Consider the following 126,650-nt stretch of genomic DNA (forward strand, 5'->3'; position numbering starts at 1 on the left):
CCTCCGGGTGGCTGGAGACACCTCGCTACGACGATGAGCCTATAACTGTAATAAGACTGCTTAAGTATTGTTAATAGATATGAAATATTTATCGTGGTATAAGTAAATACCTAGTTGCGGTTGTGTATTGGCATCTAAGTAGTCATATGTTTGTTATAGTATAATTTTAGGTTAAACGATAATACTTAAAATGTATTAAAAGGCAGAATACAACTATTTATTTTCCTAGTTCATTATAGCTTTATAGTTAGTAATAACATTAGATTATGTATACCGAGCGTCTCTAAAACCAACGCCAAAACGAAAAGGGGTGATAGGAATTTGATTAGCTATTACATTAAGCAAATTTAGCCTTAATGATAATGTCATGGTTATCGAGAATGTGTCATTAGGGTTCCGTACCAAAAAGGTACAACAGGAACCCTTATGGTGCGACTCTGTCCGTCTCTCTGTCTGTCTGTCATTATTACTAAATATATCGAGAACTACTAATGCTATCAACTTGAAATTTGCAATAGTTTTGAACATTGTAAAGCTCTACTTGAAATACTGCACTTGGCCGGTTTTTTTTAAATTACTTTTTCTTCTTTGCGTTTTATAAATGAAACGTATTTATTTTATAAACTATGACTATAATTATAATTACAGAAACCTGTTTTAAATATTTTAAATTTATATGAATAAAAAAATTCAATCCAATTATCGTTATCTTCATAGTACAAGCCATTCATAAATGAATAAAAACGAAATGTAAATTTTCCTTTTAATTTCGCCAAAGAGTACCGTACCTAAATAGTCTTGGCAAATGATCACTTTTTTTTTAAATGTTCTACAGTAATCTAGTGTAGTCAAAATGTGTATACCTTGTTGTGAATCCAGGATTTCATATCATATAGTATAACTGATTTTTAAATAATTAAATAAGTTTCCTGAAAAATTGTTTTGTAACCCCGATATTAAAATATTTTTACCCATCCCTACCAGGCAAGCCAAGGTCAAAGCCAAGGCGGTGGCTCAAGATAAAAAGGCGTGGAAGGATCTTCTGGAGGCCCTATGCACATAGGTGCATAGGGCCAGGTGCATAGGTGCAGGGGCATAGATGCAGGGGTGCTTTAGGACATTCAACAACAACATCCCTAAAAACTTGAGTTAACATTTTGCACCTCCGATAGCGATCTCTTGACATAACTATGTAGTGCACTGCCAACAGCCGAGCGGGTAACACAGGCCCTATAATAACGCCATAAATACACACAGTTCAGTCTAGGGCGGTGAACGTGTTAATTCTCTTAGTACCTGCGCCCTAGCCACGAAGGTACCGCCAAGGGGAAAGAAAGTCCGGTTCGTCCTTAGTGCAATTACTAACACCCTAGAAGCACATTTGTAAAAGGCAGCGGTTAAAGTATGATACCTCTATAATTTCGGCCGATAATAAAATACTCTAGCAAAAGTCCATTAAATAATTAAGTACCAATATGAAGGACGGTGTTTCGCTAATAGAATCGAACCAACTGACCCTAATAGATAGATAGATAAGTCATTTATTTGACCCTGCAATAGTAACTATTTATTAATCTGCATTTGCCATGAGCCATGACAAAGAGTGACAAATTTCTATTGTACTTATAAAATGGGACGTTTATTGACGGCACTCATAGCCTGCACAACTGCAAGCAAACTACTGGCAAATGAACTGGCATGATTATTGACTTTATTTTATTAATTCAATGTAGTTTTAAAACAATATTGTTCATTGCACCAATAAATTGCTCTGATATTTAGAATAAGATGATAATTGTAATTGTACATTTTTGACGATTTAAGAGTGCTTATTATTTGAACAACGAATTAAACGAATATTTTGACTTGACTTGACAATCTTGACATGCAAGTATTTTGTACGTGGCTAGCAAGCCAAAAATGCAAGTTACATGTACGCAAGCCTGTTTCTTCTGAGCATAACCACAAAATTAATATTTTGAAAAAAACCCCGACCGCGACATAGAATAGAATAACATTTATTCGTGAACACAGGCAATACAAAAATACACATAATAACAATAGTAGACCAGCTTTCAGACAAAAAAAAACTAAATCCAAATCGGTTTATTCGTTCGGGAGCTACGATGCAGACAGACACACACACAGACAGACACACACAGACAGACAGACATAACAAACAGACAGACAGACAAACTTATAACACCCAGTCGTTTTTGCGTCGGGGGTTAAAAATAGCTTGGACAGACTTCAACCACAAACGTAACGTAACGCACTACAATATGAACTAAAAAAACATCAGAAGGAGTTCGTGAAGGAGGTTTCCACCAAACTTGTCTGGGTGTCTGGACTGTCTGGTGACCTACGCACGGCCAATTTCCTTTCACAACGGCTGAGCCTAGCAATACAGCGAGGAAACGCGGCAAGCGTCCTAGGGACAATGCCCCGGGCAAACGTAGAATTTATATAAGCTGCATGTATTTTGATAAGTCATATAAATGCTTTGGTTTTTTCGATATTTATAATAAATAATTTTTAAGAAAAAAAACCGCCTTCCTTTGAGGTTCTGGTGATAAATACTCAAATGTTGCATTATGTTATCAATTCGTTTTTTTTTTAATGTATGTTCCTCGATATCTCCGAGAATTCTGAACCAATTTTGAAACTTTTGATTTTGATACTTACGAGATAAGAGATGATTATTGGAACGGAACTCTAACCAGGGGCGGCTCACTCTTCATCAGCAGTTCCACTGCACCAAATGTCACTGTTCTGGACGAAAGTGCATGCTGTTCTTATAAAAATACCAAAGTCACTATAAGTGTGCCGTTCATTCTTTTGAGGAGTTCCATTCTGACCATCATCAGGAGTTCCACTGCACCAAATGTCACTGTTCCGTACGTAAATAAATGCTGTTCCTTTAAAAACACAAAAACCACCATATGTATGCCTTTCAGATTTGAGGAGTTCCTCGATTTTTCCAGGATTCCACCACCAAACTGGGTTCTGAGAAAAATGGGATTTCTTATCTGTATGCATATACATTCAATCAAAATAAAATTAACAAAATCGGTCCAGTAACGACGGAGATATCGAGGAACAAACATTAAAAAAAATAATAAAATACAGACGAATTGAGAACCCCTTCCCTTGATATTTGGAAGGCGGTTAAAAATCTCTCTTTAGTAAGTTGGGTTGCTTGAAACATCAGAAACAACAAAAGATCTAATTTCCTTTCCACATTACATGCTCCTTACACAGCCATCAGTCGGAATAAAATGATTAGCAATTTAATTTATCGTCAATATCGTATTTTATGAGGAAAGGTAGAGTAGAGGCAACCGTCGCGGGAGCTTCCTGTGGCCGACCGCGCCGGGGCGCCGGACTCCGGACCTACTACCAAGGGTTTTACGCCTTTTTAACCCCCGACGCAAAAACGACGGGGTGTTAATATGTTTGACGTGTCTATTTGTCTGTCTGTCTGTCTGTCTGTCTGTCTGTCTGTCTGTCTGTCTATCTGTCTGTCTATCTGTCTGTCTGTCTGTCTGTCTGTTTGTCTGTCTGTCTGTTTGTCTGTCTGTCTGTCTGTCTGTTTGTGTATGTCTGTCTGTGTGTGTGTGTCTGTCTGTGGCATCGTAGCTCCCGAACTGATGAACCGATTTAGATTTAGTTTTTTTTTATCTGAAAGCTGAGTTAGTCGGAAGTGTTCTTAGCCATGTTTCATGAAAATCGGTCTACTATGTCGCGGTCGGGGGCTTTTTCAAATTTTTAATTTTGTGGTTATATGACTGGTTCATAATAGAGCCATTAAAACACGAACAAACCAATCACAAATATTATTTTTCTTTGTAACATGTTGTTGCGATGTTCTTGTAAATGTGATTAGAATATCGGTTGCCGATATCGTCAAGTTAAAATTACGATTCACTGTAGATAAGACACACTGATTTCTTAATATAGGCCATTTTCTTATTGTTCTTAAGCATATTATAGACATTTATAGTGAACTTATGATATGGCTGTAGATAATAGTTGTTTCATGACCACCTTAGACCTATAATCTCAGAAATAAAATCCCTATTGAATAAAAAAAACAATCCCCAAAATGCAGCGTGCAATCGCGGCAGATGAGAGGCCTGCAATTTGACGTCGCACCACATTTCCTTTGACACACTCGCAACAAAGCGGCGGGGCGGGACCACACATGGTCAAAATAAAATACACTTGTGATTATTGGGATTTTCCGCTATTTCTGGACATGATTACATTTATGAGCATTAAAGGACGTTTTGTAAACAGGGTGCGTAGCCGAATGGCACAAACGCTCACGAAACGCTCACGAAACGAAACGCTAGTAGATGTCTATCCCTGTCGCTCTTGCGGATTGGCGCGACAGAGCCGGACTACGTTTCGTTTTCGTTTGGCGTCGGAGAAATGCCATTCGGCTACGGGGCCAGATATTGCAACCCCCGACGCAAAAACGACGGGGTGTTATAAATTTGACTTGTCTGTCTGTTTGTCTATGTGTGAGTGTCTGTGGCATCATAGCTCCCGAACGGATGGACCGCTTTAGATTTAGTATTTTTTGTTTGAAAGCTGTATTAGTCGGGAGTGTTCTTAGCCATGTTTGATGGAATATGGTCCACAATGTCAGGGATTTTTCAAAATTTAAATTTTGTGGTTAGGTTGGGTTATAGATAGAGTTTTCTGTATTGTTCGTTTTTATAGTTTATTAAAATACCTATAGATATCGATATATCTCATAATATATGCTCATTTCTATATAATATTTAGGTAGGTATATGTGGCTTACAGAAAGTTCTTTTTTAGTATCTTTAGTCCGTCCCAAAAAGACACAATCCTAATAGTGCTTATTTTAGTCGCGTTAGCTACTTATGTCTGTCTACGTCTTCTTATCAAAACAACGTAACTGAAGATACGCTCTTTTGTTTGTACCTACGGCATTGCATTGTAGATATGTTCATTTTACATTGTTTATTAGTTTCATTGATTTTTTCTTTGCATTAAAAAACTCGTGCTAATAATATTTCAGACTGAATAAATAGTATGTACAAAGGCACAACGCTGACACACATGGCACTTATAAAGCGGCTAACACAAGTCTGTTCCTGAACAATTAGTGCTCGCGCGGTTCTCGGCTTATTGTGGCAAGTCTGTAGGGAAAGTCGAGCCGATATTACTATGAGTAGTTTTTATCACAACTTTGTTCCCGCCGTTCTATCCGCATCAATTTCAGAAGGCTGGTTACGTAGAAAAATGCACAAACACTTACGATAATATGGTTATCAAAGCTAGCTATCACCGCTCTTCCGTATTGTCGCGACAGAGCCAGACTGCGTTTTGATCGGCGTCTGGCTTCAACGATTGTCATTTCGGCTAGGCTGGGTGAGACGCTTATTGTACTAATGTGAGGGAACAGCCGAGTTCCTTTACTGAAACAATATTGTAACATGGCAAACCTTCATTTTGCAGCTGCCGTGCGCACTGGCCGCTGCGAAAAAAAGATTAGCATGTCGCGCGTCTTTTGTTTTTGAGACAGAAAATTTCTCCGCTCACTATAATAGGTAGCCTGCTACAACATATATATCGTGTTATAGTGCCCGAGCACAGGAGTCACACTCCAAGAAGCGTGGAGTCAATTAAAACTACTAATAAAGTTCTAAGACATTTCACTCCGGAGTTGAAAACTTCGCCGTAGTTACACCTTGAGAGAATTCTATTTGGACCTGCCTTGCGATGGCTAAGAGTATGCATGTTTTTTTGCACGTAATACCTAAGTAAGTAGGTATAAAAAGGGTATAAATAAGTATTTGAGCAACATGCATCTCTATTTAATAGCTAGGTTTCTTTCAATATTATCTACGCTGTAAGGCATTTTAATTTTTAACTAAACTGAACCATTTTTGTATCAGGCAAAAACATCTGTGAAAAAAGTCATATTTCCGGAGGAACTTTAATCTGAAATTTCAGATACATATATGCAATCTTTTTCGTGCCTTTCTTCAATTAAAACTAATTTAATCGATAACACGTGTTAGACTACATTCATAATTTCTATTGCTCGTATTTTAAAAATAGCATTTCGCTATTCACCTCCGCGATTTTCGAGCACTGAAATCGACCGCTTGAAATTAAAACATCTTTGTCGATTATAGTCTGTGAAGTCCTTTGTGTTTTTTTTCTAAACGAAACATATTATTAGATTATTACATTTATTACTAACGTAGCCATTGGCCAAAAACAAAGTACCTATCTTATATATATGTCGCAGGGAAATGGCCAAAACAGAGATTTGATCAAATCTCTAAGGGATTTGATCAAATCACGCAGGGTGTCAAAATGGCGAATCCATTTCATCATTTCTCTAGAAAATTTCAGTCATTTGACTAAATCCTTGACTCTGTTTAGTGAGATCACAAAATCGGCCAATAGACACGCCACGTTTTGTCATTTCACTAGATTTGTTTAGGGATTTGATAAAATCCCTGAACTACGACAGTGAGTTGACGAAACGAACTCAAAAAGTCGACTACATAGTTTTAACATTTCACTAAACAAATTTAGGGAAATGATAAAGTCTCAACTGGTGATTTGATCAAATGTCTGAACTGGTTTCGTGAAATGACAAAGCCAATAATCTAATATCCAATTAGATTTATTAGACTGTTGCCTTTGTCACTTGATTTGATTGAATCCTTAACTAGATTAGTGAAATGGTAAAATTGAATCCGTTTTTAAGAGTTTTTGGTTTTCTATAAATAAGAAAAAAAATAGATTAAGTGAAGAAACAAAGCTAAAAATGTTTCATTTTAAATTATTTACATATGTATTAAAACATTTTGTCTTTTCATTGAACTTGTTTAGCGAAATGATAAAAATAGTTGACTTTATAAGCTCGTTTCGTCAACTTACTGACGTGGTTCAGGGATTTTATCAAATCCCTAAACAAGTCTAGTGAAGTGACAAAACGTGGCGTGTCTGTTGGTCGATTTTGTGATTTCACTAAACAGAGTAAGGGATTTAGTCAAATGACTGAAATTTTCTAGAGAAATGATAAAATGGATTCGCCATTTTGACATCCTGCGTGATTTGATCATATCCCTTAGTGATTTGATGAAATCTCTGTTTTGGCCATTTCCCTGCGACATATACAACACGATATCTTCGTAGCTACGCGTAGCCTTGCTACGCATTTTACTACTCGATCTTATACTGTCTGCCTTATAATCGTAGCCCCTACAGTGTTCAGCGTCGTCGTAGCATAATTGAGGAAGTATTTTTTTCTATCAAAGTCTCCTTAATTCAATTAGAAGAATCCGTGTTGCCTCTTTTTTATGGCATTTACCTGTACCGTACATTTATTATTTGCTCCGACCGTGGCAGATATATCAACTTGACTTTAATACACTTCGATATCTATTTTTCAAATGAAATGATCATAGAGACTTATCGCCGTACCTATATTAGTAATTTAGGAAATTCCTAGGAAAAGAAAAGAACCTAGCCTTATTTATTAATTACAAAATTACTCATTGCCAACTCAATTACACTTTGCCCGACATACAATCTATACTCGTTTGAACTTTAAATAATTTCCTACTCAAATCTAACCAAGTTGTATCCATTTCAACACAATATGGCACATTCTATTATACATTTTTTATCTTCAATCTAAACCTCAAATTAAACATATCGAAGTTTCAGATCGGGCATCGAACCTGATACTATCTGTTAATGTTATTCATACCTCGGTATGCAAAATGAAGGGTTGGCGGGGCCGGGGACGGACACTTGTCTTTGATATTTGATAGCTGGTTTAATGTTAATTGTTTAAGAATGCTCGTAATGGAAATGTGGTGTTTCATTATGTTATTGTTTTCTGTACTGATAGGTAATCTATAATAATATTATAAATGGGAAAGTGTGTGTGTCTGTTTGTTTCTGCGTCTTTCACGTCAAAACGGAGCTGCGAATTGACGTGATTTTTTAAGTGGAGATAGTTGAAGGGATGGAGAGTGACATAGGCTACTTTTTGTCTCCTTCTAACGCGAGCGAAGCCGCGGGCAAAAGCTAGTAATAAATAAATGATAAATATTATAAGACATTCTTACACAGATTGACTGAGTCCTACGGTAAACTCAAGAATGCTTTTGTTGTGGGTACTCAGACAACGATATATATAATATACCTACAAATACTTATATACATAGAAAACATCCATGACTCAGAAACAAATATCTGTGCTCATCACACAAATTAATGCCCTTACCGGGATTCGAACCCGAGACCGCGCCTTAGCAAGTTAGCAGGCAGGGTCACTACCCACTAGGCCAGACCGGTCGTCAAAAAAGGTATGTACTGGGAAAAATCATATATGTATAATTTCGTGAAGACGGATAAAGTCTCAGAAAAAAAGGGATACGGAGATAGGGATACGAGATCCGTTTTCATGATGTGACATGTATAGTGCTTTTCTCAAACATGTAATGTACCTAATAAAAAAATGCTCCAAAGGAGAATATTTTGTTAAATGTTTTGGATTTCTGGTTATATACATCATTATACACAGCATTAATAACAATCATAACAATCAGAACCCAAAGGCCAAATAACAGGATAACAATAATTTTAATAAGATGTGATAAACAAAAACTAAAGATTTTTCAGCAATAGGTAGGTAGGTATAAGAAAATGGGCTTAAATCAAACACAACACTATCACAAAACACTCCTTTTAATATTCGCAGCGATTCCTCATCTCTGTTTCACGTCTTATTTACCTCGAGAAGTTGGGACCCGTGAGCTATTTTGTTTGAATTTTGTGAAACAAAACATGGTGCAATGCATAAACTTTAAACGCAAGATCGACGAGAAGCCATGGAACAATAAAACAAACAAAAGCCTATCTGGCCCGGAGCACTGCCGCGGTGGGCCCCGCCCCCGGCCGGCGCTCGCCCGCCATTGGTCGTCCGCGGCCGCCCCCGAAGCAGGGGCGCTTTTCGCAATGGGGGCAAACGAGACGCAGCATCCCTATAAAGATTTTACATCGATTATGGGGGTATGGGAGCAGGCCGTTTCGTTCTAGCCCGTGGGCGGTAGCGTTCGGTCCTCTCGCGCAGTCGCGAACAATTAAAACGTGCGGGGCGGCCTGTGCGCGGCGTCGGCGACGTCACTATAATGTGGTTAGTCAGTGAGCGTCGGGGCCGGGCCGACGGCGACGGCACGCAGCACGAGGCCCGCAGCTCGCTCGGAGAGCGCTGGTCGATCAGCCCGCGCGCCGGCCACAGCACGGTGGAGTTCAAGAGTGCGGCGTGCGCGGCGGCCGGGGAGCCGCCCGCGCCGCCTTTGTCCGCGCTGCCGGACCCGCAGCAGTTCAACATCTTCCCGGCGTTTTTCAGCAGGCAGCTTAACTTTACGGGTGGAGGCGGATGCGGCCAAGGGTCGAAGATCATGGAGGAGCTGCGGCCGAACCTGGTGGGAGGGTTGTTGGGAGTCGGGGGGTTGCTGGACGAGCACGGGACGGACGCGAAGTTCCTGCCGGGCGGGGAGAGCAAGTACACGCCGGACAAGGGCCGCAAGTGCAGCAACGCGTCGAGCTCGTCGGCGGAGGAGTTCGGCGCGCTGTACGGCGGCGAGCACGCGGCCACGCCACCCGCGCCGCCGCTCAGCCGCTCGCTGCAGGACCACACGCGTGTGTACACTTCCTTATTAACGTGATCACGGATGATTGTCCATCAGTGGGATACAATTTTAATGGGAGCTATAAAGGTAATGTTTTCATATTGATATAAGTACACTTCTTTTATCACAATTGCCATTACTGTTAACAGCTGATGGACAATTATTAGCCGCGTGTTATGATTGCATTTCTTTGTTTTCTTAATGTGTTGGCACACTGCACGAGTGTTAAAGAGGATGTGTTTCCCTTTGTAGCTTGAAGGTGGAGCGCTTAGACCCTGACCACGCATAACATCCATACTAATATTATAAATGGGACAGTGTGTGTGTCTGATGTTTGTTTGTCCGTCTTTCACGGCAAAACGGAGCAACGAATTGACGTGATTTTTCAAGTGGAGATGGTTTAAGGGATGGAGAGTGACATGGGCTACTTTTTTGTCTCTTTCTAACGCGAGCGAAGCCGCGGGCAAAAGCTAGTATCCTTATACACTCCATGACACTCAATGTCAATCTTAACACTGGACATATCCGTTCCATGTCGTAACTAGAGCTAATACCCATACCCATGCATGTACAGGGTGTATTTTTGATATTACCAGACCAAGGTTTTAATGCTAAAAACCCATACAACAAGTAATTATAAGTTTGGTCCTAACTGCCAAAGCGTAATTAATTTTAAAAAAAAAGGCGTGCACAGGTATTTGACATCTCAAAGATGCGGAACTAATTGACAGTTCGTACGTCAAGTCAGCTAACAAAAATGGCATTAATTGCGGGCTGAATTATTTTCTGAGCAGTTCTCGAAAACTTTGTCAGCAAATTTTAATTGATCCTATTTTGTTACCAACATTTAGTAATATAAATCGACTTTCATAAGATATATACAGGATAATTGTTATAATTAAGAAAATATGGATACTACAGAACAGAACCTTAATGAAGAAATAAAACTTAGTTACAAAAAAATTCAATCATTCATCCAACAAGTCTTGGTAACAAAATAGGAATAAAAACAAATAATTTAACTTTTTCCTTAATTTTTGTACAATTTTTTTGAGAACTGCTGTTCTATGAAAAAAATAAAAGTAGTAGGTATTTTTTTATTTAATCATATGAAAATAGGTATGTTCCGTAGGGCTTATACTAATAAATATTTAAATATGAGGTAATATCAAAAATACATTCCTAATCGATCTCACTTTATTTTTTTTTAAACATAGTTGATTCTAATGGCTGTAGGCAGAGCAGGTACATAGGCACAAGACTATCAATTTAGAAAACAATATATTTTTTAAAGCATTTAGTAAATACTTCATCGTTCCTAATACAATTATCGCTGAAAGGCCGTAGATTCGATTGTAGCCCGGAGTCTTCATAGTAACCTAAAACTACAAGTAGGTTTAGGTTAGGTTAGAACAGCGACCCCGCACGGAAAGTAAAGGCTTGCAAAGTAGGTTTAGGTTAGGTTAGAACTACGACCCCGCACAGAAACTAAAGGCTAGCAAAGTAGGTTTAGGTTAGGTTAAAACTGCAACCGTACAGTGAAATAAATGCATTTAATATAATTGTATGTGTAGTAAATTTCATGACATTTAAACCAAAATGAAATAAAATTACACGTAATGAACTACTGCGACATTAACAGTTAACAATGTAACTCGTATCGATTTTTCCATGAAATGAACTTTCGGTGAAAAGTTGTTCACAGAAATCGCGAAGCGTCTGGTTGAGGTAACTGGTGACCGAAGAGCTGGCGACTTCCTCGCTCAACGTATCAGCATTGCGATACAGCGAGGAAATGTCGCCAGTATCCTTGGTACAATGCCTCAAGGGCCTATTTTAGACATTAGCTAGCTTTTAAGTTTAGTCTTAGTTTCTTATATAATTATATAAATCGGTGAAATATTTGGAACAAGAGTTTGAAATAAAATTCACTGTATTTTTTCCATATTTTACATTTTTTAAATTATTAAACAAAGTGTCCACTGGTCATAATTATATATATAGGTTAATAAAAAGGACACGACACAGCGACACTAGAGGTAGATCAGCCCAAGAGGATTTCAACCAATCTAACATGACCCCAGTAAAAGTTGCACCGTTTTCAAGTTATTGTCAATTTAAGTTTGTTCGTGAAAATTTACCGTTTTTAACATTCTTAGGCTCAGTCTGCACTTTGAAAGGCCTCGAAATAAGTTTTTTGTATGTGTGCGGTGCCATGAATAGTTAATAAGAATAACAAAAGAGATATTTCATCGATAACCCACGTGAAATGTAAAAAAAATGGCTTTATCTAAAATTTTATTCTCAGCGAGACATCAATTTCAAAGTCGACTACCTGCCGTGAAAGAAAACAACGCCAATAACTTGAAAACGGTGCAACTTTACTGGGGTCATGTAAGGTTGGTTGGAACCCTCTTGGGCTGTGTCGCTGTGGCGTGTCCTTTTTGGGACAACCTGTATATGGCACGCGTTTTCATTGTATAGGGTAAACTCGCCTCATTCGGTGACACGCCTAATTCGGTGAAACAACCAAAAATCGTCTTTCGGAATAGTGCTTCAAAGCTTGTATCACCTAATAGGCTACTTGACCCTTTTTTAAAGTATATTTTATATTATTTATTACTGTCCAATTAACTGAAAAAAAAATACTACCATATTTTATTACGAATTGAAAACCACAAAAAACATTTATAAAGTTTACTTTAACTTAATTAGGCAAAAACGTCATTAGCCATGTTAATCTATAGATTGTCTGCGCATGACGTAAATCGAATTGAACTCAAAATTTTCTGACATTTAAGTTATGAGGCGACTGGCGGCAGCCTATATCGTGCAGTCCACATGGCTTATGACCGCGTTCAATGGAGACACGCTACTTGTGGTCGCGATCCTCAGCATTGAGGGAACGAGGAAGAAGAGAAGTTATGAGGCATAAAGTTCATCATGTCAGTGATTGACTCGACATTAAGTTAAGTTAGGTTCTATGACGTCACTACACGTCTGACAGCGTTTTCGGTGGCCAAAGTTAAAAAACTATTACACACATTTTTAATCGAAAATACGTAGCCACCATACACTTTTAATACCCAAAATCTATAAAAATTATTTTTTTATGTCAAATACTACAGGATACAATCATTTCTTGTGCTAAATTCGATAAGAGTCTAGTAGCCTATTAGGCGTGTCACCGAATGAGGCGAGTTTACCCTATATATGGAGCTCTAGTTGATAGTGTAAAACATGGTAAAAAATTAAACGTTATGATAGACTTTGTTTACAATTTTCAAAACCAATTATGTGATCAGTTCGTTGCGTTTTTTTGAAGTTTTTTATGACCTAACGTGGGTACAAAAAGTACCCCACCAACTACTACCTAAATAAATGGTTGGTACCTTATTCATCTACATAGTGTGATCTTAACCTTTGTCAGGGTCTTCTTTCCAACTTACCTACATACTTAACAATTTTTACGAAGCATTTCATGAAGGAAAAACTTGTCTCCATTTTTAATTTTCGGGCCCAACAAAACAATGCTTTCCCATTATTTTTATAACCAGGCAGGCAAGCACGGTCACGTGATAAACGATATAAGGTCGGGCTGTCCTTTTCTCACTATTTATAAGTGCGATAGGGACGCACCGACGCGATAAAGCTTATCCAACTAGTGTGCTCTCGTATCTACCGACATAGTGCCAACACTGCCTCACAAAAGCAAGGCGAACTATAGCACTATACGTGCCAGTGATTACAATTCCAATTAGAGTAATATAGCAAACAATCGGGCCCGAGTGACGTCATGAATACGAAATATCGTCACTAACGACCACCTCCTCCCCCACGTGGAGGGGGGGATTTTCAACCGCCTCGCCCAACTTGCAGTGTGAGCAATTAATGTACGATACATTTCAGTTGACGCGTCTTTATATTTTAGTTTTCAATTTATATGTATTGAATGAAGTGAGATGTGAGTACCTGAGAGGGCTGAGACTGTTTTTTTTTTTGTTTGTATTAGTGACTATCACATTCATTGCTGCCCAATTTCGGAAGATAACAAGATATTCACCATGCATAAGATTATGAATTGAAGACCTTTATTGCCAAAAACAATTGTGATAGGTAGGCTAAGTTGAATACCAGAGCACACTATTATTTTCAGGGATTTGCAAAGACTTCCAAGATATGAATCCCACATGGTGGTGGGGTCACCTTTCCGTGTTATTCGCTTCCACTTCGCCCCGGCTGACCTAAGAAGTCAGTGCAAAATTAACATAAACGGGCTCTAACTCAATTGGGAATATTGACCTGAATACTTCCGTAAGAAGAACTAGGTACTAAAACTTTAAAAAACCCAAACTATTGGCCCCGTCAATCCATTCCAATCTAAGAAAATGGCAGCCAACGAATAACAAATTCGCCGCAGGTTCGCCAGAGAGAAATAAAGGCGCGCACAGACACGTCCGGACAGCTAACAATGGCGGAACGTGACCGCGTGCACCTTCACTTTGTACCGCAAACTGTTGCAAGTTCTGCAGTTCGTATACCATATTAGTACCGGAATAAAATAGATTTATATTTGTTTATTTTTTATTACTTAGATAATGAGATTTGGTTGTCACCTGAGGATATGCTCCTATCAAAAGTTGGTCATATAGATAACAAATATCTGAGCGATTTTAATATATCACGTCTTTAGATAAAAAAACTCATAAATACAAAAACAAAAAAAAAAGACAAAAAACAAAAATTTAATTTCTGGCCGGGATTCGAAACCCTGACACCTACGATCTATCTGCGTACGTTAGACCGACCTCGTACGACTGAGCTAAGCGGAATCGATGCACGCGCGGCGAAATTAACGACCATATTTTACGTTTACTAACGCGAAAGAAAAACTCATGAAAACTTGAAAATTCGCGTTTTCTGGGATCTAAGGCTACGCTAGATCGATTTTCCACCCCCGAAAACCCCCACATAACAAGTTTCAGCGAAATCGTTAGAGCGGTTTCCGAGATCGTCGGTATAAATAAATAAATAAATAAATATACAAGAATTGCTAGTTTAAAAGTATAAGATAAGATAAATAATACTTTTATCTATAGAGGTCGCCAAAAGTTAAAATACTGTAAATGACTTCCATAAACACAACCTACCAAAATCGAAAAAAAAAACCAGTGGAGAGAGACCACGAGACTACATTTCTGCGGCATTTCGATGGCATTTCGCGTCGCAGAAATGCCATTCGACTACGGAGCCAGCTCATTTTTGATACGCATGCACATTTACTATGTAACACAAACAATTGCAAGTTTGGCAATCTGGGACATATCTTGTTGATGTTTAGCTACGTAAATGATAGCAAATTGTTGGGCTTTCAAATCAAATTAAAAAATATCTATTACATCGTTTAATAAGAGTAGGAAAACTTGATAAAAAAATAAAAATTATTGCGCAATAAATATTTAAAAAAGTTTTGTAGTACTAACAAAAATAACATGAACGAAGGTAGGTAGTAGGTACCACGTTCCGGACAGCTCAACATCCGACGTGACCGCGTACTTCAGTTTAGCACAACTACCTACCTACCGCCAGTTTCGCAGTTTCGATGCACAGTTCAAATTAATAAAGGTTACCTGTAAGTTAACAGTGACATGTTTTTTTTATAAATATATTCTACTAATCACATGTTCCACAGACATGTTTAAAATAAATATAAATAGCAAAGTGTTCATGAAAATAAATAAACTGACAATAAAATACAAACTTTTTTTTGTTATGTTACAATTTATTGTACCCAAATAGTAATTACGGTTTACAGCAATGAAGAGGCACACTGACATTTTTTCCCGCCAGGCAGCGCCTTTGCAAGTGTCTGGCCATGTCACTGTCATTCATAATTATGTGAGAGAGAGAAAAAACATATCATCTTCTCGCTCTCACGTATGAAATTCTTTATCTGTGCAATGCAAGTGCAATGGACTAATAGGGTGGCGCCATCTGTGATAACCTTTGAGTGTGCGTCCTCATTCCAAACGTTGAAAGAATCTGACGCAAAGAAAGAAATGAAAGTAAATTTGTGTTGTCATAATTTTAAATTGAAGTCATTTTGATGACACTGATGTCACGTACAATTTAAAAACATGTTTGAATTTACTTAAACATGCTGCTTGAAACATACTTCACTGAGTTTCTCACGCCTAATTTTCTTCTCGGGCCATATATTTTTACAAACTATTAATAGCTTTTAGATATACCAAATAATATAGGTAATCACAAAAATTCAACAAAATATTATCACTTAAAACCTCAGTCCTCGTAATACACCGTTTGCTCATATTTGCTCGCTTCATTTTCTGGCACCACTGGCTTTACCATAAAGTATAACTTCTTCTTCGTCAATGACTTTAGAACACCAGTTTTCTCATGCTCATGTTTTATATGTGTGTTTTCATTGTCACTATTATCTGGTTTGGGATTATCATTGTCTTTACCCGGTTGTCCTTGACTTTCTTTTTCTTTTTGCAACTTTTGCTGTTCTTTCAACCTATTCAGTTCCTTTAACCTTTCTAATAGTTTCTCGGCCTCTTTCACTTGGTTCTTTAAATTAGCGTTATTGTTTAGATTTGTTTGTCCTGTGTTCGGATAACGATTGAAGGTATTTAAGCTGTTAGTATTCGGTCTATTAGCATTTGCATTGTTACCTCCAAGTACTGACAGTAAGCCCCTATTTCCATTATTATTGTAATTATTTGGATACTGATTGTAGTTACTGTCATAAGAATTCTGTTGGTTGTTTGATCCTAGGCCTAGCGAGTCTAGTAGTGGTATATTGGGATTGTTATTGTTGTTCTGGTTATCTCCGAGAAGCGAGCCGACAAATAACTGTTGTGCTGACATTGTCGACATCAAACTTCCTGTGGACAATAAATTAAACGTTTGTATAATGTAAAATTCTGTATTAGTCAATTAATAATGAATGCATACTAGACTGAGGCTTTATTCGACTCACATTAACTATCAAAGTCAAATCATTTTGTAAATCAACAGTGGCTATTTTCGCATGTTGATTCTATCAAGTTAATTCGATCAACTTTACAACCAAACCGTATTAATTAAAAAAAGAATGTACTTACCTAACAAAAACCAAAATAAAGTATAAATGAAATCTTGATTGCAAATATCAAATTTTGATAAGTGAACGTACCTTATTGACAACACGAGATTTTATTCACATCAACAAAGAATCAAAAAGACACTACTATTTTAGCAAGTCGAATATAGCTTCAGGTACCTAAGTATACGTATGCATAACATCTCAAGGGTTAAAAGGCATCATAAGTGGGTAAATTCATAAGTATTAGTAGGTACAAAACATTTTGACAAAGTGAACCATGAACAAGCAAACTTCGTTGATCCTTTATTTTTTCGTAAATACTGTCAATATGTCTTTAAAACTAAATATCTACTTAGTTATATGGCACACTCTTTGTTAAACACTTAGTATAAAATACAAACCACTTACCAAAAATAATAGCTACAATTGCACATCTAAATAAACTCCACATTTTAATCAGTAAGTAAATTGCACAATAATAAATTAACCAGGCATTTCACGCGCACCACCACAGCTACCGCTGACAAAATCACATGGCACACTAACATAATATATTTAATGACTATTTAAACGTTATATCATTCTGGTTTGATCATTAGATACGTATAATGAACAAAGATCGTTTAACAAATCGATTCTAGTCGGAATTACTCAGATAATCGCGTTAATGAATCATCATCATTACTATATGATGCACTATGTATCTAGAGAGGGCCTACCGCAAACACGGAAGTTGCTTTAGGTGTTCTCGGTAGGTAGAATTACAGACTCAATTATGGACTCCCTTACAATCTAAGACTCTACTCACAGACAACACAGAGTACACAGACTCGTAACCATATTTGTTCGACTGGAATGGTAACTAAATATGTATATCAGTAATTAATCACCGATATTAATCTATAAAATAGTAACTACTCAACAATTTAGTAACTTCTTTGATACATTTTAAACACATCGTGGTTGTGATGTAACGTAACAGAAAATGCGAAAGAAAGCTGTCGTTTACCACCTTATAGCAGTAATTATTAATTGATATTTAAATCCTATTCCAAAATGGATAAAAAACTGCTTTGATTATATTTAAGTCTTCAACAAATGCAAAACAACATTGTAACTTTTTATTAAGTACAGGATTAAGTACGTTCGAAAAATATCATTTTTAGAACTCGTGCAATGTATTCCCTTCTTAACGTATCTAACTCAAATTCCGTTACAAATATACGTGATTTAAGGCCAGTTACATCAACCACATTTGACAGACACATCATCGTCACGCAGCAGATGTCTATGAAACTTCCCATACAATAAAAATTTAACGGTGACAGACGGTTTGATGCAACCGGGCCTTAGTCATTCATCGACCTTAAGAACAAAATATTTATATTTTAAAATACAGGGTGAAATAAAAATCACCGTTCAAACTTTCCATAGTGACTTTTGAGGTCATAATAAACAACTTTTAATACGGGACCAATGCAGAAATCGGAAAAAAATTGGCTATTTCATAGAAATGAGCGGCATCGTGAGAACCAGGGCCCGTAACTTTCATGCCGATGACATAAATTTGACGTCACGCTGCATATAGTATGATTCAAGAGTTTTATTTAATAATTAATCAATATTCATCAATCATTTTAATCATGACTTCAAAACTAATATATTCATACGTGAAATAATTAATTCTTACTCGATACGTGAAAAGTAAATTAAATTATTTGTTTATTTTTTACATTCATTTTATTATGTTTGTTACTATATTTCAATAAATTATTAAAAGTAAACAAATTGTTTCCTTTTCGTTTCACGTATCAAGTAGGTATTAATTATTCCACGTATGAATAGCTTACTTTTGAAGTCATTTGTACATGATAAAAATTGATTAATGAATAATGATTAATTATTACAATAAAACTATTTGAATCATCCTATAAGCAGCGTGACGTCAAATTGATGTCATCGGCATGAAAGTTACGGGCCCTGATCATAACAGTCGAAATGTACGAAACAGGCAAATGTTTTTGTCCCATAATGAAAGATGACGTCAAAAGTCACTGTGCAAAGTTTTAACGGTCCTTTATTTCACCGTCTATTAAAAGTGCGCTAATTCCTGGCTCGTGCTCGGCGCGTGCACGGTCCACCTGCGTGTGCGCAGAAGGGTTCCCTTGTAATGGATTAGTTGATCCTATTTTTTGTAGGCGCGTGCCGGATTGCCGGTATGATAATCAATCGAACCATGGCTAAATGGACTGGTCAGTTGCTGGTCCATCTGCTTTCCCTTTGACTATTTTGAAAAAAAAAGGATTACATATTTGAAAGGGTCGATATTATCGATAATTTCTATTTGGCTGTTAAATCATAATAATTAATAACTAACACCAAATGTAACAGTTTCATACATTGCAGATAAATTTAGATTTACTTATAATTACCTAATAATTAAAGGAAATTTCATTTCTTAAATCCTTAAGAGGTAAAAAGGTGCTACCTTATCGCACTAGTGCGAAAAGTCGTTCATTATGCGCCTATGTTGCAACTTCAAAACACCATTAATTTGTTCTGAAAAACGTACAATCACGTGCAAAGAGGCGATTCGTAAGTCGTGTTGATTTAAAACACTCCCTTCGGTTTTAATTTATCGCCACCCGTTTCTAACTTGTTCTTTTCCGCACTTATTTCGTAATGTACTGAATATAAGTTTAAAAATATTTTTTTTGGTTTTATTTTATTAATTAATTCCTCATTTAACGGTTTTTTTAACTAATAAGTAACTAAACGATTAAAAATCTAGAACTCTTACCGACACTTGTATGAACTGTAACTAAAAGCCCCCAATACTCGCATAATAAATCCCCTACTTAGCACCCACTCGACATAATGGAGTGGCGATTGTGCCCCTGCGCCGGCGCACCGGGCGAGCGACAATCCGCTAAATCTATTGTAATTATACACATCAAAGCACCCTTTGGAATCAGCTGGCTGCTGGCTGGCGAAATATGTTCACTTTTTGAGTTTTTGCACTGAGGTATTTGGACCATTTTGATAGAATCATAGGATTTTTTTGTGTGATGACACTTTTGTTTTTAAATCGGTAAAATTATGTTAAGTATTCACTTAAATTGTATTTTTAAAAATGCTTAGAGTGTTAAATGTATTTCTCCCTCCTTTACACTTCTAGCACAGTATAATATGTATCGTATAGTATTTCCCCGCTGAAAGTGCCACCCACTCCCTCTCGGTTACCTCACAGTTACCGCCTGACAAAAACACGAACAGGCAGTCTGTCATATTTCACTCATGCAATCATAGTACGCGTTCACCTACACGAGCTAAGACTGTGTGCTAGGAATGCGCCTCTTTCAATATATTTAATCGCCAGTGTCCGAGGTGTGCTTCTAGTATACTAGCTTTTGCCCGCGGCTTCGCTCGCGTTCGAAAGAGACAAAATGTAGCCTATATCACTCTCCATCCCTTCAACTATCTCCACTTAAAAAATCACGTCAATTCGTCGCTCCGTTTTGCCGTGAAAGACGGACAAACAAACAGACACACACACTTTCCCATTTACAATATGAGTATGGATGTAGCTTTTTTGTTACCTGTCTAGAAATATGCATACGGGATTTTGTCACTAAAATACCGGTTGAAAACTGTGACTTGCTTATTATTTTCAGTGACAATTTTCTGAATTCGAACGCGTGAGACTCAAAAATCGGCCCGTATCACTGAAGTAAATCACAATTATTTTATGATGGTTAATTTAATTACAAGACACTTTTAAAATGATTTCACAGTGTCTTCATCATATAAGTACCTACAGTGCGACATAAAATTGTTGAAAATAAATGAGAGCGCTACTTTTTTCTGTCACATATTTTACGTAAAATGCTGGCAACAATTTTCTACGGAGAGCTTCATTTAATATCCACCATATTATGCGATTTAAAAACGTAACAGTAAAACTTACAGGGTAAAATAAAAAGGACCGCTCAAACGTTTCAATGACTTTTGAGGTCATAATGAACAACTTTTAATGTTGGACCCATTGGTATTTGGTATTGGCATAGGTAGGTGGTAGGTGAAATAAAAAGGACCGTTCAAACGTTGCATAGTGACTTTTGAGGTCATAATGCACAACTTTTGTATGGGAAATCGCGAAAAAAAATTGGCTGTTCCATAGAAATGAGCTGCATCATGACAGTCGAAATGTATAAAACAGACAGCATTTTTTTTGCGATTTCCCATACTAAATTTTGTGCAATATGACCTCAAAAGTCACTATGCAACGTCTGAACGGTCCTTTTTATCACCGTGTATACCTAATGAAGGGATTTGCGGCATGACGGCCGATTACAAATCTATTACAACGTGATAACATAATGGACCCCCGCGGTGGGCCCAGCGCGGGGGGCACGCCCGGGGCGCCATCGCGATTGTATTTTGATTGCAATGCATGTTGAGCGGAATCTAGTGCAAATGACGACAGATTTCTAAAAAATACTCCCTTTTTGTGTACGACTGTGGACTAAAATTGGAGAAATACAAGGTTTCATTTAGAAGAGACGCGAGGTGTGCAATAAGATGTTTTAGAAATAGTTATTAAATGTGTAATAGTAGGACACTTTAAGGGTCCTTTAATAAGTGTGTAACGGTGCAGCATGAACATTTTAAATGGGAAAAATTAAAATGGACTGTATGTCAACTTTTAAAAAACTTGATAATACTTAATTATTTGTAGGTTTTTATTTTTAAATAAATTATTATTTGAGTTATTATATACTATTACCGACAATTATATTACATGTCTTATTCGGTCCGTTTTTTAGGGGTAGTTAGACCTAGTTAGGCCATAAAACATTTGTTACATACTTCATCACTATATTGTTTTATCTAGATCAAAAGTGAACAATTAATAAAGTATGGGAATGGGAAACTATCTAAAAATTTTTGAGAAAGGACAGAACATACGTTTAAATATGAACACTTAGTGCTGCAAATGCACCATAAAAAAACAATGAAAACATACCAGAAACATCGCAACATCTCAATTTTCACCAAAGCCGGTGTTTAGCCACCCGACACCACAGATGGCGCTCGCCAATCGTCATAATTAGGGATCAGCGCCCTAATGACACGTTGCACCGAATCTGTTACGCCTCCGGACAAATGTTTCACTCTGCGAACACTCTTGACTTTGTCACTGCGGACCACCCTCGTTTTCAATTTTCGCTTTATTTATGTCTGTCTGATTTTGGAATTTAATGGACGGTACATCCGACGTTTTGTCCAGTTTATTTGAGTCTGTTGTGAGTTTGTCGGTTTTTTTTATTTATTTTTTGTTCTTTTTTGGTATTACATTAAATAACAAAATTAGTACTTATTAATTATCTCCACCACAGCACAATTAGGTAATTATATGATGTTGATGTGACCACTGATTTATTTTCAGCACTCGCACCATTTCATTATTGGTTTTCTCGTTTCTTCGTCATAATTACGACGTTATAAAAACGACGAAAAACCGTCGAGACCGAAACAAAATCTAAAAATCCCTAATGGAAAAAATGCAAAAATGTCACAACCATATTTGACGTCAAAGCGCCTAAAACATAGAAAGCTAAAAAAAGCCTTTTAAGCGTTAAAAGGCCCGTTTACCGTGGACGCAAACACTTAGCTGCCTGTTAATTAGTAAGTAGCTGGGACACCGTCAAAGGGAATGTATGAATACTTGCTAAACCGACCTCCAACGGTGCTTTTAAAATTTCCCCCTCTTAATTCGAAGCTCAGGGAAACCGAAGCTAAACCGATTATGTCGCCAATATGGGGATTTTTCAGGGAAACGTTTAACCTTTGAAGTAACATCCATGTGGCGACCCAATTAGCAAGGACTTAAAAATAGATGGCGCTGACCGAACGACCTCAAATCGTGAATTTATTACAAACGTGGCGGGTATGATTTTAAACTTCGTTATTACCGAACTGGTTCAACTCGAAATGATGAAGTTACGTGTGAGCGTGTTTTATGTATGTATAAGGTACATACTCGTAATCTCGTATTGCTATGGCCCAGTTTCTGCAGCCAGTAGACTGTTCAGCGTCACGCAGCAATTGCCTATGAAGCTTTCCGTACAAAATTAACGGTGACAGACAGTTTAGTGCAACCGAAACGACACTCTGTCAATAAAAATATCTAAGATATTCAAACGTTTTGAAAACTGTACACCGTATTTTTAAAAACTCTAATAATTTAAAGGGAACATTCTTAAGCCACACATTTAATTATTTTGACAAAAAATTATACGATTAAAAAGTTAACCATGCCATTTTGCACTTTGTATAAAACTAGGAAGGTATAGGTAAAATGGAGTTTTTTTTATTTATTTAAGTACCCAACAAAATAAAGTGGCCTTATTCTTTCTACTCGTCCTCGTATTAATTTTTCCTTCAAGCTGACCCTGTCCAGTTTCCCCACACGGCGCTATGCAAATCCCCGGCTGGATTACTTAACCGCATTACTCAGGCGCCACAATTACGAGCGCACTTGACCTAGCCCAACCATCGATCCTATGCTAATAAGAAACCTTTCTTTGGCTGAGTGAACGTGATTGTACTTTGTACTGTTTAGGGTTTTAGCTATGTCTATAGGTTGTGGTTTACGATGGAAACAGAAACGCTTTAGAGGCGAATAGGTACATGATGTAATTCTAATGACACATACGATTTAATAAAACATACGATTTTTTTTAATGATCATTGTGAAGATAAATGTGTTGAAGTACGTGTTGTATGTAGGTCATTAACATTATAATCTACAAATCTACAAATGTATAATATTCGTAGGTACATAAACTCCTGCAGCTGTGAAAATCGTTGGAAACTTATCGTGGATTACCTATATCAATCAGTTACATATAGTGATGTGCAAGTTGCGGAAACTTTCCAAAAAAATCTTAAATTTCATGAAAAATTCACGAAAGTTTCACGAAAAATAAAGGGAATTTAAAGTTATGAAATGGAAAGTTTCCATCTATACAATTGTCCATACAAAGAATGGAAAGTTTCCGAAGTTTTCCTATGTGAAAATTTCAGAAATTTAGAAACTTTCCGTCGGCACATCAGTAGTTACATGAATCTGTTTCAATATAAATAATTTTAGTAAGATCTTTTAAATTTTAAGCAAATGTAACGCCTGCTTACTTTTAAATAGAAAATATATTTATATCGATTCCCTTTACTAGCATGGCTTTTATTTACCTACAGCTGAAGGCGCCTTCAAAAAGTTAAAACCGGAGCCCGGCGGGAACAACGGCACATCGGGAGCAACATCGGCACTATCGCCCGCGTTGGGTCCCCAACACGCGGGTCACACCCCTACCACGGCATCCTGCCCCACTCCTGCGAGGAGGAGGCATCGGACAACCTTTACACAGGTAATAAACTACAACTAGATAATCTAAACATGTTTGACTGACTTCGGTCAGTATCCTGCAAGGATGCGGCATAAGAACACAAACTATTCCAAGGCATATTCTACTGACTTTGACACTATCATCCGAATTGGCTCCCCTACTTCTCAACACTTATCTTTGAGTGACCTTTCAATATCAGGTAAAAACAATATAGGTATTTAAATATGACCAGGGAGCGTACTTTTCATGCCGATGACATCAATCTGACGTCACGCTCCATATAGGGTGTAAATTATTAATCATTAGTCGTCAATCATTTTAATCGTGTACAAATTATTTCAAATACAGTAGTCCATTTACATATGGCATAAATAATACCTACTTACTTGAAATGTGAAACGTGAATAAAATTATTTGATTTGTTTTTATACATAAATTTAATTAAATAGTATTGTTAACAACACATTACAATAAATACGTAGAAAAGAGAATTCCTCTCTAACGTAAAGCACACCATCCTTCTTGCATTTATTACGTGCAAAGAAATTCATAACTTAAAATGATTGATGACTAATGACTAATAATTTACAATTAAACAATTTGTGATCAGCCTATATGGAGCGTGACGTCAAATTGATGTCATCGGCACGAAAAGTACGCTCCCTGAATATGACTAAGACACACAAAATACTTTAGTATCCGAAACACACCACCGATTTTCTTAAATATTAGTACGGGTACCTGCCGTCGGCAAAGCGGTAATTTTAGAATTAAAGTAATTTTAGACTTTTTTTTTATTTGTACTTTTTATTATTTATATTTAGTGTAGTTCTTAGTTGTAATTCGACATTTAGAGACCTTCTACATCTCTAATTAATTGTAGTAGAGTTATACTTTAGTTAGAACTGAGAATTAGTACTTACTATGTGACGTGTAAAAGTGCCCCTGTGGCCTATTTGCTGAATAAATTATTTTGTTGTTTTTTTTTTGCGGCAATTGTAAGGGCCGCAGTTAAGATCAAAAGTAGATCTAACAAAAAATACCAACCAACTTACGCATACTAAACTTGTGATAATTTTTATAAATATTTGGCTTAGGTATTAAAATGTAATATTTTGTTTGCGCAGGAACAATTAGCAGAATTAGAAGCAGCATTTGCGAAGTCGCACTACCCCGATATTTACTGTAGAGAAGAACTGGCGCGGACCACGAAGCTAAATGAAGCGAGGATACAGGTTAGTTTAAAATCATTACATATCTTAATTTATCACAGTTTATCTTAATTTTATTACGATATGTTTGTTCAATATCATATACAGTGGAAACTGGATAAGTGGAACCTGGGTAAGTGGAAAACCTCTTTAAGTGGACCCAAATTCTCGGTCCCAGTCCCTCAGGACCGAATTACCTCTATAAGAGGAATTTTGGGACCTCTATAAGCGGAATCCATTTTTTCGTAAATTTCTTATTTTTACCTCTGCAACTGGAAGCAGTCGTCTCCGAAACCTCCATGAGTGGAAAAGCTTGGCGTTATAAAATTTGTATTTTTAATAAACCACCACAAGGAGGGTCGTTTATTTCGTTAACATTATGGGTTGTGTTTAAACTATATATTTTGTATGAGATTACACATCCTTCAGTTTAGTTTTATCTGCGGTGCGGTACCGTGCTATTGGATAAGCAATGCCTAAGCACACAATCAAGTATTTATCTCTTCGGGATAAATTAAAAAAAATCGGATTTTTTCATTAAAGTACAATCAGTATATTTATTTATTTAACCATACTGGTTTCTCTTGCATAAATAAATATTAGGAGTGATTTTGTGTATAAGTTTCTTCAAAACAAAGGAAAAATATTGTTTTGTATAACAGTATTGTAGGTTATTTACAGTATTGCTTTTTGAAGTCAGAATCACAAACCTATGTTTTGTTTATTTATATCTACACATGCATATTAAATAAAAGATACATATTCATTTGACCTCTATAAGCGACATTACTAGCACCGACAACCTCTATAAGCGAGAGCCTCTGTAAGTGAGAAAACGTTTTATTTGAACCTGGTTAAGTGGAAAACTGGATAAATGGAAAACCTGGATAAGCGAAACTAAACAGCCGGTCCCTTGCGATTCCACTTATCCAGTTTCCACTGTAATATGTACGTTTTTGCATTTTCGATCCGATATCAGGCCCCGTAGCCGAATGGCATTTCTCCGACGCCAAACGAAAGCGATACGCCGCTGGCTCTGTCGCGCCAATACGCAAGCGCGATAGAGATAGATATCTACTAGCGCTTCGTTTCGTGAGCGTTTCGTGAGCGATTGTGCCATTCGGCTAGCCACCCAGGACGGAAGCCAATAGAGCCAAATTCAAAAGGAGTCCGTTTTTAATTAATAGTATTTAAATGTTATTTTATTTTTCTTAGCGAAGAGACTCTGATCCCACAGTCAAACTGTGAAAACCGTTTTGTGGCACATATTTTTTGTCATAAATGTACCTTTTGTTAAAATCATCATCATCATTGGCCACGACATCCTAGCAGGTGATTGTTGCAGTGATTTTATTGTGTGGTGCCGGTACATCGTCTTTGGTGGCTTAGTAGTCCGATAAATTAATAAATAATAAAAAAATAGTAAGTACCGATATTATTGTATATTAAGGGCGCCATTTTTGACGTCTGGCCTTGACATCCTACATGTATCGGATATTGGATCGGATAATGTAAAAACGCTCTAACTATTACACTCTACTAGTCTACACCGTACTTATTTTGATTTCCGTTAAATTCGACACGTCGTTAGGTTTATTGACATAAGCTACTGGTATATCGCTTATTGTTAAATTGAATAAAATCAATACGTAATAAATGAATGAATATGTATGGGAGAAGCCTGAAGAATAAAATGAAAGTTCAGTACAGGTCAGTACAAAACGTAATTTAACTATAAAACGTATTTCTAAACTCATAATAAAAACATAGTACCTAATATCTGCACAAAAAATAATTATTTAGGTATAAATGGTATAATCAGGTCCTAAAAATAAAACAATATAGGTAGGTCAAAGAAAAGCGCAAAATATATCGCCCTTACAAAGCTTGAGCAGAATTGTCGAAATATCAATGATGCGAATGTTCGCATAATAGAATTTAGAGCGTAGGCCTGAGGCAGATTGAATTAACGCCATCTGTCGCCTGGACCGTATGAATACGAAATGCTTGCAGTCACTCCGAGCGATCTTTATCTCAGTTTTAAAATTGCTCAATCCCTCAGGGCGCGTGCTATTGATTTGTCCCCCGGGCACCTAATTCGACTCTTTAGATGTTTTATTCAGACATACAGCTACAAACTTCCTTAAATAATGTCAAGAAAATCCCTAATAAGAAAATATTACACGCATTTTAACAATAGAGTGTTCCATTACGACAATGTATAAGTTCAAACGAGTAATGTTTTATTCACCGACACTCCATCAGGAGACGGTAAATGACTCTTTTATTTCAACGGCAATAAGCGAAGTTCGTCTTAAGAAAATGAAAGGTTCCACGAAATGACATTAGATCGGGGACGTACGATGTACATACCTACCGCTAAAAGCACGTGAAACACTGGCGTATGTGCCACGTGTGGAGTGCTGGCACGTGTAGACGTCACGACTGAAAGGGTCTATACATGTACGATCTTAATGTAGACATAGGACTCTTTGTTGTCGGTCGAACGAGAGTAGATACGCTCGCACGCGCTCCGTAGGAGGCTATTAACGTTTAGGCGACGCTACATAAGAATGTAAACGTTAAAGACGACAGCGACGTCGCTTTCCCTCCTTCTAGAGGAAATTTCGATATAAAAATACAGCGTCGTCGGGCGAGCGAGGGTAGCGGGGGGCGGGTGGCCCCTGAGGCATTGCAATCCCATCAAATGGATCCGTAACGAAGTTAGCCGTTCATCCTCCCCGCGCGCCGCCGACATTGTCTCTGCCCTCAAATGAATTCTACAATTGGAAATAAGAAAATGTTTTGTTGGATCCCGTGCTTTTTCAGTTTAAAGGCGACCGTTTTCTCCAGATAACTCGGCCTCGGAAAATACCTATCTATTCGTCTTTGTTATACGATGAAATGTTTTAGCTTCAGCGAGGGATCTTTACTGAATTAAGCTTTATCTGCTTTTAAATGTCGCTGGGAGAGGAGTTTATCTGAAAGGTTAACAGGTTTTAGCCCATATAAATACTTGATTATAGCGACCTTTTCTGAGTAATCATTACAAAATGTCTGACAATGTTGTTAGATCATTATTTTTAGTAGAAAAATATCAAATGTTTCTTCTATGAACTGGCAAAATTTAATAATTATGTACAGAACAATATTTTTTTTGTCTTCTTTACTCTAAACCGTTGCTATAATTAATTTTCAGCAAACGTTAGGATGTACAAATGGAACATTTACTTATTATCCACACTAATATTATAGACGGGAAAGTGTCTGTTTGTTTGTCCGTCGATCACGTCCAAACGGAGCGACAAATTGACGTGATTTTTTAAGTGGAGATAATTGAAGGGATGGAGAGTGACATAGCCTACTTTTGTCTCTTTCTAACGCAAGCAAAAGCTGTGGCAATAGTATCTTATACATTATATTCGACATGGCATAAAACTTATTAAAATAAATACGGTAACAAATATCTCAATACTTAAAAGTGCCTAAGTGTGACTTATTACAAATTACCTACCAGTATTACATTTACCTACAAATTACCATATTACTCAAAACAAATAAAACACAAGTATTTGTAAACAGGTTTTATTGAAGAAAATTAAGTAATAGTAATAGGATTTGGTACAGGAAAACTCCATCATCTTCTGAACTCGTGATTGCTTCGGATCGTTTTTGTACGTTTTGCGCGGCCGGTGCCAACCTGAAAGGCAAACAACTCTTTACGTACATAGAGAACGTATTAAAAGAGTAAAACATGTTAGGCTAGTCAGTAATTTACAAAAGTGTAAATTAAGTATGTCTATGTCTGCTAAAAGCTTTGTCGTACCGTAAGACACACTAGGTACTTTAAAAGTTTTTACCACGCATGACGCCTAGCCTTAGTATTTTTTTTCTACTCGTCGACTTTAATCTGTAAATTAGGACACCACAGACTAAACTATAAGTGCTGACTTTTCAGTGTTGGATAGTCTTTGACACTTAGTCAACTATAATATTTCATTTCATTACACTTCACTTTAGTTAACTGAAATAAATTCAAAAATAAAACTTCATACAAGTTCTATACTAATTTGCGATACCTGGCAAATTTTTCTGCATCTGAAACACATTTTTTTTTAATCTATCGCGTTAATCGCGTATCGACCAATCGGAGACGGGTATTATAAACAATTGGTTGCTAGGTAATTCGATGTTGATACAACGGTGAACGACGCGAATGATGATATGTTTCGTCCATTGATGATGAAAATTATGACTCATAGAAAAAGTATTTGATACAATAGTGATATAATTAAGATTTTCACTTCACTCTCGTACCGTACTATTAGGCCACTCAGCAAGCTTCGTGGCCTAAACATGGTACTCGACTGAAAAGCTTTGTATTATATCACGATTGTATAAAATACTATTATAGAATAGAATAGAATAGAATAAAACTTTATTTTGTATAATTTATGTTACAGAATTATGGCCTACCAAGCACAGGCATTTATTATTTTACATATATGTCTTAGGTGTCGAAAAGATCTAATGTAAAGTAAATGGGGCTCAGTTCAGGTATGAACTGGCTCACGCTAAAGCTATGTGTTTATTTAAATAACAGGGATACGAGGTGGAGCCATTCGCTTGGAAAGTGGTTTTCCTCTTTCTTGTTTACACACATAATCAATTTCACCAGTACGTAGACCAGGCAACATAGGATTATGGTGGTTCGGCTTATCATATTTATCACCGGGTTCCGTTAGACCCGGAATCTGTTGATCTTTTAACTTACGGAGCATGTCTTCGTGTAGGTCTCTAGCACGTATGTACCACGGGTCTTCATCAAGCATCTCCCAAATTACTTCTGAACTAGTATTACGCGGAAAATTAGCAGCTGTTTTCAATGCCATGCGATATTGTCTCTCTAATTCAGTCAATCTAGATTTACTCACCCTAGGGTAGAGTTGAACTATGCCATAATCTATTATTGGTAACACAGTTGCTTTTATGACTTTTATTTTTGTCTCCAGTGAGACCTTGCTATACCACCCTATTATTGGCGCTAGCATACCGCGTACCTGCTTAACTTTTTTAACGGTGTTTTTTACATGCTCTTTCAGAACTAATCTTTGGTCAAGATGTACCCCGAGATATTTTATACAAGATTTAATTGGCAGGTTCTCATTTTGAAGGCTTATATTCCGACTATATTTACGTTTGTTGGTAAACATAACGCAGTCCGTTTTACTAACGTTGCACTTCAATCCCCATTTCTTATAATAATTAATCACCGTTTTTGCAGCCCATGCTGCACGTCGAGATGCAGTATCTGGACGACAAGCTTCATTAAGAATGCATAAATCATCAGCATATTGTGATAACGTTAGACCAGCTATGTTATTCTTAGGTATATCGCTCACATATAGATTAAATAAGATCGGTCCCAGAATTGAGCCTTGTGGTACTCCATGCGGTACTGGGATTGTTCTTCCATACATCGTACGAAGTTTTCCACGCACCTGCCGGCCTGAAAGGTAGTTCTCAATCAATTTTATTACGTTATTTGCCATTCCAGCGTCGAACAGTTTCTTACTTAGCCCCGCATGATTAATCGAATCAAAAGCTTTACTAAGATCTGTTGAGACCATGGCTACGCTGTTTCCTTGAGCCAAAGCGTCAGTAATCACTTTGCCAGTTCGTAATATTTGAGTACCCGTTCCTTTACTTTTTGTGAAGCCATGTTGATATTCCGGTATGATTTCTAGTCGATTGACTTCGGAGAGAATTCGTTGGTACATGATCCGCTCGCAGAGTTTTCCCATTATACTTAATAAGGTAATCGGACGATACGAAGCGGCCTCAGTATGGGGTTTACCAGGCTTATGCAGGAAAATACAGTCACCTAGCTTCCATCTCCTAGGATAATAGCCGGTATGTAAAGTGTAGTTTATAATAATCGCTAAACCGTTATGATATGCTGGACCAGCAAGTTTCAGTGCATCTGCCCTTAATTGATCAGGACCTGGTGCTTTCTTGTTTTTGAAGAAGCGGAGAGCTCGAACTACCTCTTCCACGTCGGTCTGTGGCAGTGGTTGAAATGGTGTAAACAGTTCTGAATTTTCGTGATCATCATCTACAATCGCTTCTTTAACAACTGCTGTGTCGACCAACGTGTTGATAGTATCTTCTTCAGTTAATATTCCAGGCAAGTCAGGAAGACGCTGTGGCTTAGCTTTAAGTGAACGTTGAATTTTCCACATTTTAGAAAAGTTATTTACAGGACATTCAATAACAGTATTCCATTGAAGCTCTCGATATTCTTGTAAGGCTCTTTTCAGAATGTTTTTGGCAGTATTGTATATGCGACGTAAAATATGTCCTGGAGGTGCATTTTTTGCTTTTAGTTTACTGCGATTGCGATGTTGTATCATGTACTGGATGTTCATCGGTAGTTCTTCTCTCCGCTTGGTCTCTCGAAGCGGTGCCATTTCGTCTAAAGCCCCAGTCAGAATCTCTTCCATTTTATTGACATATAAGTCAGCTTCAGCATCAGTACTCGGTTCTGGCAGTGGCAGATTAGCTTCTACAAGGGTTTGAAATTTAATTCGGGATTCTTTGGATTCAGTAATATTGTACATAGCCCGTTTAAGTTGAATGTGTTCGGATGTTTCTATGTCTACTTCCAACTGCCATGGATAATGATCAGATGAGATAGAATCAAGCTGTTTAGTTCTATAAGTTAATTCCATTGCTTCCTGTGTAACTAAAGCAACATCCAGTATTCCGTCTCCTCGGTGACATGGACGCGATGGCAAGTTGGTATGTACTAGCTTTGCCTCTCTGTTGTTAATGGCCTGGCTTACCAAGTTGCCAGCTGCCTGTGTTTGAGTGTGTCCAAGTTCCTGCATTCTCAAATTTAAATCTCCAACATTAATTGAAGTAGTATTATCTTCCAATAATGCTTCCCAATCCGGTCGAATTTGATTAAATCGTAAATGTGGATTATACAGTCCACGTATAATTATACCACCATTTAATGTTTCCAACCGAATGGCTACACCTTCTATACGCCTGTCTACATCTTCTATACCTGGGATCACCGTAGTGAGATTCCAGCGAAGGCCTTGCTTAATATACATAGCTGTAACAAGATGAGCTGCCCTAGCATCATAAATCTTATTGAAACCCTGTATATTATATTTACTTTTAGTAAAGTCAATCTTACACTCATTTAATATTATAATATCCGGTTGATGTTTTAGCGCCAACTGTTTGAGTTCAATATATTTGTTACGAATACCTTGTATATTACAATGCACAATTCTCAAGCACTGTTTTCTTTTTCGGAGCACGTTGGGCAAATTATCCATTAATGAGTTCCAATACAAAATCAAGAATTGTTTCTGCGGGATATCCCTTTGCTTGTAGACTCTTCATAAGATTCTTAGCCTTGGAAAGTAAATCGGATGATGTCTTCTCGATTTTGTTTGCCTCCCTCCCACCAGATTTACTCATGGTGTCAGGGACGTCAGGGTTGTCAGTTATTCCTGCTGCGACTGCTCCATAACTAACGCCCTTCACAGTAATCTTAGATTTCTTTAAATTACGTGGCTGCTGTTTTGCTGATTGGTTATTTTTAGCAAACGCCTGACGCCTGTCCTTTTGTTTCTGCACCTCTAGCTGAAACAATGGGCATTTTGCTTGTCTAGCTGTATGTCCAATTTCATGGCAGTTATAGCAAACATGCCAAACTTCTCCATTTTCATGTTGTTCTACAGACTCTGGTTGTTGAACTCTACGGCAATGAGATTGTACATGGCCAAATTGCCAACACCTTTTACACTGAGTTATCGCTGTATCACGTACTTTATATTTTTCTAAGGTTGCTCGTTGACATAAAATATACTTTATATCTCTAGCCACTCTCATATCAGTCTCACCAGGAAAAATAAGAATTAAAGTCGAATTTTTCATAACAATGACTCTTTCTAATTTAAGACCATACCTTGTTAGAATATCTGCTTTGATCTCATCTTCTGTATAGCCATCTGCGTGGATACCCTTGGCTACAAGTTTTTTTGCTGGGCGGCGATCATCCTTACAACCGTGAGAGTAATAATTATATTTAATAGGGTTTTCTTGCAACTTAGAGTCAATTGCCTCATATGCTTCCCTGTTTTTAGGAAAATATGTAATTTTCTTACTCTTTGGGTCTGCTCGTATTTCGCAATTAGTATTACGAGCCATTTCATTCGCTGACTTCCACTCATTCTTATTAGTGATCCATTCTTCATATTCACAAACTAATGGAGGGTAACGTTTCGTGCCTTTCTTCTTATCAGTAGTCTGAACGGCCTCTGTCGTTTTCAGAGGAGTCCACGGGTCACCTTTAGGTAGGTTAGTTATAGGCTCAGCTCGAGGTAACATAGAAGGTTTTCGAACTCGGCGTCGCTTGGTCGCCCCATTATCACTCAAGACTGAAACCGTATCATCTAATTCAGAGTTGTGTTCGTCGTCCGTCAAAGGCAGTATAGAAAATGGGTTACTCATTTCCATATTAGTCTTTGGTATTTTGCTTGATATAGAACCTTCATGACTCTTTGATTGTGTTTTGTTTTTATGCGCAATACTGTTGTTGGGCAGTGTGCCGTGCTTTGTTGTCATATTGGTTGCCATGGTTACCGGCCTAGTAATTCCTCTACAATCGTTATATTTTTTCAAATTATCTTCAGATATTTTCTGTTTGGCATTTTTCACTCTAGCTGATGATGTCCATGGTCCCTCCACTTGATTTTTCGCCATAGGTTTTATGCTGTCACATCTAAATTCAACCCGGCTTAGTTTTTTGCAGTAGGTGCAAGTTATTCTTTCGCGAATAATGAATTCATGTTGCGGTATAATTTGCACATATAACGGGCCTGAGCACTCACACAGAGGGCCCTTACCTTGTTTAAGTTTATTTATATTGCTTAGGTAGTGTACATACCTAGTTTTTAATGATACAGAGCCATTTGAGGTTCTTTCCAGTTCACTGTAAATGAATATTTTTACTGCACTTACTTGTCCACACACACATTTGTGATTCTTGCACATAGATTGATCACCAATCCAGTCATAAAAGTTTGATTCTTCTGATGCAATTTCACAATAGTAACACAGAACAATACGCGGCACACGCGATACACATAGACCTGGAGCTGCTTCTCGCAGCCCCGCACGCAGCGGGGCGTCAATAGAGTAGCAGCCTCATATACGCACGTGCGTTCGCCTCGACTGTCAGTGCGCGACAACTATTATAGTAAGAGAAGTGCATTTTCACATTATCCATGCCGATATCGCATGTAGGAAGCATGTCAATGGAAGATGTCAAAGATGGCGCTTTTAAATTTAGTATAAAGGATCCGATCCCACATCCGATATCGGATCGGATAATGGGAAAACGCTCTAAGGATACCATAATTTCAGCCATTTTGGGCACGTAACCCTAAAATTATTAAATGTTAACATACGAGTATGTTAAAAAAAATCGAAACAAGATGTCATATACATATTGAAGAAAAAAGAAGCACCTACTGCTTGCCCTTAGAGTTGGTCAAAGACGCCTAGTCTTACAAAGATGGCATATAGAAGAGAAATTTCGACGGCTTTCGCTGTGACGGGGTGGCCTAGGGGTTCATGGCGTTAGCCCGGATTTCTAAAAACGCCGGTTCGAATCCGGCCTTCGCCACTGGTGGTGTCCGTCATTTTTAGGGTTCCGTACCAAAAAGGTACAACAGGAACCCTTATGGTGCGACTCCGTCCGTCTGTCTGTCCGTCTGTCACATTGTTAAATATCTCGAGAATTACTTATGCTATCGATATGAAATTTGGAATAGTTATAAACATTGTGAACCTCTATAAGTTGAAAGTATTTTTTTTTAATTAATTAATATAAATGATAGAAAATGGCCAAAATGAAAGGGGGGCAAACTGAAAATTTCAAGTAACTAGGTCAAGTGGGGTATCGTTAGAAAGAGCTCAAATTGTACATATCAAAACTATTTTTTATAATTTTTTGGTTGTGGAAAAAAAATGTTTTTTGAAGGAAAATGTAAAAAAAAATACCGTTCCCCCCCCCTTATCTCCGAAGTTTACCAACATAAATGTATGAAATTTTCACCAAACATGGGTATTATAATGAATATTACAGGAAAAATAAAATCGTACACGTATCTTGACAACTTTTTTATTTATTTATTAAAAACCTTTCAGATTTACATTTTCAATTTCAACACCCTTTCGGGTGTTTATTGTACCTGTATTTTTTAACAAAATAACAATGAAATTACCTGCTTTCAAATAGAGGCAAAATGGTTAAAATCGGTTCACGCAATAAACAATTATTCCATAAAAATCATCTTCCATACTAGCTCGCGCGCATTAGTTTACTCAATTTGCCGATAGATGTCGCTGTACGTTGAAATCGCGAGAATCGCGTTTTTCCTGATATAATGAGGTCGGTTCAGGAGCGTCGTTGCGACATGTCGTAAGTCGTAAACTATTGAAGCCTAAGGACTGTATCGTTAATTATAGGGACACAACAAACCTCGTCTAAATGTTGACATGTGCATAATTTTGTATTATTATGGTCCGAGAGTATGATCTGAAGGTAATGTAAGTACTATTTGATATAAGAAGGTCTGATATTTTTTTTATTTTAGGGACTTTATGGTACTTTCATTAAGGTCTAGCAAATACATTTCGGACAACCCCTAATCTGGCTTAATTTGAGAATATCTCAAAGACTTTTTGTACGATTTCGACAAACAAAGGTTAATATGCTGCCAAAATATATTTTTTAAGAGTCCTCTTCATGGTTGTTCAATTGGGTACTTGCAGAATAAATGCGGTGAATATATATAATTAAAAAAAACGCATTTTTGAGCAACGTTCCGGTTTGCCGTAAATTTTTGATACAAGCAGGATGAGAGAAATAGATAAAAAAAATTAGGCATAGGCCAATGTCTAATAGACATTCATGGTGTTTGAACAGTGCCTAAACCAGATCGATATAAACAGTGTATGATAGTTAAATTCGACATCAAAGTCGGAGTTAGCGTAAGCACCATGCCACATTCTCTAAATGGCCGCCATACACAGATCATGAACTTTATTTTTTTTAAATAACAGTGACTAGACTATGTCTAGATATTCTGCTTTGTGGATCATGTGTCGTTGAGGTTCGCACTGTACAATTTTTTTTCGCAATTGTGTCGTCTTGTACGCACTTTGTGAATTTTCTAGTAGCATTTGTCCGAAATCGTAATTGGTACTCGGGAGGATTAAGTCAATGCTGTCTAAACCACATGCGTACCTTATTATGTGCCTTATTATGCCCATGTCTTGTTATAAGAAAAAAATATAATAGCAAATAAATACGGCTACTCAAAGTTGTCTCCATATTTAACGATACAGTCTTTAATAGTCTCGATTTTATTTGGACGTTGTCTACCAATAAAATTGTATATTAAAATATTACTTGTTATGTGGGAAATTGAGTCTTGAGGGATTTAGTAAAATCTGTAGAGTTCTATGAATAACATTTTGATGATTCAACTATTGAAAGTTTGTACGGAAGTACGGAACCCTCGGTGAGCGAGTCTGACTCGCACTTGACCGGTTTTTTTCTTTAATATAATATATGACATCTTGTTTCGTTTTTTAATTTATATATAGTAGTGTGACTACTTAAAAACACAAAATCAAAATATTTGTTAAAATAATTTGATTTGTTCCCATAGTTGCGTATACGAATATGTACCTATTTATGACGACGCATTTTTTGGGCCGAAAGAAGAATTAAAATATAAATTATATTACTTTAAGTTCACCAAATTTTTTTTTAATTATATATTTAATATATAAAATTAAAAATATTTGGCAAACTGTGCTCTTAAACGGATTTCTACTCTTTTTGTTCAAACTTGAATATTGCATAACACTTACCCCCTTATTCATAAAAAGGTTACTGAATTGATTAGTTAAAAAAACTTTTAAAAATTGTTTTGTCCCTTTCTCACATATACATTAGTCAACATGACAGATAATGATAAAAATTTATTAGCTAATTCAGGTTTAAAAAGCGCTTTTAACGCCATTACGACTTGACGTCTATCATCTATCAATAAAATTACTTACAATGACCAGGACATTGAAGAAACGGATTATATTTACGATTTTCCTATGGCTAAACATAGATCGAACATTAAATTGGAACAAACAAATAGATAACATTTGCAGAAAACTAAACTAATATTCATATGCTTTAAATAATCTGCAAAAAGTTGTAAACCAGTCGACTACAATCTCGCATCATGCTCATGTTACATCAACTTTGAGATACGGCGTTATATTCTGGGGTAACTTTACGGATAGAGAATTAGAGCTCAAAAAAAGTGCTTACGATCAGTATGCGGTATACAATACTTAGAATCTTCTTGTCTTCTTAGAATCTTGTATGCTGATGACCTACAGCTTTACAGTCAAGCTAGTGCTGACGATCTGGATAGGGCTGTCGCCAACTTAAATGAAGATCTTAACCTTATAGCTTCCTGGTCACGTTGTTTCGGCATTGCAGTAAACCCTACCAAATGTCAGGCCATCATACTGGGTAGTACGCGCTTGCTTTCCTTGACAAATGCAGCAACAATAGCCCCGATCCAGTACGAACAAACAGCCATCCCTTTTGTTCCGCAAGTAAAGAACCTAGGGTTGATTATAGACAGTGGCCTTACATGGGATCCCCTGGTATCTGATGTCAGCCGGAGAGTGACTAATACTTTAAGAGGTCTCTATAGAGGTCGCGCGGCTAGAAGATGTTGATGCAATTCCTCGCCAGTCTACCCGTGACCACGAACATAATGTGATGTTCGAAACGTCGGGCCTAATATAAATGTAAGTGTTTACGCGATTAAGTCCCGTTTTGTTCTAAAATTATGAGGTCTCTATAGATTTAAACATTTTCTTCCATCTAGCACCAAGATTCTCCTAGTTCAAGCCCTCGTTTTGCCCATCATGGATTATGCTGATGTGACTTCCAGTAATCTCACTCAAGCCTCTCTATATAAGTTCGATCGATTGCTCAACAACTGTATCCGGTTTGTTTTTGGACTGCGAAAATACGACCATATTTCAGAATATCGTAAGAAACTAAACTGGCTCCCTATTCGACAACGACGGTCGTTACGTATTCTCTGCACTTTATTTTCTATTTTATTTAACCCTTTTACCCCTGATTATCTTCGTTCCAAATTTAAATTTGTTTCTCCGCGTCCCGGCACTGATCTCCGAACCACCCGTAGTCTTAAACTTATCGTCCCCCAGCATCGCACAGGCTTCATGTCTAATTCCTTCACTGTGCAGGCGATCCGGCTGTGGAATGATCTTCCGCTCTCCATCAGGCAGGCCCAGAGCAAATTGTCTTTCAAGCGCATGTTACGCAAGCACCTGTTAGAAAAAGTTCGATAGTTGTCCTCATGATGTTTCACAATGGTTATTTTATTTTATATATGTATTTTATGTATATTTATTATATTTAGCATTATTTATGTATGTATATGTAGATATAACTAGTTAAGCAAATTTAGGTATATGTATATAATTCCTTGTTTCTCTACTTAACTGTTTTATGACCCTGCACCAACACGATCTCTCGGTTTAGCCCATGGTTGACTGGTAGAGAATGCCTGCTAGCATTAAGTCCGCCATTTGTACTTTTTTAATTGTGCAATAAAGTTTAAATAAATAAATAAATAAATAAATCTTGTAAACCATATTTTATCCAGTTAAATATTCTCACGCTTCCTTGTCTCTACTCTCCTGAAGTTGCTTTGTATGTAAAGTTAACCCTGACCAATTCTCCTACTTCAGTAGTTATCGCCCACAAGCTTTTTGCAAATAATACAGCATTATTTGCAAAAAGCTTTTTTGGTATGGCACCAAAAATTTATTAGAAGTTACCTAAAGAGATTATACAGATTAATAATGTAAATAAATTTAAAAAATACTGTACAAATTCTTAGTTACTAAAGCATACTATTCTGTGCAAGAGTTTCTATTATTTTTTAACTTGTCATACATATTTTTCATTTTATAATTTTAGACTAATTATTGTTAAGACTTATTTTATAAATGCAAGCTACATGTTCTCTATAGCCAATATAGCCATATTGTATTTGTATGCAATGTGGCGAAACATAGTGATACTTTTTTATAAATTTAAGACCTACTGTTGTGCCTGTGTTTGACAAATAATTATGCTACATGAAAGCACCATCGGCACTAAAAAGACGTTCTGTGGCCATTTCTCGACGCTGAAAGTTACAAGGTCTCTTTGCAACTCGTCATATTAAACATTGTCTACAACTTGTAAATTGTAACTTGTAGCTTAGAGAAATGGGCCCCTGGACTTTGGACTAAAAATACTCTGCAAAATTTAATAAGATTAAAATATCCATTTAGTTTTTAATGTGTTCAGGAATACGCTGTTATTGGGCTTCCTCGTTTTACACCGTCACCGGTGGGGTATACTCGTACATATGTAGTTCACATTACCGCTATTAATAATCAATAGCCAATAAAAGTTAAAATACCGCTTTTTTACAATATTTGATGTCAACATTTGCTTGATCTTGTTTAAATATTTATTATGTTCTATTTATACTTAAAGAGATTACACTTAGTAACTCAATAAAATGCGGCCCATTGTGTACACTGTATGTGTATACCTAACAAACAAAAAAGAAGGAAAACAGCCAATCAAATAATTCCACCACTTCAAAACCACACAAAGCCACAAAATCGGCATCGTCATTTAAACCAGTCGGATATTGCCTCATTTTCCACCACAACGCGCAGAATGTCAGCGCAAAAACTAATATCCCATTTACGTTTGCTCCTACACTTAACACAAGTATATAGGCGTAGGGAGGGTTAGCCACCTATAGGGTGTATCGGTTTATTTATATGGAGAGTGCGTGTAGGGCGCGGCCCTCCCGCCGGTCCCTCCCTCTAATCAGCTGTAATCACCATATCAAACGACGTACGCTCATTCCTGTTGACAACACGCAGATTAGACTATACGCTACTATGTTTTGTTGTTTCGTCTTTTATGTTGTTAATGTCATTAAGCGAGGGAATGTAGTCGTGAGCGGTTGATTCAATTAAGTTTAACTATTACGGCGTATTGATTTCGATTTTTTGCGTTGAGTCGACTTTCGTAGTTTGGTTTGTGGAATGAGTAATTTTTTTCTGTGCCTATTCAACTATTACTCGTGGCCATGGTTACGTTCTCTTGGGTCACTCTTTAAATCATAGTTTTATCATATTGAAATTTACCAAACACGCATTTTTGTAGTAGTTATAATCATAAGGCATTTTCAAACTAGTTGTTTCCCAAATAGTCAAAGCAATTTTAAGCGTTGTGGGATTGAAACCTTAAGATCGTGTTTCATTAAATATTGTAGGTGTAAAAAAACAAACTCGTATGATTATCTTTTAAATGATGAGTAAAATTAAAAAGAAAATGTCAAAGCGGATTACGTTCTGAGCTTCTCTCGCAGTATAATAAGTAGGTAGACAAAGCTTTGTGTGAGCCTTGGCACACTGCAAATCGTTTAAAACTAAGTCACGTACTGAACCTAATGACGTTTACGTGTACTGAGCTTCGGGTGAGCTTCTTTATTTAGTTTAGTTCATTGCGACCGTACCGTATTATGAATTAATTTATTAGAAAACATAGAATTCAACTTTTGGATGTTGAAAATTGCAGAATTTGGAGTAAGGTCAGTGTGGAGAAGACCGTCTACCCGGAAAGACCGTCTATTGACTATAACTTTTGTGTTTATATATCTACGCCTCTCACACCTCCGAAGGTATACCAGTTTTTCATCCTCCAGCCATTGGTCTTCAATACATATCCCTAGGACGAACACTAGTTAACAATAATCTTGATTCGTGTTTCGAACTCGAACATCGAGTTCAACATGGTTCCGCAAAAAATTAAAATAAAATAGAAGCAGTCGGAATATTTATATATCATGTATGTAACGGAGTCATTTAATAACCGTTCTTTCTGACTAGTACTATTAATCTACTGAAAACGCGCTCAATTTCTAGTTTTATGTTCTGAAATATGTAACTTAGAAATTGTGCCTACTCAGAAAGTCCGGCATAAAAGAGAAAGGCAAGACCGGCATATGATAAACAAGGAGTTGGCAACCTTTTTTAGGCTTTATTGGAAATAAGTCGATAGGAAGAGAATGGAAGCGTTTGAAATATGGTGCTGGAGACGAATGGAGGGAATTAGTTGGAGAGATAAGATTACGAATGAGGAGGTGTTACGAAGGGTAAATGAAAGACGAGCCATCCTGAAAACGATTGAAAATAGACGCGGAAAAATGATCGGACATTTGATGCGACACGACCACTTTTTTATTACTATTCTGGAGGGACGGATTGGACGTAAGAGAGGTCGAGGAAAGCCCAGACGCAGCTACATGGACCAAATAAAAGAAAAAGTAGGGGCCGTGTCGTATCAAAGTGTCAAAGAGCTGGCACAGGATAGAAAAAGCTGGAAAATACTCCACCGACAAGAGATTAACTCTTAAGTTTATGATGATGATAAACAATATCAATATATAGGTAAGGTACGTTTACGGCTTATGTATGGTATGATAGTTGTACCGTTTTTGATTTTAACTTCCAAATACAGTTTTGATAATGGTGTTACTAAAATCATTCGAAAGTATTAAATAAAAATAATTGGAAATCTGACATTGCTGACTGTCACTCTGACATAAAAGTTGTCATGGGTGTCATCAATAGATTTTCGGGGGTCCTGATTTCAAAATTAAACACCACTTTGGAATCTGACATTGCTGACTGTCACTTCGACACAAAAGTGGTCATGGGTGTGGTTAAACAGGTTCTCGGGGATGCTGATTCCAATAAGCAATACAGCCAAAAAACTGTTTGATGACACCCATGACCACTTGTAAGTCAAAGTGACATTCAGCAATGTCAGATTTCCATTTTATCATTAATTTTGAAATCAGCACCCCTGAAAACCTATTTGACGACGCCCATGACGACTCTTGTGTCAAAGTGACAGTCAGCAATGTCAGATTCCAGATTGGTCATTAATTTTGGAATCAGCACCCCCAAGAACCTACTTAACCACACCCATGACCACTTTCGTGTCTAAGTGACAGCAATGTCAGAGAAAAGCGGTGTTTAATTTTTAAATCAGCACCCCCGGAAACTTATTTGACGACACAGCAGACGAATTTTGTGTCAAATTGTCTGTCAGAAATGTCATGATTTCAAATTATTCATTAATTTTGGAATCAGCAACCCCGAAAACCTATCTGACGACACCTATTACAATAAGATTTCAATCGCCCGTTTTAGATTCACGACCCGTATATTAAATATTAAAGGCCTTGCCTGGATCAGAGATAGGTATTAATCGATTAACTTTTTATCAGAATAATTAATCGTCTTATTTTAATCGTTAATCGTTAGTCGATTACTTTTTGTCCAACTCTGGTAGTGACTATAGCAAAACCAAGCATTGCTAAGAAATGTTACCAAACAAATGCATGTATCCTAATATCGTACCTATTACCTTTTCTTAATAACAAAGTTTCAAAAACAGATAAGTAGTCGACTGTAATATCGTGACTAAATTGGATTCGCAGGTGTTCGTTGGAAAAACAGTATTATGCAATATCCGGACCTGAAAAGAAAAGGTTATGAACCCCATCTACGGGACATATGCCGGTCTTGCCTTATAAATAGAAAAATGCTTATATGTTCAAAATTTCAACGTTATTTTATTAATTATGTAGCACATTCTGCCCTGTTATTACGTAAAATAACAATGATCATGACTTTGGAACCTAGTCTCATATGAAATTACGCGACAACAAGCACTAGACGGTCTTTCCGTGCTCATCGCGGGAGGACGGTCAACCCGCCGAGCCTTAAAAAATGTGATTTATATGACTTAAAAGTACCTTATTTCACCAAAATGCTGTAAAAGCTTTGTAAAATATAATATTTGCTATCCCGTAGGACCATGCGCATTACGCCAGACTACATTAATTATAGACTTTTTCCACTCAAACTTTATTTCAAATAAACTATGCCGGTCTTGCCCGCACTGACCTTAAATGTAATTATATTTATGACGGAACGAGTGTCTTCCGGTGACTTGACAGGCGTGCGTGGACCCGAAGCCAAAACATAAACGTTTTTTGACACTTTATCGAAATTTAAAGGGATACTTCCTAATGGCATGTAGGACGCACGCAAGCAAAGACAGTAGCAGCCAGTGTAAAGACTATTGAGAGTTAATTGGATATAAAAAACACTGTTCTATATTGGTTGAAAGTATTGAGCGGTGCCTAATATTTCTACAAAATGTGGCGCACTACGTCAGAAACCTATCGTAATCCAATAATAAAAATAAAGTTCAGGAGTGCCCACTAGGCGTGTTCTTAGTCGCGAAAGTATTAAGTTTCCTACGGAAGACGGTTACCCTTATTAATAACTACAATGATTGTTTTAGGTCTGGTTTCAAAATCGGCGCGCCAAATACCGCAAGCAAGAGAAGCAGCTACAGAAGGCGTTAGCGCCGGCGGTACTACCTGGCTGCAACGGCATGATGCGAAACATCCAGGGCTACCGAGGCTACCAGCCCTACCCACACCCTAACACCATCAACCGGTATCCACAGGTTGGTACCACTAACTTATAGAAGCAGCTACAGAAGGCGCGAGCGCCGGCGGTACTACCTGGCTGCAACGGCATGATGCGAAGCATCCAGGGCTACCGAGGCTACCAGCCCTACCCACACCCCAACACCATCAACCGGTATCCACAGGCTGGTACCACTAACTTATAGAAGCAGCTACAGAAGGCGCTAGCGCCGGCGGTACTATCTGGCTGCAACGGCATGATGTGAAACATCCAGGGCTACCGAGGCTACCAGCCCTACCCACACCCTAACACCATCAACCGGTATCCACAGGTTGGTACCACTAACTTATAGAAGCAGCTACAAAAGGCGCGAGCGCCGGCGGTACTACCTGGCTGCAACGGCATGATGCGAAGCATCCAGGGCTACCGAGGCTACCAGCCCTACCCACACCCCAACACCATCAACCGGTATCCACAGGCTGGTACCACTAACTTATAGAAGCAGCTACAGAAGGCGCTAGCGCCGGCGGTACTACCTGGCTGCAACGGCATGATGCGAAACATCCAGGGCTACCGAGGCTACCAGCCCTACCCACACCCCAACACCATCAACCGGTATCCACAGGTTGGTACCACTAACTTATGGAAGCAGCTATCAGAAGCATGATACGAAATATCCAAGGCTACCAGCCAGTGTTCGGGTGTGGGTAGGCCCACACCCGAACACCATCAACCGGTATCCACATGTTGGTACAACAACAAACCGTAGGTGGTAGAACGTCCTACTTGCGCCCTATCCAACACAACTTCCAACCAACGTGAAGCTAAAGTAGATTTGCCACCACACTGTCTTCCCAGCGGTACCTGGGATGACTCACTTTCGGCGACCGGAGCGGTCGTCTCAAGAACGCCGTCTTGAACAATTCTCTCCCATTTTCAGTAGGTAACTGAACCAGCGAGATTAATTTATCCGATAGGTTAATAAATAAGATAATGGTTTACCTACTGAGATGAACATTTCTGAAGTGACCTTATTTCCCGGTTCTTAGTAAAATATACACATTTTCATCATCTTCAGGTGTAAGTAATTACAATTAAAACTAGTACCTACATGTGTGCAATTGTGCATAGGCTAGACGAACAAGTAAATATACATCGAGGAAGTCCTCGGCTAGTCGAAGTGGTCTGAGATATATCCACAGCTACGCTACCCTATAATAGTTAGATGTTAGTCCACAGACAGCAATACCAGCTCTTAGTTCGGCACAGTATGTTTGCAGGATATCTAAGTGCATATAGCGTATGTATAGGACTAGGACTACGTATAGGTATACTGGTATAGGACAGAATTGTCGTTTATTATGTAAAGTATCCAGCATCAAATTAAACTAATAGCACAAGAAAATCTCTAATGGGGTTGTTTCTAATGGGGTGGTAACGCGCATGTGACACTCTTTGAGTTGCAGGTGTCCATAGGTTACGGTGACCGCTTTCCATCAGGCGGGCCGTACGCTTGATTGCCACCGACGTAACTAATAGTATAAAGAAAAAATCTCGCCCGACCCAATTCACGTTTAATAGTGTATTTAATAATTTATGCTATAGCTTTAAAATTTTATGCTATAGTACGGAAGAAGACGGCATCAGTGGTGTTACGGATGAGGACGAGCTCAAATAGTATTCTGAAAATGATAGCAGAGAGGTGGGATTTGGATATTCTTCGCCGATATACCGACCTACATGTCTCACGCCCAAAAATAATTTAATTGTAATTTTAATTTAATTTTAATTTTAGTTAGTAGTTTACTAATATAGTTTTTAGGGTTCCGTAGTCAACTAGGAACCCTTATAGTTTCGCCATGTCTGTCTGTCCGTCCGTCCGTCCGTCCGTCCGTCCGTCCGTCCGTCCGTCCGTCCGTCCGTCCGTCCGTCCGTCCGTCCGTCCGTCCGCGGATAATCTCAGTAACCGTTAGCACTAGAAAGCTGAAATTTGGTACCAATATGTATATGAATAACGCCGACAAAGTGCAAAAATAAAAAATGGAAAAAAATGTTTTATTAGGGTACCCCCCCTACATGTAAAGTGGGGGCTGATTTTTTTTTTCATTCCAACCCTAACGTGTGATATATTGTTGGATAGGTATTTAAAAATGAATAAGGGTTTGCTAAGATCGTTTTTTGATAATATTTATATTTTCGGAAATAATCGCTCCTAAAGGAAAAAAGAGTGCGTCCCCCCCCCTCTAACTTTTGAACCATATGTTTAAAAAATATGAAAAAAATCACAAAAGTAGAACTTTATAAAGACTTTCTAGGAAAATTGTTTTGAACTTGATAGGTTCAGTAGTTTTTGAGAAAAATACGGAAAACTACGGAACCCTACACTGAGCGTGGCCCGACACGCTCTTGGCCGGTTTTTTTTAGTGTTCTTTTTAACTAACAATATATGGATCATAGTTAGGGCTGCCATCCGTCCGGGTTTCCCCGGATTTGTCCTAGTTTGGAGGCCGTCCGGGTGCCGTCCGGGCGGGGTGTCAAGTAAGGAAGCACCTCATTGAATTTAAGTATAGGTAAATACTTAAATAAATTTATCATCGAATTTAAGTTGATCTGTTTACATAATAAAAACCGGCTAAATGCGAATCAGACTCGCCCACCGAAGGTTCCGTATCCATACTAACTTTCTATAGTTAAAATACTTAAAATAATCTCATCTCATATAACTCTAATGACTTGACTAGAAGTATAGGAGCATCATTGTGTCATCCATCTCTCGGTGAATTCGCTAATTAATTTGCGCGACCTGTATAGTATGATGATGATATGACGGTTTTTTTTTACATTTTCCTTCGAAAATATTTTTTTTTTCTTAAGCAAAAAAATTGTGAAAATTTTTAGTTTTGATATGTACAATATGAGCTCTTTCTAACGATACCCTACTTGACCTAGTAACATGAAATTTACAGTTTTCCCCCTGTTAGTTTGGCCATTTTCTATAATTAATATTAATAAATAAAATAATATGATACTTTCAATTTATAGCGGTTAACAATTTTCATAACTATTCCAAATTTCAAATCGATAGCATAAGTAGTTCTCGCGATATTTAGTAATGTGACAGACAGACGGACAGAGTCGCACCATAAGTGCTTTTTCACACTATCCGATCCGATATCGGATGTAGAACCGATATCCCATACATTCAAGCCGCCATCTTTGATTTTTAGCTTTGAAATCCTTCCGAGATCCGATATCGGATCGGATAATGTGAAAACGCACTAAGGGTTCCTTTTGTACCTTTGTGGTACGTACGTAACCCTAAAAAGAGACAAATTTTATTTTTTTGTAAGAAAAAATGGTCTTGTTTTTGTTATTGTTTATTGCAAATTAAACATTGTGTGAAATTAAAAAAATAAATGGATGAAAATTAAAGGTATTTTAAAAAAACTATTTTTGAACTCGTCCGGGGAAAAAAATGCGATTAACGCCAAATGTCCGGGTTTTTTTAAATCTTTGTCCGGGTTTGGCAAAATTCGAGATGGCAGCCCTAATCATAGTTATCTGAAAATAAATAATTTTTATTTTATTTATTTATTAATAAACAGTGTAGTCATAATAAACAGTACCTACATAATGTAGTCAACCATAACGTGACAATCTCTTTGAACACACCAATATGTTACACGCCAGCAAATGAATTCTACTATCGTATTTTTGGATAGGTACCTATCACTTCAGTTTATTCAAATTACATCATCTATAATCGATCCACAGGTCCAATGACATTACAGTCCCACACCTGTCACCATAAAGGCACATTTCCACCGCAATCAAAACAAAAGCGCCTCAGGCTGCATATTTTCGCGTATGACCGCGCCGCGGAATCGGATTATCGCGTAATCAGCGTTGATTAGCGCCGCATAGTAATGAGGCAAAATGGCGCACTTGGCTTTAGTGCATTGTTTTCAGCCTGATTGTGCCTCGCGAGGACCAAATATAGGCAAAGTTTAGCTACGAAAGCTTCATTTGAACGATGTTTTCGAACGTGTTGCGCCACAAAAATGTTATTAAAAATTGTGACCTAGAAAAATCCTATCGTAGGTTTTGGAATCGGTTTATAGTAATCAGTGTTGATTAGCGCCGCACAGTAATAAGGTAAAATGGCGCACTTGGCTTTAGTGTATTGTTTTCAGACTGATTGTGCCTCGCGAGGCATGACAATGGTGTGAAGCTCCAAATGGTCGATGTTTTAGAAAATATTGAGATACAAGTAATAACTAGCTACAAAAATTTTGACCGAGAAGAAACTGGGTCACAGTGTTGATTTTCATTCCTTCACAAGGACAGGAATTGAATTATAGTGTAATCAGCGTTGATTAGCGCAGCATCGTAATGAAGAAAATTAGCGCAACTGGTTTTATTGTACCTGAGCTGTAAGTTCACATTTTTGACACATTTGTTTTGAAGTTTGTTGCGATGTGGCTAAGACGTATCGATTGCCAAATCTAGCGATTATTTACGAATTGGTTGAATCGATTAGGCCCTATGTACAAGGAGGTGCTTAAACAAATATACGATTTCTATCAACTTACTGAAATGTCATTTGAATTGAAATGACAGACTGCCACAGCACTAGTTTAAAAATAAAAATAATGCGTGATAAATTACTGTCGTCAAATACTCACTAACGAAGATCCGCAAAAATGTAACATGTGTTAGATTATGTTTAAAGTAAGCGTTTTTAAGTACTTGATTTTTTTAAATATTATTACAGGATTTTATTTAAAATTTCATTAGGTCGCGCCAGTTTACTTTTTGTGGAGGCTGTCATGTGTCAAAAATGTGAACTTATAGCTCCGGGACAATAGTGCATTGTTTTCAGCCTGACTTTGCCTTACCAGGACCAAACATAGGCAAAATTGAGCTATGAAAGCTTCATTTGATCTATGTTTTAAAACGCATAGATTATTAAAGCTATTAAAAAATATTACCTACAAAAATCCCATCGTAGGTCTGGGAATCATTACTTCGTAATCAGCGTCGATTAGTGCCGTAGTATTGAGGCAAAATACTTAGCGCACTTGGCTTTAGTGCATTGTTTTCAGCCTGATTGTGCTTCGCGAGGCATGGACAATGGACTATCGGCAAAGTTTAGCCGCAGAATGCTGCATGTAAAGCTCAATCGATGCTTTATATTTGAACGCGTTGAGATAAAACAAAATTAAAAACAATAAAAGCAATAAAGGGTAAAAACTAATTGCCAATTTTATACTTTTTAAATACAATGGAATCAAACTGAAATAGACAGCATACACTAAATAAAAAGCGATCAAGCCCACTGGTGGCGCAGCCGGATATCGAAGACGGGTCTCTATCGAGGCTCACGTGCTTACCGTTACACCACCTCGACTTCTATTTCAGTTTATAATTTATATATAGTAGTCACAATATAGTAGTGTTACTACTAAAAAAAAAAACAAATCAAAAATATAAAAAAAATACTTTGATCTGTTCCCCACAACAATGGAAACAGCTTTCGTTAAAAAGCAGTATACAGAGTGGGGCCTGTAACAAAGGCGAAGAATTGAACTCTAGGCTATTCTTTACTGATCAACATTTATTCGGTGACTTTTAAAAATAAGTTGTATTTTGATTTTTATCACCATTGAAAGTTTTTTCTAAGAGGTAATGTATTGCGAATTCTGTTAAGTCTAAAGTGTGACAGACAACGTCAATGACAACAATAATGACGTACATTGAAGCTAATATTTATTTGGTATGAAAAATTAAAAATTTAAAGACTTCATAATTTTTAAAAGTCACTGAACAAATGTTGATCAGTATAAGGAGTATAGCCTAGAGTTCAATTCTTCGCCTTTGTTACAGGCCCCACTCTGTATTGCATGTGATGTACCTATATTCAAGTGGTATTTATGAATTGCAATCTACTCGTAAATTTTAATGTGATGTACACCCCATTAATCGGTTGAGCAGAAACTGGCACATTATGGCCATTATGGGTGAGTTCATAAGTTGGGTGGCCATGCAACATAGTAGCGCGGAGAGTCGCCGTGTCTTGCGTGGGCGACAGTCGCGCGGCCGTCGCCGTCGCGTCTCATACTTCCATATCGATAAGGTTTGATTTCGTATGCGTCGCATCGCCGTCGCGCGACCATCGCGCGACCGTCGCCCACGCAAGCCACGGCGTAAGTCTCATTGGTAGCGTCTTCCTATCACTCTCTGGCTCTCTACCTATCTCAGTGAAATATCAACCATATCTGCATCTGTTTAAAATTGTTTTCTTCCTTGGAAATACCATAAACTTGATTTGCATTCATATAGATAAAATGACTGTTATGAATAAAATATTAAATTTACCTAACCTAACCCGATAGCGATAACCCGCGAATGGCTATTAGCGGGCTTTGGTCAGTGCGCGATAAACGACCACCACTTAATGATGATTACCAATATTACCAGGAATCACGCCAAAAATTGACATAGGTAAACCATAACTAAAGCTGCCCAGCTTTGGCACATGCGCGATCCAACGCTCGTTTTAGTATTGCGAATTTGATACATCATTTTGACTTAGCGTATCTCGATCAAGCAATGATCAAATCAGCCATACTGTATTTATAAATTAGTCACTCTTTGCAACAGAACGTAGTGCAGTAAATATAATTAACACGATTTTATATCAAAATCGATATTTTAAGAACGATTAAGCTGGCACAAATTTACGGAATAATGTTGTACTACTGCATCGGCCCCTGCATTAAGATTATTCAACTTGAAATTGTATTGTCAACGTTTCACACACACCCCGACTTTTCACAACACCTCAAACGTGAGATTGACACACATTGTTAATTACGACTTATAAATGACAAACTTACGAATACATTAACAAGGCCGATTGGTATGTGATATTATGATCGTTAGTGTTCAAGTTTTGTTTTCCGTTTTTCTCTAATCGTGGAGCCGAATTTGAATGTTGGCTATTCGATTTCGTGAATTTCGTTCAATAATATCTCCACTACTGACGATTTAAATTCTACTAACAGAATCAAAAACCTCTAGATTAAAAATAACTAGCAGTTTTTTCCAAAATAGCATTTTGTCATTTTCCACAGACTGGCGAATTCGTGCGTTCGAAATTCAAAAATCGGTCCTCGTGTCATTGCTTCTCTAACTTTTTACTTTTTTACAGCACCACGGGAGCTACGAGGAGCTTCAGAAGGACATCTTCTCGCTCTCGCAAATGGGCGGGGGCTCGTACCCCATGACCCAGGGCTTCTCTATGGGCCACGGGGCCAACATGAGCGCCGTCGGCATGAGGCAAGATGCCATGGGTAAGTTTACCACTTTTACTCATTGAACTTTTATGAAATTCAACTTTTACTTTTTATATTCCCGTAGTGTTATTCGTCATTTAGTGTCGTGCATAGATCTTTAAAACCCTACATAAAAGATTCCAGCCCCCGGCCGGCGCCCCGCGCACCTGCACATACGTTATAGCTCTTAAAGCATTGTTTAGAAGCCTTTAATAGATATAGCGTGAGGGCGCGGGGTGCCGGACGGGGCCTGGCGGCGGCGCGGGAGAGTGCGAGCGACAGGGTGAGTGCAGGAACAGAGGGGAGGCCGATGCGTATAATACAGGAAACCGTGCGAATTTCGCGAAAGTTATTCTAGAAAACTATTAAAAAGTAAGTGCATAGCGTAGAAAAAGTATTGTATGCAACGGTGTTGAACTGAGTCAAAAAATACTCGTGGCGTCTTTACTAACAATTTTCGACTTCGCCTCAGATTGTTACTCACGCCACTCGTCTTTTTTGACCTCACTTAAACGCCAGTTACACAAAATACTATTTTGTGCTAGGGCAGTGGTGGGCAAACTTTTTTCATTAGGGGCGAAAGACCGGTGGAGGGCCTGATAAAATACAACCGCGGGCCGTAGGTACTTGGCCCAACACTGTGCTAGAGCGTTTGCACTTATGGCCCAGCCACGACATTGGTCTAAGCGCGACAGCGGTGAGCGGCAGCCATACGTGCGAATGAAAAGTCCCATCGCTGTGTCTCGCTCCAATGTATGGCCGCCGCTCACCGCTGTCACGCTTACGGCCTAGCCACGACAATGGTCTAAGGCGGCGAGCGGGGCGGCTGGGCTGCGCGGGAAACGCGCGCGGGCGCTAGCCATGCCACGTACTTTTAGAAGCAGCGGCAGGGCCTAGGAGCGGCCAGAACGTTTCCATATTTAAAAACATGTTTTTTACTGTCGAATATGACTCTAAAGTCCATAGAATGCTTTAATTAGTCAATTACGTCTTGTACAAGAAAATATGTGTGATGAAGTACATGGAATTTATTTTATGGCTAGTTAAATGATACTTAATATAAATAAACAAAATTAAGAGTAAATACGAATAGATACTATACCAAAATATGTTTGAAAACATTATTACATACTACATACGCGAAAGTACAATTCAATTTTCATTAAATAAAGATTTCGGGTTCAAGACGCTCATAATAAAAACAAAATGTTTTGTTTCGCGCGGAATCACTAGCCCCATCTAGCCGCCTAGGCCGGTCGCGCCGCTGTAATGTCGTGGCGGTGCCCGCGCAGCGCGCTACAGTTGTTCGAGTCGCGCGCCGCCCCGCGCGCCGCTCCCGCGGGTAGGCCCGTAAAAACCCGCGCGCGATTTCGAACAGCGGCAAGGTCGTGGCATGCCTCGCGCGCGCTGCGTTTTTGTTTTTGTGACTTACCGCTTGCCGCTGCCGCAAGACGCCTTAGACCATTGTCGTGGCTAGGCCGTTAGACCAATGTCGTGGCTGAGCCGTTAGAGTATGCCATGCGAGTTGCCGACCGTCTTAGTCTTAGCTCATTTTTTTCGCATCTTATTCGTCATATTAATCTGCGTATGCTATAAATTCATGAAAGTGCAATAACCAATTATGGTAGGAATAAATGAGCTTTTTCGAACAAAATATACCACATTGTCTATTGTCGATAAGATGGATTCCATATTGAAGTTGTTACCGAAAATAAGTACCTACCCTTTTGTTTGTAATGGGCTATATTTTAAATGGTACCTACGAGTGACGAGGCCAAATAAAATCAATGAATGAAATACAAAGTAAAATAAAATATTTTCTACTAAACCAAATATAAGTACCTATTGAATTCCGTAAACACCATATCAGCAACTTTGTTCTCAACTAATACATTTTCAGCACATCACATGAAAAATAAAGTTTTAATATTATTCAGCGTTCGAACATGACGCTAAGACGTAAGTTGAGGGAAGGGAGGCAGCTTTCATCAACTTTCTATTACGGCCGTCGAGGCAATTATAAAGTTGCGCAGGATCGCAGTGCCAACCTCCGTTTTACACAAATACTTATCTTGTAATAATGAGAAAACTTGCTCTTTTTCTCGGCCGCATTGTTTGAGTAACTTGGATCAGATGATCGTAAAAAACGGTTCCGCGGTCTTAGAGTGTTCTGCAAGTCGAGGTTTTAATTTAATTAACGAGGGAACAAAAAATAAAGTGTTTATATTTTTTTGGTTTTTGTCTAAATAAAGCCTTGTGTTACGGTCTTGGAATGTATCAGAACATTTAACTTAGTTTCTCAATTGCTCTTTCCCCGGAATCCCGAGATAGAGGAATGTATAGAGATTACGAATGAAAATTTTCGCGGTAGGGCTTTTGCACCCCAGTCAGTTGATACTGTAAACAATTTTATGACAAAGATCTTTTGGTACCTACCTAAACTTGCCGAAACCTAAGTGTTACTTGTTTTACTAATATAGGTAATTTTGGTTGGAAAAATTGTTAATTGTGGTTAGTGGCAGAAAAAGTTTAAGAAAACCTTCCCTACAGGACACATAAAAAAAATTCGCGCGCTACATAATTTCTTATTTTTTAGCGTCGTCAAAAAATGTTGTCTGTCTGAAAATATGTTTTTACTTTATCTCCGTTGCACTTGCACACATCATTAAAAAAGTAGCACGGATAAAATATATTCTTATTTTTTAACATACCTAGTCTAATAATTTGTTTACAATAAATAAGTGCACCCATTAAGCATGACGGCAACATGTCATGCGCATCTCGAAGACGCGGGTAGCGCTAATCCAATGATCCTTGAGTCTGTGGCCGGAGATTATTAATTTGTAGTACGTACGTGCAACTAATATCTATCAGATCATCTATGTACAGGCAGAATTGTTAATTTGCCGTTAGAGTTAGCAAACTGTCATGATTTAGTATGCAGAAAGATAAGTACGCATCTAATGTGATGACATTTCGAATATTAATGCGCTGCTAAATTAGTATTTACGTATTCGGAATCTATCATTATACTTGCGAGTCAAATGCATGAGAAACAGAATCGTTGAAATTTCCATTTGGATCTAGTCTTTTAACGTGATGGAAATTTTTCCATTAACTTATCCGTCGCTCAAAAAACGTCCCCCGTAACGCGTATAAGAAAAAACGCATAGGTACGCGATAAAGCGTGTAACAAGAGCCGGTCTGGAAGATTCCTGCGTAGGAAAAAACGAGCGAGACGAGGCATCGTACCGTAGATATTGTAATAAGAAAATTTCCACTACATTTACTTCGGCGGGCGGCCTCGCGGCGTCTTGGCAAATATCTTATTTCCTGTGGCGAGATTGCATCTTGAGAAAACGCGAGGGTCGATTCAGTGCCTCACTATTCGCTTCCCGACCCTCTTACGGCGCTCTTATATATAGATGGAGCTAGAGGTAGGCGGGACGAAACCACTTGCCGTACCCTGTTTTGCTTTTATTTTCCTTTTTTAGTCTTCACGGTGAAATAGAAATAAAAAGGTTAAAATAGGCTTTTTTCTACGTTATATCTAAATTATTTATGAAATTTTAGCGCTCAAGATACATTTAGATGAAATAATAAAAACATTGCAAACTGCCCGGTTCATGTTTTATTTAGCTCTAATGAAATAGGGCACAGTTACGTGTAGAAATAACCATGTGGAGCTCAAAAAGTATGTACTTAGTAATATACACAACAGGTACATGCTAGGTACCTGTACCTGTACTGTTTTGTACCTAATTAAGTTATCTAAATAATGTAGTTAAGAGTTTACAGGGTTGTAATTTAGTACCTAATCTAAATAAGAGTTGGAATTTTATTTATCTATCTACTTCTATGTAAACGATTGACAAAGCACAGAATTCCACATAATAATCCATACTAATATTATAAATGGGAAAGTATGTGTGTCTGTTTGTTTGTCCGTCTTTCACGGCAAAACGGAGCAACGAATTGACTTGATTTTTTAAGTGGAGATAGTTGAAGGGATGGAGAGTGACATAGGCTACTTTTTGTCTCTTTCTAACGTGAGCGAAGCCGCGGGAAAAAGCTAGTAAATAATAAATGAATAATAAATAAATCTTTTTTGTTTTTGCGTAACGGGCGCACGATTGATAGGTATAATTTGAGCAACTACCTCTTGTTAATAATTTACGTACGTGGAGCGAAGATTGTGCGAATGAGAATATTTTTGCGGCTGCGTATCATACATTGAGTATAAAAAATCATGGATTGCGTCACAGAAATCAGACCACATACATATTTTAAGACAAAGACCGCGAAAAACTACAATAATATCCTCTTTGATCATACTTATACCAATAGACGATGTATATTTCGGGGAAAGCTCTAACGATTTCGATGAAATTTGTTATGGAAAGGCTTTTGGAGACACCTAATATAGATCTTATCTCTGGGAAAACGCACATTTTTGTTGTGTGGTTTCCAGATATTTCTTAATTTGGGTATATTTATAATACCATTGCTTGTTACACAGGCATGAGCGCAGAGGACGAGTGGTACAACAAGTCGCTATCGGCCCTGCGGATGAACAGCGGGCACCACGCGAACCTGGCCGCCGCGCCGATGCTGCAGTATCAGACCTAATCGCTGCTCCACGGCGCCGACTATTCGGCGTCGGCGTCACCGTACGCACCCCCCTAGACTAAAGGTGAAAATGGCAGTGGCGTTGCGATACCAAATCGGTGTTACCACAAAACGTTATCCATAATTTAACCTGCGGGCGTAGCATACTAGTTGGATGAGCTTTATCGCATCGGTGCGTCTCTATCTCGTTACTGAAAAATAGTGCGAAAAGGACGGACTGACGTTATATCGTTTATCACGCAACCGTGCTTGCCTGCCTGATTCTCACTAATCCTGGTGTTTGTTGATTCGTTCTACTGAGATTCGACAGCACTCTTCATCCCATCATCTAAAAAAATGTTTCAAAATTTCCATTCCGCTACGTCACGATTTACTATAATTTTTAAGAAAAAAAAACCACCTTCCTTTGGGGTTCTGGTGATAAATACTTTCAAATGTTGGATTATGTTATCAATTCGTCTGTATATTTTTTAATGTTTGTTATTCGATATCTCCGTCATTTCTGAACCAATTTTGAAATCTGGATGATTCTGAAGTACTTACAGATGAGAATGATTATCAGAACGGAACTCTAACCAGGGGCGGCTCACTCTTCATCAGCAGTTCCACTGCACCAAATGTCACTGTTCTGGACGTAAGTGCATGCTGTTCTTATAAAAATACCAAAGTGTGCCGTTCAGATTTGAGGAGTTCCGTTCTGACCATCATCAGCAATTCCACTGCACCAAATATCACTGTTCTGGACGTAAGTGCATGCTGTTCTTATAAAAATACCAAAGTCACTATAAGTGTACCGTTCAGATTTGAGGAGTTCCATTCTGACCATCATCAGGAGTTCCACTGCACCAAATGTCACTGTTCCGTACGTAAATGCATGCTGTTCCTTTAAAAACACAAAAATCACCATATGTATGCCTTTCAGATTTGAGGAGTTCCCTCGATTGCTCCAGGATCCCATCATCAGAACTGGGTTCTGAGAAAAATGGGACCAATCTGTATGCATATACATTCAATAAAAAAAAATTTTCAAAATCGGTCTAGTAACGACGGAGATATCGAGGAACAAACATTAAAAAAAAAAAAAAACATACAGACGACTTGATAACCCCTTCCTTTGAGATTTGGAAGGCGGTTAAAAAGAATTAGTTGCCGTACGCGCCTCGCGTCGCCCTCCTATACAAAAGGTGAAAACGACGGCAGTGGCGTTGCGATACCGAATTGGAGTTTCACAAAACGTTATCCATAATCAGATTCTCACTTATTTGGTGTTTGTTACTCGTTCTACTCGGAATCGATTGCACTCTTTATCCCACCATCTAAAAAAAATGTTTCGAAAATTCCGTTCCACTGTGTCACGTTTTAGTAAAATATTTTATTGTAAGTGACGATTTTGAGACAGGTTTGTATCTGCTAACTAGATTCAGAGTAGAACGACCCAAATAAATAAGTAGTGAGAATCAGGTTCTGGACAACGTTTTGTGAAAATGTCTAAACTTAGACGAATTTAGGCATCATATACAAAGTGGAAACGACTTCTTGTCGTTTCGAATTAGTGCGTACCAGAATGCGACACAGGCCCGATTTTGAATTAAGAGCACTCGATTTCATCATTCAGAAATCTGTGTAAAACGGCGGCGGCGGGTATCTTTCAAATATGAATGGTGAAATTTGGGAAACCGTGATATTGACAACTTCAATGCAGATACATAATCGAGCAGAGAAATTAAAAAAACCGGCCAAGAGCGTGTCGGGCCACGCTCAGTGTAGGGTTCCGTAGTTTTCCGTATTTTTCTCAAAAACTACTGAACCTATCAAGTTCAAAACAATTTTCCTAGAAAGTATTTATAAAGTTCTACTTTTATGATTTTTTTCATATTTTTTAAACATATGGTTCAAAAGTTAGAGGGGGGGGGACGCACTTTTTTTTCCTTTAGGAGCGATTATTTCCGAAAATATTATTATTATCAAAAAACAATCTTAGCAAACCCTTATTAATTTTTCAATACCTATCCAACAATATATCACACGTTGGGGTTGGAATGAGAAAAAATATCAGCCCCCCGTTTACATGTAGGGGGGGTACCCTAATAAAACATTTTTTTCCATTTTTTATTTTTGCACTTTGTTGGCGTGATTGATATACATATTGGTACCAAATTTCAGCTTTCTAGTGCTAACGGTTACTGAGATTATCCGCGGACGGACGGACGGACGGACGGACGGACGGACGGACGGACGGACGGACGGACGGACGGACGGACGGACGGACAGACAGACATGGCGAAACTATAAGGGTTCCTAGTTGACTACGGAACCCTAAAAATGGACCCGCAGGTCTCAAAGTGGAATATTTTGTTTACTAATTTACTAAAATCCTAAGGATGATCTTCAAAGATAATTTTAGTCTTCTGCTAATCAACGCCACTGTACCAAACTAGTTTTTCCTAGCAATTTAAACTATCTTGGCAAAGAGATGATCAATTTGTATGTATTATATATGTTAAACTGTAATTTTTTTGGCATAGTTTGAATCGTTATGAAAATTCAAGGATCTTATAGCGACAAAAACGATAATACTAAACACCGATAATTTGTTAACTGAGAATCAAAGGAAAATAGTATTAAACAGTATTTCAGATACGGTTTCAAATAAAATGAAAAATTACAGTTACTCCCGATAATACAGAAAATGATAAGTACAGCTATATATTGGCGATTCATCATTTGAATTTTTTCCAATTACTTAGACAGTAAGACCAAAATGCAAGACTTCAATAATCGAACTAATAAAAAATTAAGTTATTTATAATCATTAAGTATGTCTTCTGCATAGTTCACTTCTTTCTGTACAACTGCTCGATTGGTCAAAATCTATTTTAAAACCAGAATCACACATTTTGCTATACAATATTTGTTCAGTTAAATTATCTAGTGTTTTTTATGAGATTAAGATACAAAATGGATGTTTGCGGAAGTTGATATGTTATCGAATATTCTAGGCATACATATAAATTCTAAACTGAAATGACTTATCTATATAATTATTATTTATCCATACTAATATTATAAATGGGAAAGTGTGTGTGTCTGTTTGTTTGTCCGTCTTTCACGGTAAAACGGAGCGACGTATTGAGGTGATTTTTTAAGTGGAGATAGTTGAAGAGATGGAGCACTTGGGATAGGCTACTTTTTGTCTCTTTCTAACGCGAGCGAAGCCGCGGGCAAAAACTAGTTCAATATAAAAACCCATATATCTGTTTCCGCAATCATCGTATTTAGATATTTATATATAGGTACAAATAGTGTTATAATTTGAATATGAATAATTTGTTCTACGACATTTTAAGGTAAATCAACGTGTATGCTAGTCTGTACAGCCATTTAAATCGGTTAAGTGATAACTTGATAAGTATTGTAATTTCATGATTGTTGTATTGATTCTGATATAAAAAGTCTTTATTTGATAGCTCTAATCAAAATGGAAATGAAAATATTTTAAATGGAGGTGTTTCAAACACTTAAATTATTAACAGGGCAATAAAACAGCTTTGACATTTGCTAATTGTACCCGCTAAAACGTAAGCAACTACGTAACTATTCGAAAAGTAATTGTACTGATAGTTGTCAGAATATCAGTTTTTCCACCTACTTTCTCGAATTCAGAACTTTCAAGGTACAGTTCGAACCTTTTTAGAACTGAAACGAAACTTTCAGGGCCGTGTGGTATAATAACTACGTACACCTAATACTATTATAAATACACCTAAGGGCCACTTGCAACAACGAAAATGGTGGGTTAACCCTCGGGTTAAGATGGTCTTTGGTTCAGACTTAAAAAATACGAGTATCTATTTGTCTAAGAATATTTTGGAGCTATCAAATAAAGTGTGTTATAAAGTTAATATTCTTTATCAGTGCAACTCATCAAGTGTAAATAATCGTTTTGCATGATAATGATATTTTGTAAGATGTTAACAGCTCAACGATATCATAGCGTTAACTAATTATTGTCTAGTCAAATTAAAATATAAGCGGCCGTTACATTCTCATCTGGTATTCAATTGGAGCAAATGCGCCCCGGCTCATTACACGGAGCGAGAACTCTTATGCGGATTTCATTACATACGTAGTAGTATTTGATAGATGTGCTGAATTGCATGTAGCCGCGACAACTCGACATTCCGCAATGTAGCTGAAATCACATGTGAGTTCGCGCCGCGTCTAAATGTGCCTTGATTACCTACTCCTAAGGAATACGTATGTACATCTAGCGCCACTTCAAGCATGATCTCTCGCGTTAGAAAACAACTCATGGTAGCTAGTCAGAAAGAGGTTATGGTTACAAATACTCTGTGGAAGCATTTATCCTATCTGACTGCGCCAGTTAGGCTTTGGACGCATTTGTAAAAACAGATTTAAATAAAACTCATCTCATGCGTTTTCACACTGATTAAAATTTGATCTCATAGTTTTATATACCATAAATGTAATTGACTACCTAATTATTTATTCCAAATATGAATGTTTTGAATTGTGTACAAACAGAATCATATCAAGTAAGACTGTTTCGGCAAAAAATCTCTATTCATCGATGGCCATCCTGTGCATTCTGTAAATATAATATTTAAGAAACATTGTCTAAATAATGAACATGTGTAAAATGGAATAAAATTGTCTAAAACGTATTGAATTCGTTTTTCTTAGAGAAGTAATATGTAAAAATATTACCTTCTCTAACCTGCGTATAGAAATTAAATGTGCATCAGTTATAACTGCTACTATTGATTTATTGGTACAACCAAGGAGTTTCTCTGATCACTAAAATCTGTAATTATCTTTTGCAGCAAGCTTACTTTCTATCATTCATAGTCTTATTATACTACATAAGGTCTGGCTTGTAGTAATATTGCGGGTTCAGCACCCGGTTGCGGTCGAGGTAGTGCGCGCGGGTGAGCTCTAACGATGCTGTCACCGCCCAAGCGTTCCATAATCCCACTCCTTATCTACACAACACTAAACTACATGGGTATATACTGCGGAAACCTTACCTTCTGTCCTCCGCAGTTAATGTACTATATAAGGTCAAGCTTGATCTGTGCGTACTGCGGGTTTAACACCCGGTTGCGGTCGGGACAGTGCGCCAGGTAATTGTCACAGTACAGTCACCGCCCAAGGCGTTCTATAATAGCCCCAGCCCTTATCTACACAAACTAAACTTCATATACTGCAGCAAGCTTACCTTCTGTCCTCCGTAGTTAAAATTCTATATAAGGTCAGGCTTGATCTGTGCGTATTGCGGATTCAGCACCCGGTTGCGGTCGAGGTAGTGCGCCAGGTGAGCTGTCACAATCCGGTCACCACCCAAAGCGTTCCAGAATGCCCGCGCGTCGTTTCGCATTATTGTACTTTGACCGCACTCCTACAAATATTGTTTATAGGTATTTTCTTTTTACGTAACGTCAATACGGATAAGTGTGTCATAAAGAGAAGTGTTTCTAGACTTCACATTTGACCTGTTTAAACCAATTATCAGTGTTTTTGAGAGTTCATACGTTTAGTCGTTTAGGCAATGAGTAAAAAGGTGAAATGTGAAGGCCAGACACACGGTCTCCTTGTGACACATGTATCCATATTGACTACTTCAGGACTATTTTAGCTCAATATTAATCCAATTTTGAAAACGTACAACTCTCTGCCTCAATTAGAATATTTTTTATACTTACCGACGGAAGATGTTTCTTTAAGGTCTCATTCAACTGTGAACAATAAACGGGCATAATTTAGTGACCATGCAAGTTAAATACATAAATAAGAATCATTCTTAACAATATCATTATGAGGAATACGAGCATTCAGTAAACAAGACATTTAACTAAAGAACAAATGAATTTTATTAACCTTTCGTATGCGCCTGTCAAAAAATTGTCATTCATATACAAGTCATAGAAAATACATGTTAAAGTTAAAACAATATGGAACAGAGCTGCCCCTAAGCATACGAGAGGTTAATTTGTATTTTAAGTAGTCACACTTCTTTACTTAAATTATAAACTGAGACACACTAAAGGAAGAGCTATCAAGTCCACTGGCGGTGGAGCCGGACATCAAACCCATTTCTTCAGCATACACGGCTATGTCTATGTCTATTGCGTTCAAAGGCGCCTAGCCTTGAATAATAAATAATAATACACACCAAATAATTAACAACGGGTACCTACGGCGGTCGAGGTGGTAGACTTGACCGCTTTTTCTTTATCGTGTGGTAGTCTGGTAGACATCACATTTCAGTTAAGAAGATATTGTTAGCACTCACCTGGTGAGAAATGGGTATAAACCTTTCTATTACTGAGCGCACTGTACCAAGATTTGGTGCATCCTAGAAGAAACAAGTAAAAGCACATGATGAATAAAGTATACATATAGACAATGAATAGTATTGACATTATAACCTGGCCTGAGATCCGCTATAAGGAATATGGTAAATCATACATAGTGGTAATATTCAATTTACTGCATTGTAGAGGTACTTCTTCTTTAGTCGTTCCCTCAATACTGAGGATCGTGACATCATGTCATTCTGTTCTGTCTCTCCATAAGCGTCTGTCCCTCGCCAAGCGCATGGCCTCGTGCAGTTTTAATCGCATGGGTGCAGTAATTTGAGCACACCATCTAGTAGGGGGAGGTGCCTGAGGCCTCGTGCCTTCAACTTTGCCCGCTAGAGGTACATAGGCTGCCTCATTAGATTGCGTACAATCGCTATCAAATACCTAGTTAATTTCCCTTAATCTACCCTCGAACAGACGAGGGTAAGTACATTAAGGAAAATTAATGATGAGGGTATAATATATTTCATAAAAGCTATCTACTAAACGTCGATGCAAATATTAACTTAACTCATTATAACCTATAGCGGTGCCTAAGCTTCAAATGAACTAAAATCCTTTTAGGAACAATGTGCTAGATTTTCCAAATGCAAGACCAAACAATCTTTTTATTTAATCGCCTGATAGCAAGCGATCACTGCCACCCATTGATACCCGAAACACCAGAAGTGTTGGAGATACGTTGCTGGGCTTTCAGATGGGTATGCGCTCTTTGCTTGAAGGTATGAAGATCGTATCGGTCCAGAAATACCACTGGCGACAGTAAATTCCATTTAGCAATGTGGGGCAGGAAGTTTTTGGAGAAATCGGGATACAATGGGTAAAAATTGTAGTCTTACTCACCCCAGCGCAAAAGAAGTAACCCGGTTCCGAGTAACAAGTTTGGACAGTCGAGCAAGATATGGTGTTTGTGACCTTTTCCGAGCTTTCAACCCCATTTCCATTCAAACTCGTATCGTCACAAGTGATCAGCGAGAAGTGGGACTTCACTAAATCGTACACCTGTAAAATGAAGGTAAGGTGCCGAAATTTGTTTAAACAATAACCCTAATTTTATGTGTAATTTTAATGAGACGATTAAAGAAAGAAATTTGTGGAAATTCTGTGTACTTATTTACAGCGCTGCGTACAATTTCAAAGTAACAAAAGTATTACATTACCTATCTAAATATAAGTATATAAAAGAAGAAAACTGACTGACATATCAACGCACAGCCGAAACCGCTGGTCATAGAGATTCCAAATTTGGCACGTAGGTTCCTTAGGTATAAGGTGTAGAACTTAACACTAAGAAAGAATTTTTCAAAATTCACATCCGAAGGGGGTGAAATGAATGGGGGGGGGAGATTACTTTTAGTACGTGGGCGAAGCCGCAGGAAATAGCTAGTTATGTATATATAAAGAGACATTGAGTCTCTAATTACCGTAACAACATTTTACGTGCAAATATGTCTGAGTAAGTTTCCGAACGTATCTTGGTACATAGTCGATACCTACGGTTGCATGAAGATTTCATAAAGAAGCATTGAAATAAAGTTAGTGCCAAGTCTGGCCTAGCGCGTAGTGACCCTGCCTGCTAAGCCGCGGTCACGGGTTCGAATCCCGGTAAGGGCATTTATTTATGTGATGAACACAGATATTTGTTCCTGAGCCATGGAAGTTTTCTATGTATATATGTATGTATTTATCTATATAAGTAAGTATATCGTCGCCTAGCACCCATAGTACAAGCTTTGCTTAGTGTGGGGCTAGGTTGATCTGTGTAAGATGTCCCCCAATAAGTATTTTTTTTTTTTAGTTATTGGTTAGTACATAAAATCTGAATAAAGTCTCTTACCGTCCCAACATTTTGTTGACAAATATGTTTGACTAAGTAAACGGCTGCATGAAAAACTCATAAAGGGGCAATAACAAAAAAACAATGCCAAATTGCCAGTCTATGAACAATCTACTGTGTGAAGCGCTGGTGGCCTAGCGGTAAGAGCGTGCGAGTTTCGATCCAGAGGTCGCGGGTTCGAACCCCGGCTCGTACCAATGAGTTTTTCGGAACTTATGTGCGAAATGTCATTTGATATTAGCCAGTCGTTTTTCAGTGAAGGAAAACATCGTGAGGAAACCGGACTAATTCCAATAAGGCCCAGTTACCCTTCGGGTTGGAAGGCCAGATGGCAGTCGCTTTCGTAAAACTAGTGCCTACACCAAATCTTGGAATTAGTTGTCAGAGCGGACCCCAGGCTCCCATGAGCCGTGGCAAATGCCGGGATAACGCAAGGAGGATAAGGATGATGAACAATCTACTGAATCAAGCATGTTATTACCGTCCCAACATTTTGCTGGCAAATGTGTCTGAGTAAGTTTCCGAATGTTTCTTGATACAACGCCGACATCCAGGGCTGCATGAAGAACTCGTAAAAGTCGTCGATCTTGTTCATCTGTGAAATTCAATCGGCCTGATTGCATTCGAGCCGGCGCTGGCAATTTTCGCGTGTCACCAATATGTGCGAATTTCAATACAAATCTGAGCATATGTTGCAATGGTACGGTTAATTTAATATACCTTTGTACTGTATGACAGTATATGATCTAATCATACCATTTCATGTTTTAAAACCGGTACAAACACGACCGTACTAAAATATGTCGTGAAAAAAGTAATTTCGTAAATTTCGAGAAAAATAACAGGAAATATTCACGGATAATAATCATGGATAATTTGGTTGTCGAGATTGTACGCATTCGTTCTTGTAGAGCTACGCCCGTTGCACCAAGGTCAACCACACTACTTCATTATAATATGTATAGGAGAATTACGATGGATATTGGTCGTTCGTCACAAAAAATGCATAATAAAACAATGAGTATGCCTATAGAGTATTCTCTCTACATCATGTCATTCATGAAGAAGCATTCCTTTTGGTTCATATGGTCTTTTCATTACAAGTTATATTTGTCAAAATGGCGCGTGAACGTGAATGACAACATCTACCTTTAGTTTTTTATCTGTACGTAGTGCGAAAAGCTTTTCCTTCGTATATTTACGGAAACGTACGAACGTGTCATGCTATTTCAGTCTGTCTCAGTACAAGATGTACTGACGCTGTCTGAACTTCATGTTAGTTCAGAACGTTTCCGGAAAAATACGATGGAAACCCATTGCATCTGTAGATATACAACGTGTTTCCGGTATCACTCAAAACCTCAGACACCCAACTGATTTTTATTTTTTTAAACTCATCTAGAGTATTCATCTTTTAATCTGATCGTTACCTTTTTTTAATTGAATTTTTAATTTTCTGTACAGCTCTACTTGACTTTTAGCTCTACACTCAATAAAATAATTGCTAACTACCATCATAAACCATAAGACTATTTATTTGTGTACGTTACTGCAACGACATAAGGTTTACCAATAGACAGCTAAGATGTCACTGTAAAACACTTTAAAGCTTTATCACAGTAAACTTCAAATTGGACAGGTAATCGCAGTAAGCAAATTTAAACCCAATATTCAAAATGACAAGGTTGTAATTAGGTACGAGTTCAATTTGTTATGACTTATGATAAACATTAAGATTAAACTGACAAACAACGTCAAACTAGTAGCGGAAAAAATAATCGTCCAAGTAACCAGCCAGTATTAATACCCCTAAATACCGAAAAAGGTACCTAAACAACCTCTAGCAATGCGATATACACAATGTTGTATTACGAGTACAATAGAATGGGCACGTAAAAAATAACTAATAATACTAATTTAAATAAAAATATTACCAGCATCAAGATATCGCTCAATCGATTCTATTTACTCTCGATTCTGAACAAACTGTTTTCAGGTTTTTAGTGTTAAGTGAAACACGGTGTATAGATACCATTATTTACCATGTATCTTGCAAGCAAGTTGTTGAACAGAGACTCGTGTATCCCGTGGATCTGGCAGAGTATATCGTAGCAGGGGACCTTCTTGGCGAGGCACGTGATGCGATCTATGCGATGGAACTCGTCGAGTCGCAGTTGGAAATAGTTGCCGTCCTTGTCTGTAGTCAGAGCATGGCCCTGGATAAGAAGAAATTGTTTCAAGTAATCCAGACTAATATTATAAATGGGAAAATGTGTGTCTGTTTGTTAGTCCATCTTTCACATCAAAACGGAGCTACGAACTGATTTGGTTTTTTAAGTGGAGATAGTTGAAGGTAGGTAAGATAGGATAAGTAAGTGTAAGAGGCTACTTTTTGTCCCTTTCTAACCCATTACTTCCTTTAAATGGGGGGTGGAAATTTGGAGCATTTAGCAATTTTCGAATTTAACGTGAATGAAGTCGCGGGCAAAAGCTTGTTAATTAATAAAAAGTTAATTTCATAAATATTAGAAACGAATAAATTTCTTTTTTTTTGTTTTCAAAAATATACGACACGCTCATGTGTCTTATTAGACTAATATTTAAGATCATCTTTCAAATCAATCACTAAATCTACTAAAGTCAATGTGGTGAAGACTGTCTATCGGGTAAGGCCGTCTAAATGCTCTTATTTCGTCGCAACTATTGCTTTTATACACTTGAGTAGGTAATCATAAGTCGACAGTGTAAAGGGACTAAAGCTCTTGACGTTGGACTGTGACAATTCTTCTAACGCTTCTACCGGACAGGGTCCTCTCACCTGATCAAGAACTTCGTACTTACTTCATACAAGATGAGGAGTAGTGATGTCTGTTTTAATAAAGTTAAGAATACTTACTTGATGGGGCAGGGACAGTCTGACTTCCATTGGTAAATCCACACCAGGCGACTTCAGATGCAAATAATAGAGTGGGCCTGGGAATGTAGCCGCAAGTAATACAGGCGACTCAAACTCCATCACAGGTTCCCATCTAGAAAATCAAATCTCATCAAAAACAAAACAAAATGGACTGACTTGGCAATCGCAATTTACACCGTAAAATTGTGTCATGCGATTGCCAAGTTCCTACCTGGAATGAAATTGCAACATTTTTTAATTTTTGTGTGATTTATACACTAAACACTAACTGTATTGTAAATTTGAAGCTTCCAAGTGCACTAGAAGTGTCTTATTATCATTGATGATCGTGTGTCAGTCAGCCAGTGAGTGACAAAACTAAGAAACTTTGGCTAGTAATTATTCCTAAACTATTGGTTCAAATATAATGAAATTTTTAATATACCGTGTTTATATAATGACTACTTGGATGCTGAAAATTGAGGCTTCTAGTTTTATCCAGAACGGAGTAACAGGGGGTTGAAAATGGTCTGAAATGCTTCGAGAAAAGGATGGTACGGCCGTGCCTCTTTTTGCTCGACTTGGCGGGGGCACTACCGTGCCCCAAGATTTGCGTGTTTTAAGCATAGAAATAACCTAACCACAAATTTTAATTATGTTAAAACCCCCGACATAGTGGACTGATTTCCATCAAACATGACTAAGTGGACCCTTATTCTTATCCCGACTAATTCATCTTTCACACAAAAAAAAATCTAAATCGGTTCATCCATTTGGGTTGGCAGCTACTATTCCACAGACAGACAAACACGTCAAACTTATAACACCCCGTCGTTTTTGCATCGGGGGTTAAGAATATAATAGGCTTGTTTCCTACTAGTCAAATCAGCTTCTTTTTAAGAACTGTCAAAACGATTTGCTCATATGGAATAACTATGAAACACTGAGGAGTAACGTCACGGTCAATTCATTTACTTTATCTTTCTTTTTGACTTATTAAATAGAAATCATGGTTAAACATAACTACTGTCCTTTTTTTTCTTCTAATTATGTGGTGCTTTATTTCGTGCACTGCATAAAATATTTTATTTTAAGTATAGGAAATTAGCCTATACAGCGAAGCACGCAAAGCACATAAATGTACATTTTAACTTACTTTCGGTTCTTTTCCAATGACGGTCTTGTCAATGCTTCTATACTTGGATGAGGGAAGCTGAAAAATGATACAATTGTATCAAAACATTCTGAAGCCTGACTAGAAATATATGTCAAGAGGGCGCTGTTGTTCTGATGTATGCGGTGACAGTTCAATATAGTATGAAGAAAATATGTAATCCTAATGAAATTCCGCTACGTGGCACGTAATCAGTCATAAGTATATTTCTTTCGCAGCCGAATGGCAATCGTGGACGCCAGACGCCGACAGAAATGCAATCTGGCTCTGTCGCGCCACTCACGCCGATACGCAAGAGCGATAGCTAGGAACATAAGTATATTATCGTGAGCGTTTGTGCATTTGACTATGTACCCTGACTTTAATTGGCATTTTAACCAACAAAAACCGGCCAAGAGCGTGTCGGGCCACGCTCAGTGTAGGGTTCCGTAGTTTTCCGTATTTTTCTCAAAAACTACTGAACCTATCAAGTTCAAAACAATTTTCCTAGAAAGTCTTTATAAAGTTCTACTTTTGTGATTTTTTTCATATTTTTTAAACATATGGTTCAAAAGGGGGGACGCACTTTTTTTTCCTTTAGGAGCGATTATTTCCGAAAATATTAATATTATCAAAAAACGATCTTAGTACCCTTATTCATTTTTAAATACCTATCCAACAATATATCACACGTTGGGGTTGGAATGAAAAAAAATATCAGCCCCCACTTTACATGTACCCTAATAAAACATTTTTTTCCATTTTTTTTTTTGCACTTTGTTGGCGTGATTGATATACATATTGGTACCAAATTTCAGCTTTCTAGCTAGTGCTAACGGTTACTGAGATTATCCGCGGACGGACGGACGGACGGACGGACGGACGGACAGACAGACATGGCGAAACTATACCCTTATATACCCTTCCTAGTTGACTACGGAACCCTAGAAAAAGGTATACAAACTTTACCAGTTCAGTAAACTGGATCTGTATCTTGGCATGGGATCCGCAATGTCCGCTTCCGGGTCCGCCATTACGAAGGGATCCATTTGACGCAGAAATATATTCGCAAGCTGAAATTATAAGATCCTGTAATAGTGAGATTATAATCCATGCACGTATAGACCTTGGTTTCTTGCACAGCTATATAACCTAACGTAACTCATTATATATACACCTAATAAGTTCATAACCCATGAGATAAATGTCTCTCTTCTTTGTGCTGCCCTTTTCCAATTACTTGGTGTCGGGTCTCATCACACGTCTCTGCCAGGATAATCTGTCCTGGATTGTCTTGTCAGGCAAATGGGCTTCCTTGAGATCGCTTTGTATTTTTGACCACCAGGGGCCCATTTCTCGAAAGTTATTAGTCTAATAACATACGATTTGACAGTTCGTGGACTAATAATATTAGTATAATATCGTTCGAGAAATGGGCCCTAGGTTAGTGGCGCGCGGCCTCCAACTCTATTCTGTTCGGACAAACCTAGGGCAATCTTAACTACATGGTCCTCCGTCCTCACTGCGTCTTCTGGCATGTCCGTACCACCTGAGACGGTTTTCGGTTAGTTTCTGAGCGATTGGTGCGACGACCCATGAGATAAATATAACATATTTAAAATAATACACGGTAAAAGTTGACATCATAAACAATTATGGATTGAGAATTTTGGGAAGCCGCAGAATAGAGAAATAAAAGTCTTATTTGTATAGATACTTCTCTCAAAAAAAAACGCACGAGTCAGAAGCTGAGCATAGCCGTCAAACCGTTAAATTCATTATCAGCCTTTATCGCCCAATGCTCAGCATTAAGCCTCTCTTCTAGTACGCCACTTGTTCCGGTCCTGGGGCCCGTTTCTCGAAAGGTACAAGCCTTGTATTACAAGTGTGTTTCCATTACTACCCATACGATTTGACAGTTCGCGCACTTGTAATACAAGGCTTGTACCTTTCGAGAAACGGGCCCGGTCCTTTAACTGTAAAATTGAGAACGCTCTTACTGCCTCGCCAACATCCTCGGAGCAGCGGTCACGGTGCAGCTGTTGGTCGGCGCGCAACCGTCTCGAGTACTGAACACAGGTGCCCGCTCCATACACGTGGGCATCATTGGTCCTGAACTTCGTGTCGACAACTAAACCGCCGTCGTATACTAGTCCGCATTCACTTATCGCTGAAAAAAAGAATAATGTAATGGGCCAATATGGTCTACCAGACCTGATGCCATAAGTTGAGTTCTCTAGCGCGGATGAACGTAGGTACCTAACTCATGCTAGCATGTCAGGGCAATCACAAGTGAGTCATATATTATGATATTTAAATACACAGAAGCACTATGTTCCATTGATAATATTACTGGCCAATACGCTTTTATTAGAACTACGAACGAATTAACGAACCTAACCTCACGCTGGAGTGACAAAGATTGTGTTAAAAACGTTGTCAAAAAGGTGCAACATATACTCGTAGACAGAGTCAAAAAAAGCTAATTCAGCAGCGACTATGATAAAAAAAAAATATGATTGTTTAAAAACGTCATTATTTCTATGTTATCAAAATCGCTGCTAAGTATGACTCTAAAACTAAGTACTCTAAACGAAGTGGATCTTTACCTCTGACACTAGACTCTGTCATTCGCTCCTATCCTGCGCGTCTGATTCCACTCGGTCACACAGGTATTTCTGGACCTCATCGATCCATCGATCGATTTAAAACAGTAAAATAAAATATAGTACCTTTAAAAGCATAATAGTTAATAGCCTTCAAGCCGTAATAAAAGAGTGCGAAGCAGGGTATATTTATCTTGTGCAGCGGCGACATGACGTCCAGACTGGTGATACGATGGCCCTGCGTGTTCCAGCTTACGAAGTGACATTTGCGGTACACTTCAATTCCCAGATTATCTAGGCTCGCTTGAACTCTTTCGTCGATCTGAGACAAATAAAACTGTATTGTCTTCTTAGATACATAACTTTTTAAATCACTTAACGCATTGATTGCTAACGATGTCGTAGCGAAAGCACTGCTCGTAGCCGAGAAACTACTAATTACAATAATCTCCTCCCGAATCATTTAAAAGCTGTGAAAAGTGGCATTACGCATATAAAGAAGTTGAAGTCGTTCCTAGCTGAGAAAGCATAATATATTACATATTCCGTAACCAAATCTCTTACTGATAGTTTTTTAGGGTTCCGTAGTCAACTAGGAACCCTTATAGTTTCGCCATGTCTGTCTGTCTGTCCGTCCGTCCGTCCGTCCGTCCGTCCGTCCGTCCGTCCGTCCGCGGATAATCTCAGTAACCGTTAGCACTAGAAAGCTGAAATTTGGTACCAATATGTATATCAATCACGCCAACAAAGTGCAAAAATAAAAAGTGGAAAAAAATGTTTCGTTAGGGCACCCCCCCTACATGTAAAGTGGGGGCTGATATTTTTTTTCATTCCAACCCCAATGTGTGATATATCGTTGGATAGGTATTAAAAAATGGTTTACTCATATCGTTTTTTGATAATATTAATAGTTTCAGAAATAATCGCTCCTAAAGGAAAAAAAAGTGCGTCCCCCCCCCTCTAACTTTTGAACCATATGTTTAAAAAATATGAAAAAAATCACAAAAGTAGAACTTTATGAATACTTTCTAGGAAAATTGTTTTGAACTTGATAGGTTCAGTAGTTTTTGAGAAAAATACGGAAAACTACGGAACCCTACACTGAGCGTGGCCCGACACGCTCTTGGCCGGTTTTTGTAAATAATATTTATCTCCTAAAGTAACAACATTAGTAGTTTAATATTAAAGTTAGTAATTAGTAGTTTTCTTATTCTTTAATATGTACTTAGTTAATTTAAGGAATATTTGCCTTAGGTACCCTACCAGGGTCCATGAGGAACTATATATTATTTTGTAACAACTTGTATTTATTTACCATGGTGCAATAAACGATTATGGTTACGACGTCCACTTCGTCGTATAATGTCACTATTGTCACTAATAGTGTAATCCCAGTCAAAAGCTACGCACCAATTCATCATTAAAACAGTTGACTCTCATCACGTTGCGGTCAACCGGCGGGAATGGCTCCACGAAGGCGATCTCCTGAGGACTGATACCCAGCTCGAGCAGAGCCGCCATAGTGCTGTAAGAGTCAGATGGTCTCCGTATACGATTATCCGCTTATTGGGGCTTAACTGTTCACGACCTGAACAACAAACAATCAAAACATGTTGATATTCCAAAGGGGATATGAGGGAGATTTCGACGTTGTAAGCGTACCTATAAAGGACTATTCTTGAACCGCTGGTGGTGTATCCTCCTGGATCCTGGTGCCCTCGTACGAGTACATAAATTTTGAACTTTTACAAGAATAAAAGAAAGTTCTAAATTCAAAAGCACAAAAAATTGCCAGTTATCCAGGAGGGTATAGTAGCTTTGGTACACAGTTTACACACTTCAATACGGCTACCAATTTTTTACACTTTTAAAGTACTTCATCACGACATGGATATTTTTAAATTTAAAACAGAAGAAAGTCGTCTAAAGGGTCAAAAGGTCATATGTTTTATTTAAGCTGGATCCGCGCTTGTTTATTCTCAAGCGTCTCAACATCTAAACTGACAAGTGGTCGATGGGCTACGGCCACAGCAAAAAATTTAAACGATTTTAAGTCTCAGGCAGAGTTTCAGCCTATTAAAAAAATAATACTAATGTTAAAATTAAAGTTCCGTACGTGCACTTGTCATGGACTTCAGCCTTCTCAAGCAAAGGTTGGCTTCATACATGGAGTTAATCACAAATACGTTGTCGGGCAACTCGGGCCGCGGCGGCACTTTGTCTGGCCGGTACTTGGGGTTGTCCATCAATGTCCTCTCACAGGGCTTGCCCTTACTGTTTCAGAACAAATAAAATTAAAAACAAAGTTGTTATTTATACCAGGCGGCCTAGCTAAAATGACAATAGATCACGCTCCTTGGTGAAACGCAACCAGTTTTACATGCATTGGCATTCCTTCGTATTGACGAAAGAGTAATCGTTTAGTTTAGTTTATTTCTCTCATTTATACAAATTTCACACAATTAAAATTTACATTTCAGCTTAGCTATTCGTATAACGATCGTTACAAAAGAAAAAATAAAATTAAAATTACAAATAAAATGGAAACAAGCATTGCGAACAAAAAAAAATATTAAAACGTCATATTGGTAAAAATAAAAATAAATACAGATTTAGTACTACCAAAGAGGATCAAGTTTTATAGAGAGTTACTGTCAAAGTAACTTACGCACAAGCCTGGTTACGTTATGGTATCATTCTATGGGGCCATGGCAGTGATGCCCACGATCTCCTTGTAGCCCAAAAAAAATGTGTCCGCATCCTAACCAATAAAAAACAAACTGACAGCTGCAAAAAACTTTTCACTAACCTTAAAATTTTAACTCTCCCATACACACATCTTCATAACATCTTCGAAATTTCAAACTTTGTCAGAAAGAACATACATTTATTTGAATTTTGTAAAAGTGCACGTCGTAATGATAAGCTCTCTCCCCCGGAACCAATTTTAGATATCTATAAAAACGGCCCATATTTCAGAGCGATACAGATTTATAATAAACTGCCAAACAATATTAGAAATATAAAAAACCTTAACTCATTCTCATCAAAATTAAAAACACTTTTAATATCAAAGGCATATTATTCCGTCCAAGAGTATATGGAGGACAAATGTTTATAACTAGATATACTTAAGATACTACTAATAACTATTATTTTCCTATGTGCTCTCTTGAGTATACCTAAATATTAGTAAGTATTCCTACTTACTGAATACAAAAATAGGCTAGGACAAAATAATTCGCTAATATGTAAACACTACTTTTAAGTATTTGTTTTGTTTTACGATAACTAGATATAAGACTGCTTTGCAATGCCCTCTCAGGGCGCCATGTCGCTCTATTTTAATGAAATGTAACAACTCTACGTGTACCATGGTTCGCAATAAAGATATTCTATTCTATTCTATTCTAAAATGTGTAATCAGAATCACAGTGCATAGACTGCCATCTCTCGACACAGGCTTAAATCTTTTGAACCTCAATTTTGACCTTTTGGCCCATATTTTTAGCACGATATGTGTTAAAATGACAAATATTAATATTAGCGCCATCTAGCTGAGCGTACCCCAAAGGTGTAATGCCATCTAGGCCACCGTACCTTTTTAGGGTTCCGTAGTAAACTAGGAACCCTTATAGTTTCGCCATGTCTGTCTGTCCGTCTGTCCGTCCGTCCGTCCGTCCGTCCGTCCGTCCGTCCGTCCGTCCGTCCGTCCGTCCGTCCGCGGATAATCTCAGTAACCGTTAGCACTAGAAAGCTGAAATTTGGTACCAATATGTATATCAATCACGCCAACAAAGTGCAAAAATAAAAAATGGAAAAAAATGTTTTATTAGGGTACCCCCCCTACATGTAAAGTGGTGACTGATATTTTTTTTTTCATTCCAACCCCAACGTGTGATATATTGTTGGATAGGTATTAAAAAATGAATAAGGGTTTACTTTTTTGATAATATTAATATTTTCGTAAATAATCGCTCCTAAAGGAAAAAAAAGTGCGTCCCCCCCCTCTAACTTTTGAACCATATGTTTAAAAAATATGAAAAAAATCACAAAAGTAGAACTTTATACAGACTTTCTAGGAAAATTGTTTTGAACTTGATAGGTTTAGTAGTTTTTGAGAAAAATACGGAAAACTACGGAACCCTACACTGAGCGTGGCCCGACACGCTCTTGGCCGGTTTTTTCTGTATGGTACTGAGGTACGTATTTTTCTTAGACTTTATCTGTCTATACGGAGTTTTATATCGTCACTACTTTTAAAAAAACTTGTATCTTCGTCTGTCAATAAAAAGAAAATTGTAGTAAGTATGTATGGAATGCATATAGACTTACTGCGTTTTAACTTTGAGGAGCAGCGTGAGATACGAGATTTTTTTCAAAGTAGTGACGATATGTCTTTGGTACTACATAGTACAAATCAAAAATAACCAATGTCAATAATAGAGAGAGATAACTACGATACCCTACAAGTACGAAGGCAAAGGAAATAGGGACTTAGGCCAATAGGATTCCTTGTTATCCCAGCGACCTTATCGTACAAAATCTGTGCATGCAATGCTTGAGTACCATAATTTAATTTAAGTCAGTTTAGAATCCAGGTACTCGGCCATAGCGTGTGGCTATTGGCTAACCGCTTAGGCCCACTTGCACCAACCACTTAACTCAGCGTAAGTGGGCTGTCATCTGTCAAATTCCATATAAAATAGTGGGTTAAGTCTGTTTTATTTTGGCTTGCGATACCTACCCCACCTTTTTGCTATGAGCGAAGGACTCCGCCAAATAATCTGGATGTTGGAACTGTTGACCGCACGTCAACACCAGCTCGTCATAATACTTCACCGCCCCACTGCAAAGTCGGATGAACTTCTTCTTTCTGAAATTGGACACAAAAAAATTGTACTCGGGCGACCGAGCGTCACTCGGAGTTCTATTTTATTATAAAGAGAAACACGAAAACTCAAAATTCGCGTTTCCCAGGACCTAAGACTAATCTAGATCAATTTTTCACCCTCGAAAAGCCCCGCATAACAATATTCAGCGAAATCATTTCAGATCGCCGGTATAACTATATGCCTAAATATACAAGAATTGCTCATTTAGGCCCACTACACCAACAACTTAACTCAAGGTTAGTGGGCTGTCATCTGTCAAATTCCATATAAAATGGTGGGTTAACCCTCGGGTTAACCCTCCATTTTCGTTGGTGCAAGTGGCCCTTAAGGGTATTAGATACATATAAGACAATCTCCATAGTAATACAGATGTAGGCTCCAGATACATATCCGTGCGTCGGACACTCCTGGGTACATTCACAATAGCATCGGTAGACCGTGAACACGAGGGTCATATCAATAAATATCCATACTAATATTATTAATGGGAAAGTGTGTGTCTGTTTGTTTGTCCGTCTTTCAAGGCCAAAACGTAGCGATGCATTGACGTGATTTTTTAAGTGGAGATAATTGAAGGGATGGAGAGTAACATAGGATACTTTTTGTCTCTTACTAACGCGAGCGAAGTCGCGGGCAAAAGCTAGTTAGTAAATTAAAGTGTACCTGTCAATCTCGACCAAAACGCCAGTAATACAGTCGACATAGTAATACAGAGGGAGGCTCTTCAGATACCGGTCCGTGTAGCGACCACTCCTCGGCACGCAGGTCTCTGCCGCAGGTATACATTCACAGAGCATCGGGAGACCGTGCTCGGAGACAAGGGTTATGTTCGTAAACGTCAGGTAACGGGATGCAGGACTGTATGGAAAAATATGCAAATTTGTTAATTTTATGAGATGATCAAAATGTTTTAATAGGTACGTAAGTTTTATGCACATAATCACTTCTCAAGCGTTCCAGCCTTCCAGAATTTAATGCTAAAATTAAAGTAGTTTTGGTTTCGGGCGAAACTAGAGACAAAACCGGTTCGGTTCCATATCGATCAGACAAAATTAAAATTACATTTCTAAAATTAAATTATTGGAATTATCTCGTCTCAAGCATAGACAAAAAGAAGGATAGCGGAAGCGTTTATCCTTTGGTTAGTATTGTGTAAGGTCAAATTTCAGTAATATTTTTAAATAAATGGAAAAATTTACTCCTCCGGCAGGACTCGAACCTGCGACCTCTGGCTTTGCCGGTGCTATCTCGCTCGCAACTGCGCCACGGAGGCCTGCAGAATGTGTGCGAATTCATCCATGCCTTCCCTCAATTCTTAAACGCCTTAGGGGCTTTCTCTTTAATTTAAAAATATGTAATATCGCTCGCAGACGTTTCTGCATGATCAAAAACAAAATTTCAGTAAGCTTTAATGATTCAGTATTACTCACCCCATCAGTAGAGATTCTATAAAGGCCAGTCCAGTTCGGCTGGCACCAACCACCACGATTCCATGGTTCACATCCACTTTGGGTAACGCTGTCAAGGGGGTCTCAATGCCAAACAGGGCGCAACTTGTGGTTCTGTATAAAAATGCATGAGTCGAATTTCACACTGAGCATCTTTCAGATCACCGTAAGTGCGTTTTTACAGTATCCGATCCGATATCGGATGTCGGAGTCGGACCGACATGCCATACATTACAGGCGCCATCTTGGATTTTTTCCATTGAAATCCTTCCGACATCCGATATCGGGTCGGATAATGTGAAAACGGCCTAACGCTTCTGAACTTATTAGGAACGAAATAAATTATTTATTCTATGAATAGATTTTTTTTTTTAGTAGACGCACTACGTACAAGATAATTATACATTTTATTTTATTAAATTATAAGTACCTAAATTAAAACATTAAAATTATATACAGTATATTCAATACAAATACAATGCCTTAATTAATACCTTACCTGCTACTTAAAATACCAATAAGACTAAAATATATGTACAAAACTCGTCCCGTGCCCTTCCAGACGCAAAGGTTCCTATCACACTCGACGCGTTTCTACGCTGAATTGCGATAGACAGAGCCTCTGCATCAGAAAAGACCCGAAACGAGAAGAGAAGTAAATTAAAATAGATATCATAATACCAAAAAAATGGCCAAGTCCATCCCAACACCAAGTTCCCATCGGTGGACTTGGTCACTTTTTCTTTGGTTTATGATATCATTTTATTTGTTTTATATAAACAACTTACGAAGTCCTCACTTTATCCAGGTATTCGATCCCGGTGATATTTGGCATGAAATGGCGGTACGGCACGATGGGAACCATTCTTCCTGCTAGCGACATTATGTGTCGGCTGGTATACTGCAATTATTTATATTTTTCATCATATTAAATGACATTAAGTTATTAACATAGACGTTAAAAGAGTCGTGAGACATAATATTCAAATAATACCTAAAAACAACACACGTAAAACATATCTGAAAATAATAATGCAAAACCGGAACTACAAAAAAAACAAATATATATATAATATATATATTAAGCCGCGGTTCTGGGTTCGAATCCCAGTAAGGGCATTTATTTGTGTGATGAGCACAGATATTTGTTCCTGAGTCTTGGATGTTTTCTATGTATATAAGTATGTATTTATACACCGTGTTTCACTTAACACTAAAAACCTGAAAACCGTTTGTTCAGAATCGAGAGTAGAATCGATTGAGCTATATCTTGATGGGGGTAATATTTTTTGTTTTAATTTGTATTATTAACTATTGTTTACGTGACCATCCTACAAATTCGTAATACAACATTGTGCATATCATATTGCTAGAGGTTGTATACCTTTTTCAGTATTTAGGGGTATTAATACTGGCTGGTTACTTGGACGATTATTATTTCCGCTACGAGTTTGACGTTGTGCGTCACTTTAATTTTAAAGTTTATCATAAGTCATAACAAATTGAACTCTTACCTAATTACAACCTTGTCATTTTGGATGTTAGGTTTAAATTTGCTTACTGCGTCACCTGTCCAATTTGAAGTTTACTGTGACACAGTTTAACGTGCTTTACAGTGACATAGCTGTCTATTGGTAAACCTTATGTCGTTGCAGTAACGTACACAATTAATCAGTTTTAAGGTTTACAATGGTAGCTAGCAATTATTTTATTGAGTGTAGAGTTAAAAGTCGAGTAGAGCTGCACAGAAAATTAAATATTCAATTTAAAAAAATAATAATCATAAAATTAAAAAATGAATATTCTAGATACGTTTAAAAAAATAAAAATCAGTTGGGGTGTCTGAGGTTTTGAGTGATACCGGAAACACGGTGTATATATTTAAGTATGTATATCGTCGCTTAGCACCCATAGTACAAGCCTTGATTAGTTTGGGGCTAAGTTGATCTGTGTAAGGTGTCCCCAATATTTATTTTATTTTTTATTTATTATTACCAGTTGCAGCTGACAGTTTTGTAACTTAGGGCCCATTTTCAGGGATTTTACCTACATTGCGGACTGTTGAGGTTACACACAATTCAGCACACCAACAAATGCCGTAATGTAATGAAAATCGCATTTCAGTGAGTTAAGTTGTCATAATAGTACATTACGATACAAGTGCGATAAATAAGGATTCGAAACGAGTGGCAATAAATCAAAACACAAGTAACGTAGAGTGTTTTAAATCGACACGAGTTGCGAATTACTTATTTGAGCATGTATCGTACAACGTTTTACAGTACATAATTAGGGCCACAAGTGAGGTAACATAGCGCCATATGTAATTAAGTACTGTAAAAAATATTAAGTAGGTAACACAGAAATTTAAGTCTTCAACCAAACAAAAATATTACTGACCTTGCCAGTTTTCGATAGCTGGCTCGGCCAGAATAAATTGTAGAATTTCGACTGGCGTATGAGGTCGCGGAGAAACCAGCGCGCGTGGGGCTCCAAGGCAGGCGAAAGTACGCCTGCCACGATCTGCCACAATCAGAAAATATTTAATATTTTAATCAATAAGTGTACCTACATAAAGTGACAATGACAATATTGTCAAAGTGTCTACATTAACACATTACCAGACATAAAATGGCGCACTAGGTCAGAAACCGGTCGTAACACAACGCGCTTGAACACCCAGCGGGTTCTCCGTCATCTAAGCAAAGTCCACGAGCGCACACCAGGCGGGTTCTTGGTTAAAGGGTTCCTTTGAACACTAACTGAACAATTGGGTACCTACCAAGCTATACGTTGGTATCAATTTCGATAGCCCCGCCAGTAGGTACATGACACATACAATTTAAATGACAAACCTCTATAAAAGTACATAATTAACGTTTACTTAACCCTTACACTGGTGAAGCTATCAAAATCGCTGTACTTGCCTTTGTACACACGCCGCTATCCCAATAAAGCTATATTATAACCTATATGTACTCGTAGCAGCACCGTACCTTTCGGTGCGGTGCTGCTACGAGTACATACCTAACTGATTTTGTGAAATAAAGGCAGGCGGACGATCCTTTACATATTATTTTCCACGGAGAGATAATCAGGTTTTAAAAAACTTCGCAGTCACCCAGGCTATGAACAGTAAGTGGGGAAGCAATAACATTTACCTGGTAAGTAAATGGATTTAAAACAAGTTGATTTGACTCACCGCTCCGTCGGTGCCTGCGCTTCTTGGTTCAGGTTCTAGGTCGTATTGCGTTCGGACCCCAACACAATTATCTAAAGACCTGCCCGGGAATTTATAGTCATTCATTTTATCAATTTTAAAGTATATAACATAAAATATATGTATTACTAGCTTTTACCCGCGGCTTCGCCCGCGTAATAAAAGTATTCTTATTGAAACGTTTACAAAAAATAAGATTTTCATTTGGATATATTATTATATATTATTGAAAATGGAGAATGATAAAGAGGCTACGATATATGTATGTATTTGCAGGGATCTCACACTCAAGGTGGTTTTCCACCGGGAGAGCGTGACTGGGCAGAGCGGAGAGGGAATTGAAATTAGTATAGCGAATTTTAAATTCTCGCCCAGCGCATCTTTGATGGAAATAGTAAAGATTGACTTGGATGTGCGGGACTTTAATTGAGATATTTGTTAGTGTAAAAATGAACTGTATTGCTTCCGACTTAAAGTATAAATTAACTCTGATGTTAGTTTCCCACCGGCAGAGCGAGACGAAAAGTGGCTTAGCGTGGAGAGGAGTGGATTGACGTGGATGTGCGGGACGTGAATTGAAATATTAGTTTTGCTTTCTATTTAGAGTATAAATTAACTCGAAGGTGGTATTCTACCGGCAGAGCGCGACGAGACATGGCGAGGCGCGGATTGAAGAGGATGTGCGAGACTTGAATTGAGATATTTATTAGTGTAAAAATGTACCGTATTGCTTTCGACATAGAGTATCGTATGAAACCTACAATATGCGGCAGGCACGCGCAGGCACGCGCGGGCTCGCGCAGGCCCGCGATGGCTATTAATGGCAATTTTTAGTGGAAAAGGGTCCGGGCGATTTCAATTCCCTCCCCGCTCTGCCCATTCACGCCCTGCCGGTGGAAAACCACTTTCAGACACACATTAGTCGCGTTAGAGTTAACAGTGCCAGCGTTGTTTAAAATTTGGCATTCACGTCTACACACTAGTGACAATAAAATTGTCGTCCGAAAGTAACACATCGCCGTTCATTGCCTGTTCAACAAGGAAATATTGACGCTGAGTAACAATCCTACTTATGAACCCGAAACTATTGTGCCTGAGCTGTAAATTCACATTTTTGACACATTTGTTTTGAAGTATGTTGCGATGTGGCTAAGACGTATCGTTTGCCAAATCTAACGATTAATTTCGAATTGGTTGAATCGATTAGGCCCTATGTACAATAAGGCGCTTAAACAAATATACGATTTCTATCAACTTACTGAAATGTCATTTGAATCGAAATGACAGACTCTGCCACAGCACTAGTTTAAAAATAAAAATTAATGATAAATGACATAACAAGTAAATCCTGCGTGATAAATTTAATATCGTAAAATACTTACTAACGAAGATCCGCAAAAATGTAACATGTGTTCGATTATGTTTAAAGTAAGCGATATATTGTTTTTAAGTACTTGATTTTTTTAAACATTATTACAGGATTTTATTTAAAATTTCATTAGGTCGCGCCAGTTTACGTTTTGTGGACGTTGTCATGTGTCAAAAATGTGAACTTACAGCTCCGGGACAATATTTCTGCCCATGCACAGAATTGTTACGCCGTGTCTTGCGTGGGCGACGGTCGCGCGACCGTCGCCGTCGCGTCTCATACTTCCATATCGATAAGGTTTGATTTCGTATGCGTCGCATCGCCGTCGCGCGACTATCGCGCGATCGTCGCCCACGCAAGCCACGGCGTTAGTGTCAATGTCACTGTGGTGAACTAGCCCACTGGTATCTCTTTTTCTGTCAGCCTAGCCGAAGTGACAATCGCATCGTTCACACTCCGTGGTGAACGTAACGCACATGGATCTACATAACGTCAACGATTGTCACTTCGGTTATTAATACCGATGGGACTCTTTAATCGGTCATACTAGCTTATATGGGTATACAATTCATACAACTCAAAGAGTCTAAATAGTTACTCGAGAATAACGACTCCAACAGCCTGCCGCTGGCTCAGCAGCACATAAGCGCTCAATTCGTCCGAAACGAGACTCTTCTCCAAGAGCCGAATTATGTTGTGTCTGTCTTGAACGTGCTCAAGGATCTGAGCCATTGACGGGAAGTCGAACGCTTCTGCTGGACGAACTGCCACACTCCTAGAGACGATACAATATTTAAATAATTTTTAAGAAAAAAAAAAACCGTCGCCTTTCGGGTTCTGGTGAAAGCTACTTGCGAATGTTAGATTATGTAGAAATGTGTAAGTATTTTTTAAAACTGCTTTTAATGCTTTAATTATTAGATGGAAACACAAATGAATATACGTATAACGTTAAGGTTTGAGGAGTTTCCTCAATTCCTCATGAATCCGATTATATTATAAGAAATCGAAGCTTGACAAACTTTGACTTCAAAACATATGCTTAACAAACATAACTAAATAAATGTCACTGTTCTGAACTTAAATGCATGCTTTTCTTACAAAAATACCAAAGTCACTATGAGTGTGCCGTTCAGGTTTGAGGAGTTTGGTTCTGGCCATCATCAGCAGTTCCACTGCACCAAATGTCACTGTTCTGGACGAAAGTGCATGCTGTTCTTATAAAAATACCAAAGTCACTATAAGTATGCCGTTCAGATTTGAGGAGTTCGGTTCTGACCATCATCAGAAATTCCACTGCACCAAATGTCACTGTTCTGGACGAAAGTGCATGCTGTTCTTATAAAAATGGCAAAGTTACTATAAGCGTGCCGTTCAGATTTGAGGAGTTTGGTTCTGGCCATCATCAGCAGTTCCACTGCACCAAATGTCACTGTTCTGGACGAAAGTGCATGCTGTTCTTATAAAAATACCAAAGTCACTATAAGTATGCCGTTCAGATTTGAGGAGTTCGGTTCTGACCATCATCAGAAATTCCACTGCACCAAATGTCACTGTTCTGGATGAAAGTGCATGCTGTTCTTATAAAAATGGCAAAGTCACTATAAGCGTGCCGTTCAGATTTGAGGAGTTTGGTTCTGGCCATCATCAGCAGTTCCACTGCACCAAATGTCACTGTTCTGAACGAAAGTGCATGATGTTCTTATAAAAATACCAAAGTCACTATAAGCGTGCCGTTCAGATTTGAGGAGTTCGGTTCTGACCATCATCAGAAATTCCACTGCACCAAATGTCACTGTTCTGGACGAAAGTGCATGCTGTTCTTATAAAAATGGCAAAGTCACTATAAGCGTGCCGTTCAGATTTGAGGAGTTTGGTTCTGGCCATCATCAGCAGTTCCACTGCACCAAATGTCACTGTTCTGGACGAAAGTGCATGCTGTTCTTATAAAAATACCAAAGTCACTATAAGCGTGCCGTTCAGATTTGAGGAGTTCGGTTCTGACCATCATCAGAAATTCCACTGCACCAAATGTCACTGTTCTGTACGAAAGTGCATGCTGTTCGTATAAAAATACCCAAGTCACTATAAGCGTGCCGTTCAGATTTGAAGAGTTCCGTTCTGGCCATCATCAGCAGTTCCACTGCACCAAATGTCACTGTTCCGTACCTAAATGCATGCTGTTCCTTTATTAACACAAAAATCACCATATGTATGCCTTTCAGATTTGAGGAGTTCCCTCGATTTCTCCAGGATCCCATCATCAGAACTGGGTTCTGAGAAAAATGGGACCAATCTGTATGTATATACATTCAATCAAAAAAAAAATTTTCAAAATCGGTCCAGGAACGACGGAGATATCGAGGAACAAACATAAAAAATAAAAATAAAAACATACAGACGACTTGATAACCGTCCTTCTTGAGATATGAGGCGACGGTTAAATAATTTTTAAGAAAAAAAAACCGTCGCCTTTCGGGTTCTGGTGAAAGTAGGGTATGCAAAAACCGGTTAACTTAAAAAACCGGTTAATAACCGAGACTTTTCCTTCAAAACCGGTTAACCGGTTATTAACCGGTTTTGAGGATTTTTAGTAAATGGCCGTACTACGCATTAATTACCATTACCTTTAAGAATTCTGATGTTGATGATATCGTAGGAGGTATTACTTGCACGATGAAGATTATTTTTATCCAGTTTTTGGAAATTTGGTAAATGCGGAAATTACTATAAAAGGCTTGTGTGGTTTGAATGTGATTCGTCAGTTTTGCGTTTTCTAGGCATGTCGCGAAGGTCTACCGCTCCCAGACCCCCTAGTAATACAAGCAATTGATGTAAGAAAACCAAGATCTCCATTTTACCTTTCTTTTCTAAAATATTTGAAATATACGGTAGACTCCTGTTACAACGACGCTCGAGGGACCGCTGATACCTCTTAAACAATAACGTAATAACGTATAATGGACATAAGTATATTATATTATCAGTTTTGTACACGTTTGCACTCGGTACATAAAATAAAAAAAATAAGTTTCTAACTTTCGTACCTGACTGTACACAGACATAGAAAACCGCCAACAAATTAAAATTACGCATAATAAAGTAACCCTAGAAAAATTATTCTATTACGTCGTACTAACCGGATGTCGTACAAAACGAATTTAATTTCTTTTAATTAAAAGTAATATCTTCATCTCTATTACTAAAACATTTCAATCAATAGGTTTATTAAAGGGTATTATAATATTATTATCATAGTATTAAGCCTGTGTGGTGACGGGTAGCCTGTGTGGTGACTGGTTAAGAATTTCATCACCCCCTTTCTTCCCGTGGGTGTCGTAGAAGGCGACTATGGGATATGGTTTAAATTGTGGCGTAGGCGAGAGGCTGGCAACCTGTCACTGCAATGTCACAGTTTCGTTTTCTTTCAACCCCTTATATGCCAAGAGTGGCACTGAAGCTTTAGTAGTTTCATGTGTTCTGCCTACCCCTTTATGGGAAACAGGCGTGATTGTATGTATGTAATACCTTATTTTATTGTGACTTGTTTAGTTAGAAAAATCCTTTTTAGTATGCGTGCTTGCTCATCATTTGTAAGTAAAGCTAGTTTATACGCAATCGAAAAATACAAATTGGGTTCTATTTAGCTTATAAGCAATACTTCAAAAAGTTACGTGGCCACAATGTAATCTTGCTACTTGTTGTAGGCAAGACAGGGGGCCGTGCTCGGGTGGAAGTAGCTTTGTTTCCTCAATTTACTAGTAAAACTAAAAACGTTGTCGCTCGTCGTTGCAACCGGACTTGACGGACGGATTCTGTGTAAAATGTGTCATAAAAAGCGGCTGGCCGTTAAAATCGGAGTCGTAATAAACAAATGTACTTTCATACTATCACATACGACAACCAAATAAATACCTGTGCTTATGTCGTTGTAAGAGGTTGGACGTTAGGTCTATGCGGAGTCGTAATATACTAACCGAACTCTACTGTATTGTATAAAATGTATAATTGAGTAGACTCGGGACTAATTTTTAAAATAAAATCATTACAGATAATAATGTTGTCGTTGAAAAGTAATGAATAAATCTTTATTATTACAAAACATTAAATAATTACGTATTTTTTAACCTTTTAATGCCTAATTTTCCAAATTTTGAGAAAGAAGTACAGTTTCGGTTATTAACCGGTTAGCGACTATAAAAACCGGTTTTTAACAGAGGCCAAAAAGTCTCGGTTAACCGGTTTTTCGGTTAACCGGTTAACCGGTTTGCACACCCTAGGTGAAAGCTACTGGCGAATGTTGGATTATGTAGAAATGTGTAAGTATTTTTTAAAACTGCTTTTAATGCTTTAATTATTAGATGGCAACACAAATGAATATACGTATAACGTTAAGGTTTGAGGAGTTTCCTCAATTCCTCATGAATCCGATTATATTATAAGAAATCGAAGCTTGACAAACTTTGACTTCAAAACTTATGCTTAACAAACATAACTAAATAAATGTCACTGTTCTGAACTTAAATGCATGCTTTTCTTACAAAAATATCAAAGTCACTTGACTATGAGTGTGACGTTCAGGTTTGAGGAGTTTGGTTCTGGCCATCATCAGCAGTTCCACTGCACCAAATGTCACTGTTCTGGATGAAAGTGCATGCTGTTCTTATAAAAATACCAAAGTCACTATAAGCGTGCCGTTCAGATTTGAGGAATTCGGTTCTGACCATCATCAGAAATTCCACTGCACCAAATGTCACTGTTCTGGACGAAAGTGCATGCTGTTCTTATAAAAATGGCAAAGTTACTATAAGCGTGCCGTTCAGATTTGAGGAGTTTGGTTCTGGCCATCATCAGCAGTTCCACTGCACCAAATGTCACTGTTCTGGACGAAAGTGCATGCTGTTCTTATAAAAATACCAAAGTCACTATAAGCGTGCCGTTCAGATTTGAGGAGTTCTGTTCTGACCATCATCAGAAATTCCACTGCACCAAATGTCACTGTTCTGGACGAAAGTGCATGCTGTTCGTATAAAAATACCAAAGTCACTATAAGCGTGCCGTTCAGATTTGAAGAGTTCCATTCTGGCCATCATCAGCAGTTCCACTGCACTAAATGTCACTGTTCCGTACCTAAATGCATGCTGTTCCTTTAAAAACACAAAAATCACCATATGTATGCCTTTCAGATTTGAGAAGTCCCTCGATTTCTCCAGGATTCCATCATCAGAACTGGGTTCTGAGAAAAATGGGACCAATCTGTATGCATATACATTCAATCAAAAAAAAAATTTTCAAAATCGGTCCAGTAACGACGGAGATATCGAGGAACAAACATAAAAAATTAAAAAAAAAAACATACAGACGACTTGATAACCGTCCTTCTTGAGATATGATATGAGGCGACGGTTAAAAAACTGATTCGTATCTTATGGTAGTTATGATACATCCACACGGTTGGCAAACAACAGTAAAAAACAAAACACGTGAGGAGAGGTGTTCAGATGTTTGCTTGTACTGCTTGGTGATTGTCAGTGACCGCTGTTTCACAAATCAAAGGGATGTTCGACAAACTGACATGTCCACTAAGCGTGGGGACGTCGTATTTGTGTTTAGTAGTGTTTATTGTAGCATGTATTTGCCGCTGTGTTCTTCGCGGGTGGGCCGCTGTTATATACTTAGTCAAATGTCAGTCTTGCTGATAGGTAGATGCTTACTCGCGTACGGAGTTAACATGCGCCACATACAGCGATTGGTTCGTGTACTTCTCTCGATAGTGTTTAGGTGTTACTAGCTGAAAAATAGAAAAAAGTTTAGGTATAATATTAATTCGGCCTCCAAAACGTTCTACTTTGTCGTTTGTTATAAAAAACTGTTTATTCGCATTTAGATACAATCAAATCTCGTCCATATGGCAAGTGAAAATGTGATTTTGCCCACCGCGGACACAGAAAGCCTATAGTGATCCTCTTAGTACCGTGCATCGAACGCTCGTTTCAGTAGATAGTTTATTACTCTATAAATGGAAATAGATATCATACACGAAAGAAAAAACGACAAGGCCCACTGGTGGCCGAGCCGGGAATCGAACCCGGGTCTTCAGCTTACGCGGCTAACATCATTACCACTAGACCACCCGCCCGCCGTGGCACCCGACGAAATTTCTCTAGTGTCTGTTATCAAACAATATTCAATAAAACAATTTGATTTGTTCCCTAGTTGAGTATTACTCTACTAGCCACATAACATTAGGGCGCAATAATACTGCGTCGTGCGTCGTTCACCGTTGGTGAGCGTCAGAATGGCGGGTGTACATCAAGCAATCCTGGTGTGGTATACGTCAGGAGTTAGTGCCCTTGAGTAGGCAGCCATTAGCTAGAACTGGAAGTACACCCGCCAACCTGACGTCAGAATGGCGGGTGTCATTAATTTCTTAAATATCTCTGGAGTTCAAAGAGCACATTGCTCGAATTTTGGCGCACATTTGGCACATTGCTAGCACTAACTCTTGACGTATACCACACCATGATTGCTTGATATACACCCGCCATTCTGACGCTCACCACCGTTGCCATGCAACCGCCATTGTTTTCATGCGGCCAACGACTCAGTGTAATTGTCGCTTTAGGGTGAAGTCACATCTATCAGCATCAAGACACATTTTATACATGAGAAATCGCCCGTTAGTGTGAAGGCGCTTACGCATATAGACAATAACTTATGGCCGAAAGGTATTATTTTCCGTAGGTTTGTTCATTACAGGCCCAAAGAGTTGAGCAAAACTGGTTTTGCGGACGGCAATAAACAAATTCATAAGTAAATAGAAACATGGCAAGTGGTTTGTTTACATTTGCAAGTCTCAACTGTAAAAGTGTCAAGCGTTGTGTTGATGGTGTTAAACACCTGTGTAAGACATGCGCTATAATAGCTCTTCAGGAGACATGGCTAATGCCGGATGAGATTCCTTTTTTGAATGGCATTGACGACAACTTCCGTGCGACGGGTACTTCGGCTGTAGATACGGATACGACGGCGGGCATGCTGCGCGGGCGGCCACACGGCGGCGTCGCGCTGTTGTGGAATAGTGTTATTTTTCACGACGTTTCGGTTGTGCAGTGCAATAATCCGCGTCTATGTGCAATAAAGGTAGTGACGGACGACCGTCCGATTATAGTTATTAGTGTGTACATGCCGACTAATAGTGCGGACAACTTGCCAGAATTTGCGGATTGCGTCGGTGTGGTGAGTGCAATTGTCGAGGAATATGGGATCGAATCTGTGTATATAATGGGTGATTTCAATGCCCATCCAGGTGAACTGTTTTTCCGTGAATTAATGAACTACTGTAATGACCTGGATTGGTGTTGTATGGACATACAAAAACTAGGTATTGACTCTGGAACTTATACTTTCATTAGTGACGCTCATAAGTGTAGACGCTGGTTAGACCATTGTGTTATGACGCAGGGTGCAGTTGCAACTGTACACAATATTTATGTTGGTTATGATGTCACCTGGTCTGACCATTTTCCACTCATGTTACAGTGTAATTTGAAGTTACTTATACCTAGGTTAAATATTTCACATGACGTATCTAAGCAACATATAGTCTGGGGACAGAGAGGGCCGGAACAAATAACCCGTTATAACGCAGAGTGCAACAATTTGTTAAAATTGATTGACTTTCCTAAGGAGCTAATTTATTGTGCAGATAAATGTTGTAGTGAAATAAGCCATAGGAGGGTCCTAGATATGCTGTATAATGATATTGTTTCTGCCCTTTGTGTCGCTGCGACGCGAACCGCAAGGAGTAAGCGAAAGCACAGAAAACGAATAGTAGGGTGGAATAGGCATGTCAGCGATGCGCACAGGGCTGCGAGGGAGAAATTTCAGGAGTGGACACTTTGTGGTAGACCGGATGTTGGCAGGTTATTTAATGAAATGTGTGAAACGCGAAAAATATTCAAATCACGTTTAAAATGGTGCCAAGACCATCAGGTCCAAATAAAAATGAATATTCTAGCTTCACAGCATTCCAAGGGGGACTTTCGGTCATTTTGGAAAGCCACAAACAACTTGAATTTTCGACCCTCGTGCCCTGTGAGTGTCAACGGGAAAACGGACACAAAAGACATAGCTAACGCCTTTAAAGATCATTTTGTTGTTAAATCGCCACTTGGACCAGCGCAGTATGAGGTGACCGACGCTGGTTTCGACGACTTGGAACAGGGACACGGGTATTGTGCTAAAGATGTGGCCAAGGCTATCAAATCTATATCCCGAGGTAAATCTCCAGGTCACGATGGCCTCAGCGTCGAGCATCTCCTGAACGCTGGTCCCCACATCTCTAGACTATTGGCTATGTTCTATACGCTGTGTGTGCGGCACTGTTATTTGCCCGGGGATATGCTGAAAACCGTAGTTATTCCTGTACCGAAAAATAAAACTGGAGATTTGTCTGACGCCAACAACTACAGGCCTATATCCCTTGCGACTGTTATTGCGAAGGTATTTGACAGTGTGATTAATGTACAGTTAAACGAGTCTGTGAGACTTAACCCCAACCAATTCGGTTTTCGACCAGGGTTATCAACGGAGAGTGCAATACTGTGCCTTAAGCACACTGTCAAATATTATTTAAACAGGAAGACGCCAGTATATGCGTGCTTCTTGGACCTGTCTAAGGCTTTTGACCTGGTTTCCTACAATATCCTATGGAAAAAATTACAGGCCGTTAAACTACCTAATGAGACTATTCAAATTCTGAGGTATTGGCATGGGAATCAGGTCAACAGTGTTAGGTGGTCAGGAACTCTATCGGACCCGTACAGGTTGGAGTGTGGGGTCAGACAGGGGGGTTTGACCTCACCCACCCTCTTTAACCTGTATATTAATGAGCTTCTCGAGGTGCTCGGCAAAACTCATATCGGCTGCCATATTGATACAGTTTGTTTGAATAATTTGAGCTACGCGGACGATATGGTTTTGTTGAGCGCTTCGGCTTGCGGTTTGCAAAAGCTTTTGGATATTTGTGAGACCTACGCTATCCAACATGGACTAAAATATAATGTAGCTAAATCCCAATGCTTAGTCTTTGAACCTAGCGGCTATAGAATACTTAAGGTACCTCCCATCAAATTGTATGGTAGTCCGTTGGAGAGAGTGGAGTCCTTCAAGTACTTGGGTCATATTGTCACCTCAGACTTGAAAGATGATAAAGATATCGAGCGCGAAAGGAGGGCCCTGTCAGTGAGAGCAAACATGATTGCACGTAAGTTTGTACGCTGTACAAGGGAGGTGAAATTAACCCTTTTTAAAGCATTTTGCACCTCCCTGTATACGTGCAGCTTATGGTCATACTACACGCAGCGGGCCTACGGGGCCCTCCGAGTACAATATAATAACGCGTTCCGGGTGCTGGTGGGGCTGCCCCGCTTCTGTAGCGCATCACGGATGTTTGCTGAAGCGCGTTTAGACTGCTTTTATACAACTTTGCGCAAACGATGCACATCCCTGGTGCGCCGGGTGCGGGCCAGCCCCAACCCCCTCCTGTGTTTGATAGCCGAGAGGTTGGACTGCCCATATTTAAGGCATTGTGAGGACTTGCATGTTTCTAGAAGTACGTATTATGTTTAACCACTAATTACGTGCTCCTAGAAACATTGCCCTAGTAGTCTAGTATTAATGTAAATAAAATAAGTACTAACATAGTTCTTAAGTGCAGACTAACCATAATATTATACTATGAGTCATACTGTTACTCGAAATAAAGGAATTTATTATATTATTATATGAAAGCTGAAAGCGTAGGTACGCATGTTCATATATACTAACGAGCTTAAGTTCTCTAAATCAAACATGTTAGTGCCTTTAGTAAGATACGTGAACTGCTAACTATTTATTTAGTCATTTTTCTAATAATAATAGTTGGGTGTGGGAGAAAAGACTTCAAAGTCAAGTGAATGCCGTAGAAATGAGAGCGTTAAGAAGCATGGCTGGTGTAAAGTTGAGTGATAGGATCAGAAATAGCGTGATAAGAGAGAAGTGTGGAGTGGATGTAGATGTGGTGACAAAGATTGAGATGGGTATGTTAAGGTGGTTTGGGCATGTAGAGAGGATGGATGAGAGGAGATTAACGAAGAAAGTATATGAAAAAGGAGTGGAAGGGTCAGTTGGTAGAGGAAGACCTAGGCGAACTTTTCTTGATCAAATCGGGGAAATATTGCAAAGAGGCCAGGTCAGAAGTACTCGAAACCGACGAGCGTGTATGAGAAATGTTATGAAAGTGTGTGAAGCGAAAGTGGTTTGTCAGGATCGTAGTAAATGGAAATCCGTGATCTCTGCCTACCCCTCTGGGAAACAGGCGTGATTGTATGTATGTATGTATGTATGTTTTCTAATAACGTCAACCTGCGTGCGTAGCTGAATGCACAAACGCTCACGAAACGCTCGTAGATATCTATCTCTGTCGCTCTTGCATATTGGCGCGACACAGCCAGCCCTTTCGCGGCGTTTCGTTTTCGTTTCGCGTCGTAGAAATGCCATTCGGCTACGGGGCCTGTCCTGTTTATTGCTACATTGTCAGCAGGGCTAGCAATGATTGGCGTGAGATTATGTCACCCGTCCTCATGTTATTAATATTTATTGCCATTGCCAGCCCTACAGATTACTTCAGATCAGATGCTCCCAGTAACCACCAGTAACAGCATTGCTCAAAATAAATCTTCACTAAATTAGATACACCGTACTGATTAGGTATACCGTAAAGTGTTCTAGGAGAGGAAAGGCCGGCTGGTTGGAGGGGATACACAACACACAATAATCTCTGTCGGGAAACATCTCGAAAGCTGTCTGCAGAATATCGTACCCATATCTGAAAATGAATTGTTTTCTATAGAATTGTTAAATTATATTATGGTCTATCAAAGGTCGTGAAATCAAATTTACGGATTTTTTTCTTTTTAAAATATAAGAGACAAATGTGATAACTGTGCAACACCAAGGTGGCTGTAGATTCGTTGTCGATCTTTAAGATGGGAGTAAGGGCCTAACTTACCGACGGTCTTTCCTTCTTTGGGAGCATATTTTTCCACTATCTTGTAAAAACTAAATTAAACTTGCCTTTCGTCATAATCAGGGTGCATCGCAAACACTTCTAACAGAAAAGCGTTCGGGGTCCCCGAGAAGCGAACGATTTCAAACGCTTGACGGGGACGCATTTTATCGGCTGATACTGAAAATCACATAAAATATTTTAAGTTTCCAAAGTTGCAGTTTTGATTTAGTACCTATCGCCAATTAAGTTACTGTTTTCTCTCTATCACGTTATACGCAGTGTATTGTTTGTTTTCCGTTAAATTCGTATCATCGTTATTAGGTTCATTATCAGGAACTACCCGGTATAATATCACTTTTAGTTTAATTTGATAAAGAAAGTGTTTTCAATGTTTTCATACTAAATTAATCAATTAGCAAGATAAATAATACCAAAGACATATGTAACTCCGTATAGACGGATAAATTCTAAGAAAAAAAACCGGCCAAGAGCGTGTCGGGCCACGCTCAGTGTAGGGTTCCGTAGTTTTCCATATTTTTCTCAAAAACTACTAAACCTATCAAGTTCAAAACAATTTTCCTAGAAATTCTTTATAAAGTTCTACTTTTGTGATTTTTTTTATATTTTTTAAACATATGGTTCAAAAGTTAGAGGGGGGGGACGCACTTTTTTTCCTTTAGGAGCGATTATTTCCGAAACTGTTAATATTATCAAAAAACGATCTTAGTAAACCCTTATTCATTTTTAAATACCTATCCAACAATATATCACACGTTGGGGTTGGAATAAAAAAAAATATCAGCCCCCACTTTACATGTGGGGGGGGGTACCCTAATAAAACATTTTTTCTCATTTTTTATTTTAGCACTTTGTTTGCGTGATTGATATACATATTCGTACCAAATTTCAGCTTTCTAGTGCTAACGGTTGCTGAGATTATCCGCGGACGGACGGACGGACGGACGGACAGACAGACATGGCGAAACTATAAGGGTTCCTAGTTGACTACGGAACCCTAAAAACGTACCTCAAAGCCCTAGAGAAAAAGGTACGGTGGCCTAGATGGCGTTACACCTTTGGGGAACGCTCAGCTAGATGGCGCTAATATTAAGAGCGCTATGACAAAAAAAGGCGATATATTGTAAAATGTACAATATTTATCGGCAAAATTGTACACTTTACTCATACTAAAAGACAGTTAAAGTACTTGTTTCAGTTAGAAAATCTAATTAACTGTCGGTTCATTAAAAAACATATGGATGAAAAAGCGTTTTCAATTAGTAATGATTTTTTTTCTGATGCTCGTTTAGGAAAAACCGCGCGAAGCACAGATTTCGGAGCTCTTATTATGTACAATTTGATAAGCTCACTCTCATAAATGCGGTAAATTTAAATTCCTAATATCTTGTACTTTAGGCCCATTAAACAATATTTATCATTTAATCCTTTGAAATTGAGAAATTGAAAGTAAAACGAACTCAATTTTGTCTTGAAAATACATCGAAACAAGTGATCATTTCTCCGAAAATCTACATGTTATCGAAGTTATTTTAGTATATAAATAATCTGCACAATGTGCTTAAACTGCTGTTATCCATTTGTCGTTATAATATTTTATCATGATTTTTTGCCAATTTTTTGAAAACTAGCCTTCCTGTCGCTATTTTACCGGCGACGGACGCCTGCGATTTCAGTGCCGCGCCGGAGCTCGAGGAGGTAAGACGTATGTCGCTTTGGTCTCCGAGTTTTCATCGCAAACGTCGAGAATATTTATCGTTGTGTGGGTCGGACGCCTTGTTTATACACGGGCTATCCTCGCATTGTGTGTGTGTAAACAGCGACCAACGAATTTGATCCTAGATCCGTAAATATTTGCTTTTGTAATACTTTGTTATGTTTGAATGTTAAAGTATTGCAACATTGTGATGATAAAAATGTGAAAATTACAATACGGTCAAGATGATAAGACACATCAAGATGGTACTCGGGATCTGATGATGGAGCCAGAAGGTGGTCACCAGTACCAGTGAACCATGTAAGTAAACGACTTCGTGTTTAGGCTCGTTGGGTTCGTCTCAACAAGACCTTTGACAAGAGGTGGTACTCAGGGTCTGATGATGGAGCCAGATGGTGGTCACCAGTACCAATGAACCATATAACTAAACCCAGAGATGGGGAAATCGTAATCGATTCCGGATTACACGATTACTTGATTTTACTTTGTAATCTGACACTACTGGGTGTCAGATTACTTGTAATGTAATCAAGTGAAACGGTAAATTACCATTACATGTAAAGGAATCACTAATCATCTATACAATCATTACTATTACCAATAATTCGGAATCATAGTCGATTCAAAATAACTGAAATTATTGACTTGATTACTTTCAGATTACGAATATGTAGTACTTCAGATTGCTGACTGTCACTTTGATACAAAAGTCATCATGGGTGTTGTAAAATAGGTTTTAGGGGGTGCTGATTCCAAAATTAATGACCAATGTGGAATCTGATATTGCTGACTGTCACTTTGACACAAAAGTCGTCATGGGTGTCGTAAAATAGGTTTTAGGGGGTGCTGATTCCAAAATTAATGACCAATGTTCAATCTGACATTGCTGATTGTCACTCTGACACAAAAGTCGTCATGGGTGTCGTAAAATAGGTTTTAGGGGGTGCTGATTACAAAATGAATGACCAATTTGGAATCTGACATTGCTGACTGTCACTTTGACACAAAAGTCGTCATGGGTGTCGTAAAATAGGTTTTAGGGGTGCTGATTCCAAAATTAATGACCAATGTGGAATCTGACATTGCTGACTGTCACTTTGACACAAAAGTCGTCATGGGTGTCGTAAAATAGGTTTTAGGAGGTGCTGATTCCAAAATTAATGACCAATGTTCAATCTGACATTGCTGACTGTCACTCTGACACAAAAGTCGTCATGGGTGTCGTAAAATAGGTTTTAGGGGGTGCTGATTCCAAAATTAATGACCAATTTGGAATCTGACATTGCTGACTGTCACTTTGACACAAAAGTCGTCATGGGTGTCGTAAAATAGGTTTTAGGGGTGCTGATTCCAAAATTAATGACCAATGTGGAATCTGACATTGCTGACTGTCACTTTGACACAAAAGTCGTCATGGGTGTCATAAAATAGGTTTTAAGGGGTGCTGATTCCAAAATTAATGACCAATGTTCAATCTGACATTGCTGACTGTCACTCTGACACAAAAGTCGTCATGGGTGTCGTAAAATAGGTTTTAGGGGGTGCTGATTCCAAAATTAATGACCAATGTTCAATCTGACATTGCTGACTGTCACTTTGACACAAAAGTCGTCATGGGTGTCGTAAAATAGGTTTTAGGGGTGCTGATTCCAAAATTAGTGACCAATTTGGAATCTGACATTGCTGACTGTCACTTTGACACAAAAGTCGTCATGGGTGTCGTCAAATAGGTATCCGGAGGTGTTTGAAAACTAATGACCAATTTGGAATCTGACACTGTTGACTGTCACTTTGACACTAAAGTGATCATGGGTGTCTTCAAATAGGTTTTCATGGGTACTGATCTCAATATTAATGATCAATTTGGAATCTGACATTGCTGACTGTCACTTTGACATAAAAGTCGTTATGGGTGTCATCAAATAGGTTTCCAGGGGTACTGTGCAATGTCAGGTTCCAAATCGGTCATTACTTTTTAAATCATTTCATTAATTTTGGAATCAGTACCAGGGAAAAACTATTTGACTACACCCATGATTCCTTTTGTGTCAAAATGACAATTAGCACTGTGAGATTCCAAAATAGTCGTTAATTTTGGAATCAGCACCCCCGGAAACCTTTTTGACGACACCCATGACGACTTTTGTGTCAAAGTGACAGTCAGCAATGTCAAGATTCCAAATCGGTCATTAATTTTCAAATCAGCACCTCCGGAAACCTATTTGACGACACCCATGACGACTTTTGTGTCAAAGTGACAGTCAGCAATGTTAGATTCCACATTGGTCATTATTTTTGGAATCAGCACCCCCTAAAACCTATTTTACGACACCTATGATGACTTTTGTGTCAAAGTGGCAGTCAGCAATGTTAGATTCCACATTGGTCATTAATTTTGGAATCAGCACCCCCTAAAACCCATTTTACGACACCCATAACGACTTTTGTGTCAAAGTGACAGTCAGCAATGTCAGATTCCACATTGTTCATTAATTTTGGAATCAGCACCCCCGCAAACCTATTTGACGACATCCATGACGACTTTTGCGTCAAAGTGACAGTCAGCAATGTCAGATTCCACATTGGTCATTAATTTTGGAATCAGCACCCCCTAAAACCTATTTTACGACACCCATGACGATTTTTGTGTCAAAGTGACAGTCAGCAATGTCAGATTCCAAATCGGTCATTAATTTTTAAATCAGCACACCCGAAAACCTATACTCGTGGTATATGCACTTGAAATGTGAAAGTGAAAATGCTAGAATGACATGTAAACCACGAAGTTGTATATTCATATTGTTCATTAGTATTGGTGACCACCATCTGGCTCCATCATCAGACCCTGAGCACCACCTTGAAGTAATTAGAATTGTATTTGTCTTATTTTATCATCATATTAATATATACTTTACTCTAATACTTATCATATAACAAAAGCAAATATTTGGGATGGGGTCTACTTTTATAATTATTACTTTAATTTTTTAAATAAATTTTAACATAATTGATATTATTTCGCGCTATATTCTCGTATTTTCGTACAAAATAATGTTTATTAGAAACCAAAAGTTTATATCGAGATAGTAGATTGTGGTTGTTATCAAAATTCCATAGAAAGGATCAAGATTGTTTTGTCCATTATTGTAGTGCGAGCGAGTGATAAGACGTGCTAGAAAGGGTCGGCATATTGGGCTCGCGCGGCGGGTAAAATACCTAATTTCGCCCGACGCCGAAATGTTATAACGCTCTTAACAAGCTAACAATATGGCCCAAATTGTCAAAACTTAGGTTCTAAAGTGATGTAGGGGCACGGCGGTTACGCATGCATTAGAGTCAGCAATTATGAACTTATTACTTTGGAGCTTTAGCTAACAGTCAGTCACTGAGCGCGAGGCATACAGCGCGCACACAAAACTAATAGTCGTACCGCGGCACCGCCTGGCCCTCACATATTTTCTGTGTATCTAGAATTGTAACTTTCTGATTGTGTGAAGTCAGATTAAATGCAGAGTTTATATTGGACATTAAAAGTTTAATTTCTCTCCAGTCAAACCTACCCGTAGACTCTTTAACTAAAGCCACAGTGAATTATTATATTAACTAATTAGCGTTTGGGAATAAACGCTAAAGTTTTAAGCTTGTGTCGAGAGATGGCAGTCTATGCACTGTGATTGCACATTTTACTTTGACAGTAACTCTCTATAATACTCGACCCTCTTTGATAATACTAAGAAGTTATAAAGGTTGTACTACACTTATCGGGTCTTCAACGGTCAAACTTTAATTTTATTAAATAATAATAAAGAAATCGCAGGAACCTTAGACTTGGGAAGACTGTCTAGATTTACTTACTTTTTAGAGAGAGAAGCAGCTCCAACGAGACTTGACTAGTTTAATTTTTACAGATGTTTTTGGTGGAATTTTAATAACCTAAAGAACCTTCCCTTAAAGTTCACGGAAATCCATAAAAAACGTTGTATACATACAGAGATAATACACATTGATAAATCATAATACTTACTGACTTTTATAGGCTTATCAGGCTCTTGAGTGGTGACCGTTTCCTTAGGGGTGGCTTGTAGAGTCTTGTCCGACTTAAACCTATTCAACAAATTTATTGCGTTAATGGACTACGCAACTGTCAGAGATCTATATCGATAACACCAGCATCGGTTCTACGTTTCAAAAGTTACAGTTTCAAATTCAAAAGCAATAAAATACCAAGCTACCTGACATTACAAGGTACATTACGAGTAAGTAAGCTTAAGTACCTATTTAAATGATTAATGTTACCTGATGTAAAATTATGTAACGATATCAGGCATAAAAAAAAAAGTTTTTCAAAGAATTTATGATTCTAAACAGAAAATTGTTCGTATCCATGTCGATACAACAGTCGATATTTAACTAAGCACTAGGAAAGTGCGTCAATCTCGGACGGTTTACAACGAGCGACGCAAAAAGACTAGTTAATACTTAGCCTATATCGCATTAGTCTACATCGCAAACGATCTGGAATGTTTTTTTTTTTTTCGTTTTATCTTAACTTTAAAGCGATAGCGACGGAGCCCCGCTTACGCGGGGCTTCAATTCTGTGCAGATTGCAGATAGGAAGATACCTAATGAATTTTATAATAAACTTCCGAATCATATTACTGACTTGTCAATTAATAAATTTAAGAATCATGTAAAGCGTGTACTCATTTCCAAAGCTTATTATACAACACAAGACTACATGAATGATAAAACAACGTGGGATTAATTGTTATTCGAAATGGTTTCTTATTTTTACGTTTTTTTATTATTATTATTGTTGATGAAATTAATATTGTATTTTTTTGGACATTGGATTTTTCCTAGAAATATTCTAGACATGTATTTTTATATATACATATACCTAATTATATATTTTTTGTTTAACGATTATTTTTATATGAAATTGTATATTATAGACTCAATAATATTATGAACAATAATTTACAACAATAAATTGCTCTGATAATTAGGTTAGATTAAGATCATAATATATATGTAATGAACTATTCATAAGAGCTTGTAACTAGGCCTACATGAATAAAGATATTTTGAATTGAATTGAATTGAATTGAACGTCCAGAAAAAGTAAGTACTTATAGTTTTTTTATGCTTTTTTCCTATATGCCATAAAAGGGTTAGGCAGAGCACATGAAATTATACAGGTCTTAGTGCCACTCTTGGCAAAGAAGGGGTTGAAAGAAAACGAAATTGTGACATTTCAGTGACAGGTTGCCAGCCTCTCGCCTACGCCACAATTTAACCCCTATCCCACAGTCTTCTACACACCCACGGGAAGCAAGGGGGTGTTGGGATTCTTAACCCGTCAAGGAAACTACGGGACTTTTCCTAGTGCTTAATAAATATGAGGCAGCTTTGGACATCAGATTCAGATATTTACTCGAAGACTAGATTAAGTTCCACGGAGAGCGGCCTAGGTATCCGCATCAGCTCGTTAGTGATGTTGACAATGTCGTATTCTCCGAGGTCGTCATCGTTGTCCACCATCGGCAGAGGGAAGATCAACTCATCGATTTCGTAAAACGAATTGTCGGCGCTCAAGCCCCAGATTAAGGTATGCTGAGGAAAGGCAGAAGATTTGAATGAATTAATGAATTTCGTCTTCGTAGAGCGTTGTCTCTTTCTTGCTTAATCTGACATTAATTGTCTCTTTCCAAAGACCGTGCATTCTTTCTAAATTACCGTTTACTGTACGTCTCTTTACATTTATAAAACGTTGTTGAAATGATCACCTAGGTTTTAGACTTTTAGTGCAAGTTCGACAAGAAAGTTAAAAAACCACTAGCCTTAGTTTATTTTACTACGTTACCATTTATTGTAATTTGAGAGAGTCTTAGAGTTTTGTGTTAATGTGCATATAACCTAGGCTATAACTATCATTTATTTCTTATTATCACCAAAACTTCGTCGTGGATAAAGTCTAATAAGAAAAAAACGTACCTCGGAACCATTAAGAAATATGTACAGTCGACTACAAAGAAATGAATCAACTTTTTCACCTTATTACAATGCAATAAGGTGAAAAAGTGGATACATCTCTTTGTAGTCGACTGTACCTATGGTTGTCTAGATAGCCCTTTGCCTTTGGCCATGGCCGTTATAATTATGTGTTCAAAGCCGAGAATCAGGCTTTAGGAATAAACGTGCCGTAAGGTGACGGACCCAATCATGGACAGTTTAAGAAAAAAATTCGCCTGTTTTTGATATTTCACTGATAAATGTAAAAATTCTACCGCCAAGCGTGTTAAATCTTGAATGTCCTATCCTTCTTCTACATTTCAGGCGTATTGCAGAATAGATACTCCTATTGGTTTCTTCATAGTTAACAAATTAAAACTAGGTGTTTTTTCTCCAATTATGGACGGCAGTTCTCCAGTAATGGATTCCCCATTATGGACAGTGAAATAAGTTTAAAATTTTACTTTTAAAGCCAACTGATACGCAATGAGTCAATTTTATACACCATAAATACAATTAGTTTGGGTTATTTTAACATAGGATTGTTTCTTGTAAATTTTGGTTTTGTAAATTGTTCCTTGTCCATCCATAGGAGGTAGGCAGTTTTTCGGGTCCAGTAATGGACACTCGCAAAATAGTCATTTCTTTATATCTTTGGAGCAACAAACAAGTATGTTTTATACCTTATCTCATGCTTAATGCAGTAAGTAAAACGCATTCAAGATTACACCGTGCGTTATTTTTTTATTATTTTATACATGAACTCATCTCTCTTAGCAACATTACTAAGAATTCGTCTTGATATTTTTTTCAGTAAACTGGTGAATTTTATCTTGTCTTCAAATCCTTCAGAAATAACCGAATTAATTGAAACTTCAAAATGAAACAGCTCTACAACTCTAGTTTATGGTACATAGCCGTCAGTTTTTAGAAACTAATTTTAGATACTTATTTTTAAGGATTTGTGTTTTTTTGTCCATAATGGCATCACCGTCCATTATGGGGTATTTTACCTTACATAAACACATGTGTTTTTTTATTGTCTACCTTTTCCCCTCGATATTTCATGAACTGATCCCAGAGATAAAAAAATGTAAATACCTTTTTTGTAGAGAATTTTATGAAGATTACTGAACATTCTTTGCTATGTGCCACAGTTTAAGAGTTATTCGAGAAAAACTAAAAAAAGGACCTTTACACCCCCCGTCCACCCGTTAGTTTTCCCCCAGTACTTTGAGTATGTGGATTAAAACACCATTCCCTACTACAACTATGCCAAAATTCGCTTTTACACGAGTTTTTCCCCTGAGGTAGGCTTCGTTAGACGTGCTAGAAGTACAGAGTTAAGCCAAATGTCTACGACACTACGACATTATTAGGTTTAAAATAACAAGTTTATTACAATTATGAACAGTTAAAATTAATACCTAATTACCTACCTACTATCAAAATCGCTGTAAAGATAGCTTGACCTGATTGTACCCACCTTCTTCTGCTCTGAATCATCGCAGGGGGGAACGAGATTCCCAAGTCTCAAAGTATTCGAATCACGCTCTTCTGCCTTGATGGTCCCTAAACTGAAGACAGAAATGTTATGTTAATAAAGAATTCAAAGGCGTGAAGCGTGAAGTTTGTGAAAATGACCTTTTTCTCGCAACCTGTATGTTTTTTTCAAAATCTGTAAATGCCAATTTTCATAAATTAAAAATCGAAGGAAGGTCTTCTAAGACCTAAGATGAGTAGGTACCGGCACGGGATCTGGTAGCTGCCTTTACTGACCCGCTATCAAAATATACCCTGTAGACTTAAGACACGCGTGTTCAATAGTACCTACATGTGGAACTCAATAGTCTAATATATGAAAAATGGATCTGTTGCAATTGTCTCCTAGTCGAAATTGCCCCGCTGTACTTACATTTCCGCAGAAGAGTTGACGTATGAAATAACAGGCTTCCCTTCCAAATGCCGAAGTCCCGCGAAAGGACAGAGATCAAAACTCTCTTCCAAAGACCGGTAGTCGATCATTGTGTTCAGGATCATCACTCCGACTGCCAATTCGTGACCCTGGGATTTACATGGAAAATTATATTAGGTAGGTATAGGTACCTACCAGACTTCGCTGATTCGGTCACTTACATAGAATAGGAAACGATCGTAGTGTCAAGAGAGCGTTCTTGAGTCGACCAGCTGGTGACCGTCCGGCGGGTCGACCCAAGTATCACAGGGAGGACAGTGTGGCGGCGGATCTGCATCAGCTTGAAGTCAGTGACTGGCAAGAGGCTGCGCAGGATCGGGGCCGGTGGCGATCCCTCATTTGGGAGGCCAAGATTCACTTTGGATCGTTGAACCAAAATAGTTAATTAGGTACCTACCTAATAGGTACCTATAGGCTATAGGTACCTACTACGTAAGATGACTTAAGATGAGTTAACAGGAAAATCATAGACTTTTTAGGGGTGATACCAAAGCGTGCTTTCAAAATATTTATTTCCATTGCCTGGATATATTATTTAAATCATTTAAATAGGGGCAGGTTTTGTTAATTCTGCCCATTCTCTGATATTAATTTTAATATGGAGGTATCCGTTCCGTACAAAATCATAAAAACTCCGAAATTTATTTCACCGAAATGTATGAGAGATATTTTTACGTGATATGGCCCACCATAAATCTAGTATGACCATACATCAAAAATATCAAAATCAACAAAATTAATCCTGTATTAAAGTCTCACCTCACCAACTAAAAGAAGCCTTTCAGATTCTGGATGCCGGGATATCAGTTCGCTGATATAAACTCGCCGTACAATTCCCGCAAGCGCGTGGAATGCTGATTAATTATTGGAACCAAGTCGTCATTGTCCTCCTCGCTAAAATACAAAACAAATTAACTCTACAATGTAGTCCACGCTATCGAAATCGCAGTGTTAGCTTAGTTTGAGTTTCTTCGTATATGGGGAAGCGGTATTTCCTCAATGAAGCTACACAGAGACCTACCTTGACCTCACTTGACGGGCACCAAGCATTTGGGCTCTGAATATACAGATAATACGAGGTAATGTACCTCTGCCACACACTCGACGAGCGGCGTGGGAAGTAGACAGAGGCATAGTGTCCCCGCGCGACTCGTCATGTCGCTCGTCATGCTCCTCGTCATGCCCAGCCCATCGCTCCCTATTTTGTCGGTTTTTTTGGCACGAATCAAAGGGCCGACAACAACCTAATGCGATTAATCGCGCAAGTGGGGCAGTGTGTGGCCGGAGAGGGCAACATCGCGGCAGTGCGAGGAGCATAGTGTGGCCGAGGTAAAACTGATTGAACAGGGAAAAACAAAAAAGAGAGAGAAAGGGACACTAACACAGCTCTTCGCACCCTGAGCCTGGGGCACACTTCTGCACGTTCAGCCAACCAGAGCGAGGGCATCAGGTCGGGCGGCAATCCGCGTTCAGCGGCGGATATTCGCCGGAAAGAACCCTCGCAGCGACTTTGTCCTGGCATCAGCACTGAAATATAACCACACTGTGTTGTAACCGACTTTCCTAGCGTGAATAGTTTTCCTTTATGTTAGGTACCTATTCATTTTTCGCCTTCATTAGCTACCTACTGAGGTACACATAAACAGGTATTCACGAGAGTCACGATGTAGCAACTAAAGGTTTTAAAATATTAGCTGTTTAAATTCACCTTAATAATTGACGAACTTTGTTTAGAAAACAGCTGATCACTTTCACGCTACGTAATGAAAATTGGTACTTACTAGGTTCATAGTTCTGTTATCCAAACCCACTTTTATAAGCTCTTACTTAAAACCTATTAGCATAATGTAGATAGCTAAACAATCACAGGTGTTAATTGTAACAGGACTACGCTACTCTCATACGCATAAGTATAGCTAAAGATACTAAATACGCCTAAGTAGTTTAAATCCCACTCTTGGATTGGAGTCCCAGCCACATTTATGACCACGAAAGAAAACTTACTTGGATATTTAGGCATACTCTTAATGAAAGCCACGTTCATCAGGTAAGCGTCATGCATGAACAAACTCTTCAATAAGCTGTCGACTACTTCGCGCCCGTACAGCTTGCACCAACAAAGGAGGTGGAGGAAAAGCGTATTCCGGGCAGTCATTTCTATAGTTCTGGAAACATACGTTCAAATATCCGCTAGTGAATCCATACAGAAAAGGCATGAATTTTCATACAAAAAGTGTGATTTGATATGCCGAATACTTAGGCGAATACAAACGCGAGTTACGCGACCACATGGTCTTAACTCAACAAAACTTGGTAGCGCTCGATTCTGCATCGGTCTAAATACCTACTTTAGAAAAAGAAAAGGAAAAGATTGAATGCTCTATTAACACATCTAGTGACCCGATAGTCGGGTGATCTGTAGGTACCTACGTAGTCCGTGCTGGCAATGAATGTGCTGACGCTTCGGGATCATCCGTCCTGGTGGAATGTTTGCGAAACACTGGCGTGGATAGTGTTCTTTTCAACCTCTGCCATAGTCGAAGGAGCCGGGAAAGTCCCACATACACTCCACATTAGGTAAGAGTTCTGCATTGAAGATGAATTCGGCGCTTTCCATATACATGTAGGTAAGTAGATACCTAGGTAAAGTAATAAACCTTGCTAATTCCTACTCCGAAACACTACGCTGCGCTCCAAAACACGCATTGCTGATGTTGGTAAATCAACCGCCAGGCTTAAATGGGACTGGGCCGGCCACGTCTATCGGATGCATCCGGATAGGTGGGCTAACATAGCCACCAAGTGAATGCCGACGAAGAAGCGTGGGCTGTGCAGGCCCAGGCAAAGATGGCGAAACGATCTTGACGCCTTTCCGAAGAACTGGCCGGAGGAAACGGAGAATCGGGAGTCATGGAGAGCCAGAGGCCTTTGCTGAGCAGTGGGACACCCAAATAGGCTAACAAAAAAAAATCCTACTCCCTGCAGCACGGGTAGCATGGTCGCGCGATAGACGATAAAATATCAGGCCGTCCCTATCGCACTACTAGTAAGTGCGATAGGAACGGTCAGATGTTTTATCATTTATCGCGCGACCATAATTGCCTGCCAGTACGCTCACGTTTAAAAACCTACACATCAGCTACATCTTTACAAATAACATGTTTGCTTTTTTTAAACGGCAGCAATATGAGATTATTTACCTACTTGTATTTAGTCCAGATATAGTGTTCCCACGCAGCCGGGTGGACCGCAGGAAGTAAAGGATGTTCTTTTGCGGCTAAAAATCCGACTATTACATTTTTTACATTGAGTTGAACAATAGATAACGTGCAGGACTCTCTGAAATGGTATAAGCTTTAAATAATAGTTTCAAATCAGTCAAGAAATTACAAAAGAGCTACGTACCAGCATTAAACAATATCTCGAATGCTAATAGGCTACCGATACCGGTCGCTTTCTAACTGTAACCTATAGATATTTATTACTTAGTATCACCAACACATGAACTTATGATTAGGACACGTTACCTTCTGTCTATATTGGAGTTCCATAGGTACGTAATATGTATTATAAACCCAATAGAATTAAGGTATACTTACATAAGAACAATTACATCGTACACTTGACGTATGCGGAAGTTTTTCGACATAGATTCGTTGACGAGCTCGAATATATCGGACGCATCCTGCACGGTAGCAAACCGGAGCTTGCCAAGCATTGGGGCACTCATCTTGACATCCATTTCCAAAATCTGCACCTCAAGAGTAGTAGAAATAAATATTTTTATTGACCAGTTATACCTACGATCATCTAATGTCATCCGAATCGTCTTTGACGTTCTATTTTTTTAGAAGAATAGGTCACGCAAAAAAGGTTTCAGTGTCCCTATTCTATGTATAGGTATCAAAGAATGTAATACTCACTAGGAGGTATAAAAAAAACTGTTAACCAAAGCTGTTAACTAACTTTTGTACATTCTATGAGTGTACGTGTGGATTGAGTGAGCACCTTCCGAAAATTAAAAAAAATATGCTGATCATTTAGTAAAAGTTCTAAAACAATTGTAACGCTTGCCGGCCAACCGATTGGTGTCGGTTTTTTGTCCACACATCAAAGGATCTTGGCGCCAATGGCCAACTGCGTTTACACGTTGGCGCTTCATTCAGTTGGTCGTCAGCCGTCAGAGAGGACAGTAGTGATATATTTACGAAAATAATAAGTTTATCTATGCCAATAATAGTGTAGATTTTAGGAAATAAAATAACCTTGCAAATGTTTAATGTATTTCCTAAAAAAGATAAATGTTCTTATCAGAATATTCAAAAAATTGTTAATATTGCAAATAATTTAATTTTACTACGGGGTTATTATTTTTTAATATTTTTTTTCTGCCAACGTCTATGACCAAGAATTTCCTAGATTTTTTCATTACACGTCCATCTTTCATGAAGAGCCAATGCCAAGTGATTGGTTCGCCAATGTGTAAACAGCGGCTCTTATCTTGGCCAAGGGGTTTCACAAAGGGCTGGTGGAACCGTTGGCCATGTGTGTACAGGGGCCATAAAACGAATCTCTGAATTTGTAAAAAGATAAATCAAAAGATACAGTCATTAACATGTGCTCACTCAGTTCTCACAAACTACCAACGAAAACAGTGAATGTATTCATTTAACATATAATATTTATATAAGTACTAACATTTCAGGTCTGATTTTATTGATATATCATCTGGCGTGCCTCAGGGCTCACATCTCGGTCCCCTCTTTTATAATGCGTACATTTTTGATATAGATAAATGTTTCACAAATGCTCACCATTTATTGTATGCTGATGACAAAAAAGTATACTTGCGTGTTAAATCTTTAGCAGATTGTGAGCGTTTGCAAAGTGACCTTACTAATCTTATGAGATACTATATAGAAAATAGAATTACAATCAGCATCAGTAAATGTCAATGTATTAGTTTTACACGCAAAAGGAAACCTATTATATTTTCCTATAATTTTAATGGTACGGCAGTCCAGAGAGTCGACGTAGTACGCGACTTGGGGTACTGCTAGACGCGAAAATGACCATGAGAGACCACGTTGACCTAATAGTAAATAGATCCTATCGTAACCTTGGCTTTATAATGAGGACTTGCAAACCATTCCAGAGTTTATTAAGTTTTAAGATTGTTTATTATGCATATGTACGCTGCGTCCTAGAATACGCTTCCCCAGTTTGGTCAGTCTGCTACGCCATCCACAAAGACCGCATTGAACGAATCCAGAGGAAGTTTATTAATCATTTAAATTACAAATTTAATAATTCATTTGCCTCTTACTCTGACAGCTGCCAGGAATACAACCTTCTCACACTTGAAAATAGACGTAAATTAGCCGATATGAACTTCCTCTTTGATATAGTTCGAAACCGTCTTGATTGCCCTGAGCTATTATCTGGTATACTTTTTCGGGTTCCTAAACGTCGCACTAGGAATACCACGCTATTTCAAGTCCCACTACATTCTACTAACTACGGGGCAAATGCTGTACTATCTCGTATTCCGCATCTTTATAACCAGGAATTCGACTCAACAGATCCTTTTAACGGCACTAAAAATAAATTTAAAAATGACGTATTAAATATATCATTATTGAAAAATAACAGATAAAAAAAAAATGTAATTCATTATAAAGTAAAAGGTAAAAGGTATTTTGTGTTTGGGCTTGGAAAGACGATATATCTTGGTATCTTATCACTTATAATATGGAAGGGTATATAAAAAAAAGTAGAACAATAGTCATTTCTTACAAGAGCTTAATCTGCGTAATATAGTGATCCTTGGGTATAAGCGTGAGTATAAGAATTATTTATAATCACTAAATTCAAGTACCTATAAATATTATCATAGATTAAATAAAATATTATTAAGGTAGGGTAATATTTAACCTGCGTGTCGACCTCTAACTTCACTTTTCGTTGTATGTATTGTTTGCATCAGTTCACTGTTTTCTGTGTGGCTTGCACATTTTCACTGTAATTTTAAATATGTAACACAATCATTATTTTTTAGTAACATATTGTGTATAATACTTTTCACTCAACGGATAACTGTTATTGGCCTAAGACTATGTAAAAATACCTATGTAAGTTATATATTTACGGCTGTTGTTGTCCTAAATACCAATAAATAAAAAAAAATAAAATAAAAAAAAAATAAAATTTAGTAAAAAATATGCCAACTTACCTCTATAAATTTTAGATCACCTAGTGACGTATTTAATTTTTTGCAAATAGTTTCTTATGCTCACTCAATCCTCACACTTTTGAAAAGCCGAATTTTGATGAAAAACATAAGATTTAGACCGCTATTATATGTGTATAGTTTAGTAAAAGTGAAATGGGAATTTGTAAAATACAAAACGAACCACTAACGTGTCAGGGTGGCTAGCCGAATGGCACAATCGCTCACGAAACGCTCACGAAACGAAGCGCTAGTAGATATCTATCTCTATCGCGCTTGCGTATTGGCGCGACAGAGCCAGCGGCGTATCGCTTTCGTTTGGCGTCGGAGAAATGCCATTCGGCTACGGGGCCAGGTTTTTTTATAATAATTTTTTGTAAGTGCTCACTCAGTCCACACGTTTTGAGAAAGTTAAAAATGTTAATATCTTAAGATTTGTAGCACCACAGACACTTGAAAGTACTTCAACATTTAGTAAAAATTTTTACTAAATATCCACCATCTAATATTTTATATTCGTTGTCTGGTTTTAAAGATATTCAGACATAACTTTTCTCATACAAATGTATCATGTAGGGTGACCAGTGACCACACTATGTCGGCTCCTGATTTTCCCCGCCTTCCCATTGTCATATTGAGATTGGGGAGTTTCGTTCAATTTTGATAATAGTCTATATTAAACTATTACCATATTAATTCTCCATCTGCAAATTGTTTTTAGGATATGTTCTTGGCCTAGTGATGATGTGTATTGTGTAATTTTTATCGACGTCAGGATAATAACCATATCGACATTCATGCATTAAAAAGGACATTAATGATAATTGGTAAGAAACAAAGAATATAATACTTCACTAGTAAGAAACCAGAAATTAGCAGCCGACATAGTGTGGCACCCTACATGATACATTTGTATGAGAAAAGTTATGTCTGAATATCTTTAAAACCAGACAACGAATATAAAATATTAGATGGTGGATATTTAGTAAAAATTTTTACTAAATGTTGAAGTACTTTCGAGTGTCTGTGGTGCTACAAATCTTAAGATATTTACATTTTTAACTTTCTGAAAACGTGTGGACTGAGTGAGCACTTACAAAAAATTATTATAAAAAAACCTGACACGTTAGTGGTTCGTTTTGTATTTTACAAATTCCCATTTCACTTTTACTAAACTATACACATATAATAGCGGTCTAAATCTTATGTTTTTCATCAAAATTCGGCTTTTCAAAAGTGTGAGGATTGAGTGAGCATAAGAAACAATTTGTAAAAAAATAAATACGTCACTAGGTGATCTAAAATATATAGAGGTAAGTTGGCATATTTTTTACTAAATGTTAGTATATAAATATTATATGTTAAATGAATACATTCACTGTTTTCGTTGGTAGTTTGTGAGAACTGAGTGAGCACATGTTAATGACTGTATCTTTTGATTTATCTTTTTACAAATTCAGAGATTCGTTTTACAATTGTTTTAGAACTTTTACTAAATGATCAGCATATTTTTTTTAATTTTCGGAAGGTGCTCACTCAATCCACACGCACACATTCTATGATACTTAGCGCTAAGTTAGCTAATAATATAATATCGGTGGTGATACGTTTTAAATTCCTACATTTGAAAACTACATATTTGAAATCGCTAAACACAAGATGTCCTAAAAATCTGATGGATCACATGACTCAAAATTTCACAAGCAAAACGACAAAATATCTCGTGAGTCATACTGTAGTTTAGGGCAGCCGCTGTAACCGCCGTAGATACGGAGCTAAGCTTGTGATGTAAAACCGCGAAAAAACCTTCAAAGCAAATGTGATTTGAAAGTGACAGGGCCAGTTGCATCAACCACATTTGACAGACACATCATCGTCACATGAACTTCCCATGGGTACAATAAAATAGGCTAGTTTCCTTTATGCAGTGCACGAAATAAAGCACCATATAATTAGAAGCAAAATATGGACAGTAGTTATGTTTAAACATAATTTCCATTTAATAAGTCAAAGAGTAAAGCAAGTGAAGAAGAAGAGGTAAATGACGTCACTTCTCAGTATTCAAATCGTTTTGACAGTTTTTAAAAAGAAGCTGATTTGACTAGGAAACTAGCCTATTTAACGAACGCTTTAACGGTGACAGACGGTTTGATGCAACCGGCCCTAACTGGCGACACCTGCGAGTATTATAGTGAGTATTATATTCTTTGCCTGCGGGCCTATATGATAAAATGGTGATAAAGCCTATCGCGGTTCGTGCATCCCTTTCGCACTTAAAAAAGTGACAAAGGACGCACCGACGCGATATGCCATATCACGCGCCTATGCTTGCCCGCCGAGTATATCATAATGGGCAGGACGAGGTTAAACCATTAACATAATTAGTATAAGTTCATAAATAACTCTTCTTACAAACATACGTATGTACAGGGCACGCATACATGACATACCGCGCGGATTACGTTTGCTAGAAGAGTTACTACTAACAAACTTATTCAAGGAATTATTAGTGAGTAAAATTAAATACTGGTTTAACGTACTTATGCTTATTTAATATCCTTAAACCAAAATCAAAGCTTCCTCGATTTTAAATATTGTACCTAATAATTTGTAGAAACCATAAGTCCTTACTCGCAGACTAACACGGGTTATTTGAGCTTTAACTTAAATAATAAAGAACTTCATAAACGAAAATGATTAATATCCTTAATATACAGAACACATCATTCTTAATAAAAAATAATTTAATTCAGCAACAATAATCTTACTTGCTCTAATTAGCATCAATAAATAAGATGACTTCATTATGTGGATTTCTTTGGAGTTGTTGACACATGTAAATAAGACTACAATTTTTTTCTAATATATTTCAAGATGTGCCCGAAGAATTATTATGGAACTTTAAAAATGGGATTATAACAAGCAAATAGTAATGTCAGCATTTTAAATATTTACAAGCGTTCGGCAAGTCTAGGATACAATTATGAAACCAATACCAGCTTAAAAATAAGTTCAATCGGAATACATGATCACATATTGAAGCGAAGATGATTCCGCTTAAAATAAAAATATACAAAATTATGAAATAAACATATTGCTTACGTCAAATGTGTTAGAAAGCTATAACAGCGAAAAACACTTTTAGGCGGACATTTCCCTGTTATTTTCGAAACAAGTAGCCAAATGTTTTTAGGAAAAATACGATGTGCTTATATTTCATTAAAAATGCTTATATCTGGTGTTAGTTACATAAAAAACTGAAACATCACTACGTCAATAAAAACTTAATATCGGTAACCACGTCTTCGGTTCGGTAAGACCAAATATCATCTTATTCGTGATGTACGTACTTTAAAACTAGTACATTATGCTTTAAAATTACGCAAGTATAAATCCACTAACCTAAAACGAACGAAATCTATTTAGAATAAGATATAAAATAGTTATAATACTATATGAAGTCGGTTAAAAATAAGGTTAAATTTCAAACTATAAAAACACGCTTCCACACATAATTGCCCTAAATTGTGAGCTGTCCTTTAACATACAAAAATATTGTTAATAGTATATTATTTTTGATATATCATCTGTTCTTACTAGATTTAACTAATTTACTATATTTGGAACAATAAAGGCTTAATATGCGATTTTGAAAATAGGTAGCAGAAATGTCTTGAAGTTAATGTTGACCCTATGTGAAATATCAAGCCAGCTTCGGATCATAATCAAAGTGAATAAGATATTTGCAACTTAAAATTGATGCCTAGCTATCTTAAGATATTTACATTGCTTCCAATGTTCAGTTTATTTTTTGTTTTTATACATAGTAATTTCAAAATAACCAAGAATGTCATACTTCTACGAGCGTCGTAGATTAAAAGCTAGATATCTAGATTGAATGTTAGTTTTTAAGTAAAACTATAAGCGACGTGGACATTTAAAATTGATAATATACTTATCCATAAATTAAGACTACATGAAAATGCCTAGCTACTATTTGCTCTTACTTAGAATACAAAACTTATCAGTAGTAACACCGCTACTGCAGTACTCTGCCATATGCGTATATTAAGATGCGAGTATGCGAGACATCATTTATCCTCAATCAAGGCAAGTGAATATATTTATATATGTTATAACCGCTATCACACAAATTCGTCGAGATCATAGACAGTGTCGAGTTTAAAATTTGCTATGCTATGACGCATCCATTGATAGCCAACAGTATAATACCCTCATTCATTTAGAAGTCAGTCAAATGTGACTGTAAACTGTAGGAATGGGTTAAGAAAGTACGTAATGCTGAATCAGTACTTCAGTTAAATATCGGACTTGAAATTACATTTTAATACATAATTTGCCTTCACAAAACTCAATAAAATGATGCTTTCCTGAAGCGTATACTATCGATAGGTACTCTGACCTTTTTAATATACAACCCAACATCATATTGTACATCACTCTTTCATAATTAATTATTACGTTTTGCACCATTTAGTTTTACACATGCACATTTTGTGCATCTCATTGAGACTTTTACGACTAAGGGATGGAATTATGATCAGACATTATTTCACAAACATAAAATGCTAAAGTGACAGTAGGTCCTTTTCAGATTGACCAATGAATGAGTACATATTATTATATAATATATGTATTATGTGGATAATTCATAATATTTTTATCACATTTGCGAAATACATGACTGATCACATACTGTAATGCTTTATACATATAGTTGTTTCAAAACAAACTCCCTATCAATATAAGCCAATTAGACAATTTATAGCAACATAAATTAATGCTCTTTTGTGACAATACTCGATGACGAGATACTAATAGTTTGATAACCCTGTCGCAAGATGACTGCGGGTTATGTCCTAACATATAAAATGCCTGTGTTTTTCTTATCACCACCTTGAAGATTTTTATTACTAAATATACCGGTAGGAAAATTAAAATTCATTACATAAGAAATTTATGACATGTCATAGAATAAATATTCTAATTGTGAACATATTGCTTAGATACACTCATAACATAAGTAGTTTACATTTTAGCAATCATAGCGAATAATTCAGTGATTGACATTGGATGAAAAGCAAGAGACACGATTGTATAAATTCATTAAAATTGGCAATTATATGCACCTAAGCATAGCTTCCAAAATATCGCATTTTTAACCCTCACCGCTATAAAGTACAAGGATACTTAAGAAAGACTTCAAAAATGTGATATTTTGAAATCGATAGAATATATACAAGGGCCGTTATCAAAAACGTAGCCCTCACCTTTTTAATTTATGAAAATTACATGTTTTGTCCTACACAGAATTTATTATTATATTCTATAATCTTAATGGAAGAAAAGTGCCCATGATTTCACTCTTAATCTATCCACCTCATACGAGGGCAAAGAAATAAGGCATAAACAACGTATACATCTATAGGGAACCCTTCTTCTATTAGGACCGAAAAAGCCTGTGATCTAGGAAGTACGATTTCACTAACCCACTGAACGTTTTAATAAACAAAAACGTCACGCCAAGGTCACGAGCGCAAGTGCGGTACACCTTAGTACATGACATATTTTCCATGACGCTGTGGGTACGACTAGAGACGCCTTCAGTATTAATGGCGTTCAAAGGGTTAATAAATGACCAGAGTCCCTAGTGTGAATTTCATTCAAAAACGTTATATTGTTTTGAAAAGAATTTGTTTAGACAATTTCCAAAACGTCCCGCTTTCTTAAAGATCCTATACAAAATTTGGCTTACCGAAACGTTTAAGTGGCCTCTGGTTTTCAAATGACATCTACACTAGAGGTACAGATTGTTTCACGAGAGCTGGCATGAATGGAATGAACAAAACTTTGATTGGAGTGACACCGGTATCTAGATATAGTCGTAACTATCAAGAGCCACCATTTCATTGGTTCATCTGTCACACAGGTGCAGATTTTCGTTCGCTCATTAGCTAGCCATACACGTACTGACCTGACAGATTTGTCTGACGGACACATCCGTCCATGTGAGGCGAGGAATAGACACAGATTTGTCTGCCGGGTGACTAGCTCCATTCATGCCAGGTCTTGTGAATTTGACCTGTACAGTAAGGTGAATCGTTGCCGTTTGCTCATCCATAGTTAGATCTCGGTCGCGGTGGCTAGGCTCGTGTGCCAGGGCGCGGGTGAGATGCATCACTTGGTGGGTTTGTGCTTGGGCGGCGTGGTGGGCGGCCCGCCCTGCTCCGCCGGCGCGCCGATGGCTACGCCTTCGCTGTCCACTTCCGTCTGTCCCAAAAAAAATGTCATAAGATTTTTTTTTATGTCATAAGATGTCTATGACCACACACTTGCAATAAAAATACTTCAAAATTGGACTTTAATTTTTTTTAACTATTTGATCGTACCTAACCCCTTATTGATTAATTTATAATTAAATGACAGGTTTCAAATTGTTACTTGATTATTATATTAAAATACTGAGTAAAAACTATTGATTACTTTGGTGTGATATTTACTTACTTTTTCGTCCTTAGATGTGATTTGTGGGGAAGCTGTCCCATTGTTACCATTAGAATTATCAACGGCACTTTCGGCGTTTTCCGTGCTAGTGGTTCCTAAAAAGAAAGAATTATATTAAAGACTCCATTCCACTATATTCGCTCATTCCATCTTTTTTATTTTGACTGTATTATGTAATATTATATGTATAACAGCGAGCTTTATCATTATAACAAAAGAATAAAGGCCTGTTTGTAGATATGTGGTTGGCGTTGCCATGATCTGCTATGTATTCCCACCGTACCGTAAGGTGTCCAGCCTCCAGCAGTACGAGATAAGCAAGTAGATAAAAAGCTGGCAAAAAGCTTAGAAAATAAAAATTGGCAACATCGTCGTGTCGTCCTTTCAAGTCAATTATATGAAAACGGGACGCCACTACGGTGTTGCCACTTAATTTCTACTCTCTTTTTTTGCCAGGCTGGATGTAATCGGCGTTACCTGCCACGTTCTCGGGCTGCTTAGCTAGGCTTCTTGATGTTATTAGAATAAAAAGTAGCTTTAACACATCCAACACCCAAAAAATGGCGCACTACTCCAGAATCCGATCGTTATTTATAACCGCCCGCTTGTATGGCGAGGACCCTCTCAGCGGGTTCTCTGGCATCTGAGCAAAGCTCACGAGTGCCCACCAGTTGGGTTCCTAGTTGCGAAAGTGTTAAGGCCAATTTAGTACCTGCGGGTATGTGGTTGGCGTTGCCGCGGTCAGCTTCATGCTCTCGCAGCACGGCGTCGAGGTTGTATCGTCGGCGGTAAGAGATGAAGAACGTGCGTACATGCGCTTCGGTCTTTGTGCCCAGTGTCTCTGCGATGGCTTGGAAGTCTTTGCCTGAACACAAAAAAAATTAAGATTAAAGATCATTCAATACCTATTATATTTTAAACTAGCATTTCTTAAATTCGACATGCGATCGACGCTTTGAATTATGCATTAGTGGTCTGTTCGGAAAGAGTACTCTTTTCAGTGTGAACTATAATGTTAGGCCATGATTTCAACTTACCATATTTCCTAACAGCTGTCACAGCCATTAATAACTCGTCATTAGTCCAGCGCGAGTTAATTTTTGCCGGAGGCTCGCCAGGCCTCAGTTCCTCGACTCCACTGTCTCCAACTTTACGCTTCATTGCACTTAGTTGCTGCTTGTTCTGTTGCACCTGCAGTAGACATTCACAAGCTTTAGTTTCCACAAAAGACTTAAATAACAAATTAAAAAGCACTAGCAAACTAAAAACGACTGGTAGTGCATATCTGGATTATCCAAGAAACTAGTAGTAGGGTCGTGGGATTGTATTAATAAATAAATTGCGAAATAAATAATAAGGGATATGGGAGGTAAAATGAGTTTCTGTGGTGCAGAATGCATTTCTAGGCAAATGCAATACCACCTAGTGTGTATTACAGATTAACACTACTCTGTTCGTCAGGGAGCATTGGTTGTTAGCACATTCTCACATTACATCACACAAACGCTTCACATGTTAAAATTAATAGAAAACTCGGGGGATTGTTAGCAAGTGTCGACGTAGAGTGAGAATGCGTCTCCCGCTACGGTACTACATAGCGACTCTGTCGACGGGTGGCGTCTTACTTGTCTCTTGAGAGATATAATTTCTCTGTCCATGGCTTTGAGCATCGCCTCGCCCTGATTGACGAGCCCGGGCTGCGAAGGCTCGCCGGGCTGCGGGCCGGTCGCCATGGCCACCAGATCATCATGATTGATGTAAATGCCTCTCGGCAGCCGGTGCTTGTACCGCTGCTGTTTGGAGCCGGGCCCGCGCCGCCCCGACGGGCCACAGAGCGGTCTCATCGTCCCCGTGCGTCTGTCACATCACCGCCAACATTCAAACAACAGTCCTAATCGATTCAAGTCTAACTTTAAAGACATGCAAGATTCAAACGGATGGATACAATTAATGTTACCTAAGCTCGGAGGATACTACCTGGCGTGCACGAGGCAGGCCTGACACAGCTTTTGCGAGTTGTGCGCCGTGGTCTGGGAGCATTGAATGCCGCACACCGAGCACCACTTGCCCGCGCCCTCGCCGCCGTTCTCGCCCTAAACCCCAACAACATTTTACTAGCAATCAACTCCTTACACACTCCTACGCATAGGACGGACTTTCAAGGACTCCCTCACATACTTCTTTTAAAAACCCGTTAAATGTCATTCTGCACACACAGTTTACTTACAAATTTATATGGGGCTGTTAAAGGAAGCATGCGGGATTAGGTTTTAAGGGAAAAGGTTTGGAAGCGCGAAGTATTTTCCATTTATAATTATAAATAGTGCAATAAATGTCTGTAATATAGATTTATGGTAATTATGACAAAGTTGTTAACATGAATATCTCCGAAACAACATTCATTCCATTAATTACAGAGAAAAGCACCCTCCTGTTTAGTGAAGAGGATAAAAAGCGACATCAAAATTATTTCAACGCTATCCACATATCAGGTAATAAATAAAACATCCTCAACTGACAAGTTGAACTAGACTTGTTACAGAAACAGGAGACTACTCATTGGGATGAATCATTAAAACCTTATATCTTTGAAACAAATAAAAGTTTCACATGATCAGCAACAGTATGTAGATAAAAATGCAGAGCAGTCAAAAAAAAAAAAAAATAAGCAATAGCCAACAACAAATAAAAATAAAATACATTATGCTGAACGATTAATAAAAAAAAAGTTGAAAATGAATTTAATAACTAGACAATGATGAATATGAAAAAAAAATTGCTATTTCTAAAATGAATTAATGATAATAATATGCGATCTACGAAAATCAAAATGATGCGTAAAGCGTGGTCACAAGCCAAACGTCAGAAAGTAGACATGAATGATAAGTGCATTACTAGGTATTGCATGACGAAACAGACACCATTGAATGGGAACCTCGGAACAGAACAACGTCTGGGAGAGGGAATCTGACAGACATCGAAATATGAATGATAAAACACCAATTAAATAGACAGACATGGTGAGAGAATGGAAGAAGACACTGAACATCGATCCGTGAGAAGTGAAGTGGGATGACCCACCTGGGCGCCTTGCGAGCCGCTGCGCTCGCTGCGCGTCGCCGGGCCGGGCGACCTGCTCCCGCGGACAATACCCCGATGGATAGTCCACTTCTGTCATAGCCAACACATGCCCATAACTCATAAAGAACTATAGCAGATTTCAAGTTTAGTACCTAAGTCCTTGTTCAGTCAATGGGCACCATTAAACACTGAGTAGGAAATAAGTCAGTTCGTACAGAGGACTCAAAAGTAAATTATTGTCAAAATGTGGGACTACCAATCAAAATTTACTACTCTGCATTTCTATTCACTACTAGTGCCACTGTAGGGGACTGATTTTATTGGACAATCCAGATAGACCATCAGCAATTATCAAATGGGAAAGATCTGAATATCCAGTCACTTTGTTAACAAATTACATACACAAAATAAAGGTAGGGCTGTACAGCAAAATATATTGGTAATGAGATATTCTACATGTAAGCTTTACTTGTAAATGTTGGTGATGCCTACCTTCTCATCATTATCGGACTCCTTGTCTGAGCCTCCAGGCTCTGACCCGGCACCGGATTCCCGCTTGCCTGTACCCGATCCTGTAGCCGTGCGACCTTCACCAACCACATCCATCAGTGAAGTCCGTGCTCTTGTTTTTTTCCATGAATAGTAATATTTAACTAATGATGCTATTGATTTGTCGGGTAACTGTAGGAAAAACAAAATAATGTCAATTTTTTTCTGTTTGCTGTTTTTTTTATTTAATTAAAGTTCAATAAACCTATAGCCTAGTCTAGTTCATTCTTTAACAAGGTTAAATTTGTTTTGTTTGAATAATTTGAGACAAAAGAAATGCTACTGTGTTTACACACAAAACACAAAAGGATAACTAATGACACATAATGAAGGGCTGGACCATAACCCCACTGCCATTATTATAAAAATGTTGTTGTTAGAATGCTTGCTTCTTTTATAATGGGAGGCAAGTGACCAGAAGGATCACCTGATGGTAAGTGATTACAACACCATAGAATAAATAAGTTTGCTTAAATACTGAGGCATACATGTTATAGTCATTTTACTACTCCTTTGTTTTAAAGGACAAAATTAAATTATACTTTTCTTTATTTATTATTAAAAATCGCAAAAATTACTACCTATTATAAAAAGCTAAGATATGAAGTAAGTAGTACTTACCATCTGCCTAATTCTGTGAAAGCTTTTGCCATGAAACTGGAATGCCTGCTCAAATAGCACTTTATCCTCCACTGTCCACTCGTCTGGAAACGGTGTGAAGTTGGCCAAATCCATGGAAGCCCGATTTAGGTCATGTTTATGCCAGAATAACATACCAAGTGCTTGTTCACCATTATACCCATACTTTTCTTTAGCTATAGTTATGTATTCGTCCACTATAACAAAATTATTACAAGATTGATTAAAAATTCAAAATAAAATATGTGAATAGTTTAATATAGAAATGAAACTTACATTTGGAATCAGATATGTCACAAGTAGGTGACCACACAAGCAATGCTCTGTCAGAAATTAGTTCAGGTCTTCGCTGTTCCAAGGGCTCCAGCTCGGGGCACACTGCCTGGTAGTCCCGTCCTACTCTTATCTTCTCAGCTGCAAATGGCACTACTGCTTGTTTCATGTTACATGACGAGGATGAGATGAGCAGTATGTAGATGGAGCAGATGTAGATGATGAGAAGCATAAAAAAGAAAGCATGAATTGAGATGACATTAATTTAAAAAAATCATGATAATGCTGGTGAGTGTACAACAACGTAAAAGCCCCGCAACGAATTGTTCACCCCGTGGATGGGCGACTCATACTTACTGACGTACGAGATGAACAAAAACCACATGCAATAAACTGCTATATCTTTATCCCAAAATAAGCTCAACCATAAGACCAGAAAGCAACCAGCAATTATTAAGGAGTACTTTACCATTCTCATCCTCTGAACTGGAATCTGGACTTCCATGGCCATTGGGGCTAGGCCCTCTCGACCGCTTCCCGTTTCGAACATCAGTACTTCGTTCCGCCAGAACCATGATTAACTAAATAAGCACTTACGACAAATAATAGAAAGTCAACTTTACACAAATCACAAATTCATTTACTTAACTTAAAATATACAATATAAAAACGAATATTATTGGAAATGCGGAGCTTCGCACTTCAATTCAAACCACCGCATCAATAATTTGACAAACCAGCAACGATGTGCAACGGTTCATTTAATGGCGTCTGTACTTGACTTGAGGCATTCACTTCGTGTTTATCTAAAAAATATTTATTAAAACTAACTGTAAATGGTATAAATATCTTAAAATTAATAATATTCCAGAGCAAAATAGCACATTAATATCTTGAAATTATTAAGTATTATTGAAACAGTTTACAAATCAAAGCATGATTGAAATTTTAATGCTGGCAATATCTTGAGTACGGACTCGATGAAATGAAACATTGCGTACAATATTAATTAAGAACGATTTATTCAATGACCGTTTAATTATAGAGCCTTAAACATTAAAATTGAGGCAAAAATGCTAAAACGTTATCAAAACTATAATTATCCCAATAACTGAATGTAACAAGAAAAATTAGAGTACTCTTCTACTTTGGTGGTACGCTTTCAGGCAAAGAGATGTCTCTAGTCAAGTTATTGTTCAAGTATCAATCAAAGCAATCGGCACGTAATTACTGGAAAATAGGTACTCTGATTTAAACGCATACTGCGAGCAAGTACATTAATAATATCATATGCACGAATACTTTGTCATTTTATTATCCTATAACCCTAATCGAGTATGTTTGGGCAAACTCTATAGAACAGTGTGGAGTGGATTACATTATTTTAAGATATAAGTAATTTATTTGGAAAGACGTCTAGCAAGGTTAAAATTAAAATTGCTTGTTCTTTGTTTCTTATGTTATGTTTGATGTTCATTTGTTATTATTCTCTGCATCTGTTCCAAATAACTCTTTAATCTGATAAATTAGTTAATAACACCCAGCAGATAGGTAAGTATAAGTTAGGTATTTAATTTAGGTGAGAATTATAGAGGTTGCAAGCGCGAAGGACTGATTCCAGAATGTTAAGGAAAGCTCTTATAAATTTGTAAATTTATTTAATGACGTTATAGTTCTTAGGCCAATCTTTATATAAGTGTGGGAAAAGTGAAATCGACCCCCGCTCCTGATTGTACAATCCTCCTGATGCAGCTTTAGGCTACCTACTCATTCCATTTACGGGAACGCAGTGAGATTGGTAGCCACCTTCACGGTCGTTTGCGTCTGGCCGCTGTACACATATGGCCAACGGTTCCACCAACCCCCTTGGCCAAGCGTGTAGAGGGCTACTTGGTCGTAAGTTGGCAGTTGGCGGTTACGCTTGCCGGCCAACCGATTGGTGTCGGTTTTTTGTCCACACATCAAATGACCCCTGTACACACATGGCCAACGGCTCCACCAACCCCCTTGGCCAAGCGTGTAGAGGGCTACTTGGCCGTAAGTTGGCAGTTGGCGCTTGCGCTTGCCGGCCAACCGATTGGTGTCGGTTTTTTGTCCACACATCAAAGGATCTTGGCGCCAATGGCCAACTGCGTTTACACGTTGGCGCTTCATTCAGTTGGTCGTCAGCCGTCAGAGAGGACGGTAGTGAAATATTTACGAAAATAATAAGTTTATCTATGTCAATAATAGTGTAGATTTTAGGAAATAAAATAACCTTGCAAATGTTTAATGTATTTCCTAAAAAAGATAAATGTTCTTATCATAATATTAAAAAAATTGTTAATATTTCAAATAATTTAATTTTACTACGGGGTTATTATTTTTTAATCAAATTTTTCTGTCAACGTCTATGATCTAGAATTTCCTAGACTTTTCCATTCCACGTCCATCTTTCATGAAGAGCCAATGCCAAGTGATTGGTTCGCCAATGTGTAAACAGCGGCTCTTATCTTGGCCAAGGGGTTTCACAAAGGGTTGGTGGAACCGTTAGCCATATGTGGACAGCGGCCAAAAGGATCTTGGCGACAATGGCCAACAGCGTTTACACGTTGGCGCTTCATTCAGTTGGTCGTCAGCCGTCAGAGAGGACAGTAGTGAAATATTTACGAAAATAATAAGTTTATCTATGCCAATAATAGTGTAGATTTGAGGAAATAAAATAACCTTGCAAATGTTTAATGTATTTCCTAAAAAAGATAAATGTTCTTATCAGAATATTCAAAAAATTGTTAATATTTCAAATAATTTAATTTTACTACGGGGTTATTATTTTTAATCAAATTTTTCTGACAACGTCTATGACCTAGATTTTCCTAGACTTTTCCATTCCACGTCCATCTTTCATGAAGAGCCAATGCCAAGTGATTGGTTCGCCAATGTGTAAACAGCGGCTCTTATCTTGGCCAAGGGGTTTCACAAAGGGTTGGTGGAACCGTTGGCCATATGTGTACAGCGGCCATGAATCAAAGAATATAATACTCTCTGATGGCCGCTGTACACATGTGGCCAACGTTTCCACCAACGCTTGGTGGAACCCCTTGGCCAAGCGTGTAGAGGGCTACTTGGCCGTATGTTGGCAGTTGGCGCTAGCGCTGGCCGGCCAACCGATTGGTGTCGGTTTTTGTCCACACATCAAATAGCCGCTGTACACATATGGCCAACGGTTCCACCAACCCCCTTGGCCAAGCGTGTAGAGGGCTACTTGGACGTAAGTTGGCAGTTGGCGCTTGCGCTGGCCGGCCAACCGATTGGTGTCGGTTTTTTGTCCACACATCAAAGGATCTTGGCGCCAATGGCCAACTGCGTTTACACGTTGGCGCTTCATTCAGTTTGTCGTCAGCCGTCAGAGAGGACAGTAGTGAAATATTTACGAAAATAATAAGTTTATCTATGCCAATAATAGTGTTGATTTTAGGAAATAAAATAACCTTGCAAATGTTTAATGTATTGCCTAAAAAAGATAAATGTGCTTATCAGAATATTCAAAAAATTGTTAATATTTCAAATAATTTTATTTTACTACGGGGTTATTATTTTTTAATCAAATTTTGCTGACAACGTTAATGACTTAGATTAGAATGTCCTAGCCTTTTTCATCCCACGTCCATCTTTCATGAAGAGCCAATGCCAAGTGATTGGTTCGCCAATGTGTAAACAGCGGCTCTTATCTTGGCCACCAAGGGTTGGTTGGTGGAACCGTTGGCCATATGTGTACAGCGGCCAAAAGGATCTTGGCGCCAATGGCCAACTGCGTTTACATGTTGGCGCTTCATTCTGTTTGTCGTCAGCCGTCAGAGAGGACAGTAATGAAATATTTATGAAAATAACTAGCTTTTACCCGCGGCTTCGCCCGCGTAATAAAAGTATTCATTAAGATTTTCATTTGGATCCGTAGGGGCCGTAGGTTTCTCTGTAGGTATATTTATCTGCGATTATTTCGATTGCACATAATACTTTTGCTTGCAATGATTGTAGAAATATTACACATCGACCACAGCGTAGGTAATTCTATATACGCTGGGGAAACCTTTATAAACATCCCACATAGCCCGTATTTCGACACTATGATCGGTGGGTAAAAAGTACTTTTTTCTATTATCCCTTACAATTTTTTACATTTTGCTTATACTTATCGCAAACGTAATCTTCAAGCAAGCAAACAACGATCGTCTTAGAGCACATTGATTGTAAGAGACCGCCGACCGATTATCCGTATCCCGCTAACGATACCCATATTATCCGTATCCGTATCCGTATCGCTATCGCTATCGCTATCGCTTTCGCTATCGCTATCGCTATCGCTATCCCTATCGCTATCCCTATCGCTATCCCTATCGATATCCCTATCCCTATCCCTATCCCTTATCAAGATGTTTAATGATATTACACTTTAAGGTCTCGCGCTTTGTACACATATTTAAAGTCACATACAGGTCGAACGCGATTAATTAACATTATTTTTACCTTTTTTCCCAACGTTTCGGCCAGGTTGCACTGGCCGTGGTCGCGGAAGACTGACGTCCCAGCAAAATGTCACCAGAGATGTAAACAACACAAAACTACCCGATATTAATTTATATAAATGTTCGGGGTAGACAAATAAATATAATCTACCCGCTTTTAGTTAATGTTTATTTCCCACCATGTTTATTTTAAAGGTAAAAATAATGTTAATTAATCGCGTTCGACCTGTATGTGACTTTAAATATATGTTTAATGATTTCTTATCAAGTGCTAAAATATAAAGTTTCATGGTTTTATTATTTAAAATTAAGAAATCCCATACAAACTTTCAACCTCTTTTTCAACCCCTTCATCCCTTTTTTCGAAATAAAAAGTAGCCTATGTTCTGTCTCAGGGTCTAAAGATTGTCTGTTCCAAATTTCATCAAAATCGGTTGCGTGGTTTAAGCGGGAAAGCGTAACAGACAGACAGACAGACAGACAGACAGACAGACAGACAGACAGAGTTACTTTCGCATTTATAATATTAGTATGGATAAGTTTATCTATGCCAATAATAGTGTTGATTTTAGGAAATAAAATAACCTTGCAAATGTTTAATGTATTGCCTAAAAAAGATAAATGTGCTTATCAGAATATTCAAAAAATTCTTAATAATTTTACTACGGGGTTATTATTTTTTAATCAAATTTTGCTGACAACGTAAATGACCTAGAATTTCCTTTTCCATTCCACGTCCATCTTTCATGAAGAGCCAATGCCAAGTGATTGGTTCGCCAATGTGTAAACAGCGGCTCTTATGGCCACTGTACACATGTGGCCAACGGTTCCACCAACCCTTGGTGGAACCCCTTGGCCAAGACAAGAGCCGCAGTCTACACATTGGCGAACTAATCACTTGGCGTTGGCTCTTCATGAAAGATGGACGTGGAATAGAAAAGGCTAGGAAATTCTTGGTCATATACGTTGTCAGCAGAATTTGATTAAAAAATAATAACCCCGTAGTAAAATTAAATTATTTGAAATATTAACAATTTTTTGAATATTCTGTTAAGCACATTTATCTTTTATAGGCAACAGATTAAACATTTGCAAGGTTATTTTATTTCCTAAAATCAACACTATTATTGGCATAGATAAACTTATTATTTTCATAAATATTTCATTACTGTCCTCTCTGACGGCTGACGACAAACAGAATGAAGCGCCAACGTGTAAACGCAGTTGGCCATTGGCGCCAAGATCCTTTGATGTGTGGACAAAAAAACCGACACTAATCGGTTGGCCGGCCAGCGCTAGCGGCAACTGCCAACATACGGCCAAGTAGCCCTCTACACGCTTGGCCAAGGGGTTCCACCAAGGGTTCGTGGACCGTTGGCCACATGTGTACAGCGGTCATTATCTTGGCCAAGGGGTTCCACGTTCCACCAAGGGTTGGTGGAACCATTAGCCACATGTGTACAGCGGCCATGAAGTCAAAAACCGACACCAATCGGTTGGCCAGCCAGCGCAAGCGCCAACTGCCAACATACGGCCAAGTAGCCCTCTACACGCTTGGCCAAGTAGCCCTCTACACGCTTGGCCAAGGGGTTCCACCAAGGGTTGGTGGAACCGTTGGCCACATGTGTACAGCGGCCATCAGGCATGGTCAGTGGTCAGGTTTATTTTAAGTATTTAGTAACTGTTATAGTATTTAGTATATGTTAATATTATGGCCCCTGTACACACATGGCCAACGGTTCCACCAGCCCTTTGTGAAACCCCTTGGCCAAGATAAGAGCCGCTGTTTACACATTGGCGAACCAATCACTTGGCATTGGCTCTTCATGAAAGATGGACGTGGAATGAAAAAATCTAGGAAATTCTTGGTCCTACGTTGTCAGAAAAAAAATATTAAAAAATAATAACCCCGTAGTAAAATTAAATTATTTGCAATATTAACAATTTTTTGAATATTCTGATAAGAACATTTATCTTTTTTAGGAAATACATTAAACATTTGCAAGGTTATTTAATTTCCTAAAATCTACACTATTATTGGCATAGATAAACTTATTATTTTCGTAAATATATCACTACTGTCCTCTCTGACGGCTGACGACCAACTGAATGAAGCGCCAACGTGTAAACGCAGTTGGCCATT

General features: G+C 38.1%; 4 protein-coding genes across 6 annotated transcripts; 1 reads left to right on the forward strand and 3 right to left on the reverse strand.

Moving 5' to 3' along the window:
- Nucleotides 1-9,261: 9,261 nt before the first annotated feature.
- Nucleotides 9,262-56,556, forward strand: LOC125235406 (homeobox protein unc-42). Its single transcript, XM_048141954.1, has 6 exons — nucleotides 9,262-9,711; nucleotides 24,073-24,242; nucleotides 25,349-25,456; nucleotides 44,025-44,192; nucleotides 51,399-51,510; nucleotides 56,012-56,556. The coding sequence occupies exons 1-6, from the start codon at nucleotides 9,471-9,473 to the stop codon at nucleotides 56,119-56,121; spliced, it is 909 nt and encodes a 302-aa protein (XP_047997911.1). The 5' UTR covers nucleotides 9,262-9,470; the 3' UTR covers nucleotides 56,122-56,556.
- On the reverse strand, nucleotides 15,477-17,288 carry LOC125235405 (probable WRKY transcription factor protein 1). Its single transcript, XM_048141953.1, has 2 exons — nucleotides 17,221-17,288; nucleotides 15,477-16,612 (listed from the first exon to the last, which is right to left on the reverse strand). The coding sequence occupies exons 1-2, from the start codon at nucleotides 17,261-17,263 to the stop codon at nucleotides 16,005-16,007; spliced, it is 651 nt and encodes a 216-aa protein (XP_047997910.1). The 5' UTR covers nucleotides 17,264-17,288; the 3' UTR covers nucleotides 15,477-16,004.
- LOC125235605 (cilia- and flagella-associated protein 61-like) lies at nucleotides 29,004-106,448 on the reverse strand. The gene is given in 35 exon segments (XM_048142203.1): nucleotides 29,004-29,132; nucleotides 61,361-61,540; nucleotides 61,845-61,877; nucleotides 62,435-62,497; nucleotides 63,348-63,506; nucleotides 64,823-64,936; nucleotides 66,384-66,557; nucleotides 67,238-67,370; nucleotides 68,394-68,450; nucleotides 69,360-69,463; nucleotides 70,391-70,560; nucleotides 71,123-71,318; nucleotides 72,407-72,537; nucleotides 72,540-72,584; nucleotides 73,113-73,270; nucleotides 75,744-75,872; nucleotides 76,555-76,749; nucleotides 77,322-77,453; nucleotides 78,128-78,240; nucleotides 79,740-79,862; nucleotides 80,542-80,620; nucleotides 82,527-82,703; nucleotides 87,643-87,719; nucleotides 92,687-92,798; nucleotides 93,047-93,158; nucleotides 98,741-98,820; nucleotides 100,154-100,332; nucleotides 102,218-102,308; nucleotides 102,647-102,795; nucleotides 103,466-103,527; nucleotides 103,530-103,600; nucleotides 104,089-104,233; nucleotides 104,711-104,871; nucleotides 105,911-106,045; nucleotides 106,306-106,448. Coding segments are annotated over 34 exon segments (4,158 nt in total). The 3' UTR covers nucleotides 29,004-29,132; nucleotides 61,361-61,384.
- Nucleotides 106,449-113,728: 7,280 nt separating this feature from the next.
- Nucleotides 113,729-120,727, reverse strand: LOC125235306 (REST corepressor). 3 transcript variants are annotated; one of them, XM_048141826.1, is made up of 11 exons: nucleotides 120,472-120,727; nucleotides 120,006-120,143; nucleotides 119,712-119,926; nucleotides 119,034-119,222; nucleotides 118,542-118,631; nucleotides 117,438-117,553; nucleotides 117,086-117,317; nucleotides 116,498-116,651; nucleotides 116,173-116,325; nucleotides 115,461-115,555; nucleotides 113,729-115,226 (listed from the first exon to the last, which is right to left on the reverse strand). In XM_048141826.1, exons 1-11 carry the CDS (start codon nucleotides 120,575-120,577, stop codon nucleotides 115,134-115,136), a joined length of 1,581 nt encoding a protein of 526 aa, XP_047997783.1. In that variant the 5' UTR covers nucleotides 120,578-120,727; the 3' UTR covers nucleotides 113,729-115,133. The 3 variants fall into 3 exon arrangements, with proteins under 3 accessions (XP_047997783.1, XP_047997782.1, XP_047997784.1); XM_048141825.1 differs by having other exon boundaries at nucleotides 120,006-120,158; XM_048141827.1 differs by lacking the exon at nucleotides 118,542-118,631 and having other exon boundaries at nucleotides 120,006-120,158.
- Between the last annotated feature and the right edge of the window lie 5,923 nt (nucleotides 120,728-126,650).

Source organism: Leguminivora glycinivorella, chromosome 17, assembly GCF_023078275.1.
Source record: "Leguminivora glycinivorella isolate SPB_JAAS2020 chromosome 17, LegGlyc_1.1, whole genome shotgun sequence".
NCBI lineage: Eukaryota > Metazoa > Arthropoda > Insecta > Lepidoptera > Tortricidae > Leguminivora > Leguminivora glycinivorella.

What these genes read in the sequence shown, in the direction of transcription:
- LOC125235306 (XM_048141825.1), bottom strand. Translation starts at nt 120,577, where the DNA reads ATGGTTCTGGCGGAACGAAGTACTGATGTTCGAAACGGGAAGCGGTCG. An exon ending in CAGTTCAGAGGATGAGAATG is followed by an intron (nt 120,159 to 120,471) that starts GTAAAGTACTCC and finishes TGAAACAAGCAG; the next exon opens with TAGTGCCATTTGCAGCTGAG. An exon ending in TTCACAGAATTAGGCAGATG is followed by an intron (nt 119,223 to 119,711) that starts GTAAGTACTACT and finishes TTTTTCCTACAG; the next exon opens with TTACCCGACAAATCAATAGC.
- LOC125235406 (XM_048141954.1), top strand. Translation starts at nt 9,471, where the DNA reads ATGGAGGAGCTGCGGCCGAACCTGGTGGGAGGGTTGTTGGGAGTCGGG. An exon ending in ATCGGACAACCTTTACACAG is followed by an intron (nt 24,243 to 25,348) that starts GTAATAAACTAC and finishes TTGTTTGCGCAG; the next exon opens with GAACAATTAGCAGAATTAGA. An exon ending in CCATCAACCGGTATCCACAG is followed by an intron (nt 44,193 to 51,398) that starts GTTGGTACCACT and finishes GAGCTTCAGAAG; the next exon opens with GACATCTTCTCGCTCTCGCA.
- LOC125235405 (XM_048141953.1), bottom strand. Translation starts at nt 17,263, where the DNA reads ATGTGGAGTTTATTTAGATGTGCAATTGTAGCTATTATTTTTG. An exon ending in AATTGTAGCTATTATTTTTG is followed by an intron (nt 16,613 to 17,220) that starts GTAAGTGGTTTG and finishes TATTGTCCACAG; the next exon opens with GAAGTTTGATGTCGACAATG.